The sequence below is a fragment of the Artibeus jamaicensis genome, unplaced genomic scaffold (assembly GCF_021234435.1).
Source record: "Artibeus jamaicensis isolate MK-2021 breed Jamaican fruit bat unplaced genomic scaffold, CSHL_Jam_final contig_452, whole genome shotgun sequence".
Lineage (NCBI taxonomy): Eukaryota > Metazoa > Chordata > Mammalia > Chiroptera > Phyllostomidae > Artibeus > Artibeus jamaicensis.
Genome location: NW_026521837.1, coordinates 5,575,664 through 5,697,559, shown reverse-complemented (window position 1 = coordinate 5,697,559; position 121,896 = coordinate 5,575,664). Strand labels below are relative to the sequence as shown.

Genomic DNA, 121,896 nt, shown 5'->3' with positions numbered 1-121,896 from the left:
ACAGCACCTGTGTTACTTTATTGACCTTACATGCTTGCCTCCTAACACTGACAAGTAAACTCCCAGCAGGCAGGCACTACATCTTACACATGTTTTTGTCAACAGTTTCCTACCGGGCACAGTACAGTTTGGGAACAGATGAATGGAGTTTGGGAACTACTTTAATATGCTTAATCCTAAGGCGCTCTGTGTGTTGCCCGCATTTACAGTAGTCCCCCTTATCTGCCATTTAGCTTTTTGAAGTTTCAGTTACCCGCAGTCAGCCATGGTCCAAAAATGTTAAATGCGAATTCTGAAAACACATAATTTGTTAGTTTTAAAATGTGCGCCATTCTGAGTAGTCTGATGAAATCTTGTGAGTCCCACACCATTCTACCCAGGTTGTGACTTGTCCCTTTGTCCAATGTTTCAGTCAATGTCTCCGCGCACTGCATACTCCTCACCTGTAAGTCATTTAGCAGCCCTGTGGGTTATCAGATCCACTGCTGAAGTATTGGAGTGCTTGTGTTCACATAACCCTTGTTTGACTCAATAATGACCCAATAGCCAAGAGTACTGATACTGGCAATTGGGATATGCCAAAGAGAAGCCATAAAGTGCTTCCTTTACATGACAAGGTGAGTACAGTACAATGACATATTGTGAGAAAGAGAAACCACATTTCTGTATTTTTATTACAATATGTTATCACAATTGTTCTATTTTATTATTAGATACTGTTGTTCATCTCTTACTGTACCTAATTTAGAAATTAAATTTATACTTTATCATAAGTATGTATGTATGGCAAAAATAGTGTATGTAGGGTACAGTACTATCTGTGGTTTCAGGAATGCACTGGGGGGTCTTGGATGTGTCCCTGGTGGAGAAGGGGGCACTACTATACTACCAGGTCAGGGAGCTGGAGCAATTGCTGGACTCTGAGAACAATTTCTACACTCATTTTTAAGATGCTGTTGCAGAGTCTAAAGAGCCAGGATCTTTTCCTCTCACTACAAGGTTCTGGCAAGCCCTGTACTTGTCCAGTTTCTTGATGGAGTTAATCTGGATTATTTTTGACATCAGTTTCAACTCTTAAGTTCTCTAACTTTTTAAAAATCCAGGAGGAATAAAATGTTGACATTATAACAGGAAGAGCAAGCAGGGTGTAGGAATAGGGATGGCATTGAGAAACAGATTAAAAACCAGAAGTAGATTTTGGCACTGAATCTGCAGTAGGTAGTCAAGTCAAGTAAAAGTTGAGTCTAAGATGTTTTTAAGTAAACTTTTATGTGTTTTGATGTATTTAAACCAGATATAAATTATGGAGGTTATTACAGACTTCCACCAAGATGGAGGCGTAGGTGGAAGCACTGTGCCTTCTCGCACAACTAAGTTTAAAAATAACAAAGTTTTAGCAACAAAAACACAGTCAAACCACAGAAAATTGAACTACACGGAAGTCTGACAACAATGAACCCTTCAGCCAAACCAGTAAGAGGGGCAGAGCCAGCAGCAGAGCGGGGTCGGGCAGGAAAGATCCACCAGACCGACCCTGGTGAGAGACCCACATGCGCCAGCAGCCGTGGGCGGATCCCAGGTGTGGAGAAGCAGGCAGACCCACTGAGGGCGAAAGGCATTGAACCCACTGAGGGTGCAAGGCAGTGGAGCCACTTAGGGCTGATTACGGTCACACATTCACGAGCAGATAAACCAGTGAAGGAGCTAGCAGTGAGACAGACCACGCAGGCCCCAGCAGCAGGAAGGAGCAGAGGGAACCACCATTGTCCCTCTCTGACCCCGCCCCCACATACAGCGTCACAAACCTGCAACCTGGGTGGTCCCACCCTGGTGAACAACTAAGGCTCCACTCCTCATACCTAACAGGCACGAACAGATCAAAACAGGGCTAAAGAACAACTCAGAGCCCCAGAGCCCATAAATCTGAGCAATGAAGAAATAGCTAAACTTTCATATGCACAGTTCAAAACACTGGTGATCAGGATGCTCACAGAACTGGTTGATTTTAGTCACAAATTAGAGGAACATATGAAGGCTAAACTAATTGAAATGAAGGGAAATGCACAGGAAACCAATAGTAATGGAAAGGAAACTGGGACTCAAATAAAAGGAATGGACCAGAAGAAGGAAAAAAATGACCAAACAGAAAAGGATGAAGAAACAAGAATTCAAAAAAATGAGGAGAGGCTTAGGAACCTCCAGGACATCTTTAAACATTTCAACATCCAAATTATAGGGGTACCAGAAGGGGAAGAGGAACAGCCACAAGTGGAAAATTTATTTGAACAAATAATAAAGGAGAACTTCCCCAATCTGGCAAAGGAAATAGACTTCCAGGAAGTCCAGGAAGCTCAGAGAGTCCCAAAGAAGTTGGACCCAAGAAGGAACATACCAAGGCACATCATAATTACATTAACCAAGATTAAAATGAAGGAGAGAATCCTAGAAGCAGCAAGAGATAAGAGAACAGTCACCTACAAAGGAATTCCCATCAGACTGTCATCTGATTTCTCAAAAGAGACCTTCCAGGCAAGAAGGGGCTGGAAAGAAGTATTCCAAGTCATGAAATCCAAAGACCTACATCCAAGATTGCTCTATCCAGCAAAGCTTTCATTTAGAATGGAAGGGCAGATAAAGTGCTTCTCAGATAAGATCAAATTCAAGAAGTTAATCATCACCAAGCCCTTATTATATGAAATGTCAAAGGGATTTATCTAAGAAAAAGAAGAGAAAAAATATAAACAGTGAAAGGATAGCAAACTCACAGTTATTAAGAACCATACCTAAAACAAAAGCAAACTAAGAGGACAGCTAGATCAGGAGCAGAACCATAGAAATGAAGATCACATGGAGGGCTAGCAACAGGGGAGTGAGAGAAGGAAAAGGGGAGAGAAGATACAGAAAATAAGTAGCATAGATGGTAGGTAGAAAATAGCTAGGGGGGAGGGCAAGAATAGAATGGGAAATATAGAATCTAAAGACCTTGAGACACGTGGTCATAAACTAAAGGGGGGAATGGTGGGGGAGGGGGTATGCAGGGTGGAGGGGAATGAAGGGGGAATAAAACAACTGTAATGGAATAATTAATAAAATATATTTTAAAAAATTTAAAAAATTATGGAGGTTATTTACTAAAATAGTATTAGTAAAAAAAATCTTTTTTTAAAGGAGGGAAATCACTCCCAACTTATGATTATAATAAGTTAAGCCATGATGTTCTGAGAACTTTTTATATGTATCTCCCTAAATATGGGTTTTCTAGAGGTGTTTTCTCAGTATGGATCACATGAATTTATTTCAGATTCTGTTACACCAAGAGTGGGAGACTGAGGAGAAAGTGACTGAAGAGGTGATCTTGCTTCTTTCCTGGAAAATGTCACCTGTGGTTTTAGGAGACAACTTTGTTGCCAAATAGATCAGAAGAATAAGCCTTCTTCATAATCTGGAGATGTTTTTAGATTTTTCATTCTTGTTCTTACATCCCTTTATTTCCAAGCACCTATATTTATGATTGGTCTAGACCACTTATTAATTTCACTTTATGTGTGTTGAAGATGTTCAAGAGTTATTTAGAATCAAAGTTTATGACTAAATTCTGTCTTCTTTTTACCCATTTTATGCTGAACAAATTTCTACTACATTTTTCTCCTAAGAAATACTTTCTTGTAATTACTATGCCTTCAGCATATACCTTTTCATGGCAGAAAAGAGTAAGCCTAGAACTTCTGCTTTTGCTTGTTAAAAGGAGAGATATTAAAAATAATAATGGCAATAAAATGGTAATTATATGTGTTCATGGAGAACATATAATTTTCCATGAAAATTTTCCTACTAGATTTTATTTTCCTACGAGATTTAAATATGCATGATGCCTACTATTCCTAACAACTTCATGAATTCAGTATTATCATCTCAATTTTTCAGAAGAGTATAATAGAAGCTATTTACTATACAGTCACTTCTAAATATATAATCTAATTCACTCCTTGCGAAAATCTTTGAGCATTTATTTACAGGAAAAGTAGAGGCCCAAGAGAGGGAGTGGCTCGTTCTCCCCAAATGGATAGGAAAAGCTTCCAAGAGCATGCTGCAGTGCATGCAGAAGAGGAGCTGGTGTTAGATACTAACTACCAAGGTGTGAATTAAGATTATAGCATCCAACTTTGACCAAACTTTGTTGAGAAAAAACAAACAAACAAGTAAGCATACAACAAAAGCAATCAGCTACGATAATATTGATAGGAAATCTTGTAAAGAGAGTGAATAATTTTATTTTTAGGAGGTTCGAATCTGATAAAAATGCAAAGTTTTATTTTTCTACATATTCCATCCAGCTAATGTTGTGGTATGGTTATGAGTTGTATGATGTCAGAAAACATTAATACAGTTCTGCTAATCACACACTGCTGTGAATCACCAATTCAAAAGGTGTGATTATGAATTGTGGGTTAATATCATTAGCTTCATATTTTATATACCTAAAATATTCATTGTCTTAATCAGCTAAACTTCAAGTGAACTGCTTATTATATTTTAACAGGTACAACATAGCTAGACAAAGGCATATCTCCTAGTTAGCCTTATGTCTTACTACCTTTGAATTTCTTATGGCATCAACCATAATAATTGTGGCAGGTATTGCTGGCTGTACACCTCTTCTTCAGAGTAATTTCTGGGAAGCAGCTGCCCAGCTAAAACTACATTTCCTCAGCCTCTCTTCCACCTGGGTATAACGTCCAACTGGTTCTTGTGAATAGAACATGAACTAAAGTGAAATGTTTCATTTTCAGGCTGAAGTGCCTAAAGCCTAAGTGTACCACCTCTATGTTCTTTTTCCTTACACTTTGGCTAAATGGAGAGGACTGGGATACATTTTTTGAGAGCAGATACCCAATGAGGAGAGAGTTTGAGGTGTCTGCTGACAAGGAACCCAGGTATTGAATATTATATGAACCAAAAATTGCTCTATTGCCTTAAGTCCCTGATATCTGTGTCACCTCAGTGCAACTGCTTACACACAATAGTGCTCAGTCCATAGTTTCTGAACATTGGCATCTATGTTCCAGATCACTAGACTCATGAGACTGGATTGATATTATGGTCTCATAAGTTTATATATATAATTTTAATCTATAATACAGAATTTTCTGTTTATTTTTGCTTTCTCATTCTTAAAACCCTGAACTAGTTCCTGTGAAATAACTATTGTGTTAAAAATTGAAGTTGATTATTTTATACAGTAAGTATGTGACTTACTTAACCCAAAAGAAGGTGGCATATCATCTCATTTTATTCCAAAAAAAGTTTTAGTAGATATTTTAAGTGATTAGGGTAGCAGGTTTCTCTTAGTTCTCTGATTTTTTTTTACCACTTCTACCAGAAGAGAATTAGCCTTGGTGCAAGTTTTAGTGGATAGTTAGTGTCCAATGTAGGAAACCAGGGAACCTGACTTTATCTTGACTATACCACATGATCTATTAAATCTTGTTAAGTTAGTTTGCCTCTGAGAAGACAGGCTATAGCTATCTCCCAATAGATAACAAACCCATTTTGACACTTCTGATTATTCACACAGCGTCATTTACTTTTTCTATTTAAGTAGGCCACCGGTCTTTTAGGGCACCTTTTGCTTTTTGGGCTGTTCACCACGGATCAGGTGGGGATGAAGTGAAAATCAATGTATCTAGTTATACTGGGGTGGGCAAAAGTAGGTTTACGATTATTAGTATGAAGAACCCAGAGTTTATTTTTGAATTATTATTTATTAATTATTGTATTATTTTCCACACAAACAACTGTAAACCAATTTTAGCCCAACCCTACACTCTTTGAAGGTTTTGGATGACTTCTGTTCCCTTGTAGGAATGTGTTTATAGATTAATTATAGTCTTAGTTGCCTTTTACCATATCAAATATTGTGTGGGTGGCATATTCTAGGAAATCTTGAAGAATTTAAAAATAGTCCACCATGGTTCCTAATATGGAGATGACCATAATTAGAGGAAGCAGTAGGTTAGGTCAGAAACTGCTTATGGTTGGGAGCCTTTCCTGTATATTTTACTGATATTCCCCACGGTGGCCTTTGGTCTGTGGGTCATAGCTTGGCCAGGGGCGAGTCAGAGTTCTCAGTGAAAGTAGTAAGAGAGGTCATGTGTGGCATATCAGCAGAGCTGGTACACCCACATGTCTGGGTTGGGGCGGAAGTGGAGGCCGGGTCAGGAAAGTGGTCTTTTCCTGCTTTTAGACAGTGCCAAAGCATCGCAGGCAGGGGTTTCACTTTATTTTTGTTTATGTGGGGTTGGTTCAGACACAAGTAAACTTGTGGTGTCTTAACCTCTAGTAAGATTTCAAACATACATCTGGCTTCATCTAGCTTGCTGTCTTAGGAATCCAGTTTGTATCTTAGAAATGATGGTATTTTTAATTTAAAAGGTTAAAGATGATACACTTTCAGTTAAATCTCATAATTTTTGACTGGTGATTAATGATAAACACCTAATTTTTCCTTATTAAGAAAAAGAATATGAATTATACACACAGGAAGTTTATTTTCCAAAGTGTTGTTTACTTTCATAATATTTTTGTAAAATTGGGCAACTGATTTACCTCTTGTGGTCTTATCTTCTACCCTGGGTTTCAACCAACTGGGCAGGAGAACAAGGACCAGAAAATAAAATCTGTTAAACTTTTATCCAACTGTGCCAGGTATGTGTGAACACGTGAATATCTAAGTATAGATCTTCTCACATGGAGGATTTGAGATTTTTTTAAAATCATGAAACATAAAAGTATAAAATAAATATTGAGATATTTGGGGAAAGAACACTAATAAATCAATATAATTTATGTGTGAGTTAAGTCTAGCACAAAAATATAAAATGTCTAGTTCTAAACATTGGCTTATAAATATTAATTTAATTGCTTTGAAATAACAATTAGTACCAAGTGCTTAAGATACTAATTCAGTCAATATAATTAAAAAGTGTGGATTGTATGTATCTGCTTGGCTATTACAGATAATATTTCCCAATCTAGTACCGTTACTTTAGTCCTAGAATCTCCGAAGAAGCTGGAAGATGGATGGTAAGAACGCAGGGCTTTGAGAAAGTAGGGATAATTCTTGATTTATGGCTCCCTTTTCATGTTAAGACAACTCAGGTTCTAGATGGGCAGAAAACCACAAGAATGGAGATCAGAGAAGAGGTTTGGGTTCATTTCTAGCTACATTAAGTCATTTTTGAGATGTGATGAACTGTCCATGTGTGTTTTCAAGTGCATGGACCTGGCTTTGAAGCATGTGATAATACAATTCTTTCTGTTTTGTTCTCACTCAGCCTGATAATGCTGTCCTTACAGTCAGCGTAGGACACTGAATCAGTGATATTAAAGATAAATGTCAAATGATTCTCAGGTCTCATTTTGGTCATATGCTATAGCTCATTAAGTACAACCTTGTAAATGTGGTTGGAATTTCTGCCATGCATTCATTTGACACTTATCTGTCACTTATCTGATGATCTAATTTGATGTTTGTAACAGGGGTTGCCTCTGGGAAAGGGATCTGATTGACTAGAAACAAGAGTGGAAAGGATACTTAAATTTCCATGTAGATAAACTTTATAGCTTTTAAATTTTGTATAATGAGTGCATTAGCTATTTATTACTGAGTAGCAAAATTACCACAAATGTAGCAGCTTAAAACAACCCACGTTTATTCCCTCAGTGTCTGTGGGTCAGGAATCCAGGTATGGCTTAGCTGGGTCCTTTGCACCAGGGTCTTTGCAAAGCTGTGAGATGTTGGCCAAGGCTGAAGCATTACCTGAAGGTTCAACTGTGAGAGGGTCTGCTTCCAAGCTTATACAGTTGTGGGCAGGATTCAATTCCTTGAGGACTGTTGGACTTAGAGCTTCAGTTCCTAGTTGTTTTTTGGCTGGAGACCTCCCTACTTCCTCTCCAACATGGCAGCTTGGTTCATCCAAGCACAAAAACTGAGAGGGCTATTGAAGGGGTGTGCTAACAACACTGAAGTAAGCCATTTCTGTAAGCTGATCATGGAAGGGATATCCCACCACTTTTGCCCTATTCCAGTTTTTAGAACAAGTCATTAGGCCATCCCACACCCAAGGGAAGGGCTTACACAAGGGCACAAACACCAGTAGTTGGAGATCATAGGAGGGACATTTTTGAGTTTGCCTGCACAATGTGTGTATATTATCCATTTAGAAACAAAGGTGCTTTTAGCCTTGTCTGCTGTAGCTCAGTGGATTGAGCACAGGCCTGGGAAGCAACGGGTTGCCAGTTCTATTCCCAGGGCACATGCCTGGGTTGCAGGCCAGGTCCCCAGTAGGGGACACATGAGAGGCAACCACACATTGATGTTTCTCCCTCTCTTTCTCCCTCATTTTCCTTCTCTCTAAAAATAAATAAATAAAATCTTAAAAAAATAAGAAAGAGGGAGGCTGGGATGGGAGAAATAGACAAAAAACTGTACTTGAAAAATAAATAAAATTTAAAAAAGAAGAAGAAAGAAAGGTGCTTTTAGACATTTAAAATTTTAAATGAACACAAAAGTGTCCGTGTAATTTGTGAAATAGGATACCATTTTTGTAAATGAAAAATAACATGTATATGCTCGTATGTACATATATTATAGAGATGCATACAAAATGGTGGGAATGGGGCAAGCAAAATGGTTAATGTCTTCATCCATCAGGCTGTAATAATAATACCATAGACTGGATGTTTTATGAATAATTTATTTCTCCTAGTTCTGGAGGCTGGGAAGTCCAAGATCACAGCACTGGCGGATTTGATGTCTGGTGAGGTCCTTATTCTTTGTTCCTAGATGGTCACCTTACTGTTTTATCACATGACCAAGCGACGAGGGGGCTCTCTGGGTTCTCTTCCATAAAGGCACTAGTCCCATTCATGAGACCTCCACCCTTATGACCTAACAGTTTCCAAAGGCCTTACCTCCTAATACCATCACATTGAGGATTAGGTTTTAACATATTAATTTTGAGGGGACACAAACATTCAGAGTAGAGCAGTTAGCAGTAAAGAAATTAGGATTATTTTACAAAGTTGTAGAGGATAAATGGCTTTTTAATAGCATTTGGTCACTTAATTGGAGGATCAGGACTCAAAACAGAGTTCTGAACTTCAAGATTATTCTCCTGTTTACTTTATTGGATTATTTGTTTCTAAACTTAATAAGTTCATAAAAATGATAGATATTAGTTACTCTGCTGATGCCTAGCTTACTTCACTGTTTGGCCATCTCTACCCAATATGCCTGGTAATTAAGTCATTTTTAAAACCATAATAAAATAGAAATTTGTATTGAATCCTATGGGAGGGTTGCCTAATTTAGCAAATAAAAATATAGGATGCCCAGTTAAATATGAATTTCAGTTACACAATAATGTTTTAGTATAAATATGTCTCATATATGTAATACAATTATACATACAATATTTGGGACGTCCTTATATGACAAAATTGTTCATAGTTTGTCTGACACTCACATTTAACCAGATGCTCTGTATTCTATCTGGAATGCTATCCTATGGGAAAAATTTTCAAAACAGCAGCATAGGTTTGTGAGCAGGATTGCATAGTAAAATGGAATTTTAAACAGATTAATCTGTCCTGCATTTGCATCTATGATACCTCAAGATCCTCTTTCTTCTCATTCAACAAATACTGGTGAATGCCTTTGAGGTGTGAGGCACCTCACCAGCTGCTGCAGACACAAAATCAAATAAGCTTCATCTTCACCCTCAAAAGCTGAAAGCCTTTTATGCTCGTATTTGTTATAGGACTTTTTGGGCAGTGACTATAGATAAGATGTATAAAATCTGGTTAAAAACAGAACAAATTGTCATGAACACCTCTTAGGTCTCAACCTTTAGTGTTTTTATTTTTTGGTGTGATTTAAAAATTATAATCTATAATCTATAAAAATTAAATCTATAATAAGAATATTGTTGAAAATTTAGAAATTAAAGAAAATAGTTTTAAAGAGTTTGAGTATGTCATTATTTTATGAGTTCTCATTACCTTTTCTATTCTTCTAAAAATAGTCACTGAAATATTTCTGTAGAAATATAAAAATATAATCTAATTTTGCAGAATGTGATTAACCAGTATGTTTGTCAAATTTGACTTTATTTTCCAGGAATATAGAAAAGCAGAACTCCATAAGGAAATAGTATGAAACTGAATTTCAATAAATGTCCCAGAGATGAAGCTTTGTGTCAAGGTCCTTTCTATACTGATTTAGCAGATTTGCTTTTTGCAGTTTTAAACACATTTTTCTTTGAAGCTTATCCTGATGATGTAACATAATTGGATGACTGACCAGTTAATGCATGAGTTTTTAAAAATATTATTTGTCATGATATCTAACTTTTAAAAAATTTTATCGTTCAATTACAGTTGTCCCAATTTCCCCCCAATACCCCCCCCACCATACCCACCTCCACTTTCCACATTCAATCCTCCCCAACCCAGTTGTCTTGTCCATGGGTCCTTTATACATGTTCCTTGACTTGATCCTTCCCCTTCTTTCCCCCATTTATCCCCTCCCCTTTCCCCTCTGGTCACTATCAGTTTGTTCTTTACTTCCATGTCTCTGGTTCTGTTTAACTTGTTGGTTTGTTTTGTTGATTAGGTTCCACTTACAGGTGAGATCATACGGTATTTGTCTTTTACTGCCTGGCTTATTTCACTTAGCATAATGCTCTCCAGTTCCATCTGTGCTGCCATGAGGGGTAGGAGCTCTTTGTTTCTTTCTGCTGCATAGTATTCCATTGTGTAAATGCACCACAGTTTTATGATTCACTCATTTACTGATGGGCATTTAGGTTGCTTCCAGCACTTGGGTAATGTAAATTGTGCTGCTATGAACATTGAGGTGCATATCTTCTTTTGAATTGCATATCTTCAGGATTCTTATGGTATAATTCTAGTAGTGGAATTGCCAGATCAAACGGCAACTCCATTTTGAGTTTTTTGAGGAATTTCCATGTTTTCCATAGTGGCTGCAGCAGCCTGCGTTCTCATCAACAATGTACTAGGGTTCTCTTTTCTCCACAACCTCACCAACACTTATTGTTTGCTGATTTGTTTATGATGGCCATTCTGACTGTGTGAAGTGATATCTCATTGTGGTTTTAATTTGCGTCTCTCTGATGGCTAGTGATACTAAGCATCCTTTCATCTGTCTCTGGGCCCTCTGCACGTCCTTCTTGTAAAAGTGTCCATTCAGGTCCTTTACCCTTTTTAAAATTGAATTGTTTGTTTTCCTGGTATGGAGTCATGTGAGTTCTTTATATATTTTGGAGATCAAAACTTTGTCCAAGGTATCACTGGCAAATATGTTTTCCCATACAGTTGGTTCTCTTTTCACTTTGCTGATTTTTTCTTTGACATGCATAAGCCTTTTAATTTAATGTAGTCCCATTTGTTTATTCTTTCCTTTATATCCCTTGCTCTAGGGGACATATTGGTGAAAATATTCCTGTGTGGAATATCTGAAATTTTCCTCCCTATGTTCTCCTCTAGGACTTTTATGATGTTGCAACTTATATTTAAGTCTTTTATTCATTTCAAGTTTATTTTTGTATATGGTGTAAGTTGGTGGTCAAGTTTCATTTTTTGCATGTAGCTGTTCAGATCTCCCAACACTATTTGTTGAAGAGGATATTTTTATTCCATTTTATCCTTCTGCCCCTTTGTCAAATATTAATTGACCATAGAGACATGGGTTTATTTCTGGGCTCTCTATTCTTTTTCATTGTCTATATGTCTGTTCTTTTTATTTAAGGTTTATATTTATTTATTTTTAGAGAGAGGGAAGGAAAGGAGAAAGACAGAGAGAGAAACATTAATGTATAGTTGCTTTTCACATGCCTCCAAATGGGCACCTGGCCCACAACCAAGGCATGTGCCCTGACTGGGAATTGAACCAGTGACCCCTTGGTTCTCAGGTCCATGATCAATAAATACATGGAGCTATAAGAGCCAGGGCTATGTGTTGGTTCTTACAGCAGTACTGGACTGTTTGATTACAGTGGCCCTGTAACATACTTTGATATCATGTATCATGATTCCTCCTACTTTGTTTCTTTCTCAAAATTGCTGAGACTATTTCAGGTCATTTATGACTCCATATAAATTTTGGAAATGTTTGTTTTGTATCTGTGAAATAAGTCATTGGTATTTTACCAAGGATTATATTGAAGCTACAGATTGCTTTGGTTAGTTTGTACATTTTGACATTAATTCTTCCCAATCCATGAACAGGATATATGCTTCCATTTATTTGTGTATTCCTTAATTTCTTTCTTCAGTGTTGTGTAGTTTCCTGAATATAGGTAAGGTTTATTCCTCATTGGTAAGGTTTATTCCTAGGTACTTCATTTTTCTTGTTTATATAGCAAATGGGATTTTCCCCTGATTTCTGATATTTTATTGTTGATGTCCAAAAATGCTTTCTTTCTGAATAATGACTTTGTATTGCACTGTCTGCCAAATTTACTTACTAGGTCATGTAGGTTTTTGGTGGAGTCTGTACAGTTTACTATGTAACTATCTTGTCATTTGAAAACAGTAACAGATTTACTTCCTCCTTTCCAATTTGAATGCCTTTTATTTCTTTTTCTTGTCTGATTGCTGTGGCTAGAACTTCTAATACTATGTTGAATACAAATGGTAAAAGCAGACACCCTTGTCTTGTTCCTGATCTTAGTGGTAAAGCTTTTAGGTTTTGCCCATTAAATATGATGCTGGCTGTAGTTTTCTCATATGTGGTCTTTATTAGGTTGAGGTATGCTCCTTCTACTCTCACGTTGCTGAGAGTTTTTATCATAGATGGGTTCTGTACCTTAACAAATGCTTTTTCCACATCTATTGATATGATCATATGATTTTTGTCTTTCCTTTTGTTTATGTTTTGTATTACATTTATTGATTTGCAAATATTGTACCATCCTTACATCCCTGTGATGAATCCCACTTGATCATAGTTAATGATATTTTTAATGTATTGCTGGATGTGGTTTGCCAATATTTTATTGAGGATTTTGGTGTCTTACATTCATCAGCAATATTGGCCTGTAGTTTTCTTTCTTTGTTTTGCCTTTATCTATTTTTGGGATTAGGATGATGCTGGCCTCATAAAAAGAGTTTGGGAGTCTCCCCTCTTGGATTTTTTTGAATAATTTGAGTATAGGGGTTAGCTCTTCCTTAAATGTTTTTAAAATTCTCTTGTGAAACCATCCAGTCCAGGGCTTTTGTGTGCTGGAGTTTTTTGATTACTCCTTCAATTTCATCTGCTATTATTGGTCTGTTCAGGCTTCTGCTTCTTCTTGATTCTGTTTTAGATTATATTTTTTTCCAGAAATTTGCCCATTTTGCCCAGGTTTTCAAATTTCTTGGCATATAGTTTCTTGTAGTAATTTCTTACAATCTTCTGTATTTCTGTGGTGTTAGTTGTAATTTCTCCTCTTTTACTTCTGATTTTTTAAATTTTGGTCCTCTTTCTTTTTTTCTTGATGAGTCTGGTTAGAAGCTTGTTGATTTATTTTACCTTTTCAGAGAACCAACTCCTGGATTTACTGATCCTTTGAATTGTTCTTCTAGTTTCTATGTTCTAGTTGCTCCGATCTTGGTTATTTCCTTCCTTCTACTTGCTGTGACCTTTGTTTGTTGTTGTTCCTCTAGTTCTTGTAGATGTAAGATTAGATTGTTTATTTGAAATATTTCTATCTTTTTTAGGTAGGTCTGTACTGCTATGAATTTCCCTCTCAGGGCTGCCTTCACTGTGTCCCATAGGTTTGGACTGTAGTGTGTTCATTTTCATTTGTTTCCAGGAATTTTTGATTTACTTCCTTGACCTTATTATTAACTCATTTTTTGTTTAATAGAATGCTATTCAATCTCCATGAGTTTGAATGTTTTTGAGTTTTTTTCCTTGAGGTTGGTTTCTAGTTTCAAGCCTTTGTGGTCTAAGAAAATGCTTGATATGATTTCAATTATCTTGAATTTGTTGAGGCTTGTTTTGTGTCTTATCATGTGGTCTATGTTTGAAAACGTTCCATGTACATTTGAAAGAATGTCTATTTTGCTTCTTTGGGATGAAAGATTCCATACATATATCAGTTAAGTTCATTTGATCTAGTGAGTCATTCAGTGCCACAATATCCATGTTGATATTTTGTCTGGAAGGTCTATCCATTGTTGACAGTGCGGTGTTAAAATTCCCTACTAGAAGTGAGATGCTGTCTATATCTTTCTTGAAGTCCTCCAAGATTTTCCTTATATATTTGGGCACTCCTATGTTTGGTGCATATATGTTTACAATGTTTATGTGTTCTTGATGGATTCTTCCCTTGAGTATTATGAAGTGTCCTTCTGTTTCTCTTTTTATGGCTTTTGATTTGAAGTCTATTTTATCTGATACAAACATTGCTACCCTGGCTTTTTATCCCTGTCTGTTTGCTGGAATATTTTCCCCCAACCCTTCACTTTTAGTCTGTGTAGGTCTTTTGTTCTGAGGTGGATCTGTTGTAGGCAACATATGGTCAAGTTTTCTTATCCATTCAGCTATTCTATGTCTTTTGATTAGAGTATTTAATCTATTTAAATTTAAGGTTATTATTGGTAGGTACTTATTCATTGCCATTTTCTCTCTTTTACCTGTGTTTCTTTCTCTCTCAGTCTTTTTCTAATCTTCTTAAAGCATTTTTTTAAACATATCTTGCAATGCTGGTTTGATGGAGGTGTATTGTTTTAGCCTTCTTTTGTCTAGAAAACTTCTTATTTTGCCTTCCATTTTAAATGAGAGCTTTGCTGGGTAGCGTGGTCTTGGTTGTAGGCCTTTACTTTTCATTATTTGGAATATTTCTTGCCGTTTCCTCTGGCTTGTGTTTCTGTTGAGTAGTTAGCTGCTAGCCTTATTTTAGCTCTCTTGCATGTTTCTTCCTGTTTCTCCCTTGCTGCCTTTAAGATTCTTTCCTTGTCTTTGAATTTTGCCATTTTAATTATGATGTGTCTTGGAGTGGGCATCTTTGGGTTTATCTCGATTTGGACCTTCTATGCTTCCTGGACTTATGTGACTTTTTCTCTCAACAAGTTAGGAAAGTTTTTCAAAAATTACCTTTTCAAACAGGTTTTCTATCCCTTGCTCTTCTTCTTCTCCTTCTGGTATGTGTTTTATGTGGATATTATTATGTTTCATTTTTTCCTGCATTTCTCTTAATCCCTCTTCATTCTTTTTGAGCCTTTTATCCCCCTTTTCCTGCTCTTTCTGGGAGTTTTGTCCTATCTTGTCCTCCAACTCACTGTTTCTGTCTTCTGCTTCATCAATCTTGCTTTTGATTCCTTCTACTATGTTCTGCAATTCAGACATTGTATCCTTCATTTCCTCCTGGCTCTCATTAATAGTTCTATGTTCCTTTTCATGCTGATATAGTTTTCAGTAAGTTCGTTGTTGCTTCCCTGTAGTTTTTGGTAATTCTCTCTGAGCTCATTAAGCTTCCTTACAACCATTGTTTTGAACTCAGTATCTGGTAGCAGGATGGCTGCTGCAGTATGGGAGGTGACTCAGCACTGTGACCCCTGAGTTCTCTCAGTTCTCTTCCCAAAGCCTCCATTCCCAGTCTCTCCTCAAGCATCTCTCATCCACTCTGCCCACCATCCCCCCAGCTTTGCCAGAGCCCAGGGTAAGTGACTGCAAATGAAAATTTATGCATTGGCTCTTTATATAGCTCTTTGCATCTCTAGCCATCTGACTCTGACTGAGTAACCCTGCTGCTTTTTTCCACTGGATGTTATCTGTGTACTTTTCGGGCTCTAGTGCTTTAGGCTGGGGATCCAAACTGAGGGTTTAGACCCCATACTTCTCAGGGGGATCAAACTAGCTGCTTAAATATCCTTCTGAAGCCCTGGCTGGTGTAGCTCAGTGGATGAGCATGGGCCTATGAACCAGATGACTGCAGTTCAATTCCCAGTCAGGGCACATGCCTGGGTTGCAGGCCAGGTCCCAGCAGGGGATGTGTGAGAGGCAACCATACATTGATATTTCTCTCCCTCTCTCCTCTCTCCTTTCTTTTCCCTCTAAAAGATAAATAAATAAAATCTTTTAAAAATATCCATCTGGCACTTCAGCTGCCTCCTGTGGGCATCCAGCCAGCCTTTTTGTGTCTCCAAAACACTCTTTATCAGTCATGTTGAACCGAAGTGGATTTTTCTGTCTGTCTGTAGTTATAAGGCTTCTCTCTCTCTCTGTTGTTCAGTTGTTTGTTCCAGATGATTTCTCCACAATTTAGTTGTAGTTCCAGATTGGTTCTGGGAGGAAGTTGGTGTAACTTCCACTCACTCCTCCACCATCTTGGATCCTCTCCTGCATGAGTTTTAAAGTTTCACATTTTAATATTGATTTGTTTGAAATGTATGTGGCACTAGAAAAGAGCTCTACAGATACCCTAAACCACTAGGAAGATGAACAAATGAGTCCTAGAGCAAATTAAGCATGAAATGTCCCTGGAGGCAAAAACGAGAAAATTGAAACTGTCCTAGTTCAGGCACATCATGAGAAGGCAGGGCTCTTTGGAAGAGACAATTATACTGGGAAAAATAGAAGGCAGCAGGAAAAGAGGAAGACCAAATATGAGATGGAGTGACTGCATACAAGCCATAGGCATGAATGTATAGGAACTGAACAGAGGTGTTGAGGACAGGATATTGTGGACATCGCTCATTAAGTTGTCAGAATCCAGAGCTGACTTAATGGCACATAATAATAAACAGCTCTGCGGTGGGAAGAGATGACTATGTGTAGTCACAGAAGAGTGGAGGAGAGAATGGGAGTGTGCTGTCCAGGGCTATATTGCTGTCAGATCTATCCTCCCATTTTCCTTGCTTAGCTGTGGATTGGAAGGTATGGCCCCATCGACTGCATTCTCAAGACTCCATGTCATTTCCTCTCTGGCCAGTTTTAGTTAATGGATGGTACTTACAGGAGATAGGGGGGAAGGAAGAAGATAGAAACCCAGCTCGGTATTTCTCCTCTCTCTTTGCATTTGACTGCATCTCTAACAGTGCCTGTTCCTTCCTCATGAAACCAGCTTTTGCCTGGTGACCTCATGCTCTGGGCTCTGGTACGATTCCCTTTCTCTCCTCTGGTTTACAGAAGGCAGTGGTTAACTGATGTTGGTTGCTTCATGGAGCCTGATTGGGTTCTCAGATCTCCCATCTTTTATGATTCAGTTTCCCGTGTTATATTCTTTGTTATATGTACTTGAAAGAGTTTCCAGTTTTCTGGATAGACTTTGCTCAATACAAGGAACATGGGAAGTTTTAGGAGAATATCAACAAATCAAGGATCCATATTCCTCTCTCTTTAACACAATGTTTAGGACATTTCAAATAAACAAATGAACTGTTCCTTTACCACTAATACTGCCTCTATTTCAAGGATCAGCGATGGCTTAGGGTCTTCTAGAGCAAAGGATTCCTAACAGTATTTGGCATGAACCTGTACTTTGCCTCAAATGAAGTTTTACTTAATTTTCTCAGTGAACATAGACAATTTCCTTTTTTTTATATTGAAGGTGAGGTACTGTTATTTCTAGAACAATAATTCTTGCATGGATATTTAAGGGAAAAGAGAATAAAGAAAGGCAGAATGAAATGGGAAGAAGAAAGGAGTTCAGAGATATGGGAAAAGAAACAGAAAGATGATATGAGATCAGATAATATAGCTATTCTCTTTAAGAGAAGGGCAATAGTTTTGATCAAAAATCTGTTTTCTCAGAAATGATACTCATAATCCCAAAGTTTGTTAACACATTTCAGATGTTTGCATAAAGTCATAAATCATAGTAAATATAAAAATATTTTTCTATACAGTATAAATACAAATAATCACAACCTCTCAGTGAACACTTTGTTTGCCAGAAAAGAAAAAGAAAATATTTCATAGTGAAAGCAGTGAGCTTGACAAATGGGCAGCAATAGCACAAACTACCTGGAGGGAAAGAGGCAGCCACATGGCCTTGGTTTATAGAAATACAAAGTGATATAGATTCTGGGAACAAACTGATGGTTGAGAAACAAGAAGGGGTTTAGGGGGCTGGGTGAAAAAGGTGAAGGGATTAAGAAGTACAGATTGGTAGTTACAGAATAGTCACAGGGATGTAAAGTACACCATAGGGAATGTAGTCAGTAATATTGTAATAACTATGTATGGTATCAGGTGGGTACTTGAAATAGCAGAGGGATCACTCTATAACGTATATGATTGTCTAACCACTATGCTGTATACCTGAAACTAATATAGAATAAACTGAATGTAACTGTAATTAAAAATAAAACAAAATGACTTAATTTATTTTTTAAAAATGCCTTACTCTAGACATTTACTTGTAACCTTGCCCATTAAAGGACTTGTTAGCTGACTTGTTAGGAAAGATCAAACCTTGAATTAGGATTTGTGTGAGTTACAGATGTGCTCATGCTTTCTGGCATCAAACAGAAAGACAAGGCCTTTCTTAAATATCCCAGTGTTATATTGCTCTATAGTTTGGCAAGGGCTTTGCAGTTAGGCTGCATCAGTTCAAATGCTGCTTTGGCCACTTTCTAAATAAGACACCTTGAGCAAGTTGCTTACTCTCTTTGGGCTTCCTTTGTAAAATAGGTATAGAATGATGACCTACTTCAGAATCTCATTGTGAAGATTAAATGTGCTCATGAATATAAATCTTAGGACAGATTTAGAACTTAGCAAGCACTTAATAAAGGTTAAATATTTAGTTGCTCAGACATGATACCTATGGTTTTAGATCTTTTGTAAAATTCTAAGTGTGGGAAACACACTATAGATAAATGCACACAGTTATATGCCATATTAAATGTAAGCAGTCATAGCAGATTATAAGTTGTTCTATACTGTAAGCAAAGGTGAAGGAAAAAAATCTGCGTAGTGACAGCCAGAGATTTGACAAATAGGGAGCAAGATAAAAACAGCAAAATATAAAATTACTTCTTCAGACACATTCTGCACATACGTATGGAAGAAAAATGTGATTGTATTTATGACAGCAAAGAAGGCAGAGTAATTGGAATTTAGAAATTCGTAGCAAAATGTAGTCACTGCCTTTATGGACAGCACATTGGGAAATAATTAGGTCTGAAACTGTGGCTAACATTCAGCTTGTGCTCACTCTGTTTCTTGAGAGTTTTTAGCTTACTGAAGTCAAATGACTTTTTTTTACACATGGAAAATTATGAGCTGTTTAGGGAAAGAAGCACATGTTTTAATTAGGCAACATCACCTTTTCCATGAGAAGTGTAAATGAAACTTTAAAAAAAACACTTGAGATAGAAAACAATTGATAGAAACTTTCTCTGTCTTTCTCCCTCTCTCCTTTCTTTTCTCTCTCTCTCTCACTCACTCTCCCTGTTACTATTATTAGCGGGATCCCAAATTTGTGGTAGGCTCTGACCAAGTCCTAATATAATGACTTCAATGGTTTATAGGGTCCATGTAGGACATCCCATATGAGAACTCTGGGAACAAAAGACTTCATTGAAAATAACTAAATAGCTTTATTTCTAAATGCATTTATGTTTAGGAAAGTATAAGTAACCATGTACATGCTTTCAGAGAATTTAAGATCATACTTATTTCATCCAGAACAAAGTTAATATTTGTTGACTCAAATAAGTTGGTTTCCCATCTGTCCTGACTCACTGGCTGGAACAAATTTACATGCCAGTGTGTGATGGCCACATGACTCTTTTAGGAAAAGGTAGAAAATACATCAGTGTGATTTGAGCTCCTAAGCATTGAGCAGTATGTCTTCATGGTGAATCCATTGTTCTACCTTGGGCACTTGGTACCAAACACAAGCCTTGTTTTGATGTCAATCCCTCTCTCTTAGTATTTAGAAACACCTCTGTATGGCCTTTGACTAGTTAATGCCCTCACCTTCTCAAGTGTGCAGTGAGAGCACAGATCATTTATTAAAGATGACTATAGGGAAACTTTGCCAGACCTGGAAATAAGATCACATGGTTGTGAGTAAGAGCCATGACAGTGAATGGTCATTGTGTGCCCAGGCTCAAAGGGGGATGAGTGGGGAGCTCCAAAGCCCAACTCACTGTATTTTTCCTGGTTTTGTTTCCACAGTCTGTGGAATTCCTACCACACCACTGCTTCTGGACTCCCTTCTGTGAGACTGTGTCATTTTTAAAACAATTGGAAGAAGGGCTCAGAGCATCTAAGGTAAATGTGATTAATCACAACTTCTTTTTAATCACTAGGTTATGAGCAGAAGAGCAGAGAAATGAACAGTGATGTGAATAGTGAAAGTTAAAAATGAATAGCGAAAGAAGTAAAGTTTGACAGATGGTCATCAATGGCACAGAGGTGATAGAGGAGAGAAAATAGGACTTAAATGCAACAACTCTTCCTCTTTTCCTCAGTGTTCACACTAGTTGAGTGAATTTCATTTACAAGAAGGAATGCCATCATTTCTGCTCTAGTGGAAGGAGGAACATCTCTCCTGAAAAATTTTTTCTGGGTCATCCCAAAAGAAGTACTATCCGTCTGCATTCAACCACCATAGGACTTTAAATATGCTCCCTTTTGTGGGGGCTACTTTGCCCTCAAGTTTACCCCATCCACCATGGGTGAAAGTAAACACCACCAAGACATGATCTGCTTGGGGAGGAGAGGTGGCCAGTTTCTCAGGGGAAAAAGGCGAGGAGCCCCTTCCTCCAGGGGCTTTTATTGGGTTGTAATACACAGGAATACAGGGTGGCAAGGATCAAACAGTACATAACATTTCAAAGAAATCTGAGGGCTTAGTCTGAGTCAGAGTCTGTCAGGAAAGGGGGTTTGCAGAAACTTTGGGAGACATATTCATTTCCTGCTCGGACCCTTAACATATGAATGAAAACACTCCTAGCAAAGCAGGTTTCACAGGATTTTTTAGGAATTCTTTCTTATGCCAGATTTCCCTGGATTTGCTCTAGCAAGGCAAGGAGCTGCACCCCTCCCCATCAGTTTTCAGGCTTAAGTGGATTAGAGCCAGGAAGTGCTTCTCCCAGAGGACATGGGGAATTGGGCTATGTCATATAGCTGGGGGTGGGGCAAGGGTACATTGTTCCTTCTTTGTTGTAGCCCCTCAAATCCTTCCATGATGGCCTTCCAGGTGATCATGTCTAGCTTAGGTTGCCCCTCTCTCTGTGAGGAGTCTTACCTGTCATTCACTTCCAACCGTGCTTTGGGGGCAGGGAGAGGAAACTGAGGCAGTGTTCACTACCAGAGACAAGCTATGTCTCCTGTGGCTCGAATTCCGGAGGTCACTCACTCATCCTTAGCCATGGGGAGTAGTTACAATTTCTAAAACCAGGCAGAGTGGTCCCCAACACCCTTTCATGGTAATTAACACCTGTTCTTCTCAGTTAGATGAGACTGAGAGAAAAAAAAGGAATACAAAAATGAATCTAAATTAACAGATTTATAATTACAAATGAATTATTTTGATAGTGTGGTCAAGGAAGTCCTCTTTGAGTAAGTGATGTACAAGCTGAGACCTAAAGAATAAGCAGCAACCAGCTAAACAAGCAAGGCAAGAGGATGTTCCAGAGACAGAAGAACACTTGCAAAGTTTCCAAGGAAAGAAAGGACTTGAGGTGTGTATTCAGGAACTGAATGTAGGCCAGTTTGACTGGAACTCAGTGAATGCTCCATAGCAAAATAGAACCTTAGGGAAGGCAGATTCATACCCAGATTCTTCCAATAAGGACATAACAGTGTCCTTCTATCATAGAAGTGTTTCACTGTAAGAAACTTGCCACCAGGTGGTTGCTGGTGGCCCTGAAAAAGGGTGCCATAGTGTTGGTCTCTGCTGCTGGCAGACCAGGCACTCAGCAGTGGGTGAATGAAAGTCCATGCTGTTGAGCCCATGTGTAACCTGCATCCTTGCCACCACGGTCACTGTTCATGAGCATGTTGGGTGATGATGGGGACATGGGAGGCAGAGGAAACAGGCTGACTGGTATCCACAGTATAGGTCATTCTATCTACTTGACTATTAAAATCTTCCTCTGCTAGCCTCACTATTTGGTGACTATTCACCTGGGACATAAATATCTTAATGATTTTTGGCCATTCAGATAGGTCTATCCACATACCTCTTCCCCAGATTTCTTTGTCTCCAATTTTCAAGCATGTTTCTTCCAAGTCCCTACCATCCAACCAAACTACTGGCTATTGCACCACCTACTGTCACTAAAAAAAAAGGGAAAAAAGAAGAGACCTTGACAAGTATATTTAATTTAATCAGTTAAATAATTTTTAAATACTCATTTTTTTTCTGGAATATATTTCTTGACCACACATAGATGTATCCATGACATTAGACAGAGTAGACATTTTGTGTACTCTGCCTAATGCAGAAACTATTTATTACTTAATTACTGGAAAGCTTGAATCATAAAAGGTAATTGTCAATTAAAGATATTTCTATTTCAATTTTTGTTTTAGTCATAATATATATGAAAGCTTATAAATGTATTTTCATTTAAAAACATATTCAAAATATAAGATAACCATTAATTTTGAAAATGCATCCTTTTATTAATCCCATTACCTTGAGGGACATATGGTCTTACCCAATATCTTTGTTACTATGCCTTAGTTTTTTGCCTTTGTATAAAACTCAGGAAAACCCAAAACTTAAAGAGAAAAGCAGTAAGTAATATACTAACAAAAGTGGTCATACAATATTTTAAAATGTTAAGAATTAACAGAATTTAAAATTATGAAGTCACAGACATTTTATTTTGTATCTTAATATTATGGTGTAATTAATTTAATTATTTTTAAAATAAAAGAAATACAGTATGTAAGCATTAATTGGTAACTATCTGAAATTTATTCATTCAGTTAGCAAAACTGCAATGATCCAAACAAAGTCCCTGCCTCCAAAGTCCCTGAATTCCAAGAGTGAGGTTAACTGTAAAAAAGTTAACAAATATATAATGTAACATTATATAATAAGTATAAAATAGTGGATTATGTTCATAGTGTTAATTATCAAAATGTTTATATTCAAATTTGGCTGTTTTGAAAACTCATTTTGCCTTTTTAGAAAGTCATGAGAAACATACTCCTTCATCAGCTATAAGCAATATAGTTTGTTTCCTGTGTGGAAAGTAACTTAGAGCTAAAGAAAGTCTCAAGCAGTTATTTTTGGTTCTAGTTAATGCAGCTTTTTTCAAATATGTGAAGTTAGGTTTGGGAAGAAAGCTCTTTTCTCTTTAACTTCCTGTTTAAGTAGTAAAACAGAAGTCTAGAAAGGTCTGCTATGAGCAAGCGATAATGACAGTTTATTCTTTGGAGAACGTTGTTTTTTCTCTGCCCGTAAGCATGGCCTTAGGAGGCGAAAACCCTCACCACAGCACGTGTGTATATTTTGCTGAAATGACAAAAATTGCGTAATCCAAACCCTGATCCCAGAAGTTGGGAATTACACTGGAAAACCTAACTGAAACTGGTAATGACTACAGTAAAAAAAAAAAAATAGTGTTAGAGCCTCCTCCCCGCCCCCAAGTGAATTGTTTGAATAGTAATTACTAGGGACAAAATTCAGTATTTTAATTTTTTAAAGACTTTATTTCTTTATTTTTAGAAAGAGGGAAAAGGAGGGAGAAAGAGAAGGAGAGAAACATTGATGTGTGAGAGAAACAATTGGTTGTCTCTTGCATGCCCCCTACTGGGGACCTGGCCTACAACCCCGACTTATGCCCTGACTGGAAATCAAACCAACAACCTTTTGGTTTGCAGGCCAGCACTCAATCCACTGAGCCACACCAGTCAGGAGAAAATTCAATAATATTTTAAAAATTCGTTCTTCAACAATTGGTCAATAGATGGAAGATTCTATTCATATTAGATGTAATCCTTTAGCTGGCTAGAAAAATAAAGAGTTAAAATAAATAGCCACATCCCACAGTAATTTGTTTTGCATGTTTGGTAAGATAGTTAAGTATGTTTTAGAGGTAGTGAAGTATTTAGAATATCCAAAAAAAGAATCTTTTCAGCACACTTTTATTTTTTTTCAGTATCTTTCACATTAGTACTAGGGTATTTATTATTGAATATATGGTAATCTATCAAGCCAAAAATGAATTTTGAGACACTAGTCTAATCAGGGTTCCTTCCTATTAATTTTAGGATCACCTAAGCTCTTGTTTTCTGCTAATGTTAAATTAGCACGATAGTAACAATTTATTTCACTTCAAGTTTTCTAAAGGAATCTGAGCTCAGTGGCAGTTGTTATATGTAATTGTCTTGTATTAATGTGAGATATGGTATAAAGTAATACACCTAATGACGCCTATCTATTGAATAAGTTTCTCTCTTTGTATCTACTTAAGATTCACTTTCCAGTCATTCCAAAATCCTGGGCCCTTAAAAGGCAGTAACCAGCCTCCTGCATGGCATTCATTATGTCCTGTGCTGATCCACCAGCAATCCCAGTGGCAGCTGCTTGGATATTTCCAGGTCTTCATCCTCTCCCCTTGCTCTGATATCTGTATCCCTTGAATTTTGAATTTTTACCTGTCTTGATTCTTACACCTGCAGTCCTTTTTCTAGGTTACTTTGCTGTACTCTGAACACTGAATTCCCTGACTCCTTTATTAATCAAAATGTCCATGACACAAGGCATTTCTATTCTATAGTCTATAGAAGACTATATTGAAGTTTCCAAGTTGTATAGTGGAGTTACAATAGTACTGACTGTAAGCCAAAAGTTGAAGTTTAATAATAGCCATCACGGTCCTACCGTAACCTCCATTAGCCAGCCACCCACCATTACTCACTGGCTGTTTCTCCTTAGGCTTGCTGTCTTCACTTGTGGTCACTTCCTCACCCCTCTCCCCTCCCATTTATCTGTAATTTTTTGTATTAATTTGCTAGGGCGCTCATAACAAAATATCACAGTCTGGCTTAAACAACAGAAATGTATTGTGTCCCAGTTCTAGAGGCTGGAAGTGAAAGATCAAGATGCTGGCAGGTTTGATTCTCCTGAGGCCTCTCTCCTTGGCTTGCAGATGGCCATCTTCTCCGTGTCCTCACATGGTCTTTTTCATGCATGTGCAGTGCGTTCCTCAGGCCTGTCCTATGTCTTTATCTTCTCTCCTTATATAGCCATACTAGAAGCTTCATTTTAACCTGTTTAAAGGCCCTATCTTGAAACACAGTCACACTCAGGTGCTGGAGTTTAAGGCTTCAGCATGTAAATTTAAAGGGGACATGATGTAGCCCATAACATCTCTTAAGTTCTTTATCTTCTGCTCCATTGGTAGGAGCAGAATTTCAGTTTCATTTCTAAAGTATAGCAACTATGTTTGCCATTAACTACCCCTGTGTATATTTAAAACAAAATGGTATTACTTTCTCTTTTTTCTTTTTTTAAAATATATTTTATTGATTATGCCATTACAGTTCTGTTTCCCCCCTTCATTCCCCTCCACCCTGCACACCCCTACCATTCCCCCCTTTAGTTTATGACCACATGTCTCAAGTTCTTTAGATTCTATATTTCCCACACTATTCTTGCCCTCCCCCTATCTATTTTCTACCTACCGTCTATGATACTTATTTTTCTATACCTTCTCCCCCTTCTCCTCCTCCCACTCCCCTGTTGCTAACCCTCTATGAGACCTTCATTTCTATGGTTCTGCTCCTGATCTAGCTGTCCTCTTAGTTTGTTTTTGTTTTAGGTGTAGTTCTTAGTAACTGTGAGTTTGCTGTCCTTTCACTGTTCCTATTTTTTATCTTCTTTTTTTATTTAGTTATTTTTCAAGTACAGTTTTTTTGTCTATTTCTCCCATCCCAGCCCCCCCTGTCCCGTGCTCCCCACTTCCCTTCCATCTCCATCCCCCCTAGCTCTTGTCCCTGTGTCCTTCACATTTGTTCCTCCAAATCCCTCCCCCCTTCCCCCTTAAATTCCCTTCCCTCTCCCCTCTGGTCACTGTCCCCTTGTTATCTTCTTTTTCTTAGATAAGTCTCTTTAACATTTCATATAATAAGGGCTTGGTGATGATGAACTCCTTGAATTTGATCTTATCTGAGAAGCACTTTATCTGCCCTTCCATTCTAAATGAAAGCTTTGCTGGATGGATCAATCTTGGATGTAGGTCTTTGGATTTCATGACTTGGAATACCTCTTTCCAGCCCCTTCTTGCCTGTAAGGTCTCTTTTGAGAAATTAGCTGACAGTCCTATGAGAACTCCTTTGTAGGTGACTGTCCCCTTATCTCTTGCTGCTTCTAGGATTCTCTCCTTCATTTTAATCTTGGCTAATGTAATGATGATGTGCCTTGGTGTGTTCCTTCTTGGGTCCAACTTCTTTGGGACTGTCTGAGCTTCCTGGATTTCCTGGAAGTCTATTTCCTTTGCCAGATTGGGGAAATTTTCCTTTATTATTTGTTCAAATAAGTTTTCCACTTGTGGCTGTTCCTTCGTCCCCTTCTGGTACCCCTATAATTCGGATGTTGGAATGTTTCAAGATGTCCTGGAGGTTCCTAAGCCTCTCCTCATTTTTTGAATTCTTGTTTCTTTATCCTTTTCTGTTTGGTCATTTTTTTCCCTCTTTCTGGTCCACTTCTTTGATTTGAGTCTCAGTTTCCTTTCCATTACTATTGGTTTCCTGTGCATTTCCATTCATTTCAATTACTTTAGCCTTTCATGATACTTTGGTTCACGGGCCTGTGCTCAACCCACTGAGCCATACCAGCCAGGGCCCACAGAGCTTATTTTTATTATAGAAGAACCTGTAATTTTAGAACTCTCATCTGAGTTATGTGTAGCTAAAAAATGAAGTTTGAAAGTAATACCAGTTCTGTGAGCATCCTGATCACCAGTGTTTTGGTATTACTTTCAAACTTCATTTTTTAGCAACACATAACTCAGGTGAGAGTTCTAAAATTATAGGTTCTTCTATAATAAAAATAAGCTCTGTGGGCCCTGGCTGGTGTGGCTCAGTGATTTGAGGACAGGCCTGCGAACCAAAGTATCATGGTTCGATTCCCAGTCAGGGCACATGCCTGGGTTGCAGGCCAATTCCCAGTAGGGGACACACGAGAGGCAACCACACATTGATATTTCTCTCCCTTTCTCCTTCCCTTCCCCTCTAAAGATAAATAAATAAAATGTTAAAAAAATTAAGCTCTGTGGTAGTAGTACATTAATTATTGTGCACAAAAGGGACAAATATCATGATTTATTCTCTTTGTCCTGAACTTCCTGAATTGAGAACCACTGGATGGATGGCTGGTTGAGGTACTTGGTTTTTCCCTCTTCAAACTCATGTATTTTTTTCTTGAGTTTACTCACTTGAATTATGATAAGAAGTCATAGAGATATCAATTCAGAGAGAATAAGAAATATGTCAGCTGTCAATGTATCAGTCTCAGATTACTTTTTAAACAAAAGTTGTCCAGTGCATAACTTTCACCTCACATTAGTAAGCCAAAAGAATATACCTGACTCTCCATGAATCTGTCTCCCCATTCTCTCGCATCCTTACAGCCCCTCCTTCAATTCTTTTGGGGACTTATTTTCAATTCAAGGGCACACTCAGCACTTACTCTCTCGTGTTCATTGTGAGCCTGTGTGGTTCTGCCTAACAACCCATCCAAACATTTCCCTCCCAATTTTCCTCCCAAGCTTTACTTATTCAAGGACATTCTTGCAAGATAGGCATTTTTTGACATATTATGTAGAGGTTATAGGTCAAGTCCTCTGTCAAGGTCTCAGTCACATGCCACTTAGTGACAGAATATGAATTTGACCTATGTCTGGCATGTTCTAATGTCCCTGCTCTTTTCACTGCACAGAGTGGCAGATATGAAGTTTCTGCTTTTTAAACTCTCATAAGAGTTTGGGATTATCAGCATTCTTCTTGTCGTAAAATATTTAGGTTACTACCAGGTCTATTCCTATTTATGTTCCTCTTCTTCCTTGTTAAAAAATAAAGAATATTGGGAGGGGGAGGTCAGGGATATTATCACTAATTTCACAATCCTCTAAAATTACTCTGATTAATTTTGCGTTTTTCCTTTTCATCCTGGTTGATGTCAGTTTACATGTTGAAAATGTCCTGTTTAGGCAAGCAGAGTAGTGAATCATGTCATTCAGTCAGAGGTGCACAGCAGTTAGTGGGAGGCACAGAAAAGAAAGAGTCCTGGGTCAGTGTTGAAGGAGAGTAAATTATTGAGACATCGTTCTTGAAAGCAATAAGCTAGTGGAAGTTCTGGGGAAAAAAAACAGTATTCATAAATCAAGAGATAGTTCAAAACGTGAAGCAAGATGAAAGGGCCCAGTAGGAGAGTTAAGGGGGTAAGACAATATGGCCTTAGGGGCCAAAGGAAATAAACTTAGATAGGGCGAAGGCTAGTTCAGAAACAAAACCTTTGATTGTGATGATATTGTCCTTTATGCATTTCCCAGCATGTATCATTCAGGCCCAGTAAAAACGTCACTATGAGTGGAATTTCTGGGTCTACCTCTCTTTAAGAAATGATTGAGTTGTAGGTATCTAAGTTAACTGCTTGATGATATTATTTGGTTCTCTCTTTCACACACACACAAATATATCTTAATAATGTAATAGCCTCAGCTGTGCAATATGATTCTAAATCCTTTCTTGGACCTTAATGTGAATACAATATCTGCCCAATGTTACTTTCTTATCTATACTCTCCTCTAACTCACTCCACACTAGGCACATTAGCATATTTAATTTTTTTGCCATTTCTTCAACATGCTCTGCCTAAATCTGCATAGCGTCTTTGCATCTGTAGTTTGTTCTGCCTAGAATATTGCCTAAAATATTCCTGTGGTGAGTACCTTCGCTCATGTATTCCCAAGAGATGCTACTTCCTCAAGAGGGCTTTCCTGCTCACCCTAGCACTTCTTGTACTTTATCCTCTTTCCCCCTGCTCTTTTTCAGTTGACATCTTGTTATACATTGATTAAAGAATTTGTTTACTGTCTGTTTCCCTCACCAGAATATAAAGTCCGAGAGAACAGGCATTTTCCCTTTGGTTCACTACTTTATCACTACTGCCTGGCACAATGCTGGGAAGATGGTAGGTGCTCAACATTTTTCTGCTGAATGAATGGATGAATCTCTATTTATTCTGACCATGATATCTTTACTTATATTCTATTATGGTATAGCTTTCTCAACTCATTGAAAGTGATGCTTAAGTGACACTTTGAAATGGGACGCATGCCACAGAATGATAGCAGCTGTGCTGAAAGTGACCCAGCCCTGATACCTATGCCATTCATTTCCCCATTTCATTTGTTTATGTAACACACGCTTCTGGAACACTATGTTGCAGGCATGGTGATAGCTCACTATGAAGGGTAGAAGTAGTCTTTGTCATCATCAGGTATAAAATCTATCAGGGAAGACAATTAAACAAACCATTAAAATAAATCATATTAGGTGCTGTGGACAGTGGTGTGCTGAAGCTGACTTCTGGAAATTGTTAAATTTCCAGGAATTTTTAAGACTGATTATCAAGCACAGCTATTATTAAAAATAAAATTATGTAAACTTGGAATTAAATAAACTACTAAAAACAAAAGATAATAAACACTCAAAATTCATCATTTTCATTATCTTGCTCTTATGTTCTTTGCATGTATTCTATCTGTCCATGGAATTGTTATGTAATACTGTGCTGTTGTGCTTCTCTCCCCAACTCTGCATTTATTGAAGTTAAACTTCTCCACCTACCCAGCTCTGCTTTCTACATTCCCCTCAAAAAAAAAAGGTAATCCCAAGAGTACTTTTTCCAAAACTTCTTGCACAGATATCTTCATCTTTTTGTTTGATATATTTGTAAAAGATTACTTATTTATTTATTTTTAGAGAGGGAAGGAAAGGAAAAAGAGAGGGAGGGAGACATCAACGTGTGGTTGCCTCTTGCATGCCCCCAGCTAGGGACCTAGCCTGCAACGCAGGCTTGCGCCTTGATTGGGAATTGAACTGGCTACTCCTTGGTTCACAGGCTGGTATTCAATCCACTGAGCCACACCAGCCAGGACAATGATATTTTAATTTTCTTACCCTTTCTCCCATTTTGTCCATTGCTTTATTCTAGTCTTTTTCTCATTAATCTCAATACATTCACATATTCTTATGATGACATTAATTATAGTTTCTTTGATATTTTCTTCTGCTCCTTGAATTATCTTGGTTTAATGTATATTCTTTCTTTTGAAAAAAGTTTTTGGTCTTAAACTTTCAAGTTGGCAGCTTCACTCACACTCTTGGGTGATTTTTGACCAACAGCTCCTATTTAAGAGTGAGGCACCAAAAGGATTTTGGATTGCACTTATTATGTTTCATCCATAGTGCTAAACTCTTTGCATAATTAACACATCTAATCTTGTGGGCTGAACTGTGTCCCTTCAAAATTTATGTGTTGGAGTTTTAACTTCTAGTACCTTAGAAAGTGACTATATTTGGAGATAAGCATTTTTAAAAGGCAATTATGTTAAAATGAGGGCACATGGTGGGCCCTAATCCAATATGATTGACATCCCTATAAGAAGAGATTAGGACACAGACACACACACAGAGGTTAAGACCATTTGAGAACACAGAGAGAAGTTGGCCATCTACAAGCAAAGGCGAGAGGGCTCAGAGGAAATCAGTCCTGCTGATACCCTGACCTTGAACTTTTAGCCTTTAAAACTGTGAGACAATAAATTTCTGTTGTTTAAGCCACCCAGTGAGTACTACTAGCAAATTCATACAGATCTCAACAACAATAACCATGAAGAAGAAACCATATTGTCTCACTTCACATATATAGAATCAGAGGCACAGGGAAATTAAGTTATAGCCCAAAACCAAATGGAGGGGGTGCGGAGAAGACTGGATTTGAATCCAGATAGTTGTCTCTGGAGCTCTTAAACAGCACCCCTGCTGCTTCTCTGATTGGACATTCTCTGTCCTTGGGTGGGGCTTGTTTTCTTTTTTTTTTCAGTATGGAATATATATTTTTAACTTTTGTAATTTTTTTAATACTTTATTTTTTATTGATTATGCTGTTACAGTTGTTCTATTCCCCCCTTCATCCCCCTCCACCCTACCCCCCATCCGCACCATTACCCCCCCTTTAGTTTATGACCATGTGTCTCAAGTTCTTTAGATTCTATATTTCCCATACTATTCTTGCCCCCCCATCTATTTTCTATCTACTGTCTATGCTACTTATTTTCTGTACCTTCTTCCCCCTTCTCCTCTTCCCACTCCCCTGTTGCTAACCCTCCTTGAGATCTTCATTTCTATGTTTCCACTCCTGATCTAGCTATTCTTTTAGTTTGCTTTTGTTTTAGGTGTGGTTGTTAATAACTGTGAGTTTGCTGTCCTTTCACTGTTCATGTTTTTTTTAACTTCTTTTTCTTAGATAAGTCCCTTTAACATTTCATATAATAAGGGCTTGGTGATGATGAACTCCTTGAATTTGATCTTATCTGAGAAGCACTTTATCTGCCCTTCCATTCTAAATGAAAGTTTTGCTGGATAGAGCAATCTTGGATGTAGGTCTTTGGATTTCATGACTTGGAATACTTCTTTCCAGCCCCTTCTTGCCTGTAAGGTCTTTTTTGAGAAATCTGCTGACAGTCTGATGGGAACTCCTTTGTAGGTGACTGTCCCCTTATCTCTTGCTGCTTCTAGGATTCTCTCCTTCATTTTAATCTTGGCTAATATAATGATGATGTGCCTTGGTGTGTTCCTTCTTGGGTCCAAGTTCTTTGGGACTCTCTGAGCTTCCTGGATTTCCTGAAAGTCTATTTCCTTTGCCAGATTGGGGAAATTCTCCTTTATAATTTGTTCAAATAAGTTTTCCACTTGTGGCTGTTCCTCTTCCCCTTCTGGTACCCCTATTATTTGGATGTTGGAATGTTTAAAGATGTCCTGGAGGTTCCTAAGCCTCTCCTCATTTTTTTGAATTCTTGCTTCTTCACTCTTTTCTGTTTGGCCATTATTTGCTTTCTTCTGGTCCACTCCATTGATTTGAGTCCCAGTTTCCTTTTCATCACTATTGGTTTCCTGTGCAATTCCACTCATTTCAATTAGTTTTGCCTTCATATGTATATCTAATTTGTGGCTATAATCAACCAGTTCTGTGAGCATCCTGATCACCAGTGTTTTAAGCTGTGTGTCTGAGAGTTTTGCTATTTCTTCATTGCTTAGATTTATAGACTCCGGGGCTTTGAGATCTTCTTGAGCCATTTTTGGTCTGTTTGCGCCTGTTAAGTATGAGGAGCGGAGCCTTGGACTCCCAGGTCGCTCGGTTGTGATGCTATATGTGGAGGCGGGGTCAGAATGGGGAAATGGCGGCCCCCTCTGCTGTTTCTCGCAGCTGGGTGAAGAGCAGAACCTTAGGTTGTTCACTGGGGCAGGACCACTTAAGTCGCTGGATTATGAGGCTGTATGTGGAGGTGGGATTAGAGCGGGGAAATGGAGGCGCCCTCCGCCGCAGCTCACCACTGGGGGTGGGGCTTGTTTTCTAATGGATGTTACTACTGTAGATTTTTCTCAGAGTTGAGCTGTCTTCCCCGCCCCCCGCCCCCCCCCCCATTGGGAAACTCCTCAGTGTCTGTATCACCAGCTCTTCTCTTTATGGCCAGTTAATTTCTCTAGAGATGGGTCCTTCAGTCTTCTACAGGGAGAATACATTTCAGGGAGAATACATTTGAAATCAGGGCCAGGGAAGAGAAGGTAGTAAAGTTCTACTGTTCCCCAGTGTAAACTTCACTTAATCTCATGTTTAGCCCCACATTTCTCCATAGGCATTCTAGCCAGAGTTTCCAAATCTTGGGCCTTTCTGATCGAATACCTCCAGTGACCATACTTCCACTCTGCATAGTGCCAATGTAGACAGTGGGGTTAAAGAGGATTAATTGCCCTGATAAACGAAATGGAGGAAATAACCTGGTCTTTTGAATATAGGCTTTTAACTGGCCTTTTGGAATCACCCTCACATCTCAATTCCACCATCAGAAAATACCTAATCCTTTAACTCCTGAGCCCTTCTAATCTTCTGCAAGAGTATTTATTGTATATCCTCCTCTGTGCCCAGGGGTTGCCCCTTTCTCTATCAGCCACCTCAGTTATTACCATTCCTTCACTTCCCAGCTTCCAGTCCTGTAACATCTTTGGTCCACTGTTTTTCCTTTTCAAATTTTCCTCTCTGAATTTATTAGCTATGATATTCTTCTTTGGTTATGTGAGTGACTTTGGAAAAAGAAAAAAGATATGCCTTTAGCCTGACATATTCTCCTGGAGCTTATACTTCCTGTTCTATGAAATTGCTCAAGTACTAATTTTTGGTTTCACTTGTACTTTCTCCTGCTATTGGCTTGGTTAAATTGGTTATATTGAATGGGAAGCACATAATAAGTGGCCATATTTTGATTTAATGCAGACTTGCTTTGGAATATTGAACTAGGATGGATCCTTTTGTTATAGAACAGACCTAAGGGGGTGTATAATATACTACTACTGACAGGACCCCCTTTTCCTCCGGAGGTCCCCCCCACTAGGTTTGCTATGCTTGCTGCCAGAGGAAAGATGTCTCTCAGTGCCAGAGACTGATGAAAAGAAAATGAATTATTTATTTAAAAGTTATACAGACTTAGAGTAGTGACTTAATGTCTCCATTAAAATACTAAAGTCCTTTAGAATACCTATGGACGCACACAGTCCTTCCTTCTCCCTCTGCATTAGTCTGGAGACCATATCGCAGGAGAAGAAGTAGAAGTACGAGATTCAGGCTCCTGGCATCATCAGTTGTGTTGCTGCCAGGATCTCCAGTTAATCCAAAGGCATGTGGCACCTTTTCATGGCCCACCAGCAAGAGTCCTTTCACTCCTTTTCTTCCAGGCAAAGTCTCTCCTGCTTCCTAAGCAGAGTAGCAAAAAGGGAGCATCCCAAAGTCATTGAGTCACCACTCCTCCAAAGCCATGTGGTTCTCCTCATACGGCTGCCATGCCTGGGTTTAAATCCCTGCACCAATCTTCCTCCGCAGCCCCATTTCCAACTCCTCCCACAATCAGTTACACCTGCCAGCATTCCCGCATTCTTCCAGCTTTATTGGGCTACCACAGTGAGTCTGGGCAGGTGTGGCCCCACAGCATGGAGCCAGTCTTCTCCAAGCTCTCACACAGGTGCTATAACCAAGGGGAGTTGCTTCCCAGTTACATCTTGGGTGGAAGTCACTTCCATCCCCCTGGCTCCAAACAGGGCCACAGCTTTTTAACATATCCACGAAACCAGTTAAAGGTTATAGATATGTTAAATGACCCTGCCAGAGGGTTAGCTGCAAAGCTGTTGCTGTACAAAATAGCTCTGGATGTTCCTGCTCCATGTGTCCCATTTCCCCAGCTCAGACTTGTGGGGGTTAGGACATCCTATATATATTTTTCTAATATTTCCTGGACACCACAAGTTCTGGACCCCATTATAAATCCCTATTTGGGACCCTGCTCTTGGCTGCACCCTGTTACAATATGTTTTTGTTCTCAGAACCACATGGGCTTGATTCTGAGAGAGTAACAAAGCCCTTTCTCAAAGGAATGCTGTTCCCACTCTAGTAGATCACCCACACAGACCAGGTGTGCCCAACCCATAATATTATTTGACTTTGGAGAAATATTTCATTTTCCTTTTATAAAGTCTTTGCTACTAAAATAAATGATCCAACCAATCAGCTAAAAAATGGGTACTTTTTAGGTTGTTTGCAGACCGGCAGGAAGAAACACCTTCCTTTCTTACCCCACTTCTGACAACACACTGTCGAGTTTGATTACATTTCTTATTTATTTAACAATAGGAATCAGAAACTTCATGAGATTGATATGGCTACAGATGGAGAGTGAGAGTGAACAAGTTAGTGTTCCTTAGTATAGTTACTGCTGGCCTGCACAATCCCTTTTGGAGGGATAAGGGGTTGTAGAAAATTATCAGTGGCATTACAGCAGGGTATAGGTGTGCTGAAATTGAGAAACTAAAATTAAAAAAAATTTAATTTCAGAGGATTTTAACATCAATTCAGAAGAAGTAAACCTGTGTGCTTTCATTTAAATCATAAAATATTTGCTAACATGAGGTTATTGTGGGTCTTGAACCAATACTGCTATTCATGGGAAGAAAACAGAACCTTTCCCTAAAAGCACTAACCAACCACCACCATCATCACTAAGGTGAAGAACAAAGATTCTTATTCCTTTGCAAAGAAACTGTCCAAAAACCTGCAACACACTGCACTTGTTAACAAGAATACTATAGAAAAGATAAACATCAAAAAGCAGGAAGTATCCTGTATTCATCCATCTAAGGTGTATTTTATATTGTTAGCACCAATGTAAACTTTGAGGATCTCATTTCTTGGTAGAAGAGCCAAGGGTGATGTGTCTCGTGCTGATTCTAACAGGTTTCACTAATTTAATGTTCACTTAGGACAATATTTAATTAAAGCAATTATAGAATAGCCCTAGCTTTCCATTGTGCTTTCCCTGCCCCCACACCTGGCTGTTGTGCTGTTTTTAATGGTACTTTTCCATTTGCAATGCCTAAGGGCTTATAAAGTCTTTCAACTTTTGGCTGAAGGAAAGAATAAAAATGTTTAAACACTGACTATGAATTCTGGGAGAAATAACCTTCTATACACCCACTTATGGGCAACTTTAATGCTTTTGTGTCCCAGAGGGTCAGCCTGGACTATTGACTTCTTGTAAAAGCTGTAAATGTATTAAGAAACCAACACATTTTAGAAGTACCCAGGACTGTACCTCTAGGTTTTCTGGAAAATGCCCTAGATAGCATTATTTCCAGGACTCACAAATATTTATGACCAACAGAAGTCACTAGAGTATAATATTACAATAGTTTAAAATAATTTTTTAAAATCATAGACTTAGAAAGTAATGAGCTCCTGCTCCATGGCATATGAGCTCATGTTGATGGAAAGCTCTTCACCTGTCATTCTGGTGACTGATGTATCCGGACCCCATTACACCAATTATTAGGCCACAGCGGAAAAGTGAAAACAAGTAGGAGTAAATTGTAGGCTGTGTTTAGAGAGGCTATTTTGCCATTTCCAGTCTCTCCTTTTTCTTTTAAACCTCTGAATATCCTACTTTGTGCCATGTAGTGACACGGACTCCAGGTTTTCATTTTTTTGTAGAAGGCCATGGATCTTGAATATGAGTGGTTTGTGGCTGTCATAAAAATGTTCTTGAATTGTCATGAGTGTCTTGAAGTATAATTTAAATAAAACACCTTTTATAAAATAATTTTTGGGGAAAATTTTACATTTTTTAATATGCATGTGTTAAGTATTCATTTGTCTGGAACAAGAAAAATTCATTGTGAATTTGTATTATTTCAACTTCTAAGAAGAGAGTGTGGACAGGTAGATAGATTTCAAGTGTAACATTTATTGAGTTAAGTAAATTTTCATTTGTTTTGCTAATGGAACCACTAACTTTGTCAAAAAGTAATGTTTCAACATTTTTAAGATTGTTTTAAAAATCCAATAAAACATAACTTGCAACTTCAGGCAGAAGAAAATTTTTCTGATAGCTTTTTAGCCATTATACAACTGGGAAGAGGCAAGCAGAGAATGCTTTCTTTGTGCCAAGGCTAGAATAACATAGAAAGCCACAGACTTTGGGCAAATTATTCTACTTTTGTAAGTGTGTTGAGAAGTCTGCATTTAATTAAGGACTGATGAAGTGAGCAGCACTGTATTTATAGCAAGGGTGATTTAAAAAAATATTCCTTGTGAGAACATTACACAAAAAATTTTAGTTTTAGTTCTTGTTAAAATAAGATTTTATTGACTTTCTATCAGAAGGATATGAGAAGCCAGGCAGCAACTTCTTTAAATACAGTTTTCTAACAGTGGGGCCTTTTAAACAATGTTTAAAAGGTGGCATGATTGTTAATCATATCACGATATGACTGCTAAGACTATTATGAAAAGACTTGAGAGGAAGCAGTGTGAAAGGAAGAATGACAGACTTGCAGAGAAGAAAATAAAGGGTAATCCCTTTGTTTAAGTTCACTTCTGCATTAGCCTCCACAGGTTTGCACTCCTGTTAGAATATGGCTAGGTCTCAGCATTCTGTGTACTTCTATATCCAGGCTTTGGCGTGCTTTATAAATATACACCAGGATAAAAATATCTTCAAGAGTCTTACTGAATAAATATAATTTGCCTCAGCCTGCAGGCAGCCCGCATGATAGGGCACCCAAATCTAATAATTTTTCATGGACATTTCTTTTTTCTCTCTTGGGATTGCATAAGAATCAGCCTTTGATTTGGGTCCATTCTAGTCACTGCTGAAATACTTGTCCAAGCTCTCATGAACATTCTCAAATGGGTAACTCCAGTGGCTTCTCTTGGCCAACCTTGGCTATCAGCCAGGTCAGCCACTGCATGAGGTGATGCTGCTTAGTGGCTCGATGCCAATTCATTCTGCCACTCTGTTCAGAGGTCTGGGTCTGGCAATTCCCAAGGTGCTGCCCTGGGTAGGATACAGAGTGCTACTTCTTATGGAAAGTGCCACCTACCCATCCTTTTAAACTAAAGGAACCCAACTGTCCCAGAGTGAGACCACACCTCCTTTTAACCTCAAAGTCCAAGATCTCCCTCCAACCACTAATTGGACAAGTTACTTTCTTATTCTAGCCCCAAACTCCACAAAATATTAACACCTCCCTGGGCAAGAGAACCCAGAATTCAGAAAAGAGAGGCTAGGTATAATTTCTTTTTCAGAAAATGACCTTTTCAGTCTTTGCTAATGAGTTCATTTAGCAGTAGGGGAAACTCATTAAGATTTTATTTTATTATATTTTACCATTTATCACTAGCTGTAGATGACCACAGACATAATAATATGATAATGCAATTACAGTTGCAATTCTGGATGTGGCATCTTCACCACAGCAGCTCATAAACATAGCCTCTGGTTTGGAGTAGAGCTATTGAGCTAGTAATGCTTTTTGACATCTCTATGAGATAAATTAATAAGATGTGGTTTGCTTTCAAGTGTCAGGGAGATCAGAACTCACTTAATCTCTGTTACAGTGTAGCTTTGAGGAAACTTGGTCATCATGGTACTCTATAGCACATTATGCTAGTGCATTACTTTGATGAAATTATGCCAATTGAATCTAGTGAGCAGGAACTATCAAGCCCTTATATGCCTTCACCAGACATACATATGCCAGGTGGTAAGTGAAAAACCTCGCCAATTTCAAAGACCTATCATATAGGTGAAGTTTCTAGGTATCCAGCCATCTTGCTTATATTAGGAATATCCTTCCTAAATTGAGATTTAAGCTTCTGTGCCTTGCATAGTCCACTACAAAGAAGGAGGCATGATATTTTGCAAACCTCTTTGGATCTGGGAGGCTGAAGATACCACATATGGAAATACTAGTCCGAGAAAAACAATCAAGACTTTGAGCAAGTCTATGCTGCTCATGCTTATGACTTATTAGACCCAGTGGTGTTACACATTTGTTTCAGGCAGAGGTGGTACAGAACTTCTGGAAAGCTCACAGTGCAGACCTTTTGGTGTTTGGAAAATTTGGCCTCTCCTAACAGCTATTCTCTACTTGAAAAATACCTTTCAGCTTGCTACTGGGCCTGGCAAAGACTAAACACCAGGCCTTCAAATGTAAGTGAGTACGTGTCCCTAATTGCTCATTATGAACTGAATGCTATATAATCTCTTGCACCACAAATTTAGACATGTACTTAACATTCCAGCGTAAAATGGAAATGGTATATGAGACGTATCCAAGAAAAGTCAGAAGGCACAAATAAATAACATGGACTCTGGTGGCAGCTTCTCTTACTGCTTCTCTGCCTTTTCTTCATACTACACTATAGTCTCATGGGGAATTCCCTATGACCAGGGTGAAGGAGGAGGAAAAAGAATAGACATGGTTTATGAATGGATGGCATGGGCATCAAACAGAAATGGATAGCCTGCTGAATTACAGCCTCACTTAGGGGTGGCACTGAAATGAAAGAAAATTTTCTCATGGGCAGAACTTTGGGCAATCATCTGGTTGTCCACTTAATGTGAAAGGAAAGATAGCCTGAAGTATGTCTTTCCATAAACTGATAGGGCAGCAGTTAAGGTTTTGGAATAAACAAAGTAGTGAGATTGGTGACAAGGTCTGGGGGAGAGGTGTGTGGATGGGACTCTCAGCATGGGCACAGGTGGGAGAATAGGTGTCCCATATAAATATCCGCTAGAGGGTATGCCAGTAGAGAGTAAGTGCTTTCAATAATTGAATGGATAAGATCACCTCTCCTAGGGATGTCAGTCAACTTCTTTCCCTAACAGTTCATATAATTGGCCAATGGAGGTATATAAGGTAGGTGTGATGGCAGAATGGAGGCTAAGTTTAAGGCTCATCAACATGGGCACACTCCCCTGCAAGGCTGATTGTCTATACCATAACTGTGTGTTCAATCTGCCCATAACAGAGGCCACCTGTTGCTGAGATTCCAATATGCCACCATTCATAATGCTCAGGTCAGTTTCCCAGAACTCTTGAATGGCATTTGAAGGCTTACTTGTGGCACCATCTAAAGATAAATCCTATGAGGACAGGGTGCTGTTACAGGATGCAGTATATGCCTTTAACCTATGACCAATAAAAGGTACCATCTTCCCCAGTGCTGGGAAACACGTGTCCAAGAGCCAAGGGCTGAAGGTGAGAATGGACTTTAAATCTTTATACCAAATACATATTTTGGGAATTTTTTTTCTTTCTATCCATGTAACCTTGGTCTTAGTGGGCTTATAGTACTGGAGGAGGGAATCCATCTTTTAGGAATGCAATAGTATTTCCATTGAAATAGAAGTGGAGACTGCCCACTGGCCATTTTAGGTTAATGAAGCACAGACAGAGAAGAGGTTATTGTACCAGCTGGGGTGAGAATTCTGATCACCAAGAGGAAATTGAGTTATTGCTATATGGTGGGCAGGAGGAGGACTAGAGGGGAACCCAAGAGGGGCTCTTAGCTACTTAGGACTCTATTATACTGTAGGCTCTTAGCAATAGAAACTGTGGTAAGTCAATAAGGGTAGGGCCACCAAAGGACTCAGCTCACATAGGACAAAAGGTTTCACTCAGGCAACAAGGTTAAGAATCCATCCAATCAATGTGCTTTAAGAGAATAAAGAAAATGTGGCAGGAGCATTGGAAATAAGTCACTATGTTTAACAGTTTGGGCTTAGTGACCTGTTACAGAAGCTGAGGCCTGTAATAGAACAGCTTCATCTTATGATAACTGTTTCTTTTCCCCACGTTTCCTCTCACTCCTTTAAGAGCAGCACAGCTGCTGCTTAACATTTTAGGTTGCAAGAAGTGACATGACTGAATTGACCTCGATGATATGGTAGCTCATCAGGGACATAATTTGTTAACTAGGTGAAGGACAAAAGTGGATGCTGGAGGAAAAAAGAGTTGGCTAGTGGGAGGCAGAGGAGAGTGAAATTGTTCCTTCCTTTTGAAGAGCTGCAGGTTGTCTGTGTTTAGTTCCTAGAGGCTGCAGCTCTTTGCATTTGGCATTCTCCACATAAATACCTGCTCTGGGTTTGGAGACCCAGTACCTTCAGTCTCAGGAGTAATGTGTTTGCTAGCCCATGGGCACCAAACTACTTCTGGTTTGCTTCCTAAAACCTACTCATGGCAAATAGTCTCGTAAAAATTCTCCTTCAATTACCTGTCTGAAGATGTCCTGCTGGGACCCTGACTGATTCATATATAATACTTCATTGGATCTTTACCACTACTCTGTGACATACGTTGGGTGGGTCCTATTCCTTCCATATTTGGAACATCCAGTGACTTTTCATTGTTCTTGAAATAAAACACAAATAGCATGGTGTGCAGTATGAACTAATTTCTGCCTCCCTTTCCAGGCTGATCTTTTATCACTTTCCCTCTCCATCCTATTGAGCAATGTCAGGATGCCGCCTTGCCTTGTCTGAGATTCTCTTCCCAAAGATCTGACTGCCGGGATGGTTCAAATTTCATTTTAACTCTCATTTCCTCAAACAATTTCTATTTCCCTCTCTCCTAGAATGTGAATTTCCTGATAACTGGCTTTGAATGTTTACTGATACTGAATAAAAAAGCATGGATTAACCCTTTCACATAAAGTAAAAGAAGCTCAGAAGTTTTTAAATTTTCAAGGTTTTACAATTACTAGTGACAAAATCAGCACCTATGATGGGTTCATTCTCCAGCTGATTTCCTGAGTATAGCAAGGCTGTGGGACATGGGGTGGCACGAGAGAGGAGTAGTGAGCACACCCCCAACTTCTGTCAGACCCCAACTCTTAGAATGATAATGCTGGGTCTACTATCTTCTTAGCCTAATGTTTTCTGATATTAAATTACTATTTATGCTGAACAATTCAATAAAATGTTAGAAGTGTTTCATGATTTGGTGGCCAAAAGTGTTAACTCAGCTTTCTTAAATGCTGAGTTAAGCATGTCTCTTTATTGTAGGAAAATAAATAAATATCTCAGAGCTTTTAATATGTACATTGTGAATTTCAGGAGTCAAATGTACTATGCACAACTACCCAAACTGATTACTATAGAAAATACAGTCACACACCACTTAACAATGTTTTAGTCAATGATAGGCCATATATACAATGGTGGTGTACCATCTAGATATAGGCGGCAAACACAAGGCCTGCAGGCCAAATCTGGTCCTCCACCTTGTTTTATCCGGCCGGCACCTTGTTTCTACTCTGAGGCAACACCAAGCTCCTTGCCCCTAGTTAAAGAGTAGTTATATTTATACAGTTCTAAAATTACATTCAGCCCATTCAAAGGCAACCTCGAGGCTGATGTGGTCCCTGGTGAAAATGAGTTTGACACCCCTGACTGGTGTAAGTGTATAGTAGGCGACACCATCTAGCTTTGTATAAGTACACCAATGATGTTTGCACAATGATGAAATCACCTAACAATGCGTTTTTCAGAACATGTCTTTGTTGTTAAGTGGAATTACTGTGCCTTTATGAGAATCCTATAACCATCAGCTAGAGCATGTATTTCCTGGGATGAAGTAGGTAAACACTGAATTTAATTTTGGTGGTAAACATCATGTTAGCAGAACAATTTTATTCCAAAGATAAATTGATTACTGTATTATTTTGCTTGTAGAGAAAAAGAGCAACTGTGTTTGTATTAGGATCATCTAAATTTTGTTCTTCTGTGTGGCTTAATCGGTTTTATGAATGTTTTATTCAGATATATAAGTTCCAATTTTTTATTTCTCTGGTCAAGTCACTGGAAGTGTTAAAACATTTTTCAGCCTATTATGGACGTCTTCTGTCCATGTTCAGACAGTATCTAAAGGGATTTGGTAGTTGTTCCATCACCTCCAATACATTCTGCACTGCTGTAGTTTATAGTGTGTTCCGCTATGAGTTATGTTTCTAAGAAGTCTCAAGGTATAAAAATTGAGTAATACAGATGTTTCAGTGAGAAAACGTGTTCAGCACTAGGATATATTAAAAAAGCAAGAATGAAGTTGTTTTTCCCAGAGGAATTTAGGAGTAAAGTGTTTTCCAAGCTATAAAAAATCTTTATTATTACATGCTAAAATAAGTTGGATTATAAAGCTGATAGAGCAACCAATGAATGCATCAGTAAGTGGAACAACAAATCAATGGCTCTTCCCTCCTTTTCTCCCTCCCTCACTAAAATCAATAAATAAGTTTAAAAAAACCCTGATAGAAACAGACATAGAATCATCTTCCTTACCTTTTCATTGATGCAATTCGTAGTCTCTCAGTTACCTTAGTTACCTCTAGTTTTGCCTTGCTCTTGAGATTGTGTTTGCAGCACAGTTTAAAATTAGCGTGAACTTTAAACAAATGAATAAAAAAAGGCATGGATAAAGAATAGGTAAGGAACTGAGTACCATGACACTTGTACGGTTCTTTGTATTTTAACCATATTGCCATCCAGAGCTCACTGCAGCCTTCAGTGTTTAAGAGACACTTCACCGAGGATGTCCAAAGCCCTCTGCAAGTTTACTGTGAATTTTCAGGACCTCTTCCATGTCCTGGGCTCCTGTTTTCTCATATTCTGCACCATAATGACCCAGATAGGAAATTTAATCCCTTTGTCAATTTACAATGTTTGCCTCCTTACACACCCACACCATTCGTGAGTGCAGTAGACTTTACTACTACAATGAAGGAGAGGGGAAACACATGACATTCCAAATAATAAAATACTTAACTGGCACACTAGGTCTCTGTCTCTCTTGCTCTCTCTGTCTCTCTCTCTCACCTGGGGGACTTCTTTTTGTGGAAATGGCACAATAATTAGTTTGGACTTGTCTATTCACTGAGAACAACTAGATTATCTGAACAAAATGTTTTTAAAAATAAAAATAGCAGCTTGTAGATATTTGAGAGCTAAAATGGTGTTTAGAGACTCTTCTTATGAGAAGATCTGCTGATTCCTAGAGAGGCAATTGAGAAGCAAAGGTTCTGAGCAATACTTTGGTAGCATTACAAAATTAAGGAAACCAAAATTAAATCTATGTCCTGCTAAATGAAAGAGGAGTTATTGGTAAAACTAATATTTTTTATGAGACTCAATTACAATATCCCTAACTGTTCTATAACTAAGATACTGACTTTGAAATTACTTATGGTCTGAGAAGATATCACAATTTAAATTAGAAACTATTTTGATTGAAAGACAATAAAAACTAGGTATTGAAACTTGTGGGATGACTTAAACTAGATCATGCTAGAAGAAAACCCAGGAGAAAAGCTTTATAACATTTGTCTAGGCAGTGGCTTCTTAACTATGACACCAAAAGCACAGGAAACAAAAAGCAAGAACAGACAAATTGAACTACATTAAACTAAAAACCTTATTCACTGCAAAGGAAACAATCAACACAATGAAAGACAACCTATGAATGTGAGAAAATATTTGAAAACCATGTATCTGATAAGGAAATAATGAACAAAATATATAAAAAACTCCTATAATTCAACAACAACAAATTTTAAAAAGGCACAAAAGACTTGAGTAGACATTTCTTGAAAGGAGATATGCAAATGGCCAATAAGCACATGAAAATACAGTCAATATCACTAATAACCAGGGAAATGCAAATCAAATGCACAATGATATATCATCTTATGTCGGTTAGGATGGTCACTATTTAAAAACAAAACAGAAAATAACAAATGCTGGTGAAGATGAGTAGAAATTGTAACACTTGTGAACTGGCAATGGAAATGTTAAAAGTAAACCTGTTATGGAAGGGATGCTGGGAAGATGGTGATAGAGTAGGACGGAGCAGATTCTAGCTCCTGTACTCGTGGGTGAAAATCCTGGCAGATCTATAGAGAAACAGCACAATAAACCATCAGTTACCCAGCATTTTTGAAATTAAAAGACCAGAGACTGTGACTGACACTGAAACACCAGACAGTGGCAGAGTCAGCTACAGGAGCTGGGACACATGAGGCCCCTGTGCCACCACCACAGAGACGGGCCTGGGCACCGGAGAGTCAGCTATGGGAGCGGTCACCAGGGAGTCAGCTACGGGAGCCAGGATACTCTTGGCCCCTGTGATGGTACTGGGCACCAGAGGAGTCAGCTACAGGAGCTGGGACACTGAAGGCCCCTGTGCTGCCACCTTAGAGACTGGTCTGGGCACCGGAGAGTCAGCTACGGGAGCCAGGACACACTCGGCCCCTGTGCCACTGCTGCCGTAGTAACCGGCCTGGGAGCTGGAGGAGTAGGCTACTGGAGCCAGGACACTCAGCAGTGGTAGGCAACCAGGGCAGGGACCAGCGTGAGAGTAGGTGGAGACAGAGAACATCAAGATACTTGAAGGAGTCTGCACCACTGAACTTCACAGGTATCATACCTCAGAAGTTCACACCATAAACCCAGGGTATCAGACTAGATCAATTTTAGAAGCTGAGACTAACAAGAAGAGTCTCAAACAATGGGAAGACAAAGAAACAATCCCCAAATGAAAAAAAAAGCAGAAACTTCAGAAAGAATGTTAGATGGAATGGAGGCTAATCAACTATCAGATAGTGAATTCAAAGCACTGGTTATTACAAAGTTCAAAGAGCTCACAATGAGCTATCAGAAACTACAGGAGAACTACAATGATCTCTCTGCAAACATCAACATGAAAAAGGAAATGAAAACTATCAGCAAGGGACAAGAGGAAATGAAGCATACAATTTCCGAATTGAAGAACACAGTAGAAAGTTTCAAAAGTAGGATAGATGAGGTGGGGGATAGGATTAGTGAGTTGGAGGATAAAGTAGAAAGCATCTCACAGAAAGAGCAGGAAAATGAAAAGAGGCTCAGAAAGAATGAAGAGGGATTAAGAGAAATGCAAGACAATATGAAACATAATAATATCCGAATAATAGAAATACCAGAAGGAGAAGAAGGAACAAGGGATAGAAAACGTATTTGAAAGAGGAATGAGAGAAAATTTTCCTAATTTGATGAAAGAAAAAGTCACACAAACCCTGGAATCATAGAAAGTCGCAATCAAGAGGAACCCAAGGAGGCCCACTTCAAGACACATCATCATCAAAATGGCAAAATTCCAAGACAAAGAGAGAATCTTAAAGGCAGCAAGGGAGAAAAAAGAAATAACATACAAGGGAGCCCCAATAAGGTTAGCCACTGACTTCTCAATGGAAACACTCCAAGCAAGAAGAGAATGGCAAGAAATATTCCAAGTAATGAGAACCAGAGGCCTACAACCAAGGCTACTTTACCCAGCAAGGCTCTCAATCAAGATAGATGGCCAAATAAAGAGCTTCCAAGACAAAAGAAGTCTAAAAGAATACACATCCACCAAACCAGCTCTACAAGAAATACTAAAAGGACTGCTTTAAGGGAAGGAAGGAAAAGAGGGAGACAGAGAGGAACACAGGTACAAAAATGGCAATGAATAACTACCTATCAATAATAACCTTAAACATAAATGGATTAAATGCTCCAATCAAAAGACACAGAATAGATCAATGGATAGAAAGCATGACCCACACATATGCTGCCTACAAGAGACCCACCTCAGGACAAAAGACAATCACAGACTAAAAGTGAAAGGCTGGAAACAAGTTTTCCAAGCAAACAGACAAGAAAAAAAAGCTGGGGTAGCAATTTTCATATCGGACAAAATAGACTTCAGAAAAAGGGCTATAAAGAGAGACCAGAAGGTCACTTCATTGTACTCAGGGGAAGAATCCACCAAGAAGACATTAACATTGTAAACATATATGCAATAAACATAGGGGCACCCAAATATATCAAGAAAATCTTAGAGGACTTCAAGAAAGATATTGACAGCAACACAATTATACTAGGGGATTTTAACACCCCACTATCAAAAATGGACAGATCTTCCAAACAAAATATCAACAAAAATAATGTGGCATTAAACAACACCCTAGATTAAATGGACTTAATGTATATATAGAGCCCTTCATCCCAAAGAAGCTAAATACACATTCTTTTCAAATGCACATGGAACATTCTCAAAGATAGACCACATGATAGGACACAAAAGGAGCCTCAAAAAATTCAAGAAAATTGAAATCATACCAAGCATCTTCTCTGACCACAAGGGACTGAAATTGGAAACCAACCCCAAAGAAAAAAACCCAAAGCACCCAAAATCATGGAGACTAGATGGTATGCTATTAAACAATGAATGGATCAAGAGTGAAATTAGGGAAGAAATCAAAACGTTTCTGGAAACAAATGAAAATGATCTCACAACAACCCAAAACTTATGGGACACAGCGAAGGCAGTCCTGAGAGGGAATTTTATAGCAATACAGGCCTACCTAAAGAAGATAGAAACATTTCAAACAAACAACCTAACCCTACTCCTGCAAGAACTCGAGGAACAACAAAGACAGCCCAGAGCAAGCAGAAGGAAGGAAATAACCAAGATTAGAGCAGAATTAAATGACATAGAAACTAAAAGCACAATTCTAAGGATCAATGAATCCAGGAGTTGGTTCTTTGAGAAGATAAACAAAATAGGCAAGCCTTTAATAGGCTCATCAAGAAGAGAGAAGACACAAATAAACACAATCAGAAACAAAAGAGGAGAGATTACAACTGATACCACAGAAATAGAAGGAATTGTAAGAAATTACTATGAAGAACTGTATGCCAAGAAATTTGAAAACTTCGGGGAAATGGACACATTTCTAGAAAAATACAATCTTCCAAAACTCAATGAAAAAGAAGCAGAAAATCTAAATACACCAATAACAGCAAAATAAACTGAAGCAGTAATAACAAACCTCCCATCACACAAAAGCCCTGGACTAGATGGTTTCACAGGAGAATTCTACAAAACATTTAAGGAAGAGCTAACCCCTATTCTCCACAGACTATTCCAAAACATCCAGAAGGATGGAAAACTCCCAAATTCTTTTTATGAAGCCAGCATAATCTTAGCTTTAAAACCAGATAGAGACACAACGAAGAAAGAAAACTTCAGGCCAATATCGCTGATGAACATAGATGCTAAAATCCTCAACAAAATATTGGCAAATCGCATCCAACAATATATCAAAAAGATCATACACCATGACCAAGTGGGATTCATCCCAGGGATGCAGGGATGGTTCAGTATTTGCAAATCAGTAAATGTAATACATCACATAAACAAAAGCAAAGACAAAAACCACATGATCATATCAATAGATGCGGAAAAAGCTTTATAAGGTACAACATCCATTTATGATAAAAACACTCAGCAAAGTGGGAATAGAGGGAGCATTCCTCAATATAATAAAGGCCATATATGAGAGACCTACAGCCAACATCATACTCAATGGGCAAAAGCTAAAAGCTTTTCCACTAAGATCAGGAACAAGACAAGGTTGTCCACTTTCACCACTTCTATTCAATATAGTATTGGAAGTTTTAGCCACAGCGATCAGGCAAGAAAAGGAAATAAAAGGCATCCAAATAGGAAAGGAGGAAGCAAAACTGTCACTGTTTGCAGATGACATGATAGTGTACATGGAAAATCCTATAGACTCTACCCAAAAACTGCTCAAACTAATTAATGAATTTGGCAAAACAGCAGGTCACAAAGTCAATATCTGGAAATCAAAGGCATTTTTGTATACCAACAATGAATCAGCAGAAGTAGAAATCAAGGAAAAAATCCAATTCGATATAGCAAAAAGAAAAATAAAATATCTGGGAATAAACCTAACTAAGGAGGTAAAAGACCTGTATGCAGAAAACTACACCGCCCTGAAGAAAGAAATCAAGGAAGACACAAACAAATGGAAACATATACCTTGTTCATGGATAGGAAGAATTAACATCATCAAAATGTCCATACTACCCAAAGCAATATACAGATTCAATGCAATACCTATTAAAGTACCAATGGCATATTTCACAGACATAGAACAAACACTTCAAAAATTTATATGGAACCATAAACGACCTCGAATAGCAGCTGCACTTTTGAGAAAGAAGAACAAAGTAGGAGGGATCACAATACCTGCTATCAAACTGTATTACAAGGCCACTGTAATCAAAACAGCCTGGTACTGGAATAAAAACAGGCACATAGACCAATGGATTAGAACAGAGAGCCCAGAAATCAACCCAATTTTCTACAGTCAATTAATATTTGACAAAGGGGGCAGCAATATAAAATGGAGTAAAGATAGCCTCTTCAACAAATGGTGTTGGGAGAACTGGACAGCTACCTGCAAAAAAATGAAACTTGAGCACCAGCTTACACCATATACAAAAATAAATTCAAGGTAGATAAAAGACTTAAATATAAGCTGTGACACCATTAAAGTCCTAGAGGAGAACATTGCCAAGAAAATCTCAGATATTTCACGCAGCAACATTTTTACTGATATGTCCCCTAGAGCCAGGAATATAAAGGAAAGAATAAACAAATGGGATCTCATCAAAATAAAAAGCTTCTGCGTGGCTAAAGAAAACAGTATTAAATTAAAAAGACAACCAACTGTATGGGAAAACATATTTGCCAATGATACCTCAGACAAAGGTTTAATCTCCAAAATATACAAAGAACTTACAAGACTTCACTCTAAGAAGACATCTAACCCAATTAAAAAATGGGAAAAGGACTTGAACAGACACTTCTCCAAGGAGGACATACAGAATATCCAAAGACACATGAAAAAATGCTCAATATCGTTAGCTAACAGAGAGATGCAAATTAAAACCACAATGAGATACCACTTTATACCAGTCAGGATGGCTATCATAAACAAAGCAACAAACAACAAATGTTGGAGAGGTTGTGGGGAAAAGGGGACCTTAGTTCACTGTTGGTGACTGGATTGCAGACTGGTACAACCATTATGGAAAACAGTATGGAATTTTCTCAGAAAAATAAAAATCAACCTGCCTTTTGACCCAGCAATTCCACTGCTAGGATTATATCCTAAGAATCCTAAAACATCAATCCAAAAGAACCTATGCACCCCAGTGTTCCTAGCAGCACAATTTACAATAGCCAAGAGTTGGAAGCAACCTAGGTGCCCATCAGTAAATGAATGGATCAAAAAATTGTGGTACATATACACAATAGAATTCTTGCAGCAGAGAGAAAGAAGGAGCTACTACCCTTTGCAACAACATGGATGGAACTGGAAAGCATTATGCTGAGTGAAATAGGCCAGGTGCTGAAAGACAAATACCTTATGATCCCACCTTTAACAGGAAGCTAAACAACAAAACAAACAAGCAAGCATAATAAAAACAAAGACACTGAAATAGAGAACAAGGGGACAGTGACCAGAGGTGAGAGAGAAGGGAATTTAAGGGGAAAAAGGGGGAGGGATTTGGAGAAACAAATAGGAAGGACTCAGGGACGAGAACTAAGGGGGGCTGGAAATGGGAGGGAGGTGGGAGCAAGGGGCAGGGGAGGCTGGGATGGGAGAAATAGACAAAAAACTGTACTCGAAAAATAACTAAATAAAATTTTAAAAATCTGTTATGGAAAACCAAATATAGGTTACTCAAAAAATTAAAAATAGAATTACTATATGATCTAACAATTACACTTTTAGGTATATATTCAAAATAATTGAAAAACAAGATCTTGAAGAGATATGTTTGCACACCCAGGGTATTGAAGCATTATTCACATATGGTAGCCAACAGTTAGATAAAAGTAACTTAAATGTCCACCAACAGATGAATGAATGAATAAAGAAAATGTAATATATAAACCCATTGGAATATTATGAAGCCTTTAAAAGAAGGAAGTTCTGTCATATACTACAACATGGATGGACCTTAAGAACATTAAGCTAGGTGAAATAAGCTAGTCAGAGAAAGACATGTACTATATGATTTCATTTATATGAGATATCTAAATTAGTCAAACTTATTGAAATAGAAAGTAGAATATTGTTATGATGTGGTAGTCATTTCACAATATTTAAAACAATATCCACATGGTAATCACATTCAATTATATTTCAATAAAACTGAGAAAAATAAAATTTACCCTTAAAAAAAAGAATGTGGTTACCAGAAGGCGGGGGGTGGGGGACTTGCTGTTCAAGTGTTGGATGAGAATACAGCTTCAGTTTCGTAAGATGGAAAGGCTTCAGCCATCTGCTGCACAACAGTGTGTTCGTAGTTAACACTGCTGTACCGTACATTTAAAAATGGTTAACATGGCAAATTTTATAGAATATTATGTGTTCTGTGACAATTTAAAAGCTCTGTGGAATTTTGCTAAAGAGAAATTTACAACATGAAATGCAAATATGAAAAAAAAGGATTGAAATTTTATAACATAAGCATCTGTCTCAAATTAGAAAGAAGACAGTAAAAAGAAAACAAAAACAAGAATAAAATAAAATAAACAATGATTGCAGAAATTAATGGAATTATTTTACTAAAAAGTAAAAAAGGAGTCACAAAGGCAAACATTTTGGAAAAGACTAATAAAATTTATAAACTTACAGAAAGACTGGTTTAAAGAGACAGAAATAATGTAAATAATCATTACCACGAATATAAAATATAGATCTTGCAGACATTGAAAGGGTGTGCTGAACAATTTTATGCAAATAGATTTGAAAATAAGAGAGAAACTCTTTCAAAAACTCACATATGAAAACAAACATAACAGATAGGAATTGAATAGTTATGTAACTTAATCCATGAATAGAAATTGGTGGGAGGAGACTCTCCCTGGCATTTCTACAGCAAGGTTATCTTTTCAAGGATGTTTGCACAGCCAGCAGCTTTGGAAGCTAGGAACAGTGTCTCTCACTGTAGAGAGAGATCAAGGGTAGATTTATTTGCTTATTATGAAAATGTTTCCCTACAGAGCAAAATTTGATCAGGTTTGCTAGAAGCTCCTTAAAACGATTGAGTGTTCCCTAAGCTCACTAATCCTCAGCTGTGACACAAATAAATCACTGTGTGCAGAGTAGCCGCTTGGCCCAGCCTCTCTATCACTTTCTTGGGACTTGAAGGGAGGAGCTCATGCTGCCTGCTGCCTTGTGATAATAAACTGTCAAAATCCACTTGGGCTTGTTGTTTGCTTACCACAAACAACAATGGATCTATAGAAGTGTGGCAAATACTCACTGTTGCTTTAGGGACTGCTTGACTTAACAAAAACCTTCCCATAAAGCACATGTAGGTGTGGTTGCTTTCCTGGAATGAATGCTTCCAATCATTTAAGGAGGAATTAATGCCAGTATTAAGCAAAACCTCTCAAAGAAAAAAAACAGAGAAAACATTTCCCATCTTGTTTAATGAGGATATCATAACCTTGATACCAAAGCCCAAAGGATCTTAAAAGGAAAATTTTAGGCCAATCACCCTCATGACCATAAATGTAAAAAACTAAATGTTACAAACAAAATCCAGTAATATGCACTAATGATAATATACCACAAGTATTGAATTTCATTCAGAAATCCAAATTGCTTAACACTGAAGATAAATTAATATGATTTACTAAAATACAATAAAAAGATGATAGGACCATTTCACCAGATGTAGAAAAATCCCCTGATTAAATTCAAAATCTATTTAAAGTAACATGCTTAGCAAACTAAGAAAAGATGGCAACTTTCTTAACCTGATAAAAGTTGTTTTAAAAAATCCTGTACTGCACATCAAATTATCTTTAAAGGACATACCATTTTAAACATAACCACAATAGCATTATCTCACCTAGAAAATTTTTTTCTTTGTATCACCAAATATCCTACCAGTATTCAAATTTCTCAGATATTTTATGGATTATTTTTCTTACATAATCCAAATTAGATCTGTCCATTTCAATTGATCAGTATTCACAAAAACTTGTGAAAGGTCCGAGATGTTACCTTACTTGCATGCTAACAAGGTTTCATAAATTCATGCCATAGTTCATAAATTATAGCAGAATACATGAGTCAGAGACAACGAACTTTATTTGTCATGGCACAGTAAGCAGTATATGCTTCATCTTAGTGTTGGTTTGTTTTGCTACCCAGTCATACAAGGGCAGAGTGGAGTGTCCAGGTGGATGTGCACACAGTGGGCTTGGGTCACAGATGAAGAAACTCAAGATTAGGGAAACTTTAATCATTTAGAATGGACTGTAAGCACAACCTGCTGGCCTTGGCCTTCGAGGGAGAGATTGTCTTTATTATGGTAGACAGAAAGCAAACCTCTGTTCCACTCTGGAGGGACAAACTATCTCTGTCTTCTATCTTTGTTTACTATAAAAAATATCTTTGAAAAATGGTCTAGAACCAAAAGATGCTTAATACCTCTGCTCATGGGACATGAAGAAACACAGGAGACCCAGGGAGAACAGTATCCCAATAGATGGGTCTGTTGAGTGTATTTGATATACAGGTTCTCCTTCCATCCCTTTTTTACCCCTACCCTCCACAACTTATTTATTGAAGAAACTAGGCCAATAGAATGTTATCAGCCTACAATTTGCTAATTGAATACCTGTGGTTTTTTAACAGTCCTTTGCCTATTTTATTTCCTGTAAATTAATAAAGCCATGACCAGATTCATGTTTGACCTTTCACATGAATACTTTATAAGTAGCAGTATGTCTTTTGTCAGGAGATGCACCATGACAGGATGTGTCCTTTCTGTGAAGTTAGAAGCCATTGATGATTGTTAATTTTCTAGGGGTTACAAAATGGTGATGCCCTAATTCTTTAACACTTCCTTCATTTACTGGCTGCAAAACATAAAAAAAGTCTTTCATCACTTTTTTTGGTGACTTTGATATTCAGTTCACACAAGAAAGGGTGGTTAAATGCTGGATTCTTTTATTTAATAGCTTTCCAGATATGGGTTGGTGTCCTAGTGTCCTCTGAAGGTAATCAGTGGAGTGTCATTATAAACTCATAGAATTAAGTGTATTTGACATTGCCAGTATTGGCCACATTATTAAAATTTCAAAGAGGGTTTTTTATAGAACTGGGAAGGTGACTCTAAGATATGGAAATGCTAAGGGCATAGAACACATATTCATGAGCAAAAATAAGGAGGAAGGACTTGCTTTATGAAATAGAAAGACACTGTTAAATAACAAAATTAAGATAGTACATTATTGGTACAAGAATTGAAAAATACATTAAAGGAATGAACACATAGTCCCCAAATAGATTTATGTTTATAAACATTTGACTTACAACAAATGTAGTATTAAAACGAGAAGACAATTTAAAAAAAACAATGCTACAACTGGGTATTCAGATGGAAAACAAAATAATACCTGACTCGTACACCATATACAAAAATGCATCTCAGATGTATTGAAGCTCTAAATGGGAAAGAACAATAAAGTTCCTTCAAGATAATTAAGAAGAATATCTTAATAAACTGGAATAGGAAAAGATTATTTGGATGATGCAAAAAGCACACATATAAATGAAAGGATGAATAAACTACATTATATTGAAATTAATAACTTTCATTGATCAAAAGACACCTCTAAGAGAGTTAAGAGGCAAGCCTCAGAGTAGGAGATATTTTTGCAATACATATACTCTTCAGAAGGCTCAATTTCAAAGGTATACAAAGGGACCCTAGGCATAAATAAGAAAAGACAATGCAAATAAAAAATATAGAGTAGCCTTGGAATTTATAAGAGAGCCATCTAAATGACAATAAAGAAATGGTAAGATGTTTAACCGATTAGTAATCTAGAAAGGCAAAACAGAACTGTCACTACAAACTTAGAAAAGAACGACAGGGCAAAGGGCGAGTGGAGCGTGAGCTACTGGAACTCTCATACATCACTCATGGGAAATGATATGTAGTCACCTTGGGAAGCAATCTGGCAGTATCTGCTATGATTGAGGATGAGAATAATTATAATTAGGGTTACCAAATAAACTTTTATCCAAACTAGAATATTGTTGAAAGAGAAAGGGTGGAGCTAAAAGTAATTAAAATTACATAATGTTTGAGATATTTATTGCCTTAACAAGTGGATTTTTTACATTAGAAGACCTATAAAATACTTCTATTCAAAAATCATTTGCAAAAGTAATTTTTTCTAAGAAGTAATAATAATTTTAATCGAAACCTCATTTTATTGATGATATTTTATTAATGGCAATAAAATATAGAAATAGTTGTAGATTTACAGTATACACTAGATTACAAAGACACCAAATTAAGAACTTCAAAATATTCTTTACAGCAGGATGCTTTATCCTTTATATTCACATATATTTGAGACCCACCTAATGATGTGCAGTTTCCCATGTTTTCTGTGAACCCTACCATACTAGCTTCAGACACATCACAGCTTTAGCACTGGCCTGGGACAACTAGCCTCAACACTGACTGTTCAGCTGGTGATTGCATTTTCCCACTATCCCCTGGGGCTGGGAGGAGTTTGCTTCAGTAGCCACCAATGTCTAAGCACACTTTGTTTTATGACTGAGTGACCAATATGCTATGCTTGAAAGGGGCATGTTAGTTTTACTGTCTCTGAAAACGGATGGAAAAGAGAATTGCGATGTCAATGGTTATCTTTCAGACTAACCACTGTCAAAGTGAGCACCGTATTTACCACATGTGTTCCACGCAGGCCGAGATGAAACCATGGTAGAAACTGGCAGTATAAAATGGAAGTCTACTAAACCCTCCTTGGCTTATTTTCATGCAAGTTATATTCTGAGAGGGAGAGAGAATGAAAATAAACATCTTTTCTTAATTCATTTGGTGGCAAGTTTTGAGCTGAATTACTGTGAAATTCTTCATAGTCTCTCTCATGTAAGAATATTTGTTTTCAGCAATAATGTTAATATGATTGATTATGGGGTTATTACTCTAGATCCTTCTGGAATGATATATAATATGTATAGGATGCCATTATGTTTATATAATGAAGAAAATTTGGAACTTTCAAGTACCTCTGGCCTCAGGGTTTCAAGGAAAGGACTGTGGACCTGTGTAACTAACAGCTCATAAAGAAATGGGAAAGGGGAATATTTGTCCATATTTCAAGAGTATTATGTGAGTGTTAGGGACTGAATAGTGTCTCCTATGAATTCATATGTTGAAGTCCCAGCCCGGGGTACTTCGGAATGTGACCTTATTTTGAGATAGTGTCTGCAGAGGTAATAAGGTTAAGATGAGGTCCTTGGGGTGGGTTTTGTTGCTGCAGCCCTAGGAAATGAATACAGCAAGTATGTGAATGTTCTGTAGGAAACACAGGGAGGGATTAGTGTGCTTCTAGCTTCAAGTAAATAGTATAAGAAAAAAGTGGCTTAAAAATTACAACTGGAGATAAATAGTTCCAGGGTTGTTTCAGTTTTTGGAGGCATGGAGTTCTACCTAGGGCAGTCTCAGAAGCTGCTTCTGAGACCTGATGAAGCCAGGTCACATGTCCATTCGCAGCAGCAAGGAAGGCTGAAAAGAGCGACTACAGCCTGTTCCACTATCACACCCATTCTCAAGAATTGAATTAGTGCATATACACTGGTAAACAGGGGAATGATGTCAGTATAATGTGGAAATTGTGTTGGTATAGCAAAAGAGCAGTGTATAGCAATGTAGCAGGAGAGAATTCAAAGCCCTCAGTAAGAAAGGTCAAATCCTTTGGCAGTACCAGCAGAAGCCCAGTTAACTTTTTAAAAAGAAAAGTAAAAGTGTGTGCCTGTACCCAGGGGCACCCTCCCCAGAGAGGGACCTCTAAGCCCCAGGTTTATACAGCTCTAAGCTGTGGCTGATTTCATTTCTATGCCCATTTTATTAGTAGCCTCCCTGGCTCAGAACTCCATAATATTTTCTATATTGTTTTTCTTTAAAAAAATAACTTTCATTATAGTACAATGTATATAGAGAAAGATGTATGAACCATAAGTGAGTATTATGGAGAATTGGGGAGTTGGGAGGTAAATATATATTTTTTGCAATCACTCATCTTTATCTTTGGGGGAAGATCATTACTCTTCCTTCACTAATGATTTTCTGGGTTTGAGAACAAGGTCTTTAGTGGGTGAAGAAAGTTTTTGTAGCTTTTTATGAGTGGTATTGGTAGTATCTTCTAGGTTTTTGTCTAATTAAATATTACTTAAGGATGGTCTTTCTGCTCAGTCTTCTTATTTCAACTAACAAACTGCTTTACAACTAAACCTTGATACTTTACTAAAAGACTGTGCTGATACTCTGGAATTTTACAGTTGAGAAAAGCAATAATCTGTGGGACACATCTCCCAGGTGCATGGAGCCGTGGGTTGAGAACTGAAACAACAGGACCCATGTAAAGTCTACACTGTTTTAATGCATTTTTATTATATTCTCAGTGATCTCAGCCATGTTGAGCTGCATGGCTAGGGCTTTTCCGGTTATATCTTGAAATACTCATTTTTCTTTTTGTTAGTGATCTTGTCAAAAGCTGCACAAGTTTTTAATCATCTTTACCTCCATTTTTCCTACAGACCCTGTCATTCCTAGTCTTATAGACAACAAGGATTTCCAGTAATGATGTTTATGGCAAAAACAACTGAACCTGACCTTTTCTGTCTCTGTCGCAGAAACATGGCTATGCCAGCTTCAAGTAGTGGAGGGACATGATTTTGGGGTAGAGCACAGCAATGTCTGTCTCACAGCACATATGAACATAATTAACCTTGCTGCCACAGGTTCAGTGTTTAACATGATGATGGTGGTTTAGAGAAAAAGTAAAACTTGCTACCCCAAATGTGGAGACTGACAGTAAAATTTAATTGGTATTATATTGTCTTTCAAGTGCAATTTGTATTGTGACTAACAGATTTGTGTAAAAGGCTTGTTGTGGCTTTGTGGCTCCTCCTTGGAATCCTGTGGGTGTGAGAGAAAGGAATGAGTAGCTGGTCAAACAGGTTAACAAAGCATTTTTGTTTATATACAGCAAATCTTTGAACAGCTGTAGACTACAAAAGCTGCTTAGAAATGTGGGCATCAGTATCCCTTGGGCAGTAGTTAGGCATTCCAGGGCAATTTTGGAGTGGAGAATAACTGCTAACACCCAGGAAGGCCACAGACTTCTAGAAGTAGGTTTCCTTGCAGGAGCTTGGAGCACACGGACAAACTGGGCCAGCCTGGGAAACAGGAGTCACATGATCCCCTCCATCTGACCTACCCCAGGCACTAGAACCTATGCTGCTGGGCCACAGAGGAATAATGGGGAATTCTTCAAGTGTACTTCTCCACATGCAGCCAAGAAAAAAGTGATCAATCATATTTTAAATAGTAAAATTCCTTTCACATCTCCCTCACTAGTAGTCTATCAGATTCTCCTTCAAGGTCACCAATGACTATTACTTCACTTTCCATAGAATTTATTGTATATTAAGAGAATGGGTTCTGGAGCCAGACTATCTGGGTTCAAGTCCGTTATTCTACTCAAGCAAATATCTGACCTTGACCCAGTTACTTAACACCCTGTGTCTCAGTCCCTTCATTCGGAAAATGGGGGTAACTAGTAACTAATATGTAACATCAGGCATATATAAAAGGTCTGCCCTGGAGGTATCCAGCTATGCAGTGTGAAAAATTAAGACATTTATTGAAGAAGATACAAGATATAAGAAACATTGTACATAGGACAATGATGCCTCAGTCCCCTTTAAAGTAGGCACCTTGGGACCTCACACAGTTCTCCCAATCGCCATTAGTTGCCCCATCAAATTTTCCTGAATTTCACTGACAGTCTAAAATCTTCCTTTTCAAAGGTGATTTTAGTTTTGGGAAAAGCCAGAAGTCACAGGGTGCCAAATCTGGCTGTAAGGGGGCTGAGTCACCTGGGTGATTTGATGTTTTGCCAAAAAACTCTGTACAAGATGTGATGCATGAGTGGGCATGTTGCCATGATGAAGCTGCCAATCACCAGTTGCCCATAGCTGCAGCCTTCTGAGTCATATGAATAGTTTCCATGGAGGACTGTTCAAGTTTAACTCAAAATGCTTGATGCAGATTTGTTGCTCTACTCATTCAGTCATTTGAATGAGATGGCCACACAGTACACATACTCATTAAATGGTGTCTACTGCCCCCACTGACTACAAGTTGTCATTGTTCACCCATGCACATTCCAGTCCACTATCCTTGGCTGCCAGATTATTCATGTCATGCAAACCATTCTTGTTACATTCACAATAGTTGAATTTTTTCTGGACAGATTGTATGTGTGTGTGTGTGTGTGTATATATATATATATATATATATATATATATATATATATATATATATATATAATATGACCATGAATATATTATATGGTCATATAATATATTCAAGGTTTATATATATTATCAGAACAAGTACTTCAAATGCTTCAGATAGAGTTGACTTCACCTCCAGCTTCAGGGAAGGGCTTGTGATTTAGTGTTGATGAATCAAAGTGGCACATTCCCCTGACCATGTGCTTGGTATAGAGTTGGGCATGAAACCTTATCAGAGACAGTGGGAGATAAATGTTTTGCTAGGCCTATTAGGAAAAGCACAGGCATTTTCTTCATAGGATATGAACCTGTGACAGTGTAGCTCTGCAGCTATGGGTAGCAATTTGGCAGCACCTAAAGAAAAAAGCTGTGGCATATATTTGTTATTCTTTTTAGCCACTCAGCATCTTTGAACAACTTTTCTATATTAAAGAGTTCCCCAATTTATGAGACCACCTGCCTTTATAAAAGGTGGATTCTTAGCTTCTTAGTCTTTCTTGCCTTAAAATATGTGTTCCATCTTTGTCCAATCAGATACTTGCTTGTCGGGTTTTTAATTAGGAACCAATGAGGAAAAAAAAAAAAAAGACTCCATTCTGAGAAGGCAGTGACAGCTATATAACATTTCTAGAAGAACCAATAGCAGTGGTTTTAGCAGGCAAATCGGCATCTGGGATGGGAACTGCTAGGTCCAGTTGTTCTGGCAGTGGTGTGTCCAGTGTGCTGGGTCTTCATGGGATTGAAGATGTGTTTCTGACAACATCTCCAAATCTAGTTCTGAAGTCTTTCTAGAAATATTGTAAGTTAGTTGAAATCTCTCTATATTTTTTTTTTGCTTGAATTAACCCTAGTTGGTTTTTTTTAAAAATTATTGATGCCCTGGCTGGTGTAGCTCAGTGGGTTGTGCGCGGACCTGCAAACCACACAATCACAGTTTGATTCCCAGTCAGGGCACATGCCTGGGTTGCAGGCCAGTTCCCAGCAGGGGACACACGAGAGGCAACCATACATTGATATTTCTCTCCCTCTCTCCTTCCCTTCCCCTCTACAGATAAATAAATAAAATCTTTAAAAAAATTATTGATGAGAGAAAGAGAGAGAGAGGAATACTGATTTGTTGTTCCACTTATTTATGCATTCATCAATTGCTTCTTGTATGTGCCCTGACTGGGGAATCGAACCCACAACCTTGGCATATCAGGATGACACTCTAACCAACTGAGATACCCAGCCAGGGCCATAGTTGGTTTTCATTGCTTGCAACTGAGAATTTTAAGTAACACAATTAAAAAGAGAGAAGAGGTTCAGGAGATAGAGACTAGGTCTTGGTGGCATGTGGGTTCCTGAATTTATCCACAGCTGAAGCATTAGTTAGGCATCAAACAATCCCTTTGATGTTTTAAGTTACATGAACCAAAGAATTCTTTTCCTTAGGCAAGTTTGGGTTGGGTTTTTAAAACTTGCAACAAAGATATTCCTAACAGTTACAATATTGTACTTTATTCTTGTGTCCTTTATTTATTTTTTATGATTTTGTGATAAAATTTAAAATGAATAATACTTCTAAAAAACCAACCCTTATTATTCTCATAGAGGGTATTCATTATTCTATTTTTTCTTAATTTCTAGGTTTTTGTTTATTCTAAATATATTTATTTTATTGATTATGCCATTACATTTGTTCTATTCCCCCCTTCATTCCCCTCCACCCTGCACAACCCTCCCCCACCATTCCCCCCTTTAGTTCATGAACACGTGTCTCAAGTTCTTTAGATTCTATATTTCCCCTACTATTCTTACCCTCCCCCCTATCTATTTTCTATCTACTGTCTATGCTACTTATTTTCTGTACCTTCTCCCCCCTTCTCCTTCTCCCACTCCCCTGTTGCTAACCCTCCATGTGATCTTCATTTCTATGGTTCATTCCTGATCTAGTTGTCCTCTTAATTTGCTTTTGTTTTAGGTGTGGTTGTTAATAACTGTGAGTTTGCTGTCCTTTCACTGTTCATCTTTTTTATCTTCTTTTTCTTAGGTAAGTCCCTTTAACATTTCATATAGTAAGGGCTTGGTGATGAAGAACTCCTTGAATTTGATCTTATCTGAGACGCACTTTATCTGTCCTTCCATTCTAAATAAAAGCTTTGCTGGATAGAGCAATCTTGGATGTAAGTCTTTGGATTTCATGACTTGGAATATTTCTTTCCAGCCCCTTCTTGCCTGTAAGGTCTCTTTTAAGAAATCAGCTGACAGTCTTATGGGAAATCCTTTGTAGGTGACTGTCCCCTTAGCTCTTGCTGCTTCTAGGATTCTCTCCTTCATTTTAATCTCGGCTAATGTAATTATGATGTGCCTTGGTGTGTTCCTTCTTGGGTCCAACTTCTTTGGGACTCTCTGAGCTTCCTGGATTTCCTGGAAGTCTATTTCCTTTGCCAGATTGGGGAAGTTCTCCTTTATTATTTGTTCAAATAAGTTTTCCACTCATGGCTGTTCCTCTTCCCCTTCCAGCACTCCTATAATTTGGATGTTGGAGCGTTTAAAGATGTCCTGGAGGTTCCTAAGCCTCTCCTCATTTTTTTGAATTCTTGTTTCTTCATCCTTTTCTGTTTGGTCATTTTTTTCTTCCTTCTGGTCCACTCCCTTGATTCGAGTCCCAGTTTTCTTTCTATTACTTTTAGTTTCCTGTGCATTTCCATTCATTTCAATTAGTTTAGCCTTCATATGTTCCTCTAATTTGTGACTAAAATCAACCAGTTCTGTGAGCATCCTGATCACCAGTGTTTTGAACTGTGCATCTGAAAGTTTGGCTATTTCTTCATCGCTTAGATTTATTGGCTCTGGGGCTCTGAGTTCTTCTTGCGCCATGTTTTGATCTGTTTGTGCCTGTTACATATGAGGAGAGGTGCCTTAGATCTTCACCAGGGTAGGGCCACCCAGGTTGCTGGTTTGTGATGCTGTATGTGGGGGGCGGGGTCAGAGAGGAAGCGATGAAAGTTCTCTCTGCTCCCAGGGTCCGCCTCACCACTGGCCCCCACCTGTTTATCTGAGCGCAAATGTGCGAGCCCGCTGCCCTGTGCCAGGGCCTGCGTGGTCTGTCTCAATGCTCATCTCTTCACTGGTTTATCTGCGCGCAAATGGGGGACTGCAGACAGCCAGCTGTGCCGCACCTTCCCTGGGTTCCCCCGTAGCTACTCCACACCTGGGATCCCCGCCCTTGGCTGCCTGCACCCCCCGGAGGTTGGGGAATCTTTTTTGCCTGACCTGCTCTGCTGCTGGCTTTGCCCCTCTCACTGGTTTAGCTGAGCAGCTCGTTGTTTTCAGACTCTGTATTGTTCGATTTTCTGTGGTTTGGTTGCATTTATTGTTGTTAAAACTTTATCGTTTTTAGATTTGGTTGTGCGAGGAAGCAAAGTGTTTTCACTTATGCCTCCATCTTGGCTCATTATTCTATTAATAAGGCCAGACATTTGTTTGCTCTTTTTGAAAAAATTTTCCCCCTTGTTTTGATTCCAGAAAGAGGGGAAGGGAGGGAGAAAGAGAGGTAGGGAGATATTCATTGAGAGATAAACATTGATTGGTTGCCTCTGACTGGAGACCAAACTCACAACTCAGGCATGTGCCCTGACTGGGAATTGAACTCACAACGTTTCAATTTGCAGGGCAACACCCAACCAACTGAGCCACATCATCCAGAGCTGTTTTCTCTTTAATATCAAATAAAATCAGAACAGAATTTAATACTAACTCTCGCCTAGCCTATAAATACTTCGGTTGTTTTAACTTCTCATTTTCTTTTTAAAATTTATTCATGGGAATTAAAATAAAACACATGATTTTTCTATCTGGTTTCTCAGTTCTATTAACTTAAAAACAATCTTCATACTTACTATTCACATTTCAACATCAAAAATATACACAGTTGCATACACATTTATAATAATCTACCTACATTATACTGTAGAAACAGAAAATACACATGCACTCAAATTGATGGTCTCCTCTCAGTGGAAGTGTTTCTAGACTCCAGAGTATAATTTGCTGAAATGTTTGACATTAGATTCCTTTTTTTATGTCATTATAATTTCTGGCATATGTATTTTATATAAATTATAAATGTTGGGAAAGATATTGCTTTCCTCCTTTACAAAGTTATTGCTTCTCAATGTTTGTGAAATACAATTATACACTTTATTTTAAAACTTTTTTCAAAACAAGTTCATGTGGGTCAATGAATTTACACACTGGGATGTGATTTGGATGTTCATCAAACCAGTTAACCAAGATGAAACCAAAATGAAAATGTCAAATTGTTTGAATGGCTATGTCAGGGTTATTTAGAAATAAAATTTAAGAGCATGTTGGTATAATGTACTGACACAAACATAATACTGGACTTATTTTTATTCTTTGGGTTTAAAAATGTAGTTGATTCTTAACTACAGTAAGTAAATGCATGAACATTGATTGTTAAAGGACTAAAATTATATAAAAATTATAAAAGAAAAAAGTATTCACAATGTTACCATCAAATTAAACTACTATTTTAAAAATATACTTTATTGATTATGCTATTACAGTTGTCCCACTTTTCCCCCTTTATTCCCCTCTGCCCTACATACCCCCTCCCAACTGCATTCCCCCCCACTTTTAGTTCATGTCCATGGGTTATACATATAAGTTTTTTTGCTTCTACATTTTCTACACTATTCTTAACCTCCTCCTACCTACCATGTATGCTACATGTTTTGTAGACATATTTTGTAGCAAGCATGGTAGGCTACGTGTATTTTGTACCTACCATTTATGCTACATAACCTGTACCTTTTCCCCCACTCTCCCCTTTCCCTTACCTGCTGATAACCCTGTGTGTGATCTTCATTTCTGTGATTCTGTTACTGTTCTAGTTGTTTTCTTAGTTGTTTCTTTTTTTTTAGGTTCAATTGTTGATGTGAGTTTGTTGTCATTTTGCTGTTCATATTTTTGATCCTCTTTTGTTTCTTAGATAAGTCCCTTTAACATTTCATATAATCAGGTCTTGGTGATGAAGAACTCCTTTAGCTTTACTTAGTCTGGGAAGCACTTTATCTCCCCTTCCATTCTAAATGATAGCTTGGTTAGATAGAGTAATCTTGGATATAGGTCCTTGCCTTTCATGACTTGCAATACTTTTTCCAGCCCCTTCTTGCCTGCAAGGTTTCTTTTGAGAAATCAGCTGATAGTATTCTGGGAACTCCTTTGTAGGTAACTGTTTCCTTTTTTCTTGCAGCTTTTAAGATTCTCTGCTTATCTAGAGGCTAAGTAGAACTGCATGCCTGAGATTGACTCGCACAGCACACTGAGAGACTAAGTGGCTGATTGGAGCCACACGCCTGACACTGAGTGGCTGAGTGAAATAGCGCACCTGAGATTCACTTTCTTTGTATGCCCAGAGGCTAAGGGGCTGATTTGAGCCAGGTAGCTCACAGAAGATCTGGGCCAGAGGCTGGGCATCTGTGAATATTGCAGCCCAGACTAGGTCCCCATCCTCTCAAAACCATAGGAAGGGAGAAAAGTGAAGCCCAGCTCCCCCCGCTTCCTGTGGCATCCAGGAAGACCAGCAGAACATGCTGAACAGGTTTAAAGTCAGCAGGAGGCTTATTTTTTTCTTTCCTCTCTCTTTTTATCCTTTTTTTCTTTCCCCAAGTGAGGCAATAAGATGTGGAGTTACAAAGGATCCACAGACAGATCAAAAGGGGGAGCACAAGGCTAGCCCCCAAAATTAAGAAACTCGAGACAAATTTACTTTGTGGTTCCACAGAGCTGATATTTTATTGTCTATGTGTATTATTTTTTTATTATTTTTACCACTTTTATTTTATTAGTATTTTTTTCTCTTCCTTATATTTTCTCATTTTATTTCCCTGTTTAATTGCATTGTTTGACTGGTTTTCCTTATTCTCTCTTTATTGTATACTAATTTACCATCTTTTACTGCACTCATGTACCAATAACACACTATTCTTGATCAGGTACTTTTTGCTCTGGTTATCCAAATCATATATTTCTTGTCATATTATTTTTCCAGCACTATTGTAAATAATTGTTGTTCCATAAAATTGTAAATACTACATACTATATACATATTACAATTTTATGGAATAACAACCCTCCCTGATCTTAGCCCACTTCACTTTATTCCTGAGCATTATTTTTGTTCTGGTTAACTCTATGCATAACTCACACTATGCCTACTTTCTATCCTTTACTCTCACTATATCTCATCATCTAACCTTGCATAAGCACTCTGTTTTCTGGATTCAGCTCACAGTCCTTCTCCCCTCTAACAAGAGTCTTACCACTCTTTCACTTTTTATGAAAGAAAGGTGGCTAGTTGGGTAAATTTTCACAGTTAATGCTATACTTATCCAAAGAATCTCCTATCTCTTCTCTACTTGCTGGTAGTTTAAATCCCATAAAAATGCTCTCCCACTGTTTTAATCCATTTTGCCTACAACCTGCCATTATCACATACAAGAATAGGTGGGAACCGCAAACATCAGTATACCTGCTGGAGGAGAGAAATCACCAACAAAGAAACCACCAAAAGGCAAAAACATGAGCACAACAAGAAAGCCCACACAAAGAGAAGAAAGGGCAAACCTAGAGCCTCCAGACGAGGGGATCAAAGAGATCACACCGCTGAACCTCATAGAATTCCTATTATGGAAGTTCACCCTACAAAGACAGCTAGCAAAGCAAAACATCAGGAAGCACAGAAACAAACAAAGGAGTCACCTAAAATGGGGAGATAGAGAAAGAACAATCAAAAGGAATGGAAGACTCCCCACTAAAACAGCTAAACAAAATGCATGTAACCAAACTATCAGATATAGAATGAAAAATAATGGTTATGAAGATGCTCAAGAAATTCACAGATAAATACAAGGAACTGAGTGAGAACTACAACAGTATAAAAAAGAAAATAGAAACTATGAAGAAAAAACAGGGAGAAATGAACAATAAAATCTCAGAAATAAAAAACACATTGGAAAGAATTACAAGCAGGCTGAATGTAGCAGAGGATCGAATCAGTGAGCTGGAGGACTAGGTAGAAAAAAACACCCAGAAAGAGCAATAAAAGGAAAAGAGACTCAGAAAGAATGAACAGTTGGTAAGGGAGCTGCAAGATAATATGAAACATAATAATAACCGTATAATAGCAATACCAAAAGGAGAAGAAGAAGAGAAAGGAATAGAAAACCTGTTTGAAAAAGTAATGATGGAAAACTTCCCTAATTTTATGAGAGAAAAAGTCACACAAATCCAGGAAACACAGAAAATCCCAATCAAGAAGAACCTAAAGAGGCCCACTTCAAGACACATCAAAATTAAAATGGCAAAATTCCAAGACAAAGAGAGAATCTTTAAGGCAGCAAGGAATAGACAGGGAGTAACATACAATGGAGCCCCAATAAGGCTAATAGTGACTTCTCAATGGAAACACTTCAAGCCAGAAGAGAATGGCAAGAAATATTTCAGGTAATGAGAACCAGAGGCCTGCAACCAAGACTACTCTATCCAGCAAGGCTCTCAATGAAAATGGAAGGCCAAATAAGGAGCTTCCCACACAAGAGAAGTCTACAAGAATACACTTCCACCAAACCAGCTCTGCAAGAGATGCTAAAGGGACTGCTTTAAGAAAAGGAAGAAAAAGAGTGAGAGAGAGAAGAACATAGGTACAAAAAATGGCAATGAATAAGTACCTATCAATAATAACCGTAAACATAAATGGGTGAAATGCTCCAATCAAAAGACATAGAATAGCTGAATGGATAAGAAAGCATGACCCACACATATGCTGCCTACAAGAGACCCACCTCAGGACAAAAGACCTACATAGACTGAAAGTGAAGGGATGGAATTAGATATTCCAAGCAAATGGACAGGGGAAAAAAAGCTGTAGTAGCAAAACTCATATCAGACAAAATAGACTTCAAAAAAAGGGCCATAGAAAGAGATCCAGAAGGTCACTTCATAATACTCAAGGGAAGAGTCCATCAAGAAGACATAAACATTGTAAATATATATGCACCCAACATAGGAGCACCCAAATACATAAGAAAATCTTTGAAGACTTCAAGAAAGATATTTATAGCAACACTTATAGTAAGGGATTTTAATGCCCCACTGTCAAAAAGGGACAGATCTCCCAAACAAAATATCAACAAAAACATTGTGGCATTGAACAATGCCCTAGATCAAATGGCCTTAACTGATATATATATAGTCTTTCTTCCCAAAGAAGAAAAATACACATTCTTCTCAAATGTACATGGGACATTATAAAAGTTAGATCACATGATAGGACACAAAACAAGCCTCAACAAATTCATAAAAACTGAAATTATATCAAGCATTTTCTTAGACTATAAGGGACTGAAACTAGAAACCAACCTGAAGTAAAAAGCTCAAAAACACTTAAACTCATGGAGATTGAATAGTGTGCTATTAAACAATGAATTGGGTCAAGAATGATATCAAGGAAGAAATCAAAAAGTTTCTGGAAACAAATGAAAATGAACTCACAACAACTCAAAAGTTACAGATACAGTGAAGACAGTCCTGAGAGGGAGGTTTATAGCAATCTATACATATGTACATACCTATAATGAAGCATATTTATAAATTAGTCATAATAAAAGAATAATGTCTAATAAAATATAGCAATTATAATAATATACAGTAATAAAAGTTATATGAATGTTGTCTTTCACAATACCTTACTGTACTGTACTCACCCTTCTTATAATGATGAAATGAGATGTTACAATACCTATATGATAAGATAAAGAGAAATGAATGATGTAGGCATTATGTAGTGTTAGGCTACCACTGACCTACTGATGATACAGCTATAGACTAATATGTGGGTAGCATATAGGGTGCAGGTACAGTGGAAAAAGCAATGATTCATGTACTGAGCTGGACAGAATGAGACAGTGTGAAATTTCATTATGCAACTTAGAATGTTGCACAATTTAAAACTTATACATAGTTTAGTTCTGGAATTTTCCATTTAATATTTTCAGATGGTGGTTCACTGGGGGTAATTGAAGAAGCAGAAAATAAAACCACAAATAAAGGAGGACTACTATATAGGAAGACAGATGACCTCACCACCCAAAACTAATTCTCTCTGTAACTGTGATGATTTCTTTTTTGTGTCAATATTGCTAGACTATATTGTCCAGTGTTCTGTAAGGGTATTTTTTAGATGTGATTGACATTTACAATCAGTTGACTTTGAGTAAAGCATATGGGGTGTCAAACTCATTTTCACTGGGGGCCACATCAGCCTCATGGTTGCCTTCAAAGGGCTGAATATAATTTTGGGACTGTGTAAATGTAATTACTCCTTAACTAGGGGCAAGGAGCTTGGTGCTGCCGCTGGGTAGAAACAAGGTGCTGGGCAGGATAAAACAAGGTAGAGGGCTGGATTCCACCTGTGAGGCTTGCGTTTGCCACCTGTGCTCTATAATATGGGTGAACCTCTTCCAATCAGTTAAAAACCTTAAGGTCAAAGACTGAGGTTTCCTGAAGAAGGAGGAATTGTCTCAAAACTGCAACTTGGAAATTCTGCTTGAGTTTTGAACCTTTCGAATCAAGATTGCTGGCCTACTCCATAGATTTTGGACTTGCCTTTATCCACAATTATGTGAGTCGCTTCTTTATAAAAATAAATCTCTCTCTCTCTAGGTATGTATGTCTAGCTTATTAATACTATTTCTCTGGAGATCCCTAACTTACACAGTGATTTTGGTTAAATGACCTCAAGTTTTCATTTCTTCAGTTGAAGGTTAGGAGCTGAAATTATATCAGAGATTCCCACACTATAGTCTGTAGATCAGAGTCCATGTTGGATAAAGTTTTACCCAGTCTGTGATTAAAGAGAAAACAAGTTGGTAAGCTTTTCAGATAACCAGATTTATTCAAATATATTTTTCTCTCTCATTTTCCCCTGAAGATTATAGCCTTCTATTTTCTTTTGGATGAAAATATACTCTGTTTTATAAATTGATGATGATGGTTGATGGTAGTTGTATATTCTGTCTTGTTTTTCAATCTACCAGACAAAATACAAAGTTTGCAACTTTAATTCAGTTACCAAATTTGAAAAACTTTTGCTAGTTAACACAATTAAATAATTCTAGGAGCCACTGCCTTAGATGATCCCTTTCAACTCTGAAATTCTAAAATTCTAAGGTAAGATATTAGAGACACAGAGGAGTAAAATACTCACCTGGATAGAAAGTCACAAATTAAAAAAAAAATAAAAAAGAAACACAAAATATCATGAAGATAAATAAATTATTTGTAGATGTGTAGCTATTTTAAATTATTAATGCCACCTACCATTTGTAAACAGGATAGAGGCCAGTTCACTGTGGATTCATAAAATATGACATTTCTGTTCTGCTGGTGAACCTTTCAGCTTTAATTCCTGGTAGAAGTTAACATTTAACATGACCTTAGTTGAGCCTCTGAATTTCTTTCATGGTTAGGTAAAAGAGATTATGTAAAGCAGCTTCATGATTCTCACTGTTTTCTATTTGATGGAGTAGAGTAACCAGAAAGCCAGAACCTGTAGAAAGAGCGGGTATATTCCCTCTTCCTCTTCCTCTCCAGAAGCCTAGTCTCCTCATGCATGGGCAGCATAAACATTTAAGGAAAACTGGTTTCCCCTATAGTTGGTTTTAAAATTCAGCCTTGCCACTCACTAGGTAGTAAAAACCAATCCGTACTCTTTTAATAGATTACTCTTCAATGGATATTTGGTGAAATTATAACTATGGTGACTTGCTTGTAAGCAAATAATGGGTAAATTTAAAGAATTGTGTAAGCAGGATTCAAATTAGGGATTTAGTGTTTACATTTGGGTAGAGCAGTCTGTCCTAATCCTTTGCAGATTATACCCATTCAGGGAAAATTCAAATTAACTGAAATTAGATATGATGTTCTTGAGGAGAAACATTAAAACCTTTTCCCTCTCATCATACATTAGAGAAAAGATTTATAAATCTTAAGTAGAGCTTAAGGTATTTTTCTAAACTAAAAATACATGTACATTTAAGTATAGCATTATATTTTGGGGGTCTTCCAAATATTTCCCTTTAATTGTGTTTGCACTGAATTCTTCACGTTTGTTGATCTGATATAATTACATATAAAAAGCAAAGCTTATCATTATAGATCTAGATATACATTGATCAAACTAATTAATAGTGTTTAAATGTTTCAAGTTTCATTTTCTCATTCATCAGCAATGTCTATCTTTTCACAGAGCTTCTGTTTTTGTATATGTGACATAAATTTTGTATATGTGACTTATGTTTTAATTTTCTCTTTAATAAAAATATGAGCAACAGAAGATGTGTTATTGAACTATTCCTTGTCCCCATTCTCTTGCCTTGCCCAGGATTTCCCTTCATATTCGGGAACAAGTAGACACACTTGGTATCAGGGCACAAACATATTCACTACTCACCAACAGAAATGACTTTTCTCTCAAGAAGGACTGTACAGTCAATATCTCTGGCTAGATGTTGCCTTTGTCTGAATCTTGCTTTTTAATGTTTATCTTAGTTATATTTCCAGTAACTCTAGCTAATTTGCGGGCACCTTTGCCAATGGATACTTGTAGATGTAAACAAAGTTGACTGGAGCATAACTAGAAGTGATATCAAAGTGAGTCACTTGTCTGGTACTTCCAGGTGATGTAATATTCATGATTTAAATTCCCAGAATGAGTCAGATTTATCAGCATATAAGAAAATAAAGAAATGTTATAAGATTCCCAGAACCTGGCCCCAAATTTTCTATTTTCAATCTGCTTTGTTTATGGCAAGGGGCTTTCATGAAACAAGCAAGACAAGACAGTGGTGAAGCAATCAGCTATGAATAGTGGAGACTGTTTGAAGACAGCATGTTCTGTAAAAAACTGTGAATATTTGGATTCTTGCAAAGAACTGTGTGTAGTTTAACTCAAATTTGCAAGTGTAGATGAAAAAAAGAAAAGAAAAGAAATGGAAAGAAAAAAATAACCAAGAGAACATCCTGGTGTTTAGTGTTCTGTTCTGTTTTGTTTTCATTCCACTCCCCAGATGGGAAAATTCCATTTTGCCTAAATTATATGCTTTTTCAGGGCTGCCTCACAAACTCCATTAATGCCCATTCACTCATAGAGCATCAACAGTGTGCAGAAACTGAGGCTTGGCATCATAAGTACAAAAGAAGCATATTCCCACCATAGCTAAGCAAAAGAGAAAGACAAGAGAACTGAAAATTATAAATTGTAGTCCAATGTGATAAGCGATACTTAGAGAGTGATGTGGGAAGAAATGTGAAGGCTTAGAATGACACACACATCCTGATTTGCCTGGAAGTTATCTGGTTTTAGCACTGAAATTCCTGTGTCCTGGGAGCCCATTCAGCCCCAGCCAATCCCAAACAGTCAGTCCTTTAGTGAGATACCCAGCTGGGAGTAACTGGGGGTAACTATGGGGAAAAATAACATGTAAGAAAAATTCCCAGAGGAGAGAAAATGTTTAAGCAGTATCTGGAAAGGCTGAGGTCCAAAATAGTGGGTGTGATAGGCTGAATAATCACCTCAAAGATATCCAGATTCTAATCTTTGGAATCCAGGAACGTCACCTTTTACAGTAAAAGGGATTTTTTAGATAGGATTAAATGAAGGATCTTGTGGTGAAAGAATATCCTGAATGATCTGTGTAGGCCATAAATGCAATGGTAAATCTCTTTATAAAAGAGAGGCAGAGGGAAATTTGATAACAGAGAGGAGATGTAGTGGAAACCAGAGGTCAGAGCAGTGTGCAAGGAAGGGGCTGCCAGCCAAGGAATGCACGTGGCCTCCAGAAGAGAAAAGGGAAGGCAATGGATACTTCCTCAGAGCACCCAGAGGGAATCAGTCCTCTGACACCTTGACTTCAGTACAATGAGACTGATGTCTAATTTCTAGTCTCCAGATCATAAGAAATAAATTAATGTTGTTTTAAGCCACTAACTTTGTGATAATTCATTACAGCAGCAATAGGAAATGGACACGGCGGGGGATGCAGAGAAGGGCATTCTAGGCCAGGGAAGCATGTCCAAGGCTGTTAGAGAGTTAAGGCTGCTCAGGATACTTCAAGATGGCAGTCTGGCAGTTAGGCAGCAAAGCATGTGTGGGAACACAGGAGGAGAGGAAACTCCAGGGGGCAGGGGCTAGATCCTAAATGACGTTGTAACTCATAGTAAGTTTCTCATCCACCTTGAAGACAGTGAAAATATATTTAATAATTTGAAGCAAGGCCATAGTTTTATCATATTTGCATGCAGGAAAATCTTTTGGGTAGCAGAATGGGAAGTGGATTATTGAGAGGAGGAAGTAGATCTGAAGAAGCAGTGAAATCCATTTTGAATGATTTTCCAGGCAAGAAAAGATATAATAGTAAGAGTCTTGATTGTCAATGGGGATGGAAAGCTGGGGTAGTTTTTAGATATTGTCAGAAGGTGGATTATATATGACTTGATGACCTCCTAGTAAGCCCCCGCCCCCCCCAAAAAAGGTTGAAATTTTCATCTGGGTGCTGTGGAAGACGCAGCTGTCACAGCTGAGATGGGAAATACAGGAGGAGTAGTGTGTGTACAGGCTGTGGGTAGGAATGAGGTGTTAGCTTTTCAACATGTTGAATTTGATGAGCCAGTGATTATGTACAAATTAAATTTTAGGAAGGCAGCTCAATTAAAGATTTCAAAACAAGCTTTGAAAAAAGAAAGTTCTCGTTTGGGGCATGAGGGCAGTGAGGGGAGTGGAAATGGACCAAAGGCAAACTCACCAGTAATGCAGACTTGCCCCTCGTGCATGGCCATTTTTTTTCTTTCTCGGCATGCCTAGTGCTTTTATGAGCATCACTATCCAGTGCATTACTACTGGTTGTGGTTCAGATAAAAGTGTCAGCTGAGCCATTCCTTTTGGTCTTTGCATGTCTTGCCTCACTATTCTCTAGTTTGTCCTCATGCCACTACTCTTTAAACTCTGATCATGCTGCACTTCTATTCAGAATTCTTCTGTAACTTCTCCTGTGACTGTCCAAATCAGGCTTCCACCTCCCGCTTTGTATCAGAAGATAGAAATTATTAAAATAGATTATTGTTTAAAAAGTTAACACCAAATAACAATAAGGAAAGTAACTATAAGATTTAAAAGTATTATACTCTTTAATAATAGAGTTTGTTAATATTAATGTTGCTTGTGTAAAGCTCTTTCTGACCTTGCACTAGTGGAGAAATGGTGAGGCTTCGAGTCTATGCTATCCTCAAATGAAAGTTGTCCATGAATTCCATTTCTTGTTTGATAGGGTTAAAGACAGTTTTTGGACCGGCTTTTGGTGACGTATGTGTGCAAGTATGTGTCTGAAGGTGTTTCAAATGATAGCACACTAGCTTTGTTTCAAAGAAAGTATTCTGGCTTGTCTTTATCTTTAGTTCATTGTTTATAGATGAAAATGCTGATTCATAATAACTTACATAAATGTAAATACTACCATATTTCCACTTTGGTTCTTGAATTAGAGCGAAATCATCTTTCAACAGGAGCTTGCTTTGTCCATTGTCATTTTCCTTGTGCTCTTGGGGATTGGGAGAAATGGAAATATTTCAAAATGAGTGCATCTTTGCTGAGTTCAAAATTTTAATGCCATCTGTCATCATGTGAATACATAATATTTTAGCTAAAAAGTATAAGTGTAGTCTTATATCACAAAGATATTATTTCAATACTTTAAAAACAACATGTAAACCTTAAAACAGGTATTTTAATCAACATTATTCCATTTTTGACTGTTGGAAATATACTTCTGCGAGGTTCTACTCCATTTCTCTGCACTGGAATCAATCTTTGTCTCCTGTGTTTTTAAAAAGTATCTCATATTATAAGTATTTTAATATTTATCTTATTTCTTCTTTTAGGGAGATAAACCATTTAAAGTCAGGTCCATGGCACGTTCCACTTCGCCTTCTCACAATGCCTAGCACAGTAGCTACACATAGTTGTACACTCCATAACTATATATTGAACTCAACTATTATTTTTTAGTTCAATTATTATTGAACTTGCTATTATTCTCCCTCATGGTAAAACTTACCTCACATTTCCCAGTGCTTTACTCTGCTTTTTTGGTCATATCTAAGTACTAAAGTCATTTGGATATAAAGGCATAAGGTCATGATTTAAATAAAAATCTTATTCTATGGCATGTTCCTTTATGAATTTTTCACTATTATTAAGATCTTTTCAAAGTGATGGGAAATTCCACAAACATTTTTTAAAACTTTGACCTAAGAATTCTTATTTAATTTCTTTTGGACTCTTCTTGATGATCAATGGAGAAAAACTACATTTGCAGAAAAGATAATGCGTAGCCTCCCTAATTTGTAGATTGACTTTAAAGTTTTCTTAAAACTTTCTGGGTACAAAAAGTGATTTACATAGTGCAGTGGGTAAGTCTGGTTATTTAATATAGTCACCAGTGTGTATCATTTTGCTTGGGGGCTGTTATGGAATTATTATGTTGAAGTCCTCCAGCACCTTTCTTACAAAGTGTCCTTACTTGGTTGAGACAGGTCTTTCCAAAGTTCATCAAGTTAAAAGGAGTTAATTAGGATGACCCTTAATCCAATATGACTGGCATCGTTCTGAAAGGGGAAAATTTAGATGTGGAGACAAACATGCATAGAGGGAAGATGGACATGTGAAGACGGGGAGTTGGAATGATTCATCCCTAAGCCACCAAGTTGCCAGCAACCACCAAAATGTAGGAAGAAACAAGGAAGGATCCTTCCTTACAGATATCGAAGGGAGCACCGCCCTGCCAACACCTTGGTTTCAGACTTCTGGCCTGTGCAACAGGAAGGCAGTAAATTTCTGTTGTTCTAAGCCACCCAGTTTGTGATGTTTTGTTACGGTGGCCCTAGAAAACAAATACAGGGCCTTATATAATTTTGCTGGTACCTCACTCTACCAAATCCTTTTTGACTGGAAATGTTTCTTATATTGGCAGTTTCAAGTTTAAAGAAATATAGAAAAATGTAAGTGTTTCTGGTTTTTAGAGAAAAAGAATAGGTTTGGCTCTTAAATGAATAAAGATTAAAAAATAGTAAAAATTTCTGCTAAACAAAACTAGCAGTCAAGCTACTACTGCCTATTTTACTGGGTTACAGCTACAAGAACTTTTTTAGATGTGATTTGCAGCTACTAGATGTCTTCTTAGAAGAAGCAATGGGATATTTTTTATGTAAGGTGTAGAGACCAACAATCTTAATGATCACTTAAACTAAGATTACTTACAATCATGTGTATGAAAATATGAATTTTCTTTACCTCTATTTCATGGTACACTTCAAAATTGAAACTAGCTGTTTAATATGTGTTCCTTATAATATCAAGGGTGCCAAAAGATCAAGTTTCATGCCTGACTTGTTCTTGGTGCCTTGCTTCTGGCTGTATCTCTGTGCCAAGGAATGTACTAGGCATCCAATGATTGTGAGAGGAAGGATTGGAGGCTAGGAGGAGGATGGGTGAGAGAGGAGAAAAGAATCACATGACAATTTCCTTGTTATTCCACCACAGTATATACATGTATAGCACTTTATTTCTAATTCCTTTAAAAATAATGAGTCATATTTTATAATTCTTTCACTTTTTGGAAATTAAGATATTTTTATTTTCTCAGGATGGGATTGCAAGCCTATGATGTGATCATTCCATTAGAATATTAATTATTTTGGTGTTAGTCTTTTTATTTTGATTTTTGAACATTATATTCTCATCTCTATTTCTTCTCCTGGCTAACTATCTTATAAATGTCACCACAAGGGCGTATGATGGAAACTAACTGTAAACAAATATAATTGTAAGGATTTACAGGAACTAGTATAAAGGACACATGGACAAGAACTAAGGGGGGTGAAAATGGGAGGGAGGTGAGGAGCATTGGGGGGTGGGCTGGGATGGGAGTAAAAGACAGAAAATTGTACTTGAACAACAATTAAATAAATTAAAAAAATAAAAAACTGTAAAAAATAAGCAGTTTTTGATGGGTCAATTGGCTCTTTGTCTTGTTTACAAAATATGTTACAACAATGTCTAGGAATCAGAAAACGTGTTTATATTCTGTCTCTGACATGCTTTGTCATTGAGTGAAACTCAGCACAGTTTTCTCTTTGGTATTAAAACTCTCAATAACTATTTTGTGCAGATTGTTTGATAACTATTCTGAAATGATATGGACATCTAGTAATAAAAATTTCTGTCTGATTATGAGTGCTATATTGATTGCCTTTCTATATGAAAACTTATTCAGCAGGATGTTTCTTCTTGACCTTAAAAAATAAAACTGGTGCCCACATTCTCCGCTGGAAACTGTTTTTAAGAAAACAAAGAAACACATATTTTATGATTACATTGGTATGAAATGTCCAGATAGAGCAAATCCATAGGGACAGGAAGCAGATTGGTGGTTGTGGGGGTGGAGGTAGGGCAAATGGGGAATAATTGCTAATGGGTATGGGGGTTTCTTCTTGAAGTCATGAAAATGTTCTAAAATTAGTGATGATGGCTATATAAACCTGTGAAAATACTGAAAACTACTGCATTTTATACTCATAAAGGATTTTATGGTGTACAAATTATATCTCAATAAAAATGTATTTTTAAAAAGATATCCCACCAAATAAGTATGTTGAGAATATCAAGAAAGTAGGCATATGTATGTGTACGGCTTTCTGCCATTGAGGTTCAGTGAGCTCACCCAAGAAGAGAAGGCGGTGACTTGCTGCCATTGACTCTGTCATCCTAGGTCCTGTCCTCAGGGCTTCCATATACTTCAAGACAGCCACGGCATCTGAAATTGTCATTTGTGCCTCCTTAGGTCAGCAGTCTCCTCTCATAGACAGGGCAATGGGAAGAGTGCTCATTTCCTTGCCTGACCCCTAACATGCATTCTTGCCCTGTGAAAAAGCATATGTGGCTACCTCATAGCCTATAGGCTTAATGCAGTGTAGCAGCTGCATCTCTTTATGTAACCTTAATGAAGCCATTACATGTGGTCCAGTCTAAGGAGGACAGTTCTCACCCAAACATGTTTGAAAATGTATTCAATTAATATGTTGAAAAGCATTGATGCGCATACAATCAACCTCCTTTTTGAATACTTCTTGGATCCCCATTCATTCGCATCTCACATCCTTGGCACTCATTTGCTAATCCCACTTCCCCCTCTTTGCTAGGTCCTTCCCTTCCTCTTGACTCTTGGGTTCTGTACTCTTCTGTCAATATTTGCAGTGTTCTCCAATTTTGTATTCCAAAAGACAAGAGAAGAGTTTGACAGAGATAGACCAACTTCAGTGGAAATGGATACAAACTGGTCTAATAAATTAGGATTCAGTTGACATTGGGAGGTGGGAGGCGAGTCTGAATACTCCTTATCAATACTTTTTATAGTATCTAGTTTATACCTTTAATATCTTCCACCACAGGTTCTAGTGTTTGTGCTGCTTTTCCTGTGTCATTCAATGTGCCCTATCCATTTTTCACAGTATCCTAGCTACATGTCCAAAGCAAAAGTATTATGTGGTTGCAGTTGCTGGTTATATTGCACCTTTTTAGTTCTCCCATGTCTCTGATCTCTATTTTACTACATTGTCTTTTTCTTGAATCCCAATTTACTGTATTTTTGCCTATCCAAGCTGTGTATCCTCTGCCCCTATTCTGCATTTCCTGGATGATGGGGCATGGATGAGAGAAATAGATGAGACAAGGGTAGAGCAGAAACAGTGAAAAAATAAGGGAAATGTACCAGTTTAGTCAGGGAAGGGTCAGCATGCAAACAAGGCAGAGATAAGAAGGCAGAGATGGAAGATTTTGCTGCTGAGGAAGATCATCTAGACTGTGCCATAGGCTCCTAGAACAAATGAATGAGAAAGGCTCTAAAAATGACTTGAAGAATAGAAGCGTCATTGGAATAGTCACAGTCTTTTAAAGGGACTGGCTTAGAAGATGAAAAAATCATTTAACATTTTATATTAGGTTGTGTTTAAGAAAAGAGTCAGTTCTATGACCTTATATCCCTGTCTCTTTCAGTCTGTCCAATTGACCTTTATATCTGAAATAAAGGTTGACAGTCATCACTAATTATGCAGATTTGCCATCTTTTTTTTTTAACACAGTACACTGAAAGACCAGACAAAGACCTAAGGCACCACAACATTTCCAAGATATGCATTGCTTAAAAACTATCTAAGAAACCTAAATGTTCTGCCATTTTTCTTCTCATGCTAGCCATTCAGAGCCATTTCTTCTTTTAATGGAAAAAACACGTCAGGAGCTTCAAGTAGACAGCAAAAGAGCTTTCAGAGATAAGCTTCTCTTGGACAAGCAAGCCCTCATCTCTGCAGCCATGTTGAAGAGTTAGTTCTCTGATACAACAAACCCATTTTTGTATTCTTTGCTTTCACATCTGAAGCTAATGTGTTTTCACCTTTTTTTTTTACATGCCCAAATCTCTCTATTCTTTAAGGTTGATTAAGTCCAAACTCTCCCAAGGTTCTATTTGCCCCACTTTACACTAATATTTATGTTCTCTGAACTCCTACTGAATGTTTCTATTCTTACATTATCTCTGACTTATACAATGTAAATGTGGTAGGACGTAAGTGGGACAGAACTGAAAAATGAAGGACTGAGAGAAGCTTTGCATATTTGTATGGTCAACCTCCCTTAATTTTACCCAAGTTTTTTTTTCTTTTACATGAAGTGTCAGCCTCTGCTAGCTTTTAGATCTAACCATAGTTATTTCCTCTTCCTAAGCTGTTAAGACATTTACTCATAAAAATGACCAGTGGAACATTAATCAACTTAATGTGTGCTGTATGAAGTTAAATATAAAACAAGCAAAGATCTAAAATACAGCAGTAGCCATGAAAGAATAAGTAGGAAACAAAACTAAGGTTGAATTAACTCCAAAATTCAATACATCTATAGAGACCACATACATGGTTTGCATATATAAATGTTGAAATATTTTCTGAATCATCAGTTAAAAACATATTTATGTGGCAGAGCAAGCAAAGCGGTTTGCTCCGCATGTCTTTCTTTATATGTTGAAGTCCAAGGCAGAAGGAGGAGCCCTCTGAAACATCGTGTTACTTTTTGTTTTGGTAGGTGGCATTCACTAACCAAAATGACAACAAACATTTGAAAATGAGGACTTACTCTATGGCATCTATTCAAACCTCTCAAAAGCAGGGATGTTTTCCTGTCTGATGTGTAAACCACCCAAGCACAAAGTAAAAGCAGATGCTTCATGGTTGTCTGAGGATATTTATAGCTCAGAGTGTATGCTTCCTGGTCATCTCGTAACAGCAGAACAGTTTGAAGAGGTAGTGAACGTTTTGCAATAAGGAATGCTCCATTCTAGCATATTTCCACTTCTCTGTTTTGAAATTAGACTACACGTTTTCTTTCCTCAGTGGAAAAAAGTATCTTTGCAAAAGGAACTTGAAACATTTTCCATACTACATCTGTCTTAATTACATGCTCACAAGGTTTGGTATGTTAACCACAACCAAGAAGGATGATTTCAAGATTATGTACTGAACTCCCTCCCTTGTTAAAGTCATACATTTCAGTGTAGTCTGTTCTTCAGACCAATATGGCAACATCCACACAAATACAATGTAAAACATTAGGGTTTACATTGAAGAGTATAAATATACCACTTGGATTTGTAAATCGGTTCCACCAATATTTATTATGTGCAATGTACATGGAACAGGTACTATGGGTATTCAACAGAGAAACACAATTGTTGCTCTTTGTCTTCCTGAACATAACATTGTGAAAAGAGTGCCTCATTGCATGTACATGGAAGTTGACAGTAGAAAAGCATACAACAAGTGTTGTCCATGTGCACACAAAAAAATGGTAATTCAGGGGACAGATTTTAGTGTAGGCGGAAATTGTCACTAATATTAAACACAGTAAGGGCAATTTCATCCAGGAATATATTAGGGAATAATGGGCAATGGAAATGGGGATATTTACACAAAATTGCCAATGTCATAAAAGTTATAAAGCCCTGGACTAGAAGTGGTGAGTGCAGAAAGAGTGAGATCCTACAGAGAAGTCCTGAGCCCACATACAATGTATTCAACCCCTTTGTTTTCTGAGGCAATCTTAGAGTTCTTTTTCTATAAAATAATAATCATCCTCTGTTCTTAATCCTAAGTGATCCTATTTCTTGAACAGTTTCCTTCTAACTCTTGTTTTCCTTCTTTATACTCCACCTCTCTCCATGAAGTACTTCCTACTAAACAAAGGATAGGGGGTAGTGAGGCCATCTCTGTCCACAAATACCTGATTGAAATGAGCATGTCCTCAACGTGCTTCACCCCACACCATGCAAAATAATCTTCCCACTTTTCTTAAACACAGTATAATTTGGGGGCAGAATGTTAGTTTTGCATCATCTTGCTGCTTAGTTGTTGTTCTCCTTTTCTGTCTGTATTATGGTTTCTGTCCAAGGCAATCAGGATTTCTAATCAATATTTGAAACAGAATCCATTAAGCAGATTAATGCTTCAGGTGATGATTGAAATTATGATTAAATATAGTGCCTTGGACATGTTAAAAGGAAGTTTTATTTATTTGTAAGTCATAGCAGGGCTTATTAAGACAGTTTGTAATCCTAAAGTAGAATGCAGGTGTCCTCTTTTTAAAAAATGTGACATTTTAAATCTTCTCTCTTTACCAACTCAAACAATTCAGAATTTGTGTGCCTTAAAAATGATTCTGTAGAAGCAAAAAATTTTGGTAAAGTAGGAGACACAGAGGGAGAGATGGAATCTAGAAGGATTTAAAGGCACATATGTGACAGCAGAAACCTAAAAATTCCTACAAGTTACCTAGAGACTTCAGTGACCACCAATGCCTCTATTCCTGAACACTGAGACGTCCATTCTGTTTGTTCTCATCAGAAGTCAGTTCCCGTGGAATGCAAAATTGCTCCTCCACTCTCCATTTCTTGTTGGCCAACAAGCTATTCTCCAGCGAGATCCACAAAAAGGATCACTCCCTGTATCACTTCCCCCTTTTTATTTCACTGGGTAGAAAAGTGAGGAATTTCTTATTTGAACATATTTTTCTCTAGCTTTAATCTTTGAAAGTTAGTAGTAAGAAATCCCTGCCAACTAAAAAATTAAAAAGCTTGCTCTTTGTGTTGCACTTGTACAGGTCCAGGAGTCACATTTGTAGTTTTATGTCCTATTTTTGCTTCTTCTGAGATATTTGGTCATAGACAGCTTACTTAACTGGTTCTTGCCTCTGTATACTTATTTGTGAAATGTGAATAAAATAACAAACTACAGAACCATTAAATTCACCAAAGATGGAACTCTAATTCCTGTCTCTTATCTTATTACTTGTCTTCAGAAAATATGGATTACTCTGGGACACCTTGGACCCAGTATTAGGGAGCCCCATTTTCCTGAGATGATCAAGATCTGAAGATTAAGTTGCTAATGATGCTCAAGACACACAGGTGGCACCAGTGTGAATTACCAGGAATCACCTTCTTCCCACTGAACAATGGGCAGCTCTGTTAGAAACAAAAACTCTCAAAGATGCCTATTTTAAATCATGAATTCACCTTGGACACTGCTAGCTCTGTCAAGAAAACTGTTAACATGTGTTCTTGGCCACACCTCATTCAAATCACTGGTATTTCTGGGTTCACAGCTCTCCCCCTACAGAATTTTCTCTCTCATTTAGAATGACCCTATCTCAAAATATCTCTAGATTAATTTCCCTTAATCTTTTCCTTGCCTATCAAGACTTCAGATCTGCAAAATGATAGTGTTCTGTTAATGAGACTAGTAACAGTAATGAATGTTATATAGTAATAGCAGTACAACAAGTAGCTGAGATTTATATATCACTTACTGTGTTCCAGATATGCTGCTTTATATATGTATATTAATGCTTTGCATACTTCTAATAGCCCTTGAAAGTAGGTATCTTTCTAATCACCATTTTATAGATGAGACGACTGTGGCACAATTCAGCAATGTGCCCAAATCTTATAGCTAGTAAGTGGTAGAGCTGGGATTTGAACCCAGGCAATTTGGTTCTTGAGTTCTTCTCTTAGCTTCTATGATATGCAGCTTCTTTATTAATCACAATAAGTACTATTTATCATGTGCTTCCTTTGTGCCTGTCACAATTTTAAAGTAGTTTTATGTAACATTTTGTTCATCTTTGCAAGAACCCTATGAGGAAGCTTTTTGCTACCAGTTTTTAGATGAGAAAACTAAGGCTTAGAAAAGTTCTTACCTAAAGTCACATAGTTGGAAAGTGACAGAACTGGTATTCCCTAAAGCCACCAAACTTAGCCTGTGTGTAAAGTTGCTCTAGGCATATGTTCTTAGCTTCCTCCAAATGAATGGAAAATTCCATTTAAGTTATGTGTTATTTTTTATAACCTCTCCATACTATCATATCAGGAAAATATCTTTAAAAATAATCTGAGACAAAAAAATTTAAGCAAATATTTACCCTTAATTTATAATTGGTGAGAAAATACTTTGTGAATAGGAAAGAATTGGTATGTTTATAAACAAAAGTTTGGGTTGTGTGTTGACAAAGGCAAGCTATGTGTTTTGGCTGGAGACTGTGGAGTGGTAGTAAATCTTGCAATTATATAGGAAATAAGGCTGAAGAGGTGGGATGTGGCTACAACATGAGGCCTTGAACACCTGGTCTGGAGTTGTAAGGATCTCTGTAGTCTTCAGGGATCCACTGAGAGTTCTGCAGGGAGCCAGGGCCTGGGCAGACTTAGGGAGATTCCTGGGATGGTGGAAACTAAGGTTAAAAAGCAGATGTAGGAAGATGAGGGAAAAGCCCATTGCGTAGTTCTTGGATATTTCCCCAAAGATGTTCAAGAATATTTACAGCACTGCATTCATAATACCAGCTTTATTCACAAAATTCATCCTGTGGAATAATAAATAGTAATAAAAAGAAGAACAAACTGCTGCTATACACACAATTGAATGAATCTCACAGATGTAAGTCTGCGTGAAGAAGCCAGACAGGAAAGGTATATGCTATATTCCCATGACGTGAAGCTCAAGAACGAGGAAAACCAATCTGTGGTGAGAGGAGTTGGAATGGGTACCGCTGTGGAAGCAGATGGAGTTTATTAGCTAGGAAAGGAGATGGGTTCTTCCAGGGTGTTGAAAATAATTTCTTTTGATTTGGATGGAGTTACACGGCTTTTATATATACAAACACATACCTGCAAATAAACATAAAAATTCAGGGAGTTCCATACTTCTGATGTGTGTACTTTACAGTACATATGTTATACCTCAATAACAGGATTTTTAAAAAGACTATCATAAAGTTCTATCAACTCTAATAATAACTGCAGACACATCTCAACAAAGAGTTCTCTTTATTTTTTCTAATTTAAAAACAAAAACATTTTTTCTTCTCCTAGTTTAGATTTATTCCTGGTTGGTTGGGTGATTTCTCTGTGAGTCACTGATTCAGTGGCAAGGGTGGTGGGGTTCAGTGAGAGGTGGAGAAAGGAGAGAAGGCTTCCAAGGTGACGAGGTAATGGAGGACAGGAGAGGAAATGAATCAACCTCTCTGGCTGCGGTGCAGTGCAGGCTGCATCACTCAGAGGAGTCAGCTTCTCTTCCTTTTACAAGGATTTCAACATAGCTTCCCTGTTTCTATTTCCCTTCACCATCGCCACTGTGACATGTGAATGAAAATGAGGCAGTTTGCTCTAATTAGCCCATCTTCACCTAAAGTAACCAGGGACTTCTTTTTTTTTTAAATAGAAGCTAAATGGCAATTTGCATGTAAAGCATACAAAGGGGGCTTGTAGTAGTTATACCATATAAATGCCTACAAAGGTGAAAATGGAAAGCAAGTATTGCAGAATTACCTATATGGAAACTGATGGTTCTGAGATAGGTGCATGGTTTTCTAAGCAAGCTGATACAAAACCAGACTCAGATACATTTGTATTTTTAACAATCAGTGAATTTGAAAATTCTTTGCAATTATGACAGCCTGCTAGCAAATTCTACATGTACGACAAAGCCCTGTTATTTTGGGGAAACCATGATAAATGAGGTATATAGTTCTTGCCCCCGAGAGGGATACGGTTTAATAGGGTTACAGGGAAGACCAGACTGGTGCCACAGAGCTGGCTGGCAAAAAAATGCATATAAATATCAAGAGAAGATACAGGGTTCTTATGATTTCAGTGACAAATGGGTGGGATTTCAACAGAAAGAGATGAACAAGGGCCTTTGGGGAGAGAAGGGAGTAATGGTATCAGCAGCTACTATTTCTATGTCACACAGTACCAGATGCTATTATACACTTTCTCACTGAATCCTTAGAAAAACTCTAAAATAGCTATTGTTCATCTCATTTCCTGATGAATAAACTAAAGAATGAAGAGGTAGTGACTTTCCCAAGTCAGAAGACTCAGGACTCATACCCAGGTCTCTCTGACTCCATGGTCCTTCTATATAAAAACAAATATGCCCTAAAGTTAAGAATGTGAACACTTGAGCTGGACTGACTGAATCCCTGTCTCTTTCTTTCCTGGTTTGAGAACTTCTTGCAAATTATTTTATTTTTGTGTGTAATCTTTCCTCCTGTATCTGTGATCCAAGTTTCAAAATAAAAATGTACTTTAGGAAGTGTAAATAAACTTACCTGCATGAAGCATGTAGAACAGCTCCAATACATATTAGCAGTTTGCAAGTACTGCTTACTATGATTTTTGAAAACAATTTATTATAAAAATAGTGTACTTTATAAAAAAACAGCAAAAGATCTAATAAAAGAGTTTGGCATACTTGCTAGAGTCAAGACATAAAAATCAACAGTATTCCTTTTTCTGGCAGAGATCAATGTGAAAAGCTGTTAGAAAATAAGATACAATTTAAATAGCAATCGAAGCTGTAAAGCATTAAGGAATAAAGCTAATAAAAATATGCAAAATGTTTATGGAGAATGTCTGGAAAATAGAGAAAATGTCAATAGAAATGCTCTTCCACTGAGATGGGGAAGGAAGACATTATAGATTAAAAAGAATACAATGAATAAAGACAGTGAGGGGGCATTTTTAGGAAATAGTTTGGTACAGGGTGAGATATTCATAACAGGGAGTAAGAGTAAGGAAGAAAAATCATATTTAGTAAGGTCATGAATTGCTTTCAATGTCAGATTAAAGATTTTGCAATTAATTTAATAGGTGGCAGGAAAGCATCACAGATTTACAAACAGGTAATAAGAGGGACCTCAGAACTGAAAATTACCAGAACCAGTGGAAAAGCATTTAAACAATATAGTGGAAATTGTCTGGGGGCTGGGAAAAGATAAAATGTATTGATTTTAGAATGATTAAAAAGAAAAATAAATTCTTTAAAAGTAATTCTAAATAACTCATCAATCTTCTTGACTAGATTTTTTTTCTTTTAAATACTTTATTGATTATGTTATTACAGTTGTCCTGATTTTTTCTCTTTTTGTCCCCTTCCCCCCAGCATCCCCTACTCCCTCAAGCAATCCCTCCACCATTGTTCATGTCCATGGGTCATGTGTATAAGATTTTTGGCTACTACATTTCCTATACTGTACCTTACATCCCCATGGCTATTCTGTAACCACCTATTTGTACTTCCTAATCCCCTCATATCTTCACCCATTTTCCTCCAACCCCCTCCCATTTGGCAAATTGGTAATTAACTTCATTTCTTTTGCTGCTTTTAAGATTCTCTCTTTATCCTTAACCTTTGAGCTTTTAATTATAATGCGTCTCGGAGTGGGCCTCTTTGTATCCATCTTGTTTGGGACTCTCTGTGCTTCCTGGACTTGCATGTCATTTCCTTCACCAAATCAAGGAAGTTTTCTTCAGCTATTTTTTCTGATAGATTTCCAATTTCTTGCTCTTTCTCTTGTCCTTCTGGCACCCCTATGATGCAAATGTGGACCTCTTGAAATTGTCCCAGAGGCTGCTTACATGATCCTCATTTTGTTGGATTTTTTTCTTAATGTTGTTCTGATTGGCAGTTTTTTTGTTTCTTATGTTGCAAATCATTGATTTGATTTTGGGCTTCATCCAGTATACCTTTGTTTCCCTGTAAATTGTTCTTTCTTTCAATTAGTGTATCCTTCATTTCTGACTGAATCTTTTATATGCTGCTGAAGACCTCACTATAATTCTTGAGCATCCTTATAACCAATGTTTTAAACTCTGCATCTGATAAATTGCTTATCTCCTATTTGTTTAGTTCTTTTTCTGGAGTTTTGACCTGTTTTTTCCTTTGGGCTATGTTTTTTTTGTCTCCTCATTTTGTCAGCCTTCCTGTGTTTGTTTCTATTTATTAGGTAGAGCTGCTTTGACTGCATGTCTTGGTAGTGCAGCCTAATGTAGTGGTGTCCTGTAGAGTCCATTAGGGGTGTCCAAACTTTTGGTGTCTCTGGGCCATACTGGAAGAAGGGTTGTTTTGATCCACACATTAAATACACAAACAGTAACAAAAATTGATGTGCAAGCAAAAAGTTTGAAGTAAATTAACTATTTTGTTTTGGAGCACATTCATAGCCATCCTGGGCCACATGCAGCCTTTGGGCTCCAGGTAGGACACCCCTGATCCAGTAGCACAACCTCCCCTGACACTTAAGCTGGGTACTTCAGGTACATCCTTTATGTGCTCTGAGTATATCCTTCTCTTGTTCAATACATATTCTTATTTGTGAATTACTTACTGTTTTTTGGAAGCGTGCTGAATTTGAGTCAATTGCTACTTGGTATCCACCCTGTTGCCTATTATGGTAATAAGGAAGTATTCAACTTGAGGGCTTGCATTTATCTTTGTGTGTTTGGGGAATATGGCAATACATTAAATACACAGTGACATGCTATGCTCTAGGTGAGAATATGCATAGTTCAACTCAAAAAATTTCTTGGCAGAAGTTGGAATTTTTTAAAAAGAACTTATTTTTTTTTATTTTGGGCACTTTAGTAATAGTAAAACAAACTGGATAAGTAAGATTTTTGTAGCAGTAGTTAACAGCAACTTAGGTAGAGTTTTGGGACTTGGTGGAATGAAAAAACACCTGGCTGAAAATCACTACTGTCCCACAGATACTTTATATTACAGCAGAGAGCCACCTGTTTCATAGTCACAATTTTCTAATTATGAGGAGATAAGAATGGGCCAAATTTTGATATATTATGCGATTACAAAAGTGTGTTCACAAGTGAAATAACATGTATGAGTCACTTCCATTCCCAGAGACCTAAAAAAATTTTTAATTATATCTTGAACCTAGAGAGTCTTCAGATATGTACTTTTGCTACATTTTGCCATGTATAATGCACACCCACCTTTTGTGTGCATTATACATGGGATTGTCATACCTTTCATATATAATAATTATACCCATGTATAATGCACACTCTTATTTTTCCTCAAAAATTAGGGCAAAAAAAGTGCATATTATACATGGCAAAATGTGATATTTCTATAATTTTGTTTAACTTTTTCTTTTTAAAAAATTTATTTTTATTGTACTTTTTCCCCTTATCATTTGTCCCTCTTAAATTCTCCTTGCTCCCACAATCAACACATTGTTGTCCGTCTCCATGAGTCCTTTGTCCTTTCTGCTTGATCATGGAGAACATTATGCTAAGTGAAATAAGCCAGTCAGAGAAAGACAAATACTATATGATTTCAGTCACATGTGGAAGCCAATGTGCAAACTGAACTAACAAAATAGATAGACTCATAGATAGACAAAAGTTGGAGTTTTTTAAAAGTAGCAATATTAAGAATAACATTAATAACATTTTAATTTAATGGGATGAAATGTGAAAGGCAGGGGTTACATAAAGGAAGAATGAGAAGGAAAATAAAAATGGAATGACTACTATATCCTCCATGTTACATGGGATTAGCTAATTTAATTCTGACAACAATAGAGTAGCAATTATTACCCCCATTTCATAGATTAAACAGATGGTGTCAAATCTCCTCTGTATTATTTATTAACCATTAACTCTGGGTAAGTAACTTAACTTTTTTAAACCTCAGTGTCCTCATTGGTTAAAATGGGGGAATACAAATTATTGTGCTGAGCCAGATACAGTAGGACACATCAAATCCTTAGCCCAGTGCCTGGATCATGGCAGCCAGTGCATGCTGATTTATTACACACCAGGCAGTGGGTTAAGAAATTTAAATTCATCATCTCATTAAATCTTCACACCAACTTTATGGTACTGCTCAATTATTATTGTTCTTCTATATAATAATACATTTAATTATTATTTTATGGTAGTTCAGAGAGATTGTCATATGCCTAAACTCAAGAATTTAACAAGTGGCAAAACTGATATTCAAATTTAGCTTTGTTGGAGAGGAAAACCCAGAAGCTTTTATGAATACCCCACATCAGAAGATGATAAAAATGCTTAAAAATACCTCAATATTTTTCCCCATCAAGCTTCTGATATGGAGTCTTATGAGAAAATAAGACATTTGCTAGGCATAAGATTACATGTTTATACTTAAAAATGGACTAAGATATAAACATAATATAGGTTGGAAAAGTGCACGTGTGAAAACAACCATGTTGTAATTGGAGAAGGGAGGTAAAGCAATGGCTCTCGAGTGCCCATGGCTGTGCTCACCCGTTTTCTGTGGCATTAGTACAGAGCTCTGACCCAGAAGGAGAATCCAGGTGGCATTAGACAGGAGACAAAGTGAAGCAGCTGAGAGGACATAAGCACTTGCCAATTTTACATTCCGCATCTAAGTTATAAACCAGCTCTTGCCAACCATGTGCGTGTGACACAATAGTAAATATACAGGCAGCATCTAACTTAATTTATCCAGTGTTCCTGTGGGTAAATTCACTATTTGGGGGTGAAGACTTTGACAATCTTTTTGGGGTGCAGGGATGGGGGAGGGAGCTCTGAGAGAATGATGAAAGGACAGCAGAGCTTGCTCAATTATCACTGGGTCTGTTGCAGAATTTAAGGTTCTATTTTCCTATCAGGTTTGCAAGTTTGGGGACAGAGCTGAAATGCTACAGGAGACTTTGAAGATTGTCTCAGGGGAGGTTTGGGGAAAACACCTAGACTTAGCATCTGAGAAGGAACTTACAGAAAAATAGAAACATCTAGTGGGAATTTTTATTATGCTTTTTTGCTGTGTTGCATATGATATCAGTTTCTGACTATCTCTCATGAAATCTTCAGTAAAATTTGCATGTTGAGAGCTATTGCTCAAAAGAATGTTTTTTGTTTTTATTTTTGTTTGGTAAGAGGATGAAGAGCTGGGTTCTACTTCAAGATGAGGAGAACATACCAACACTACAATTTCTTTTTAACTTACAAAAATGATGTCTTTACACTTGAATTTATCTGTAGCATTCTCAGTTCGTAACTATTTTCCTTAAGGAATTATTCTGTTTATAGAATATTTTCCTATTTCTGTTACTATGACACTAGTCCTCTGGGCTAATGGGGGCAGGGTGGGCAAAGTGCTGAGTCAGAATATCAAGTGACTGACACAACAAAATGTGGCACTGTAATGTGGCTAAATAAACCCTGATTGTATCTGTTGGGTGTAGCTTCTTAGAGTGAGTTCTGCTTTATTTGGTAAACAGATTAGGAGTTTGCAGTATTGGGGTGGAGTGCTTCTAACACCCAAACACTTTTAACTGAGACTTTCTGTATTAGAACTGGAACAAGCTTCTTTTAGATCTATTAACTTGTCCGAGTCAGACCTCCCAAAGGTTACACTAACATATGCAAATTCCTTAGATTAGCAAAAGTAGATCTCTGGGGGATTGCTCTCACATAACATCAACTACACTTGGCTATAGAACTAAATTAAAGCAAGAAGAGAATCCCTTCCCTTTAGTTTCCTTGTACTGTCCGCTGAGGTATTGGTGTGGACTTTGAATATTCTGTCATCTTCTGTTAAATCTATAGCTGGCAAATTTGTGATCTATCCTCTCAGTGGTCCTCCTTTGCTGACTTGGCCTTACCTTGGCTCTTGTTGACATTGCTAGTCCCTTGAACCTCTGCCATGTCATTTACATAGTCATCAGTCCAAGATACATATATCCTGGATCACCATGGCTGACTTTGGCAAGATTTCTAGCCTTCTGATTGACTAGCTCTTCTGTTCTACTCTGGGGCACGTTGGAGTTGCTGAATTCCTCTCATATGCTTGAGATCTAGGGGAGGAGCCCGGGTGCCAACTGAGCTGTCTGCCAGTGACAGCACCGCACTGCATCTCGGGCACTTCCTAGGAGCTCCTTTTCCACTGTTGCCCTGTGAGCCTTTATGTCTTCTTGGCGGTTCCCTGGAAAGCCAGGCAATTGTTGCCTCTGCTCTAAGAACTGTCCACCCTGTCATGAACCTTCTGTGGGTTCCCTAGCTCTGGGCCTCCCTTAGTGAAGTTCAGGAAAGTCTGGTCATACATGTCTGATGAACTCCTGTGTCCTTGTTCCTCTCACCAAAGTCCTCCTTGCTTCCTTCTCTGTCACGTGCAACTGCACCGTTGTCTTCTCATTTCATCTCTCCTACTCCAGGCTTATTCTTGGTTTTAAAAATATATAGAGTATGGGGAACAGGGGAGGAAACCTAGCTTAATAGTAGAAGAACATACATTAGGAAAAATTTAGAATTTATTATACCTGTTTCATGGTCAAAGCAGATGAAGGAACTAATAGCAGATGAGAAAAGACAGGTTCATCATTCTCACATACTTTACTACAGTCTAGTAGGAAAGATGCCCTCATTAACATTTGGAAGGAAGGCTGAGGGTGAATGATATAACCAAAACATAAAGTTTGGGGAGAAGTGGAGAGAGAGATGTCCATTGTGGTTGAAGGAGAGTGGGAGTGGAAAATTTCTTGGAGCAGGAAGGAGAGGACACAGAGGGTAGATAGGACGAGGAGGTAGGGCAAGGCAGAAAGAAGGACATGGTGAGAGCAAGGTAGGGCAGAATGACAGAGTATGGGGTCCATGGTGTGCAGTAATGCGGGGTAGGTGACAAGTCTGGGAGCCCGATCTGATGCCAGGCTCTCTGAGTTCTTTTTTTTAAGCTATATCTTTTTAAAAATTTTATTTAGTTATTTTTCAAGTACAGTTTTTTTGTCTATTTCTCCCATCCCAGCCTCCCCCACCCCTTGCTCCCCACCTCCCTCCCATTTCCACCTCCCTTAGTTCTCGTCCCTGTGTCCTTCCTATTTGTTCCTCCAAATCCCTCCCCCCTTTTCCCCTTAACTTCCCTTCCTTCTCCCCTCTGGTCACTGTTCCCTTGTCCTCTGTTTCAGTGTCTTTATTTTTTTTTTTCTGCTTGCTTGTTTGTTTTGTTGTTTAGCTTCCTGTTAAAGGTGAGATCATATGGTATTTGTCTTTCAACACCTGGCCTATTTCACTCAGCATAATGCTTTCCAGTTCCATCCATGTTGTTGCAAAGGGTAGTAGCTCCTTCTTTCTCTCTGCTGCATAGAATTCCATTGTGTATATGTACCACAGTTTTTTGATCCATTCATTTACTGATGGGCACCTAGGTTGCTTCCAACTCTTGGCTATTGTAAATTGTGGTGGGACTGCAGACTGGTACAACCATTATGGAAAACAGTATGGAATTTTCTCAGAAAATTAAAAATCAACCTGCCTTTTGACCCAACGATTCCACTGCTGGGATTATATCCTAAGAATCCTAAAACATCAACATCAAAGAACCTATGCACCACAATGTTCTCTGAGTTCTGTATTGTACTTTCACCAGAAGAGGAAAAGTTGGCAAATGTTTACTAACCCAGCGAATACTTTCTCTGCTAGTCTTTCATCTCTTTCACATAAAGTCTGCTTACTTGTGTAATGAATAATTCCCACTCCAACTTGTGTAGTTGAAGGGTTAGAACCTTTCCTTCCAACTCATGAGGGAGTGAAAATCACTACTTAGTTGACTTTCATGGAGCTATTTGTGGGACTGTCTAGTCTGCCTGGAATAAAGGCTCTTTTCTTATTTCTCACAGGCCAGTGTGGTTTGTGATTTAACAACCAGGTAGAGCGCTGAAATTAATACTGGTAATATTTTAAGCTTGAATGAGGAAAAAGGAAGTAGGAATTTTAAATTGTTAGTTCTCTCTCTCTCTCTGTGGGCAGCTTTCTGTCTTCTTGGAAAAAGTATAAACCAGACAAGATCTTACAATCAGTTTTTAAAAAGTGTAAAAAAGAAAATGCCCCTACTAAAACTTTATATTTTCTTTTAACACAATTAAATTTCTAATGACTTTGTATCCTTTAAGATGATATATCCAAAATAAAGTGATGGTTCATGCAGATTAATTTACTTAAAAAAGAAACTGTGATTCTGGACTTAGGTATCTAAGCAGGTGTGCTTGACTAAAGTAAGATTCACAATCACGCTTTTCCCTTAATGCCTTTGAAGAGAAGTTTTTAATTTTTTTTCTTAAAAGAGAACAAGAACCAAGAAGAATGGGACACCCAAATGTTCTTTATTTCTGGGAGGACTGTTCTTTATTTCCTAATGTCTGTTAAGAAAGCAGGGTGGAGGATGATAAAGGAGAGAAAAAATGGGGACAACTGTAATAACATAATCAATACAACATACTTAAAAATTAATAAAAGAAATATTCATCAAATACAGAATACTCATCTTGGCAAAATGAGGGGCTGGACAGGACAGTCATTGCTATAGGAATGGAGGTTCTCCAAGCACAGCTGTCTGTGGTGACAGATTGTGTTGTAGAACTGAGTGAGAGATTGTAAGGGCTCCCTCAACTAATTCCTTTTAAAATACCATTTTTTGCTAGTTGCTTAGTTTTTTTTTAATTTCTAACTTCAAACTTTCTGCCACTTAATTTTTATTACCTGATTTTATCCCAACAATAACACAGAGTTCAATGTGATTATTCTCATTATGCTTTTGATGAATTTTTGATTCACAGAGCCTTAAAAAAGGTCCAGAACTGGCATTCAAAACCAAGGCTTTCTAACTCAGAGCTACAAGCCCTTACTACTATCTTCTACCCTGTCTCCCCCAAGGCGACTATGTATATATAGTAAAGGCATTAGTGACTGTTAGTTCATAATAAAAATAATTTGAAATCTTTAAGTTCACAAAAAATAAGTGAACCTTTCTAAGGTGCCTTCAGAAATCTCCTGTTTAACACACATATGGTCCACTCTTCCATCAAGCATGATCACGAGAATGAATCCAGTCATTTTATCAGGTTTTTTTTTCTTTTCTTGATATCCCTGTTATGACCATTATTAGTCTCCTTGGCCATTCCCATAGGTCATCTCTACCCATCTGATAACTTACCTTCTGGTTTTCTTTTTCTCCCCTAACAGATTATTTATATGGTTTCCCCAAATGTGGACATGAGCCACTTCTTTACTTCCTCAAAGCATAACTACCCCCAAGTAGTAGCAAAAGTCTCATGAGTTACAGAGGGAAATTACAATGCAGAAAAAAAGAAACACAGTGAAACCTATATTAGAGACCAATAGATTCAAGTCCAGGGTGTTTGCAACATTTAGCTGCTCACATTTTCAAAGAGAGCCATATGTCACTGTGGCCCACGTGCCACCAGGGCCAGGGCAGGTACCATTCCAGATGGGTATGCCTCTTTCCTATGTTCCAGGTTCTCCATTCTGAAGGGAAATTGTCTGTTCGTGCCCGCCCTCAGGTTATCATCTTCATCCTCATCGTGATCATGCCGGGTTGCAGAGCCTGCACTGAGGACTGCTTCCTACAGGAAGGCTCCTCATTCCCCCACTTCTCTAGCAGAGGGCTTGACACTCACTTCTGTATAACCAGAAGTCCCATTATGTTTTGTGCCAAGCCAATTTTTCCCCAAAGAGAAGTCTCCCCCGCCACTGGCACAGTAGAAAACTGTTGATACATTTAAGCGTTTCTTCTGCTTTATTCAAAATTATAGGAATATTGAAGTGCAGGCTCTGAGAACCTCAAAACACAAATGGAAAGCGTTTTTCTTTGTTACTCCTTTAGATAAAGTTAATACTTTAGGTGTAACACATTATGAAATATTCAGGTTATTTTTTCCCTATTAGTATATGAGAGGACTTTCTAGTGTTTCTAAATAAAGAGCAAGTTAGGGTGTAAGGTATGATGTGTTCAGGGGGAGAGGTGCAACATTTGCCACCCGCGGGTGCTTTGTAGAGTCCTTGGTACTCAACTGCCTATGGGAAAAACATGGAAACTTTCCTGCTGAAATGTTTCATGAGTGATTGTCATTAGATTTGTCCCCTGGATTTGTCAAGAGCCAGTTTCCTTATCTGGTTTAGAACACAATACTCTTAATAGAAATGTTTGAATGATTCTCGAATGGGTCAACTTGGTACTGTTAACTGGTCACAGTTTCTCCTTTTAAAATTTTATTTATTGGTATATTTTCATTTGATAGTATTGTAATTATACTTCCTGGATTAAACCAATCTTTTACTCTGTGACTTTGAGCAAAGTTACTTAATCTTTCTGCATCTCCATTTTCTTGTTTAGTAATTAAGCATAACAACACCTGCCTCATAAAATTGTTGCAAGGATTAGATGGAATAATAGGTGTAAGGGCTCCACCCAGAGCTTGATGCACAATGTGTTCAGTCATTGCTAACTATGATTATTAGTATTAGTGATACTAGCAGTAATTTTACCTGATACAGGTCACTAATTGTTTATTCTATCAATATGAATGTAACTGCTGATGACTAAAAGATGTCACACCCTGCAGAGTTGATATTTTGAGTCTCAGAAGTTGGAACATCTGGATTCAAGTCTTGGTTCTGCCAGTTGCAAGCTGTGTTACTTAAGCAAATTACTCAGCCTCTCTAAGCCTCATTTTCCTCGTCTGCAAAATGAGGGTGATGATGGCACTCGCCTCAGAGCCTGCTACGAGGATTAAATGAGGTAATCTATGTAAACAACTTGGCATAATGTCTGGTACAGAATAAACCCTCAAACATTAGATTCTTCTCTGTTTTTTTTTTCATTTTATCTTTTTTTACATCATTATTCTCATTCCCGGATTTTCACTGCTGTGAGTAGTGTTCTTATGCTGAAAGAATTGCCTCCTCCAGGTGCAGGGAAGTGTGCAGGGCTGAGAAACACTTGCAGGTCAAGAAACGGGCATCTAGTTAAAATTCTCAGACAAGTATTTTGCTTTACCCCAAAATGACAAGTTTAGGCCAAAGAAAAATTATTGAGGAAAAGACTAGGGGAACTCTTCTCAACGTTCACACAAATATTCACGGATGTGGCTTATTGCCTCACCTGAAGGGTGGGTTTCCCTGCCTTCCTGGACTCCAGTCAGCACTGAGTCATAGCTGTGTCACCCCATCTTCCCTGCCCAATGCCACTTCCTGAGGCCGGCTAGGATTTCCCCCAGACAGCTGCTAGGGCTGTAATGACCTTGTTTTATAGGGACACCAGAGGGAGTGTGATGTTATGAAACACAGCTCCAGCCTAGGGAATCAGGGATTTGGCTTCTAGCCCTGACTTTGGCTTGATATGCCAGTTGACCTTGGGCAAGTCATTTTTCCACTGCAGTTCTTAAAGTGTAAAGTAGAGAGAATAACGTTTATACTTCTGAACTCCTAAGATGATTTTGGATAGTCTATAACACAACAGAAATATGCAGAAGCCATTTGAAAATTTTCAATATTTATACATTTAAAATACCATTTAAATATAAATTTTACACAATAAACTATTATTTGTCTGTGTAATAAGGTTTAGTGTGATGAAGAGAGCTGGGCTTGGAGATGAAAAGAGATCCAATTTCAGTTCTGATATCTACTAATTTTGTGACTTAAGGTAAACCTCTTTCTTCAAGTCTCATTTTCTTCCCAAGTAAATCAATCTTCCCAATATTGAAGATAGAAGAAAATATGCAACATTTTTGGCCTATTATGCTTTATTATTTTAAGAAATGCATAAAAAAGATTTGTGTAGTGTCTGGAGAAGGTGCTATGACTGATGAAACAGTCAAATCTGGTTTGTCAAGTTTCATGCCGGAGATTTCTTAATGGACGATGCTCCATAGGTAGACCAGTTGAGGTTGATAGCAATCAAATCAAAACATTAATTGAGAACACACAACTTTGTACCACATGGGAGATAGCCGAAATACTCAAAATATCCAAATCAATAAAGTTATTACTGAAAATGAAAGACTTATAAACAGACTTTTTGGCCAACCCAATACTTTAGTAAATACCTTACTAATATAAATATTAATATTTAGGGTCTTGAACATACTCTTAGTAATTGAAGTTAATATCATGTAATATATTATTTATTCAATTAAGAATTCATTATTATATTTTAACTCTTTTCCAAAGAACATGGAAGAAACTAGTCTCATGAGTTACTATTATGTTTCAATTGGTAGGGATGCAAATTCCTTGAATTAAAATGTATTTATTTTTTCTTAATTAATATTAACATAGAATAAATTTAAGTTTCTGATTACTAAGTCTCAAAATTATCTTTAAATGCAGATTCTTATTGCTTTTTAAAAAAGTAAACATTTTAGAAATGACTACGGGACTCAAAGACAGTTGTAAGAAAGCATACAGAGAGATCCCTATACTCTTTACTCAGTTTTCCCCAACGATAACATCTTGCAAAACTATAGTATCATGACCAGAATATTGACAGTAATATAGACAAGATACAGAACATTTCTATTACTGTTAAGATCCTCAGGTTGCCCTTTCATAGCCATACCCCTACCTGTTCAACTGTTCCCTCTTCTTAGCACATGACAACCACTATCTAGTCTTCATTTCTGTAATTTTGTCATTTCAAGGTGTTATGCACATGAAATAATAAGTAGTACGTAAACTTTTGGGATTAGTTTCTTCCCTTCAGCTTTATTCTCTGGAGATTGTTGCATTTATCTATAGTTTGTCTTTTTAATTGCTGAGTAGTATTTTATGGTGTTGATATGCCATAGTTTGGTTAACCATTCAACTGGTGAAAGACATCTGAATTATTTCCAGTTTTTGGTTATTATAAGTTAGACTGCAATAAATATTTCTTAAGGTTTTTGTGTGAACATAAATCCCATGCGTGCAGTTGCAGAGTTGCATAGAAGTTTAACTAGCTATATAATAAATATATCCAGGGACTTCCGCCAAGATGGAGGCATAGGGGAACACACTGTATCTTCTTGCACAACCAAGTTTAAAAACAAAGTTTTAGCAACAAAAATGCAGCCAAACCACAGAAAATAGAACTATATGGAAGTCTGACAACAACGAACCTTTCAGCCAGAACGGTGAGAGGGGCAGAGCCAGCAGCAGAGCAGGGTCAGGTAGCAAAGATCCACCGGACCTACCCAGGCGAGGGATCCAGGCGTGGCGGCAGCCTTGGATGGATCCCAGGGGTGGAGTAGCGGGCAGACCTACTGAGGGCGCAAGGAGGCAGAAACACTGAGGGCTGACCGGGGTCACACATTCTCGCGCAGCAGTGAGACACTGGCCCCAGCAGCAGGAAGTGGCAGAGAGGACCACTATTGTCCCTCTGTGACCTCGCCCCCACATACAGGGTCACAAACCAGCAACCTGGGTGGCCCCACCCTGGTGAACACTTAAGGCATCTCTCCTCATACGTAACAGGCACAAACAGATCAAAACATGGCTTAAGAACGACTCAGAGCCCCAGAGCCTATAAATCTAAGCCCATCACTTCATCTAAGTGATGAAGAAATAGCCAAACTTTCAGATGCACAGTTCAAAATACTGGTGATCAGGATGCTCACCAAACTGGTTGATTTTAGTCACAAAAATAGAGGAACATATGAAGGCTAAACTAATTGAAATGAAGGGAAATGCACAGGAAACCAATAGTAATGGAAAGGAAACTGGGACTCAAATCAAAGGAGTGGACCAGAAGGAAGAAAAAAATGACCAAACAGAAAAGGATGAAGAAACAAGAATTCAAAAAAAGGAGGAGAGGCTTAGGAACCTCCAGGACATCTTTAAACATTCCAACATCCGAATTATATGAGTACCAGAAGGGGAAGAGGAACAGCCATGAGTGGAAAACTTATATGAACAAATAATAAAGGACAACTTTCCCAATCTGGCAAAGGAAATAGACTTCCAGGAAATCCAAGAAGCTCAGAGAGTCCCAAAGAAGTTGGACCCAAGAAGGAACACACCAAAGCACATCATAATTACATTAGCCAAGATTAAAATAAAGGAGAGAATCCTAGAAGCAGCAAGAGATAAGGGGACAGTCACCTACAAAGGAGTGCCCATGAGACTGTCAGTGGATTTCTCAAAAGAGACCTTACAGGCAAGAAGGGGCTGGAAAGAAGTATTCCAAGTCATGAAATCCAAAGACCTACATCCAAGATTGATCTATCCAGCAAAGCTTTCATTTAGAATGGAAGGGCAGATAAAGTGCTTCTCAGATAAGATCAAATTCAAGAAGTTCATCATCACGAAGCCCTTATTATATGAAATGTCAAAGGGACTTATCTAAGAAAAAGAAGATAAAAAAGATGAATAGTGAAAGGACAGCAAACTCACAGTTATTAACAACCACACCTAAAATTAAAGCAAACTAAGAGGACAACAAGATCAGGAGTGAACCATAGAAATGAAGATCACATGGAGGGTTAGCAACAGGGGAGTGGGAGAAGGAGAAGGGGGAGAAGGTACAGAAAATAAGTAGCATAGACAGTAGATAGAAAATAGATGGGGGGGCAAGAATAGTATGGGAAATATAGAATCTAAAGAACTTGAGATACATGGTCATAAACTAAAGGGGGGAATGGTTGGGGAGGGGGTGTGCAGGGTGGCGGGGAATGAACAGGGGAATAGAACAACTGTAATGGCATAATCAATAAAATATATTTAAAAATAAATAAATATGTCCTTGTGTTTTTTTCAAAATTGTTCCACTATTGTCATTTACTCACCTTTCCATACACATTTTAGTATAATATCACTTATTTCTATTGTGAAAATAATCTTGCTAAGATTTTTAGGGAGATATGACATCTTTCCTACATTGGGTCTTCTGATCCATGATCACAGTATGATTCTCCATTTATTTGATCCTCTTTGATTTCTTTTGTCAGCATTGTCTAGTTCATCATACAAGTCCTGTACCTTTTGTTAGATTTATACCTAAGTACTGGCTATTTCATTCTTTCTGAGCAATTGAAAGTGGTGTTGTATTTTTAATGTCAGTGTCTATGTGTTTATTACTAATATAAAAAAACACAACTGATTTTTGTGTGGTGGTCTTGTATTTTGCAATCTTGCTCAGCTAATATATTAGTTTTAGAAGTCTTTTTGCAGGATCATTGGAGTTTTCTACAAAGACAATTATGTCATTTGTGAATTAGGACAGTTTTACTATTTTCTGGTCTTTATGTCTTTTATTTCTTGTCTTATTTTCTTTTTCTCACCTTATTTACATGACCAGAATTTCCAGCACTCTGTTGAATAAGAATGATGACAGCAGATACCCTGGGCTTATGCCTTAGAGAAAGCATTCTGTCTTTTACCATTAAATATTAGATAAGCTCTAAGGTTTTTGCAGGTGTTCTTTAATAAATTGATGAAGTTCCCCTTATATTCCTATTTTCTGGCAGTTTTTTTTTTTATCATGAAAGTACATTGAATTTTGTTAATTGTTTTTTCTGTATCAATTTGTATGATCAATCATGTGATTGTTTTTCTTTCTTTTTAAAAACTTTCGTTGTTGAAGTACAGATGTCTCCATTTCCCCCTCACCACTAGCCCCTCTACCCCAGCCATCCCCACCTCCCACCCTCCATCCTACCCCACTTTGACTTTGTCCATGTGTCCTTTATGCATGTTCCTGACAATCCTTCCTCCTTTTGCCCCCATTGTCCCCTCCCATCTCCCCTCTGGTCACTGTCAGTTTTTTCTTAATTTCAATATTTCTGGTTATATTTTACTTGTTTGTTTTGTTGATTAGGTTCCACTTATAGGTGAGATCATATGGCATTTAAGCTATGAATATGGTGCATTAAAATGATAATTTTGAAGTACTGCACCAGACTTGTATACCAAAAATGATTCCACTTTTCCATGATGTTTATTTTTTAATATTTGCTGAATTTTATTTTCTAATACTTTGTTAAAGATTTTTGCATCTATATTTATGAGGAATTATGGCCTATATTTTTGGCACTATCTTTGTCTGGTTTTTGTGTCAGAATAATTAATATCAACTTCATAAAGTAAATTAAGAAATGTTATGCCCTCTTAAGTGTTCTGGGGGATATGTGTAGAATTCATGTCAGTTCCTTTTAAAATGTTGGGTAGAATACTTCAGGGAAACTGTAATTTCTGCTTCAATATCAAATATTACTTATAAATTATGAGGAGAGAGTGAATCTCTTATATTTACCCATATTTTTGCTTACTTCCTTTTTCTTGTTCCTCATATTCCAATATTCCTTCTTTTATTGTTTTCTTACTGTTTAGAGAACGTCATTATTTTAAGGTATGTCTTCTGGCAACAAGCCCTCTTAGTTTTACTTTATCTCAGAGTATCTTGATTTCTTCTTGGCTCCTGAATGATCTTTCACTGGGTATAGGAATCTGTATTGACAGTTACTTTTTTTAATGCTTGAAAAATATTGTGCCATTTTCTTCTGGCACATAATTTATAATTAGAAATTGTGCACCATTATAGTTCTTTTTTACATTTATAAAGGTGTCTATTCTCTCTGGCTGCTTTCAAGAATTTTTTTTTTGTCTTCAGTTTCTGGAAGTTTATGATATGGCTTAACATGGATTTATTTGAGTTTATCTTGGGTAGGATTCACTTATAATTTTGAATCTGAAGGTTTATGGTCTTTTGCCAAATTTGGGGATTTTTCAAGTGTTCTTTAAGTATTTTTTTAAGTTCAGATTTTCTTCTCTTCTTTTGAGACTCTGATGACACTAATGTTATGTCTTTTGATATAGTTCCATCCAATGTTCCCTGGGCTTTATTTACTTGTTATTTATTTTATTTCTGTTGTTCAGAATGACTAATTTACATTATTCTGTCTTCCTGTTCACTGATTAATTTTTATGTCTTCTCCATTCTATTTTTGAGCATTTTGTCTGAGTCAGTGTACTTTTTAATTCTAAAATTTCATTTGGTCCTTTTTTCTTCCTTTGCTGAGGCTTTCTTTTTTTTTTAATTTGTTGTAATTGTGTTGGTAATTGCTCATTGAAGCATTTTTATTATGGTTGCTTTCAAATCTTTGTTAGATAATTCTAATATCACTGTTAACTTGGTGTTAATATCTATTGATTGTCTTTTCACATTCCATTTGATACTTCCTAATTCTTGATATAGTAAATGATTTTTTTAATTGAAAAATGAAAGATTTCATATTATGTTACGAGACTCTGGACTCTGGGTCTTTTTCGAACTTTTTGTTTTAATTGGCTTCCCCTCCCCTTTTAAAAAATAGTTACCTGGCTTTTTTTGTGTGTTTTTTCAGCAGAGGAAACTTCTGCCCGTTACTGCCATGTATATGTAGAAGTCCAACTTTTCCACATGGCTTCCATTGGAAAACATGTAGATATAGAGAGACATAGGCATGGGCATAGACACAGAGGTAGACACAGCTATATGTGTGTATGTGTACATATATGCATATGTGCATAAATACATATAAGGGGAGGGAACCCAAAAGTCTGGAATTATCTTCTGAAGGGTGGGCCCCTTATAGTACAGGATTCCTCCTACTAGGTGAGTGTTCTAGGAATCTGTATCAGTGTACCAACTGGCATTGTTGTGAGAGGCTGCATTCAACTTCAGATAATTTTTTTTAACTCTTTCAACACATTTGCCCATTTCATGATGGGTGATTTATAAGTACATCTAACCACACTATGCTGATTGTTCAGTAGTTTCTGACCAAATGACATGACCCCATGTGCCCCGCCCTTCCTATTTGCCTGAACTTGCCTCGAGTGACTTGTCTCTGTTTTTAAGTATGAAAAAAGTCCTCAAAGGGATACATTTTGCTGATGTAGAAGAGGAGAAACAAAAAATGACAGAAGCACTAAAAGGCATTAAAATTGATGAGGTCAAAAATTGTTTTCAGCCGTGGAAAAAAGACCTGATAGGTGTATTGCATCAAATGGAGAGTACTTTGAAGGTGACTAGAGTCTAAACATGTAAGAATAAATACATAATTTTTATAAATAACTTTTTAGGGGTCCTCCCTCATGTATGTATGTGTTTGTGTCCATGTGTTTGAGACTCTGAGGATGTTGGCTCTTTTTCACCTCTGGGCCGCGCTGGCTCCCCATGTAGTCTCCAATGACTCTATGAGTGGGCAGCATCATTACAACAGGATAGAAGTGAAAATCTTGACTCTCCACTAGTCTGTGGTGCCACCCTAGCAGGTCAAGGGAGGAGCGCTTCATTATTGCTGCTGGGGTTGAAAGTCAAGAATCACCCTAGAGTTCCATTGATACCATGGGATGGGGTATGTAGGGGCTCTTTAAAGGCCAATGGGAGTAAAACCCTGGCTCCCTATTTGATATTCTCTGACACCACCATGGTAGAGAGATTAGTGTGCCGTATTACAACCTCTCAAGGGTGGCAATCCAGGCTTCCCACTCAGTCTTTGCTTTGTGGGTAGAAATGGGGTGTCAGTTTTTCTGTGGTGTTTGGTTGGAGTAGAGTGGGTTTCTGTTTTGTCAGATTTCCCCTTTCTTCATCTTTTGGTTAGAGAAAGGACTTTCTTGGGGCTTATTAGTCTGTTCTTATTGGCCTTTTGGTGTTGCCGGCTTCCACAGCTCTAAGTCTGGTACATATGAGACGAAAAGAGAACCCAGGGAAATTACGATCACGCTGTTTCTCAGGTCCCAAGACCTCCAATCAGTCTTCCTAATTCTCTCTGTCTTTGAGTCTTGTTATATTTGTTTAACATATAATGCCCAAAGTTTTGGGTTGTGCTCAGTGGGAAGAGTAGGGAAGAGTATGACTACTCCATCTTCCCAGAAGAGAATATCCCATGTATTCTTAAAATCCCATTAAAGTCCCATTAAAATGTTCAAAGATATAACTTGATCATCTATGCTATCCCTTTCACTTAGTTTTTCCTTAACACGCAGTGTTTCTAAAGTGGTTTAGATGGGGATTTACAAGTCCCAAATGTGTTTTTAGGATGTTAACAAATCTCACAAGTAAAAGAACAGATAAATTTAAGGATGGCTATGTTAAATAGTTTCCCTTGCTGCTGACTGTTTTTTGAGACTTTTAATATGTTAGTGTGTATTCCAGCTTTCCAAGGCAATGGATTCTTGAACAAGGGACTAAATCCATAGATTTGTTATTTTAGACAAGTAGGCAGGTATTGATGTACAGAGTAATATAAATAACCAAACAAATTATAGTCGTTAAAAATTCTCATTAAGATTTAAGTAATCTTTTCATGCTACTCACCCATAGGCAGAAGTATATATTAAAATGCCTGAAACATCATAGAGACTTTAAATTTCTTTGTGGGAAGATTATTTATTACACTAGCACTTACCACTCCTCGTTACATTCCTGACCCCATCCCTATCTGTGGAATATCTTTTTAGTTTTCACAGATTCACAAAACACTTCCTAGGATTTAACTTGTAGATTTCTTAATGAACTCTACATGCACTTAATGATATGGAGAAGTTGAGGGAGTAATGATTACCGAATGGAAATTAAAGGCACATTTGAAGGGTTTCAAACACACTATGCTGGGTTTCAGGAAACGATAAACAAAGAAACAGTGGAAAGCTTTGGTAACCTTGTAGAGAGGCACTATTTTCAGCCATCTGATAAACTAGTCAGTCTCTACTTTGATTGAAGACTTGATCAATAAACAAGATTGGTCAGAAGTGATCCAGTGCATTATCTGTTTAAAAAGTAATTTCTTGCCATGATATATTTGAATAGCTGGGTAAAGAAAATGATATGCTTTCTTTTCTTTGGTACAAGTTGGAGAGGGGTGAAGAATGCCTAAAGTGGAGGAGGAAAGAGCAGACCCCCTAAGGAAGGATGTGGTGAGATGGTGTAACTGAAGAAATTCCATGCGAAGGAGATGACAAATTCTACATTGTCATTGTCCACAAGAGCACCCATTTGTCTGGGCCAAAGATTACATGTTTGTGTTGGAGCACTATACATGCCCCTTTCTAAGTTCAAAAACATTTTGAAAGCAAAAGAGGACTGTTCGTTCCTTTCCTTTAATTATAGCTTTCGCTTGGCTTATGAACCCACTTGTAAGTATGTTTTCCATACCATCTGGCTCCTGTTCCTGCTCTTGCCTAAAATCACAGGGAGAGGGCTTGAAAGCAAGTCTCCAGGCAGTTAGTGAGCTTGTGGCCATCATGTAGCAGCTTCCAAATTTCCTAAAGCCATCCTCTCTAAATGGATCTTAGTAGTCAGGAAGAAATAATCCAAAACATTACTGCAGACCTTGTCTATTTTTAATTGTTTGACTGAAATTTTTCAAATATATAAAAAATATATAGGATAGTACCATAAACTTCCATGTATCTCTCAACCAGCTTCAACAACGAACAACTTTTAGCCAATTTTCTTTTCTCTATATCTCCATCTACTTGAGTTCCCACCCAGAATATTTTGAAGCGTGTTCTGGACATCATATTATTTCATTTATAATATTTTCACTGTGTATTTCTAAAAGACAAAGAATTTTATTAAAATAACTGTAATGCCATTTTCATACCTGAGAAAAACAATTTATTAATTTAGTGAACTATACAGTCAGTATTAAGTTTTCACAATTGTCTTTTATCTTTACAGTTTGTTTGAATCAGAATCCAAATAGTGCTCATATACCTCCATAAATCTCTTTTAATCTATAGGTTCTCTTTCTTTCTCTACGTAGGTTATTTAAAATATACATCATTTGTTTGATTTTGTTGATTGTACCTTTGTTGTATGATTTTATATGTTTCCATGTTTTCTGTGAATTGATAGTTAGAGCTAGGCTCTAAACCTTCATCAGATTCAGATTTGATTTTTTTGGTCAAAATTATTTAAGTGGTTCTGTGTACTTTCATCAAGATGTACATAATATCTGATTTCTGGCCAAGATGGTGGTTGTACATAATATCTGATTTCTGGCCATAGGGGGTTACACTTTGCCTCCTCACACAACCAAAAGAAGGACAACAAATTTAAAAACAAAATAAATTCAAGAACTGCCAGAACATTGAACTGTATGGAAGTCCAACAACCAAGGAATTAAAGAAGAAATATGCATCCAGATGGGTAGGTGGGGTGGAGATGGGCAGCCGCAGTGGAGAGGATGTGTGGCAAGGTGGCAGCTAGCAGAATGGGCAGTTTCACATTTGCATGAGGATAAGCCAAGAGGATCAACTGGAGTGAGAGACAGACTGTGCAACCCAGGGTCCTAGTGTGAGAAAATAAAGCCTCAAAACCTCTGACTGGATAAACCTGTAGGGGTTGAGGTGGTAGGGGAAACTTTCAGCCTCATAGGAGAGTTTGTTGGAGAGACTCACAGGGTCCTAGAATGTACACAAAAACCACTCAGCTGGTAATCAGCAACAGAAGGGCCCAATTTGTTTGTGGGTAGAGGAAGAAGTGACTGAAAGCAAGCTGAGAGCTGAGCAAGTGGTATTATCCTTTCTTGGACCCTTCCCCCATATACAGTGCCACACTGCTGCAATGTGGGTTGTCCCACCCTGGTGAATACCTAAGGCTCCACCCCTTACTACGTAACAGGTATGACCAGACCAAAAATATGGCCCAAATGAAAGAACAGTCAAAGCTCCAGAAAAAAATACAACTAAGCAATGAAGAGAGAGCCAACCTATCAGATGCACAGTTCAAAGCTCTGGTAATCAGGATGCTCACAGAAATGGTTGAATATGGTTGCAAGATACAGGAAAAAGTGAAGTCTATGCAAATTGAAGTAATAGAAAATGTACAAGGAACCAACAGCGATGGGGAGGAAACTGGGACTCAAACAATGATTTGGAGCAGAAGGAAGAAATAAACATTCAAACTGAACAAAATGAAGAAACAGAAATTCAAAAAAATGAAGAGAGGCTTAGGAACCGCCAGGAAAACTTTAAGTGTTCCAACAACTGAATCATACAGGTGCTGGAAAGAGAAGAGAAAGAGCAAGAAATTGAAAACTCATTTGAAAATATAATGAAGGAGAACTTCCCAAATTTGGCAAGGGAAATAGACTTCCAGGAAGTCCAGGAAGCTCAGAAAGTCCCAAAGATTTTGGAGTCAAGGAAGTGCATACCAAGGCACATCCTAATAACAATACCCAAGATTAAAGATAAGAAAAGAATCTGAAAAGCGGCAAGAGAAAAGGAGACAATTACCTATAAAGGAGTTCCCATGTACTAATATAGTTCTACGTACTAATATAAAGTTCTCATAAGACTATCAGCTGATTTCTTCAAAGAAACCTTGCAGGCAAGAAGGGGCTGGAAAGAAGTATTTGAAGTCATGAAAGGTAAGACTTAAATCCAAGATTTCTCTATCCAGCAAAGCTATCATTTAGAATAAAAGGGCAGATAAAGTGCTTCCCAAATAAGGTAAGGTTAAAGGAGTTTGTCATCACCAAGCCCTTATTATATGAAATGTTAAAGGGATTTATCTAAGAAAACGAAGATCAAAAATATAAACAGTAAAATGACAAAAACTCAGAACTATTAACAACTGAACCTAAAAAAAAACACAAAAACAAAAATAAAAATGATCTAAGAAAACATGTAGAACAGAAACAGACTCACGGAAATAGAGATCACATGGAGGGTTATTAGTGGGGAGGGGGTAGGGAGAGAATGGGGGAAAAGTTACAGGGAATAAGAAGCATAATTGGTAGGAACAAAATAGGCAGGAAGAGATTAAGAATTGTATAGGAAATGGAGAAGCCAAAGAACTTATATGTATGACTCATGGACATCAACTAAGAGGGTGGGAAATGGTGGGAGAGGTGGTTCAGAATGGAAGGGAATAATGGGGAAAAAAATGGGACAACTGTAATAATATAATCAATAAAATGTGTTAAAGTTTTCAGAAAACATGTACATAATATCTGGCTTTTTCTCTATTATGGTGTTTTCAGGAATTGATGACCATTGTCTAGGTTTATTAATTTACTAGTGTTGCAACTTGGTATTATATTTATTCCATGGACTTTTAATCTCCCTTTAGTAGTGGAATGACTTATGTTGTACTCTTCCTTCTCCTAACAAGGATCAAGGCCCTATTCATTTTTCCTTAGTCACAAAAGAATTCTCGCGTTTTCACAAATCTTCAAATGCTTTGAATTTGTGTTAATAGACTTTTACTAACAGTTTCTTGACACTTTTACATGGGTTTATAACTAATGTCATGTGTTTTTAGAATATAAGAAGCAAAGTTGTTAATATATTTCTTCTTACTAATGTGGTGCATTAGTATTTATGTCACAATAAAAGTTCATGAATTAATTAATTCAACCAGTAAGCACCAAAACAACTTATAGACTATTGGTTGGAGAGTTAGTTGGCATTTTTGAGAAGTATGATTTGGCAAAGTCCTCTGAAAATTAAAAATGCAGAAAATGTTAAGAGCCAAAAACTTCACATTTAAGAAATTTATCCCATAAATTATTTCCAGAAAAATGCCAAGGATAAGTGAACAAATTATTCATTAAAATACTATTTATAATAAAAAATTGAGGAAAAAAAACCTTGATTTACTTTAGCAGAAGAGTGAATAAGTAGTTTTATATTTATATTACGAACTATTGTAGAGTTTTGTCAAACTACTAAGTAAACTTCTATGTACTAATATAGAAAATTTACAGTCTATGAACTCTGCTTCTGTAGCTTGGGGGAATTGGAAGTTTATTACTATGAATTATATACAGCTCTACAATTAAAAAAATAAAAATGTATCATTTTAAAAATAAAAATAAAATAGTGTTTCTGTAAGAATATTTAATTAACATGCAGGACCCTTGTGGTTGGCAATTGTTAAATCATAAGAAATAGTCTTACTTTTAATCCTGAACAAATTAACCAATGACAATGGTAGCAGTTAGTAACTTAAGCTCCTTGGATGTCATGTCCTGTTTAGCTCTATTTATGTCAGATAGGAGGAGCTCAGAACACTGGTTAGGGCACAGTGTTATGTAAGGGACAGAGGAGTTCTCACTGGAGAATGAACAGAAAAGAGACAGAGAGATGAGCTAGACTTTGATACATTGGATAGATAGGATAGGTAAGATGGGCATTCCAGACAAAGATGTAAGGGTGTGCTCAGCCAAAGGTGTGTAGACTACTTTGGTTCATGTAGGGGGAAATGCAGGTATGGTTAGAAAAATAAATCTAGATCTTGAAGTCTGCTTTGCAGTGTAGACTTTATTCCCCAGGCAATGAGATGCCACTGAAAACTTATACAGGGTTAATCAGTGGAGGGGAGACTCACTTAAATGTGCAGTCAGGAAGGGTGGTTGTTAATTATAGTTTATAAGGCTATAGGTGAGAAACCATCTTGAGGTCATGTTTGAGCAAAAAATGACAATCCCCTTTTGTACTCTGAACTGATCTAACACCTTCCTGCCAAGGGAAAATGGTGAGAGAAGAAGGCTGTGGCCTTTTGCCTTTTGCTTATTGTGCTAAATGGTTATTTTAATGAAGCTCCCTTCTGTCTCTCAGCACCACTGGTCTGTAAATATTTCCACTGGAGCAAGGAGAGGTATCAGCTGACTACTTTATTCATCAGAGTGACAATGTTAGCTTTCCACCTTCCTAATGAAATTCTCCAGTTTGCTGAGAAAATAGCAGGAAGCCAGCTATATTTAGCAATGGAAAGCAACAAGTCTGAGCTGTGTGCAGAGAAGGCAAAAAATAGAAGGATGAAGTCTAATGATTAGTACAACCAACAAAACAGCTTACAATATTCCATATTTTGCAACTGGCAAAAGCAGAGTGTTTTGTCTTGTTTTTTTTAAACCAAAGTAGAGCCTACTGGTTCCTTTACTATTATGTTCAAATAATGTATTGTATTCATTCAAGGAGCAAGCCATCTTTAGATTTCAAAAGAACAAATAATGTACTTTCTGAAATAAACCAACTAGTAAGTAGTTGGTAAAATCATGCTCATATAATGATTCCTTCTTTATGAAAAACATTTTGAATCCAGGAACTGGTGTAATTATTTGCAGTCAATTTCTTGGAAGACTTCCACTTTCCCATAATTCTGTATTAAATTTCTATAACTTCCAACAACTTCACTTGAGTTAAAAGTTACAGATTGTGTTTACAATATTTAATGAGACTTGGAATATAACATTTTTCATGGTTAGAATTTTGGATTCATAGCACCTTCAGGTTGACTTCCTATCACCAAGCTAGTGTTCCCTGAGAGACATGCGTTCGTTGCTTAAAACTATACAGAGAGGTGGGGAGGAATTTACTAATTTATGAGATCAGTTCTACTCTAATTGAAAAGTTCCTTTTTTCTAATTAAGCTGAAATTTTCTTATAATTTCCATTTCTAAAGGCTTCTCTCTGCATAAAAGTAGACGAATCTTTTTAAAATCCTTCATTTTCATTGTATTTTTTCCATCAATGTTTATCCCCCCATACCATCTTAAACCTCTACCCACTCCCCTCCATGCCACAATTGCTGCATTGTTGTTTGCATTCATGAGTTCTTTTCCTTTTTTGGCTAGTCTTTTTTAAAAAGATTTTATTTGTTTATTTTTAGAAAGGGGGAAAAAGAGATAGAGAAACATGGGTGTGTGGTTGCCTCTCATGTGCCCCCTACTGGGGACCTGGCCCATAACCCAGGCATGTGCCCTGACTGGGAATTGAAATGGTGACTCTTTGGTTCTCAGGCTGGCACTCAATCCACTGAGCCACACCAGCCAGCCAGGGCTCTTTTTTTGCTATTATTAATCCACATTAATTCTTTAAATTTTTAAAGTTTCTGTCATTGTTCCTATGGTCTTTTTTTTACAAAGGAAACAAGCTCATTGCCTTCATTCTTTCACCTGCAATTGGATTTCCAGCCAATCGAATTACAAGTATAACCAGACCAGAGCATATTTTTCATAGGCTAAGATAATTCCTAGTCTTTTGATATGTGTCCTACCTTTGGTTCATATTGAGCTTATGTTCCATTCATCTTCCTAGATTTTAAATTAATGAACACAGTTGTGAGACACCTGTGTGTTCAATTAGAGGAACAGCCTTCTGACATCCTTCTACTGCATCTGCTTTGTGAACACAGTATCTGTGGCCCGGAGCACCTGGTTGATTCTTTCAAGTGAGGACTGACATTAGGCATACACACAGAAAATGTTTGCTCAGATCTTCAAAGGTTGATGCTTCTTCATCTGTGGTTTTACTCTTAGTTGCCAAAGTAAATAACTAAATTAAAAAAGAAAATTGAAAGAGTCTAAGTTTACTCCCAGGTCAATAAATAATTAGTTGATTAGTTTATCTAGTTGTTAATGTTTCTAAGGATGCTTAGAGTAATTTTATGTACTTACATAGTACATTTAACTGCAAATAATCTTCTCTAGCATTGGGTTTGATGTTTTTCTAAATTATTTTCTCTTTAATGAGTTGCTGTGGTTGTCAATTTCAGGCAGTCTGTTGAAAGCTTGATATAAGGAGAATAAATTGAAAAGTCCGTATAATAATGCTTAATCACTAGTTCCATTGTCCTCATTACTCTTGTCAAGTCTCCATATGTCACCAGGGGACAATTATTAACTAGAAAATCAACTTCCTGAGTAACATAAAACACAAATTTTTAAAAAGACATTTCTACTCTTAAAAAATGCTAGCACAAAGTAATAGCAAAATCTAGCAGAAACAATTGAAATAAATCTTGAACATTTTCTTAGGATAGAATTAAATTATATTTGCGTATCATTGGTAATGCTAGTTTTCATTTTAATATGTAAACCTCTCACTTCCTTTGTAACATTTTTTTAGTGTTTACATAATTATAACTGGGTGTTCTGAGGTATCCATCAGGAAAAACTTGTGTCATATTTTAACATGTGTCTAACCCCAAGTCCTAAATACACAACTACTATATTTAAAAAGGAAGGGAGTTGTGTGGATCCTAAATGGATGCCAGAGTGGCATCCACAGACTGTAAAATATATGATTCTTCTGCAATTTGTAAACAATGGAATTCATCAGAATGTTCAAACATTTCACTGCCTTATTATGGAGGGTTGAACTCAGAGTTAACCCCATGTACTCAGTAACCATTTAACTATCCCCTCCTGGCAAGATCTTATTCTGGTTTAGACAAATTGTGCTAGTCGTTTCCTCTTCTTTCTTTTCCTTCCTTCCCTCCCTTCCTGCCTTCCTTCCTTCCCCTTTTTAAAAAAATTTTCACCTGAGGAAATGCTTATTGATGTTTGAGAGAAAGGGTAGAAAAAAAGAGAGAGAAACATTGATGTAAGAGGGAAACATTGATTGCATGCCTCTGTCACACACTCCAACCAGGGACCTGACCCACAACCTAGGCATGTGCCCTGAATGGGAACTGAACATGTGACTGGTTTTATGTGATGACACTCCAACCAAGACACACCAGCTAAGGTTGTGTTAGTCATTTCCCATTAGGGCAAGTGGGGAAATCAGTTGGTGTCAAGTCTAAAATTTCACACTAGAAAGCTCTCCTTTATTATCTTTATGCTCAGCACTCTTTACCTCTCTTGTACAAGTAGTCATGCACTGTTCAATTAACCATACATTCCTCTGTACTATTTTAACTCATTTTGTTGATGAAGTCTACTTGTGTTTATCTTGGTTGCTCAAGCAGATGTTAACTTCTTGAGCACCTTAACGCTTTTAATCCTCCCTGGTTTTTAATTTAAGTGTTCAATGAATAATTATTAACTTTACTCTTTCTCACATTATTTAAAGCAGCTTTATTTTACCATTTGTTTTATTATTATTATTTGTATAAAGTGATGTCATAAAAATAAAATTTTGGTATAATACAGTGTTATATTCTTCCCCCAGGGAGTAATCTTGTTAGATCTCTGAGTATAGCAATATAGGGTTTTGTAATCTTAAGAAACTGCTTTTCTCTGTTTTCCTACATCAGTTTGGAATACCACTTCCTGATTTATGAGGGCAAAGCAAGTAAAGAGTACTTGTTTTTATAAGACATTTTCACTCTAAGTGGCACTTCTCAAAAACACTATGTTTCTGTGATTTGAGGTTCTCATACTTATTTTAAGTTACTGCTTGGGAAAGTTCCATATTACAGTAATAAAAAGTAAGTTCTTTTAAGATAAAGTTTGGCCATAGTTGGAGGCATGAGTATGCAAGTTGCTAATAATTTCTTCTTTTGCTATTCTCGGATCTATTTTATATTATCCTTTACTTTACATATTATAAAAACTCATTTGCAAAAAAGTAGCAGAATGAGAACTCTAACAGTACTTAAACCTCAGCTCTGAGCTAGGTGCTATATGTAGTAGAAGAAAAACTTTCTAGGGAGTTCATAACACTCCCTAGAAATGAACATTTATAGGCATATAAAATTACTGAATGAAGTAAGGCAATAAATTATAGAATATAATTAAGTGTACAGTTAATAAAGTATAAGTAACTTATTTTACATTCACATAACTTTTTTCTTCAAGCTTCTGAAAGGAATTAAAAGAGTTCCTTTTTAATTAAATAATAAGCACTAACAGTTATTAACATTTGCTATCTGCCTTATGCTGAACAAAGAGCTTTGGGTGCATTATTTATTTAATCCTCCACTAGAGTCATTTCTGCCTTAAAGAACACTAAAGCCAATAAAAGGTAAATCACCAGTTCAAAATTCATCTCTGACTCAAACCCACAAATACCCTCAACCTCTACCTTTTGCTTTTTAAACTGCAAGTCACAGCCCACAACTGGATAATGGGAACAATTAAGTGGGTCACAACTATAGTTTTAAGAAATAAAATTAAATAGATTGCATCACAACTATACGCCAAGAAATTTGGAATCCTGGGTAAAGTGGACAAATTTCTAGAAACACATAATCTTCCAAATCTGAATCAGGAAGAGGCAAAAAGCCTGAATAGACCAGTAACAACTAGTGAAATTGAAGCAGCAATAAAAAAAACTCCTGGCACACAAAAGGCCAGATGGCTCTACAGGAGAATTTTACAAAACATTTAGGGAAGAGCTAATCTCTATCCTGCTCAGTTTCAAAAAATTCGAGAAGGGGGAAGACTCCAAAATTATTTTTATGAGGCCAGCATCATCCTAATCCAAAACTAGATAAAAACACAACAGAGAAAACTACAGGCCAATACTGCTGATGAACATAGATGATAAAATCTTCAACAAAATATTGGCAAACCAGATCAAGCAATACACTAAAAAGATTATACACCATGATCAAATGCATTCATCACACGCATGCAAGGATCATACAATGTACACAAATCATTAAATGTAATACATCACATAAAGAGAAGGAAAGAAAAAATCACATGATCATATCAATAGATGCTGAAAAAGCATTTGATAAAGTATAGTGCCAATTTATGATAAAAAACACTCAGCAAAGTGGGAATAGAGGGAGCATACCTCTACATAACAAAGGCCATATATGAGAAACCTATACCAACATCATACTCAACAGGCAAAAACTAAAATATTTCCCTCTAAGATTGGACACACGACAAGGATGTCTGCATTCTCCATAGCTATTCAACACAGTACTGGAAAGTTCTAGCCACAGAGATCAGGCAAGAAAAAGAAATAAAAGGCATCTAAATTGGAGAGGAGGAAGTAAAACAGTCATTGCTAGCAGATGACATGATAGTGCACATAGAAAACCCTATAAATTCCACCAAAAAATTACTTGACCTAATAAGTAAATTTGGCAAAACAGCGGTATACAAGGTCAATATTCAGATATCAAAGTCATTTTTGTACACCAACAATGAAATATCAGAAAGAGAAATTAGGACAAAAAATCCCATTTGCTATAGCAACAAGAAAAATAAAGTACCTAGGAATAAACTTAATCAAGGAAATAAAAGATGTATACTCAGAAAACTACAGAATACTGAAGAAAAAAATTAAAGGACACATAAACAAATGAAAGTATATATTATGTTCAGGGACTGGAAGAATTTCCATCATTAAAATGTACATACTACCCAAAGCAATTTATACATTCAATGCAATCCCTATTAAAATACCAATGACATATTTCACAAATATAGGACAAACATTTCAAAAATTTATATGGAACAATAAATGACACCAAATAGCTATAGCCATTTCAAGAAAGAAGAACAAAGTAGGAGAGATCACAATACCTGATATCAAACTATATTACAGGGCCATTGTTATCAAAACACTCTGGTACTGGCATAAGAACAGAAACATAGATGAATGGAACAGAACAGAGAGCCTAGATATAAACCCAAGTCTCTATGGTCAACTAATACTTGACAAAGGGGACAGCAGCATAAAATGGAGTAAAAATAGCCTTTTCAACAAATGGTGTTGGGAGATCTGACAGCTACATGCCAAAAAGTGAAACTTGATCATCAACTTACACCATACACCAAAATAAATTTAAGATAGATAAAATACTTAAATATAAGTTGTGATGCCATAAAAGTCCTAGAGGATAACATAAGGAAGAAAATTTCAGATATTCCATTTGATTCTTGGCTTCATCTGTTCTACTGTCATTTCCCTGTTGTTCTTTATTTTAATTAGTGTATCTTTCATTTCTGACTGAATTCTTTTTATGCTGTTGAGGTCCTCACTAATTGCCTTGAGCATTCTTATGATCAGTGTTTTGAACTCTGAATTTGGTAGATTGCTTATCTCCTATTCATTTAGTTCTTTTTCTGGAGTTTTGATCTGTTCTTTCATTTGGGCCATGTTTCTTTGTCTGCCCATTTTGGCAGCCTCCCTGTGTTTGTTTCTAGTGTGGCCTAATGTAGTAGGTGTCCTGTAGGGTGCAGTGGCACAGCCTCTCCTATCTCTCAAGCTGAGTACTCAAGTTGCACCCTTCTTCAGGGCTGACTACGACCTCTTCTTGTAGTTGAGCCTTGACTGCTATTAGTAGGTCAAGGGAAAGAATTTACCCAGTCCAGTCAGCTGCAAGGACTGGCTTTGACCGCTGACCATCAACCTCTACCCTCCATGGGTGATTAGCTGCACAGGGGCAAGGTGTCCACTGGGTGTGCAGACCCTGGAGTTTCCCAGGTGGTACAGGCCAAGATCAGTCCCACCTGTGTTTTGCCCAGAGCCACTCTGCCTGATCTATAAAGCAGTCTGAGATGGCTGCTACTTGTGCTGGGCTTGGAGATTCCCAGGTGAAGCCAAGCTGTGAATCTAGGCTGGTTGTTGCTAGTTCCTGGCCTGCAGCCACTTAGCAAGAGGCACAGGGTCTGGGGGCTCACTGAGGCTGACTGTTGTTTGTTTGAGAAGATTTAAGAAGTTTTGTAGCATGAACCACCACTAGCTATTCATATGGAAAAGCAGCTTGAGTGGGCCTGTAAGTTGTGTGGGATGGAGTCTCTGGCATTCTCCAGGGCATGGCAAAGAGTTTTAGCTAGACTGATGGAGACTCAGATATACACTGGCTTGCTGGCTTTGTGACTTTCTGGTAGGAAGGGGTTAGAAGAGGGATGATGGCCTCTGTATACCTTTCTATCTGGGGAAAAGCTGTCCATGAGCTGTCTTCTTGAGGCCAAACACTTCAGTTTCTCTCTGTATGCCACTAGTGCCTTTGAAGCTGCTACCTCAGTGCCAGAGCTCAGAGGAAGTGAGTCTAAGTCTGTGTGAGGGACCTTTAAGGGGAACTGCTAGGGACTCCAGATGTTTCTTCCAACAACTCAGTCCCCACTGGTTTTTGCAGCTAGAAGTTGTCTTCTTGGCACTGGAACCCTGGGCTGTGGGGCTGGCACCCCTTACTCAGGAGATATCCATCCTGAATATTTATCCAGCACACGTGGAGGTGGGACTAGCCTATTCTGCTCCCCCCTGCCACCACCAGTCTGCATATATGTGGTTTCTTCAACTCTGTAGTTGCCAGACTTCCATTCAACTCGTTTTCTGACATTTATAAGTGATGGTTTTTCTATAGTTTAGTTGTAATTTTGATGTGGTTGTATAAGGAGGTGAGCTATATTTATCTATGCCACAATCTTGACCAGGAGTCCTCTTAAAATTGGAGGAGTGATTCTTTTAGCTATACATATTTACTCTTCTGTTGCACTCTGTCCTTTTTGCACAGGATGCCCCATTACCATCTTAGACTTTGCCCTCAGCACCTTGGTCTTTGCACTCAGCCTTCTTCACTTTGTTGTTAGGAATTCTTTTCAGTTCCAGTAAGAAAGTATAGCTTATAACATAGTCTATGTATTGAGAAATATTAGAGTCTTTTGGATGATAGTTTGGTGATAGACTGGACCATGAGGTGTAATCTAATTAATGCTTAGTATGTGTTGGCATTAAGAAAATTTGGAAGTACAGCTATGCTGTGTTCCCTGTCATAGAATTTTTTTTAAAAAAGATTTTATTTATTGGTTTGTTTGTTTGTTTGTTTGTTTATAGAGAAGGGAAGGGAAGGAGAAAGAGAGGGAGAGAAACATCAGTGTGGGGTTGCCCCTCACGTGGTCTCCAACTGGGGACCCGGCTTGAAACCCAGGCATGTGCCCTGACTGGGAACCAAACCAGCAACCCATTGGTTTACAGGCCTGGGCTCAATCCACTGAGCTATACCAGCCAGGGCTGTCATAGAATTCTTTATCAGTACTATGCAATAGGTAGAAATAGAGATTTATTTTTTTTAGTTAATAGATGAAGAGTTTGAGGACCAGACATGAATCAGGACTACTTCTTAAAATGAGAAATACATGGAACTAGAAATTTCAGCTTGCCATCATTGAATGACAGTAATGCAACATACCATACTAGATGCTAGATGTAATGGTCAGAACACAAATATATGAATGATGCTCTCTCTTCTCTCTAAGCTTACAGTCTAGAGAGTACGTAATATTGATGGGGAGAGAGATGGTGGTTAAGAGAGTCATCGTTAAGTATTATGAAGAAGTATTATGAAAGTGGCATGTGACTTTCTTTTTTGATTTTATGGATATTTAGAGAATGCTGTTATTCCAGATCACCCACCTCCCTGCTTACTTTCTATTTGCCTGAACTACCATCAAAACTTAATTTTTGTGGGAAATATAGTTTCCTTTTTGAGGAAGTTGCTCTTTTAAAATACAATGATTTTCAGAGAAGTAATACATCAGTTTTGTAGATTAGTCTTTCACATGCAAGAACTATCCCAAATTAGCAGTTTTTATTTGACAGCTAGGGGGTGATATCCTGAATGCCTAGAAGTTTATTTGGGTCAGGAGTAAGGATGATTTGTTAATAAGGTGCTGCAAGGTACTAGTTACCCAAGGCAAACAAGAGGAGACAGAAACTAAGAAGCAGGGCCAGGTTATACAATTTTGTTTAGGATTGGCACCGGCTAGAGTGGTGCACCCAAGTGGCTGAGGAATAGGCAAAAAGGAGGTAGAATTGGAACTCTCACAAAAGGACTTTCAGTTGGCTGACAAAGCTTGCCTATCAGTTCTTACTCTTCTCTGCCATCTCACCTGTGTTGTAGACCATGCATTCTTTGCTGAGATGATATTGTGCCCAAAGAAGGGATATCTTCTTGAGGGGGTGTATAGATAATTTACACTCTTTTTATGTTTAAAGTACATGTATTTATGGAATATGTAAACAAGTATATGGTATATTCATGGCTTTAAAATTTCATGGGAGTGAATTAAGAAAATATGTCTAAAAAGGTGTCCTTGGGAAGGCAATAATAAAGTTTGAGAAACACTAATGTAAAGTAGGGTAATGGGGAAGGCAAAGACCTGAGAAGAAGGTGTGCATGGGGAGAAGTTGTGAACTAAAAGGTCAGGTTTACTATGTGTAGAGAAAAATGAGAAGACATGGAAAGAAAGGAACTAGTAATCAGTGGGCTTCAGGGAAAACATTCAGGACAGTGTGGCAAGGAAGACCTAGGGGAATGGTGGGGAGAGAAGAAATGAACACAACAGAAATGGGGAAAGAGAATTAAAAAAATATTGATGAGTTCTTGAATAGAATTCCCACTGGTCTAAAGAAGCAAGTAAGGATTAAAATTACACTTTGTTTGTGTGGTGGCATCAAGAAAGTCAACTTTTTGAGATGGATAATCCATGTTTTTTTCAATCTTATGTAAAAAGCTACCAAAATGCTGCTGTCATAGATTTTCTAGTACCCCTCCCACAATATAACTCCCTAAACCATATTATTTAGAAACCACAACAATTAATTGTACTTTTTGAGAGTAACACCTGAACAGACTGGACCTCATGAACCTTGGACTTTATTTGGGTTATGAAGTTTATATAATTATTCCAGAAGCCATTTAGGCTGAATGGTCTCTAGGGAGTGTTTTCAGTTCTTTAGAGCTGGCTTACAGGTATTAATTGTGTTTTGTGCAACTTCAGCACCTTTGTACACGAATGTCACCAGTCCAGGGAGGCCGAAAGATCCGGGGTCAGAGTAGCCACTAAGGAAACAGGGATCCTAAATATTTTCTTGGCTTTAGGAAGGAGCTGTGTCTTCTAATGATGTAAAGAAATGATTCCTCGGAAATCTTGCTGCAAATCAGTGTCATTCTTGGGAAATGAGAGAAAGTCTAGCTTGTTTCATTACTAGCTTGAAATAATAGACTCCTCCCTAAAATGGTTGTCCCTCTCCCACTGTCTGGGATATCCTCTCACAATTATTCATTGTATCATAAATAAAGTCTTCTGGTCATCAGGGAAAGTTACTGCATTGTACTCAAGTGCGAGGATGTTTGTTAAATGGATTACAATAGAAATACCAAGTTAGACTTCTCAAAAATAATATCAGACCCTAAAGGTAAGAAATGCAAAGGAGGCTTCTGCATTAAATCAGGAGCACAAACATTCCAGTTTATTTAATAAGGGATACCTTACCAATGAATCATCTAATCAATATACATGTTAAAGGAACAAATTATGGCTAAAATGCAATTGAGTGCTTCCTTAGTATCTTTTAAAAAATTATAATAAGAACACTTAACATGACATCTGTCCTTTTAGTAAATTTTCAGTGTACTTTACAGTGTTGATAACTACAGATGGGATGCTGTACAGCAGATCTCTAGAACTTACTCATCTTGCATAATGGAAACTTTATACCCATCAAAGAGCAGCTCCTTATTTCTCCCCCTCCTTGGCCCTGGCAATCACCTTACTACTCTGTTTTAGGAGCGTTGTTTTTTTTTTGAGGCTATTTAGATACCTCATATAAATGGACTCCTTACTACCCTTTAGCTGAATATGAGTGTTGGTAAAGGAGTGAGAGATATAAGAAAGAAAAGAGAGCAATATGATAGTCAAGGGCAGGCTGGCACTTCCCAGACATAGTTTGGAAATATTCCAAATTGTGTAGTTAAAAATAAATACTGTTTTTTATAATTTTTTCCCAGTTGTGAGTTGTCTGATGTGATTATGACCTTGTCAGCAAATTCTATTTTCATTGTGACTGGAAAATCCTTTACCTCATGCTCAATTTGGGGAAATTTTAGTCCATACTGTTCTAATTTCTTCCTTCACTAATTTGCCTTCTTCTCCTCTGTCTGAGAAGCTTCATGGAAAGTTCAACTCATTTGTCTAAAAGTTTCTTCCCTGGCATAATTAAAAAATTTCATTGTATTATATAAATTTCATTTCAGTAATTGCTATTTCTCTAACAATAAATATTGTGCTCTATTGCTTATGCCTAAGTTTTGGGATAATATATGTGGTATGACCTCATTGTAGATGGCATCAATATAATTGGATTAGTGACAGAAGAATTCTGTGGAACTGGGAAGAATAGCTGATATTTTCTTTTTTTTATTGAATTTATTGCAGAATATCTGATATTTTTAAAATGCATTTCATTTCTTCACTTTCTCCTAATATTATTAGTTAATAACAATTAAAATAAAGTTTGTTTTGTTTTAAAACTCTTTCAAGATTTTTCAGGAAGTATTTCAAAATGATTTAAGGACATCTGTTATATACCATAAATGGGCCTGGAAATGAATGGATTAGAATATAGCAACCTCATTCTAACCCTCTCACCATTAGCAGGTATCAGATTTGAATGAGACTATGAGTTAATTGGATGCATTTGTGGGAGAGGGGACAGGACCTGTATATGTAGTCTCTACACATTTTTCTCCAGTTATGATACAGAGTTAAACTTTATTCAATATTTAATTAGTTTCACACTCTGAGCTGTAATAAAAACTATAGGAGATACAAAAGAATTAAGTGGTTTCCTGCAGGAAGAAAATTATCATTGAAAAAGATAAGATAGAGCATACCTGAAACTGCTTCTGGGGAATTAAAGAAAGTTAGTTTTGGAGCTAATAGACTCCTTTAAATCAACTGTGTGCATGATAGCAAAAGCCCAGAACATGATGAGAATATAAATTAACCTCAAATACTGTTTAATGGCCAGTATTTTTGTGATTGTCTATTGAATTACACATGGCAGCCACAGGAAGCAAAGGAAATGAGGCAAGACAGAGAGTGGGTAGCGGTGGTGTTAGTTTTGTCCTACTGTGTTTTCATGAAGTTTTGTACAAAATGCCCTTTAGGATGTTTGCTGAAACCCACCTACAGGGGAAATGTTGTTTTGATTGAAGCTGAGGTAAAACAAACTGCCCTGTCCTGGACTTACTGGCCAGCCTCAGGAAGTCAGCCGGGAAGGCCCTGTCTGCCGCACTTCCCTGCCACTTCCCGCACTGTACAGGTCTTGCTTTTGTTGCCCTAACCAGTACACCTTGTCTTGGCATCCAGAACACTTCTTACTCTTTTACCTACAAGGAAGCAAATATTAAAAATACAAGAGGTTTTTAGAGCAAAAAATGAGTTTAAGACAAAGTCTGTGATTTTTCTACGCATCAGTGGAAACCTGTAGCGTCTGAATAGCAGTGGTCTCTGTAGGGCGAGCGCCGCGGGTGGGCGCGCTATGTGGCTACACGCACCCGTCCTCACAGGGAGCACACATTGGTTTAATGCCCTGTGGTTGCCGTCTTGCAATTCTTAATAATTGTCTTTGCACTTGTGTTTTTTAAGGGAAATAGAATGGAGATACATCGATCTTTTTAAGGGAATTCTGATAAGACAATTCAGCACATGCTTGGACAGATGAACTATGAAGAAGGAAGGAGCTTTGTAATTCAGTGCCATCAACAGCATATTCTTTCCCCTGTTTTCTGAAGGAGATGCTCTGTATTTCATTCGTCTGAGGCTTTGCAAATTATTTAGCTGGCCTTGTCTCTTTCTGGATATCTAGTTTTCTATTCTATTAATAGTGGCACACCTTTTGAGAATTTTCCATGTGGTCATATTCATCTATTAAACTCGTATCACAACATTTTGTTGCAAACATTCTTGAAGTTACTCTGTAGGAGTCAGTTTATGAGAATTACTGTCTTTGTGCGTTTGGGCTGCTGTAACAACAGTACCATCCAGTGGGTGGCTCAAGCAACAAACGTTTCTTTTTCACAGTTCTGGAGGGTGGAAAGTTCAAGATCAAGGCACCAGAAGGTTTAGTGGCTGGTGAGGATCTGCTTCCCAGTTCACAGACAGAAGTCTTTCTGTAACACACAGGGAGGGTGGGCATGGGAGCTCCCTGGGGTCTCATTTATAAGGGCACTA

General features: G+C 37.5%; 1 long non-coding RNA gene across 1 annotated transcript; it reads right to left on the bottom strand.

The window, feature by feature from the left end:
- Positions 1 to 271: 271 nt before the first annotated feature.
- LOC128627593 (uncharacterized) lies at positions 272 to 69,340 on the bottom strand. Its single transcript, XR_008391841.1, has 4 exons — positions 69,297 to 69,340; positions 68,691 to 69,006; positions 67,682 to 67,716; positions 272 to 292 (listed from the first exon to the last, which is right to left on the bottom strand). It is a non-coding gene; the product is annotated as an uncharacterized LOC128627593 (long non-coding RNA).
- Between the last annotated feature and the right edge of the window lie 52,556 nt (positions 69,341 to 121,896).